General features: G+C 34.2%; 15 protein-coding genes, 5 long non-coding RNA genes and 1 pseudogene across 21 annotated transcripts; 10 read left to right on the top strand and 11 right to left on the bottom strand.

Moving 5' to 3' along the window:
• Positions 1 to 886: 886 nt before the first annotated feature.
• On the top strand, positions 887 to 2995 carry LOC133670480 (beta-carotene hydroxylase 2, chloroplastic-like). The gene is made up of 7 exons (XM_062090982.1): positions 887 to 1404; positions 1499 to 1558; positions 1657 to 1728; positions 1854 to 1988; positions 2180 to 2305; positions 2426 to 2482; positions 2590 to 2995. The coding sequence occupies exons 1-7, from the start codon at positions 1003 to 1005 to the stop codon at positions 2665 to 2667; spliced, it is 930 nt and encodes a 309-aa protein (XP_061946966.1). The 5' UTR covers positions 887 to 1002; the 3' UTR covers positions 2668 to 2995.
• Positions 2996 to 6001: 3006 nt separating this feature from the next.
• Positions 6002 to 8916, bottom strand: LOC133670692 (uncharacterized). The gene is made up of 2 exons (XR_009834129.1): positions 8265 to 8916; positions 6002 to 7696 (listed from the first exon to the last, which is right to left on the bottom strand). It is a non-coding gene; the product is annotated as an uncharacterized LOC133670692 (long non-coding RNA).
• A 371-nt stretch (positions 8917 to 9287) lies between these two features.
• Positions 9288 to 11768, top strand: LOC133670691 (uncharacterized). Its single transcript, XR_009834128.1, has 3 exons — positions 9288 to 9637; positions 10440 to 10499; positions 10574 to 11768. It is a non-coding gene; the product is annotated as an uncharacterized LOC133670691 (long non-coding RNA).
• A 13646-nt stretch (positions 11769 to 25414) lies between these two features.
• On the top strand, positions 25415 to 30696 carry LOC133670857 (protein NRT1/ PTR FAMILY 5.6-like). Its single transcript, XM_062091452.1, has 8 exons — positions 25415 to 25565; positions 25654 to 25871; positions 26071 to 26532; positions 26654 to 26738; positions 26879 to 27304; positions 27458 to 27610; positions 30453 to 30552; positions 30678 to 30696. Exons 1-8 carry the CDS (start codon positions 25415 to 25417, stop codon positions 30694 to 30696), a joined length of 1614 nt encoding a protein of 537 aa, XP_061947436.1.
• Positions 30697 to 30727: 31 nt separating this feature from the next.
• LOC133670496 (uncharacterized) lies at positions 30728 to 31429 on the bottom strand. 2 transcript variants are annotated; one of them, XR_009834098.1, is made up of 2 exons: positions 31112 to 31429; positions 30728 to 31001 (listed from the first exon to the last, which is right to left on the bottom strand). It is a non-coding gene; the product is annotated as an uncharacterized LOC133670496 (long non-coding RNA). The 2 variants fall into 2 exon arrangements; XR_009834099.1 differs by having other exon boundaries at positions 30728 to 30998.
• Positions 31430 to 43816: 12387 nt separating this feature from the next.
• On the top strand, positions 43817 to 50472 carry LOC133671446 (protein NRT1/ PTR FAMILY 5.6-like). Its single transcript, XM_062092215.1, has 7 exons — positions 43817 to 44147; positions 44938 to 45030; positions 46923 to 47036; positions 47147 to 47299; positions 47395 to 47609; positions 48580 to 49136; positions 49403 to 50472. Exons 4-7 carry the CDS (start codon positions 47152 to 47154, stop codon positions 50247 to 50249), a joined length of 1767 nt encoding a protein of 588 aa, XP_061948199.1. The 5' UTR covers positions 43817 to 44147; positions 44938 to 45030; positions 46923 to 47036; positions 47147 to 47151; the 3' UTR covers positions 50250 to 50472.
• Positions 50035 to 55003, bottom strand: LOC133671447 (uncharacterized). Its single transcript, XR_009834299.1, has 2 exons — positions 51349 to 55003; positions 50035 to 50371 (listed from the first exon to the last, which is right to left on the bottom strand). It is a non-coding gene; the product is annotated as an uncharacterized LOC133671447 (long non-coding RNA).
• Positions 55004 to 56813: 1810 nt separating this feature from the next.
• LOC133670942 (probable LRR receptor-like serine/threonine-protein kinase At3g47570) lies at positions 56814 to 60293 on the top strand. Its single transcript, XM_062091540.1, has 2 exons — positions 56814 to 59578; positions 59696 to 60293. The coding sequence occupies exons 1-2, from the start codon at positions 56929 to 56931 to the stop codon at positions 60103 to 60105; spliced, it is 3060 nt and encodes a 1019-aa protein (XP_061947524.1). The 5' UTR covers positions 56814 to 56928; the 3' UTR covers positions 60106 to 60293.
• A 3301-nt stretch (positions 60294 to 63594) lies between these two features.
• Positions 63595 to 65942, bottom strand: LOC133670783 (UPF0481 protein At3g47200-like). The gene is made up of 2 exons (XM_062091396.1): positions 65710 to 65942; positions 63595 to 65137 (listed from the first exon to the last, which is right to left on the bottom strand). Exon 2 carries the CDS (start codon positions 65105 to 65107, stop codon positions 63797 to 63799), a length of 1311 nt encoding a protein of 436 aa, XP_061947380.1. The 5' UTR covers positions 65108 to 65137; positions 65710 to 65942; the 3' UTR covers positions 63595 to 63796.
• Positions 65943 to 69043: 3101 nt separating this feature from the next.
• Positions 69044 to 71797, bottom strand: LOC133671102 (putative disease resistance protein At3g14460). The gene is made up of 3 exons (XM_062091744.1): positions 69677 to 71797; positions 69499 to 69579; positions 69044 to 69261 (listed from the first exon to the last, which is right to left on the bottom strand). The coding sequence occupies exon 1, from the start codon at positions 71541 to 71543 to the stop codon at positions 69702 to 69704; it is 1842 nt and encodes a 613-aa protein (XP_061947728.1). The 5' UTR covers positions 71544 to 71797; the 3' UTR covers positions 69044 to 69261; positions 69499 to 69579; positions 69677 to 69701.
• On the bottom strand, positions 71797 to 74330 carry LOC133671101 (putative disease resistance RPP13-like protein 1). Its single transcript, XM_062091743.1, has one exon. The coding sequence runs from the start codon at positions 74250 to 74252 to the stop codon at positions 71799 to 71801; it is 2454 nt and encodes an 817-aa protein (XP_061947727.1). The 5' UTR covers positions 74253 to 74330; the 3' UTR covers positions 71797 to 71798.
• Positions 74331 to 79199: 4869 nt separating this feature from the next.
• LOC133670558 (proteinaceous RNase P 1, chloroplastic/mitochondrial-like) lies at positions 79200 to 83533 on the bottom strand. Its single transcript, XM_062091073.1, has 6 exons — positions 82030 to 83533; positions 81567 to 81656; positions 81287 to 81468; positions 80243 to 80363; positions 79689 to 79757; positions 79200 to 79588 (listed from the first exon to the last, which is right to left on the bottom strand). The coding sequence occupies exons 1-6, from the start codon at positions 83203 to 83205 to the stop codon at positions 79490 to 79492; spliced, it is 1737 nt and encodes a 578-aa protein (XP_061947057.1). The 5' UTR covers positions 83206 to 83533; the 3' UTR covers positions 79200 to 79489.
• Positions 83534 to 84716: 1183 nt separating this feature from the next.
• LOC133671483 (protein REVEILLE 1-like) lies at positions 84717 to 88234 on the bottom strand. Its single transcript, XM_062092249.1, has 6 exons — positions 87789 to 88234; positions 86896 to 87030; positions 86684 to 86795; positions 86538 to 86599; positions 85988 to 86371; positions 84717 to 85888 (listed from the first exon to the last, which is right to left on the bottom strand). The coding sequence occupies exons 1-6, from the start codon at positions 87798 to 87800 to the stop codon at positions 85148 to 85150; spliced, it is 1446 nt and encodes a 481-aa protein (XP_061948233.1). The 5' UTR covers positions 87801 to 88234; the 3' UTR covers positions 84717 to 85147.
• Positions 88235 to 96809: 8575 nt separating this feature from the next.
• Positions 96810 to 102610, top strand: LOC133671568 (UTP--glucose-1-phosphate uridylyltransferase). Its single transcript, XM_062092346.1, has 21 exons — positions 96810 to 96969; positions 97088 to 97135; positions 97388 to 97479; positions 97570 to 97660; positions 97877 to 97937; positions 98012 to 98089; positions 98181 to 98231; positions 98313 to 98386; positions 99231 to 99303; positions 99387 to 99444; positions 99598 to 99644; positions 99723 to 99788; positions 100256 to 100288; positions 100667 to 100719; positions 100789 to 100864; positions 100962 to 101018; positions 101104 to 101187; positions 101270 to 101368; positions 101448 to 101552; positions 102165 to 102236; positions 102328 to 102610. The coding sequence occupies exons 1-21, from the start codon at positions 96905 to 96907 to the stop codon at positions 102352 to 102354; spliced, it is 1410 nt and encodes a 469-aa protein (XP_061948330.1). The 5' UTR covers positions 96810 to 96904; the 3' UTR covers positions 102355 to 102610.
• A 640-nt stretch (positions 102611 to 103250) lies between these two features.
• LOC133670856 (homeobox-leucine zipper protein ROC8-like) lies at positions 103251 to 107318 on the bottom strand. Its single transcript, XM_062091451.1, has 10 exons — positions 107194 to 107318; positions 106452 to 106569; positions 106164 to 106355; positions 105571 to 106029; positions 105372 to 105473; positions 105082 to 105285; positions 104340 to 104514; positions 103985 to 104253; positions 103789 to 103878; positions 103251 to 103651 (listed from the first exon to the last, which is right to left on the bottom strand). The coding sequence occupies exons 1-10, from the start codon at positions 107316 to 107318 to the stop codon at positions 103256 to 103258; spliced, it is 2130 nt and encodes a 709-aa protein (XP_061947435.1). The 3' UTR covers positions 103251 to 103255.
• Positions 107319 to 116871: 9553 nt separating this feature from the next.
• On the top strand, positions 116872 to 121196 carry LOC133671403 (isocitrate dehydrogenase [NADP]). Its single transcript, XM_062092169.1, has 16 exons — positions 116872 to 117111; positions 117458 to 117501; positions 117608 to 117717; positions 117918 to 117955; positions 118067 to 118144; positions 118232 to 118285; positions 118363 to 118464; positions 118564 to 118655; positions 118737 to 118840; positions 118966 to 119034; positions 119122 to 119237; positions 119405 to 119439; positions 119835 to 119977; positions 120080 to 120202; positions 120308 to 120397; positions 120792 to 121196. Exons 1-15 carry the CDS (start codon positions 117063 to 117065, stop codon positions 120381 to 120383), a joined length of 1233 nt encoding a protein of 410 aa, XP_061948153.1. The 5' UTR covers positions 116872 to 117062; the 3' UTR covers positions 120384 to 120397; positions 120792 to 121196.
• Positions 121197 to 125744: 4548 nt separating this feature from the next.
• Positions 125745 to 130782, top strand: LOC133671602 (glutamate decarboxylase 1-like). Its single transcript, XM_062092397.1, has 7 exons — positions 125745 to 126137; positions 126244 to 126448; positions 128912 to 129112; positions 129225 to 129439; positions 129554 to 129807; positions 129906 to 129958; positions 130084 to 130782. The coding sequence occupies exons 1-7, from the start codon at positions 126052 to 126054 to the stop codon at positions 130558 to 130560; spliced, it is 1491 nt and encodes a 496-aa protein (XP_061948381.1). The 5' UTR covers positions 125745 to 126051; the 3' UTR covers positions 130561 to 130782.
• A 3502-nt stretch (positions 130783 to 134284) lies between these two features.
• On the top strand, positions 134285 to 136194 carry LOC133671177 (uncharacterized). The gene is made up of 2 exons (XR_009834219.1): positions 134285 to 135336; positions 135436 to 136194. It is a non-coding gene; the product is annotated as an uncharacterized LOC133671177 (long non-coding RNA).
• Positions 136195 to 136236: 42 nt separating this feature from the next.
• LOC133671176 (glutamate decarboxylase 1-like) lies at positions 136237 to 136981 on the top strand (annotated as a pseudogene).
• An 86-nt stretch (positions 136982 to 137067) lies between these two features.
• LOC133670641 (S-protein homolog 20-like) lies at positions 137068 to 137886 on the bottom strand. Its single transcript, XM_062091191.1, has one exon. The coding sequence runs from the start codon at positions 137537 to 137539 to the stop codon at positions 137141 to 137143; it is 399 nt and encodes a 132-aa protein (XP_061947175.1). The 5' UTR covers positions 137540 to 137886; the 3' UTR covers positions 137068 to 137140.
• An 856-nt stretch (positions 137887 to 138742) lies between these two features.
• Positions 138743 to 140225, bottom strand: LOC133671618 (universal stress protein PHOS32-like). Its single transcript, XM_062092425.1, has 4 exons — positions 139949 to 140225; positions 139694 to 139803; positions 139491 to 139609; positions 138743 to 139045 (listed from the first exon to the last, which is right to left on the bottom strand). The coding sequence occupies exons 1-4, from the start codon at positions 140121 to 140123 to the stop codon at positions 138964 to 138966; spliced, it is 486 nt and encodes a 161-aa protein (XP_061948409.1). The 5' UTR covers positions 140124 to 140225; the 3' UTR covers positions 138743 to 138963.
• Between the last annotated feature and the right edge of the window lie 1177 nt (positions 140226 to 141402).

Raw genomic sequence — 141402 nt, 5'->3', positions numbered from 1 at the left:
ATAGTACAAACTTCAATTAAAAAAAAATCATCTATTTTCTACACTAAAAAAATTATCCTATAGTTTTCTATCTTAAGTAAATACAAGAGTCTTCAATCATGCAATGTCAAAGTGCTTAATCATGTAAGATTATATTTCATATTCAATTCAAGCATTTATAAAACAAACTTCACAACCATATCATTTATATGCAATATACAAGAAATGTTTTTCCTAATTTTCTAATCTTAGAAAGAAAAAACAAGGATTGTCATTGTAATAGTAAAGTGATTATTTCTATGTTTCATATGTTATTGATATTATTAGCATTGGATATATTAATTATGCGGGTTTTAATAAATTATTCAGAATAATATTATTAGATAAATTATATGTTATTGAGTTAATTAATATGATTGATGATCCAATTATGGTTTAAAAATCGCTTCCATCAAATATTTGATATCAAATTGAGTTGCTTTAGGAAATAAAATAAAAAGATTATAAAATTTATTTGAAAGATTCTTCAATTATTATATAAAATAGAAAATAACAATGCATTTGTATAATTTTAAAGAGATATTGTAAGGTTTTCATATAAGAAAAACAACAATTTTGGAGGTGTTTGTTTCGGTGATAAAAGGGATTTATTTAATTTATTTTCTTGTCTTCAATAAAAGAAACAAAGATAAGTTTCAATAAAATCATTTTATTTTCAATCCTATATTATTCAACCCTCGTAGAAAAGAAGAAGTATACAAAAAAAAAAAAAAAAAAAAAAACTAGACAAATAAATGAAAGTGGCAACACAGAAATTTGTAGAACACAAACGGGGCTACTTTGGGGAGAATCTTCCTCTTGTTTCCACGCCATTTATTTTTAACTCCAAAATGCCCCCCGAAACGACACCCAAACTAGTTCGTGGTCTTCCTTCATTTAAACCCACAACTCCATCATCTCCAGACCACCTCCAATTTCCCTTTTCTTCCCCTCTTAAAACCTCAACACCACCAACCACCTATCATGGCGGCAGGACTCACCGCCGCCACTGTACCCAAACCCTTCCGGTACAACTCTGTCTCTCACCTCCTTCCAAAACCAGTAACAGCAGCCTCACTTTTCTTCCCACCAATTAGACACCAAAGCTTTTTACACTATGGAACAAAAGTTCCAAGAAAAACAAGCCTTGCAGTATGTTTTGTAGTTGAAGATCAAACAAAACCGAGCAGTGCCCATATCGAGAATCAACAAGAAGAGGTGCCTAAAGATGTTAATGAAAATCAGATCTCGACACCTCGCGTGGTAGAAAGATTGGAAAGAAAGAGAAAAGAAAGAGTTACTTATTTGATTGCTGCTGTTATGTCTAGTCTTGGGATTACTTCCATGGCTGTTATGGCTGTTTATTACAGATTTTATTGGCTTGAGGTACCTTCCTTTCATTCCTGTCTTAAATCTAGTGTATTCTTGAACCAGCTTTCAACTTGTATAGGCTATAAAATTGGTTTGTGTATGGCAACAGGGAGGGGAAGTGCCTTTGTCTGAAATGTTTGGTACATTTGCTCTTTCAGTAGGTGCTGCTGTAAGTATCAATTTCTTTCGCAATTTGGGCCATTTCTGAAAAATTATCTATTGGGTTTCCTTTCTTGAGGCTAAATTTGAAGTTTTGGTTGTTTTTAGGTGGGGATGGAATTTTGGGCGAGATGGGCTCATAGAGCACTTTGGCATGCTTCTTTGTGGCATATGCATGAGGTAATGCTATTGCTATCCAACTCCTAGCTTTGTTTCCATTAAAACGCAAGAAAAGTTCAAATTTTTTTAATACAAGAAACAATCAAGCTGAGTTCTGTGGTAATAAAAAATTGTCCCTGTTGCAGTCTCACCATAGACCAAGAGATGGGCCATTTGAGCTAAACGATGTATTTGCCATAACCAATGCAGTCCCAGCAATTTCCCTTCTCTCCTATGGTTTCTTCAACAAGGGCCTTGTACCTGGTCTTTGTTTTGGTGCTGTAAGTCTCACTGTCTTTCCTTTCTCTCTCAAATCTTTCTTGGTGCGCTACCTACCTTGCCAATTTTTTATTGCCATTCCTTGATTGACTGGTGAAAAATTAATTAAGCTCCCAAGTATATGACTATTGACTAGAATATCATAATCTAATTCCCAAACTCACCCTCTGTTTTGGTTGACTTGGTTCATCAGGGTCTTGGAATTACAGTGTTTGGCATAGCCTATATGTTTGTCCATGATGGCCTTGTTCACAAGAGATTCCCAGTGGGGCCCATTGCCGATGTCCCATACTTCAGAAGGGTAGCAGCAGCTCACAAGGTAAATATAAAAATATGCCACCAGTCATTGTTTTTTTGATAATCACATGATGCCATTGTTTGCTGGGTTCCAAAATCTGACAATCAAGATATTCGCTGTTGATTTTGATGTCGATTTTAGATCCACCACTCGGACAAATTCAATGGTGTCCCATATGGGTTGTTTCTAGGACCTAGGGTGAGTTTCCAGGACATTCTCCCATCTTTAAGATTGTAATGATATTCTTGTATAGCTAAACCACTCTAATTAAACTAAACCTACAAATATGTATATTTGCTGTGCAGGAAATTGAGGAAGTTGGAGGCCTTGAAGAATTGGAAAGGGAGATAAGTAGGAGAACCAAATCATACAAGGAGTTGTGATTAATTAATCTGTCAAATTGGGAACAATTTTTGGATCAATTCTCAATGTTAGAGACTCAGCAAAGTCATCAATGAGAAAAGATTTTGAGTTTGGTTGATATTTTAATACCCCACAAGAAGAAAATAGATATGTAGGATGAGCATATTCAATGTGGGAACTATGTAGTAAAAAAATAAAAACGTTGCAAAAATATTCATTCCTCGTACTGTTATAGTATCCCACTCATATTTGAACCCGAAATGATTGTTTATCGTAGCTTAAGCTTGTAAATGTGGGTGCCTGTACAGATCTCCTAATGACAGAAATTAGAGAATTACTTCTACTGTACATGATTTAGCACCTAATCTTGATCCTCACAGCTGTGTTTTTCTTTCTTCAAGTGACAGAAAAGGGGAAATTAAAGATAAGTTTATCATTAAAAAAAAAATCCCTTTTTTTCTTGTTAATTTTGCTTAGCATTCAAATCATTTAGTTTTTTTGATAAGAAATTGTAACTCAGTTCTCACAAGCATTACTCCCTCTTCAAGAGGCCTCCAATTCGAATATATTCATTATGACAGAAAGAAATCTCGTCGCTCGATTCTTGTACCATCAGCTCGCAAAATTCCTTCTGGATATCATTTTTCTTTGTACTAGATTTTAACTATAGTTAACAGATTGATTTTTTTATTTATTTACATGAATGTCCGGATTAGCTTGCATGCATCATAATTTTAAAATTTTAAATCATAAGTTAGCTAAATCGATTCGCAAGTAACTGCTTCATCTGAATATATCCAAAAACAATGTCATTTTTTTATTTTAAAAAACATATTTTCTTTAAAAAAACCCTGAAATAATGTTGTTTATAACTAAAATTCTAAAAACTTGTTAAATATTAACTAGATTTGATCGAATCAACATGTTTGAAAAATAAATCCAGGATAGGCTGAGGGTTAGCATGCCAAATTAAATCATATTTAATAACTATGATATGAACTGCCAATTTTTTTTTATTTTTCTATTAATGCGTAGTGGAACTTAAGATAGACGAGTACGTCCCAATCACCATGTGCATACACTATATCATTCATATGTGGTGTGCTTAGGATTGCTTCGAGTAAACTTAACTGTGCAGTCGGTAGGAGACCTGCTTTTCTGATCAACAAAGGAAATGGTAGGCCCAGTCGACCACTTCCTTTTAACACTCATCGGTCCAACTTCAAAAAGAAATATACCTTCTAATAATTGAAGGGTGATCTCTACACTTCAAAACGGGTATGTTTCACCATCAAACCTTCAACCTAACAAAGTATCAAACCCGATTCATGTATTTTTCTAGGAAAAGATTGAGATCATATATTAAAATGGTTAATCTAAATTGATAAAAAAATAAAAATAAAACAGTAATGTTTTGACAAATAAAAAAATTAAAGATTGACATGTTTTTCTTATTTTTATTTTTTTTGTTCAAAATAGTAATCAAACACCAAGGTTTAAGTATTTTCTAAACTATCAGTTTAAAAGGGTATTTAGTATTATAGTTATATTATTTTTCAAATAAAAAATACTTTAAAAAATAATCTTTCTAACACTCACAAATAATTACTAAATGAAAATAATTAAAAATTAATAAATAACCGTAATTAACGGTTTACATTATTATAATAGATGAAGCATGATCACTTTTTTTTTTAACAATATGTTAACTTACAGATCTTGATTGTTATACCGTGTGGTTACGGTTACTTTTCAAATAACTTTTTGTACTGAAATGTATGTCAATGATATTTTTTTTATTTTTTAAAAATTATTTTTAATATCAATACATAAAAATGATCCAAAATATATAAAATATATTAAATTTTAATAAAAAAAATTAAAATTTTTAAAAATACAGATTCCACGCGTTCTCAAACGGTAGCTGCTTTCATCACCCACCTTCATATGGGTGCTAAAGAGGAGTGTGAACAATGACACACGTCAAGAACTAGTGTGTATAGAAATCACCCCATCAAGCTTTAGTGAGTGGTGATGACTCGGCTCCTCCTAGCCTCCATTGTTGATTACTGCATGATCTTTCTTCCCAGAAGTCTCCAATAATCTTGGTCATAGGCTACGTGTTAACTCTGCAATAATGGCCCATCTTGCAAACCCAACTCTTCCTATAAAGAAAACATGGAAAATGTGATCTTAGTGCCCCAAGCACTTGATTCCAAGGCTAGTGGAGGATGGAGACAGAGACTCACACTAACATTTCTCTGTGCGTTGACATCATCTTCTTACACCAGTCAACTGCTTGTGAGCATTAGCATCACACGGAGTTATTATCTCATTAGTTTAATAAAAAAGATGAAAATAAAGAAACATATCTTCTTTGGGTCAAACCGCTCAAAGGATGAACAGTTATATTGTAAATTATATGTTCCGACATCATCGTTGATTGGTTCAGCCCAACAGACAACGCCTTCTCTTTCTTACTTTGATTATTGACCTTAGCCTAAAAAGATGCACCAAATCCGACGGAGCCCTTTGCTATCTTCGACAAATCATCTTTTTAATTTATTTATCTTAGATGTATATCGTTCAAGTTTTATATTACATTATATAGAAGTTATCGATTTAAAAAATTAATTTATAATTTAATTAATCCAGTTAAAATTTAAATGAAACACGATTTAATTTCTTTTTTTCTTTCAAAACAATACCATTTTAGTTTTTTTTATTAAAATATATTAAAACAATGATGATTGAATCCAAGTCAATAAATTAAAGCTTCGATCTCGCTTATGAAATCCACCAAATTTTATAACTATCCATCAATTATGTTGGTCGGTATCTATTAATCTAGGCAAGGTAATATGTTTTTCTATTTTCTTTTCGAGGAACTTGTCAATACCAAAAGTCTTTGTTGAGACGTGTTGGATATTGCATGAGTAGAAAGAAGAGGCATTGAAACGAAGGGATTGAAAATTGTGATGATTGTGGAGTGTCCCTTGCACAAATCTTGGTTTGTCGGAAAGTAAAAAATACTGTTAACAGAAACGAAATCTCGTGGTCAAATATTCACCTTGGATTATAATAATGTAATTATATTCCTGCTCATAAAAAAAAAAAAAACCATTTGAATTGGTCTAGGGTATATTTGATATTTTTACATGATTCATTTTTATATAATGAATTTACTTTAATATCCTCAAAAATAAAATTTAACTTAATTATAACAAAGCAATGATTCCATTATTTTTAAAATGAAAATTCTTATAGCATCTTTTAATTTAGGGTGAATTTGTCATTCTATAATGGTTTCTTGTAATAATTATTTGGTTCTAAAATGATATTTTTTTTAACATATAAAATAATACAAATAATAAAAAATTATTGATGTGTGTACAGTATGCGTCGGCCACCTGGCCACGTGAACGCTTGCAAATTTCAGTCAGAAATCCTGTGGCAGTCTTCTCCTGTTTCCTGCTCACATCTTTCTTCCAGAAGGGGCAATAATTGATACGTAGAGAAGCAAGTGAAGAGGGATGGATCGGAGTTCAGGGCAGGATTCAATTTTGAGGTCTCCAAGGGAGGTGAGGTGTTGAAGCCCTTTGTAGTTCAGAGATTTCAGATTTTGAAGAAAAAAGATTCTAACAGAGTTAAGTCTGGAGGGCAGGAGCATACCTTCTTCGGGGATGGATTCCACTTCTTCATATCTGCCGAAATCAAAGCTTGAAAGAGAAGGGAGTCTCTGCAAATCCCATTGCTTACAGGTAGCAAGGATTTTCTTGCAACATCGGATCATCAGTGATTCTAACTTGAAGGACAAACCAACAAGAGGAAATGCTGGCAAACCCACTCCAGGAAATGACTCGAGCTCATCACAAAACGCTATTTGTAGTTTAACCATGGAAGGAAGGAAACAATGCACTGATTTCAGGCCAAAGCAATCTTCTAATGGAAGCTAGATCCAAATGTGAACACTCAGCAGGTTCCTCTTGTGCACGAAGGGATTCAACATTTGGACATTCCTTCATCTCATGCTGCTTTGAATTGGGAAAAAAATTTAGTGGGAAGCACTTAATAGAACATAAGCAATGTTAACCTTTTGTATAGTTGAAAAACATCTCAGTTGCTCCATTTCCTTTATCAGGGGATCTAACGGTTGGAATGATTCCACAGTAAGACTGCGCAGGCCATATGTTGGGTAGGGTAGGGTTGTTGTTAGGTTGGGGCAGTCCCTTATACGAAGTACTTGGAGGCGTGAAAAAGCTCTTTGTTTTTGTCGAGACGTTAATGGAATCTGTGTGGAACTACAACTTCCATATAGCTCAGAGCCAACAACAACAACGCCATCAAAAGCTTTGATCAAGAGCTTTTTAAGAGATGTTACATGACAGAGTGGCGGTAAGGAGGAGCAGTATTTACATCTACTAAGCCTCAGAGCTTCTTAGATTTGAGAAAGAGGAGTGTCTTACCCAATCTGGAAGTTTTGTTCCCCCATAACCAATAACAAGAAGATCTTCCACATTCTTGTTAGGCTGTAGTTGCTCAAGCATGCCTCATTCATGCTGCGAAACTTTAGTATCTCCGATCCATCTCAACTCTAACTTCTTAATGTTCTTATTGTGCTCCCGATTGACGGGTTACCAGGTTGACCTGCAAGGCCGGGTTTAATAACTATAGGAAGTAGTGTGAAATGGATATCTCAATTAACATGAGTACAATGAAGCAGAGGATTCATCCATAGAAAAATAACAAATTGTTATGTGCAATAGAACATCGAAGAGAAGAGATGATACAAATCATAATCATATGATATTTGATATTCCAACTTTGGGATGCAATATAGAGAAGGGAGTGATCTTTAGTTGTAGCTATAGAGCTTGTTGCTCGAACAGCACAACTAAATATACTACTTCGGATGTGCTGGCTTCGGAGCACCTGCCTTTTTCATGAACTTGCAATCGCCTCTTTTATCCATTTTTTTCCCATCTACATTTGGTGCATGACCAATTGACCCCCACATAGACCTGAACAGCTCTTGAGACTTTCATGATCCTGCGAACAGAACCATCACACGTCCAATAACTTAGGCGGAAGTCTCAATTCAACTGATCAGTAACATAATAGAAGCTCTCTTTGAAAAGAAAAGAAAAAGAAAAAGAAATATTAGCATTATGGCTAATAAATCAGTGAAAAAATATCTATGAATAGTTGATGAACTATGCAAGAAAATACTGTTGATAGCTGCTACGAAACTACCACAAATTAATTTCATAACAGCAACTATGAAACAGGCAAATAATAGCATGAAAACGAAATACTTAAGGGAACCGTTAGGTATGAGCTAGTAGAATGGTATTATATGCCTAGGGGAAGCATTCCAATTCTGCTATTCTCATAGTAGGCAATCAGAAATGAGAAAAACTTGGGAGTATAATATGTGCATAGAAAAAGAAAGTTTTGACCAGACACTTGCCAAGAATTCACGAAGAGTTGATCACACAATATGAATATTGTACTTGTTATTGATACTTGACAGGAAAAAGGTACCTTTCATTAGTAGTAACCTCACTGTGTTGATTGAATGAAGAAAACGAAAGAGAAAATCACATTCACTCTATACCTTGATTGATCTGGTCGTCATTAATCCATATCTCATGGATGTGAGAAATCTTGGGCCAATCTTCCCCTGCCTCCCGTTGACACTTTTGTTCCAGCAAGGGACATGCAGAGATAGATAGATAAGAAAGTGAAGAGAGCAGGCCCAGTTGTGGCATGGATCGGAGCTTAGGGCAGCCATAGATTTTAAATTTTCTTATGAGGTGAGGTGTAAAAGCCCCTTGTAGTTAAGAGATATCAGATCAGGAAGACTCGAGATTTCAAGAGATGTGAGTGTTGAGGGCAGGAGCATATCTTCTTCAGGGAAGGATTCAACTAAATCACATCTACTGAAAGAGAAGCTTGAAAGAGACGCGAGTCTTTGCAAAATCCATTGCGGATGACCAGAATAGAGTCTCTGGCAGTTACAGATGTGAACTGATTCTAATTTAGAAGACAATCTCATTCCAGGGATAGATGGTAAACCCAACCCAGGAAATGACTCAAGTTCATTACAAAAGTCTATGTTTAGTTTCACAAGGGAAGGGAGGAACAAATGCACTGATTTCAATTTTGGGCAAACGGTTAATGAAAGTACTTCCAGGCCAGGATACTCGCAGATTTTTGTGGAATGGATAGATGTGGAATTTTCGAGAGGTTCCTCTTGTGCACCAAGGAATTCGAGATTTGGACATCCACTGATTTTAAGTTGTTTTAACTTGGGCAACATAATTAGAGGTAGGCACTTTAGTCAAAGACCTTCAGTACTAACTTTGTGGATGGAAGGGAAGGCATTAGCGGTGAGGAAAAACACTAAGAAAACAATTAAATTGAAAAAACTGAGAAAATAATAATTAAGAAAACAGAATCGAAAAAACCAAACCAATTAAACCGATTATTTTTTTTAAAAAAAGTTCGGTTCGGTTCGGTTTCGGTTTAAAAAACCCGAAACCAACCAAACCCCAACCAAATCGAACCGGTTCAGTTAAGCGGTACTATAAATACAAAATTTCTTAACCCTAGCAAGCAATACTCGTCCTCTGCGTCCAGCCGCCCCCTCTTAACCCTCATAAATTTACAGAATCACAATTCATTGATTCAGTGTTCACAGATCTTTCATCTTTCTCAAGTCTCAAACTCTCAATCTCAGAATCTCTCACACTCTCAGCCGTCCAGCCGCCCTCTCTCAATCCTCACAAACCAAATAAAAAATAATCAATCTTCATCTCCATTCTCCTGAGTCCCTGACTCTACAAATCTAGACAAACCAGCCATATCCCTCTCCCAGTCTCCCACACGGGCATGACACCCGACCCGACCTGACCTAACCTCCAAATCTAGCAAACCAGTCACCTCCCTCTCTCACACCTGACCCGACCTTGAATCTTGTCACACCAGGTATGGTTTTTTTTTTCTGTCAATCTCTATTTTTTTATATAAAAAAAACATATGCTCTATAGTTTGATATGTGTATTTGAGATTTGTGAACACTAGAGCTCAACAGTTACAAGATCTTATCCAGTAAGTAACTCTCTTTTACGTTTTTATATAGTTTTTTGAGTGCTGGGTTTTGTTTGTTTTAGATGGTTGTGTACAAGGTGTTGATAAAGTTTAGATTTTTGGATCTTGGGTGGTGTTTTTTCGGATGATTGTGCTTTGTGTGTTGAAAAAGGTGGGATTTTTAAAGGTCATGTGCGTGTTGGTGTATTTGGGCTGTTATGAAACAATAATTTAATATGAGTTGGACATGTTTGAAGATGAAAGGTGTTGCATTTTTATCTGTTTAATCCTGCAAACTCAAAACCATGAGGGCTTGTTTATGTGGATGTAAGTCAACTTTTTGTTGTTGGTGGCTCATTGTATCGGTGCTCCATTGGTTTACTTTCAAATGTTTTGTTAATTGTTTCTGTGCACTTAGCCTATTTTTGGTAGAATGGATTGGAAAGTAATTGATGTAGTGGAAGGAGGAAATAATGTTCCTGTGATGGAAAGAAGTGGGAATCATTTGAACATATCCAATGTGAAGTGTTTTATTTGATCTGAGAGTAAGATTTTTTCTTCCCGCAATTTCGAAGTGCAGTGTTGTAACTTTTTGTTGTTAATGTTACCTTGAGTTAGGTAACTTACACCTTTTTTTTTGTTTTTATGATTTATTAATTAAAGCGTTTGCAATCATCTAATATAAGTTTTTATTTTGTAGAATTTGGTGAAAACTTATATCTAGCAACGGATGATAATTAGTTTAAAAATTAATTTGATGGTAAATTACTACCTTTTATTTTTACATATTCTAATTTATTTTATCATGTTATAATTTTAGATTTTGGATTCCAGGTTTTGATGTCAATGGTATTAAGGAATCAAAGTGCAATGTTCTTGTCATCTTGATCTACTTTTCAATTGGGATGATGTGCACAATGAAGATTTATATTTTTTGCATAAAGTGTTTTATTTTTTATGACGAGGTTATTTGTTGTTTAGGCCCTTTTAAAGGCAGGGCTTTGTAATTTAAATTTTAACTTGGTGTGTTTGTTATTTAAACTCTGATGCAGATGGTCCAAAACACAAATATTAGAAAGACTTTTAATTAATTTTAAACACAATATTGGCACTAATAATTTAATATAAATGAATATTTAGTGATAAAAAATTAAATATATTATAGAATCTTGTAACAAAGTGAGATAATATTAACATTAATTACAAGCTCATCAGAAGGCCCAAAACAAGCTCAAAAAAGCTCAAAAAAAGCTCAAATAAAAAATTCAGGTTTTCTGGTTTTTATGTAAAATTAACCTAACCGAACCGAAACTGGTTGGTTTGAATCGGTTCCGGTTAGAATTTTTTTATTTTAAAATTTTTTATTTTGGTTATTTTTTTAGATAAAAATTGAATCGAACCGAAAATAATCACCAAGCTCAGAATATCCATATTGAAGTTGTTAGACAATATAGAGATACAGAAGAAACAAAGAAATAGACCAGTAATAAGAATTGTTATTATTGTGACTGCAAGCATAATTTCTTTATTGATGTAATAACTCTTTTATAGAAGAGTTTTGATAACAAACTTCAGAAAAATAATAACAAGATAAAAACAAAAAAAAAGCTGTTCTATAACAGTTTTATTTGCAACTAACATCATAACAAATTGCAACTAATCTTGACTGAATCTTCTTAGCATCAAAGACCTCTTCTTCAGCAGCAAATGATGCAACTGTCAACACTCCTCCTTGCATCTTTTGCTGCAGACACCTATCTTGTTCCTCAATGTTTCAAACCTTGTTTTTTATAATGGCTTGGTTAACATATCAACTAGTCTTTTGTGTTGCAATAAAGAAGTTGTAATTCATCATTTTTCTGAACTTCTCTTACAAAATAATACTTGAGCTTGAAATGCTTTGTTTTGCCATGGAAGATTGGATTGTTGGATATTGCAATTGTAGCCTGATTATCAACATTGACTTTAGTAGCTTTATTCTGCTCCATGTCCAAATTTGCTAAGATTTTTCTAAGCCATAAAACTTGATTTGCAGATGCAGTAGCTGCAACATACTCTACTTCGGCCATTGATTGAGCAATAATCTCTTGTTTTTTAGAGTACCAAGAGAAAATTCCTGATCCAAAACTAAAACAATATCCAGAGGTGCTCTTCATGTCATCACAACTGCCAGCCCAATCACTGTCTGCATATCATTGGAGTTCAAAATTTTTAATACAACTAAACTGAATGTCATAGCTTAGTGTACCTTTGATATATCTCACAACTCTTTTCGCAGCCTTGAAGTGAACTTCACTTGCACAATGTATGAACCTTGATAACAAGCTTACAACATGCATGATATCAGGTCTTGTAGCTGTGAGGTACATCAGACATCCAATCAAGCTTCTGTAAATTGCTTCATTTACTTTATCAGCTCCATCTTCTTTACATAATTTTTCTTTCACGTTCATGGGCGTAGGCATTGATTTGCATTCTTCCATTTTGAATTTCTTCAAAATCTCTTTGGCATATTTCTGTTGACAAATAAAGATTCCACGCTAGTTGTGTTGCACTTCCATACCAAGAAAATAAGACATTTCATCGAGGTCTGTCATTTCAAAGACATTCATCATTTCTGCTTTGAATTTGTCTATCATATTTGGATTGTTTCCTGTAACAAAAAGCTCATCCACATAAAGTGAAACCACAATGTAATCAGAGTTTGAATTTCTAATGTATAAGGTTGATTCACTTAAACTTTTCTTAAAGTCAAGTTTGAGTAAATGCTCATCAATCCTGCTATACCAGGCTCTTAGAGCCTGTTTCAATCCATATAAAGCTTTCTTCAATAAGTAAACCTTTTCTTCTTCACCTCCCACAACAAATCCTTTTGGCTGTTCCACGAAAATTTCCTCCTGCAGATAACCATTCAAGAATGCAGACTTCACATCAAGTTGAAATATTTTCCAACCTTTTTAAGCTGCAACTGCTAGTAGCATTCTTATGGTGTCTAGACGTGCAACTAGTACAAAGGTCTCTGAAAAGTCTACACCAAAAATCTGTGCATAACCTTTAACCACCAATCTGGCTTTGTGTTTATTGATGGTGCCATCAGCATTCAACTTTGTTCTGTAAGCCCATTTTAGTCCAATAGGTTTTTTGTGTTTCGACATGTCCACTAATTCCCATGTTTGATTCTTCTCAATCATCCTTAGCTCTTCTTTCATTACATTAATCCATTTTGGATCATTTTTTGCTTCTTCAAATTCTGCAGGTTCTAACACAGCTACATTGCAGCTTTGATAAATGTCTGTAAGCAATTTAGTTCCTCTGGCTGGTGCTTCATCATTGTCATCAATTTCCTGCACAATCTCCTGACCTGCACTTTTTCCTGCATCTTTGAAGTTCCACTTTTCGGTTTCAATGAATTTGATGTCTCTGCTAACTATCACCTTTTCTGTTTGAGGTTGAAAAACTTTATAGCCTTTTGTAACACTGCGGTAGCCAACAAAGATGCCAGCTTCAGCCTTTTTATCAAGTTTATCTCTTCTTACTTAAGGAACATAGGTGAAGCACAAGCAACCAAAAATCTTTAAATTCTGGAGTGAAGGTTTATAACCGTGCCAAGCTTCATATGGAGTCTTGTTTTGTAATGCTTTTGTTGGCAACCTATTCAACAAGAAAACAGCAGTGTTCACAGCCTCTGCCCAAAACTTCTTGGGTAAATCTTTCTCAAATAACAGACACCTTGCCATCTCCATGATTGTTCTGTTTTTTTGTTCACTTACACCATTTTGCTGAGGAGTGTAAGGTGTAGTATATTGATGTTCAATCCCTGCATCATGACAAAACTTGGCAAACTTGTTTGATGTGTATTCGGTGTCATTATCAGATCTTACAACCTGAATTCTATGACCACTTTGATTTTCAATCCAGTTTTTAAACTTCATAAAAACACTTGCTACCTTAGTCTTAAACTTTAGGAAATAGACCAAACACATTCTTGTATAATCGTCAATGAAAGTAATATAATACCTGCTTTCATTCAGTGATATTGTTTTCTGAGGTCCAGCAACATCAGTATGAATAAGCTGAAGCTTTTTCATTGCTCTCCAGGCCTTGTTCAGAGGAAATGGAAGTCTATTCTGTTTTCCATATTGACAAGAAGAACAGACTGTTATTTCTTCTTCCAGCTTTGGCATTCCCTGCACCATCTTTTTTTTCTGCATCTGCATCAATGTTGCTTGATTAAAATGCCCCAGCTTCTTGTGCCGCAATTCTGACTGATTTGTTGTGCTTAGAAAAGCAGCTGACTCCTCTTCCATCCAGTCTAGTGAAAAACCTTTTCCTTTCATCTTTATAGTGAATATTTCTAATATAGCAGGATCAGAAATTGAGCAATGTTTGTCTTTGAACACAACTGAGTATCCTTTTTCAAGAAGCTGACCAACACTCAATAGATTATGATCAATTTCAAGGACAAAAAGAACATCTGAAATGAGTTTTATACCTGAATTTCCTTCAATAGCAACAATTCCTTTTCCTTTGATAGGAATATATTCACCGTTTCCAATTCTGACTTTAGAAACACTTGATTTGTCAAGTTGCTTGAATAGATTTTCATCATTCGTCATGTGGTTTATGCAACCACTATCTATAAGCCAGCAATCACTTGCATGTTTGCTAGCAAAACAAGTGGCCACAAACAACTGCTCCTCCTGTTGTTGATCTGCAACTTGAGCTTCACCCTCTTGCTGGTTAGTTTTGCTTTTGCAAATCTTCTCCATGTGTCCTAGTTGATTGCACTTTCTGCATTTAATATCAGGTCTCCACCAGCAATATTTCTGTAAGTGATTTGTTTTCTTACAGTGTTAGCAGGGAGGAAAGTTTACAAATCTTTTACTGCTGCTATCGGCTCCCTTATATTTGTTGTTCTTCTTTTTACCTTTGTCTCCTTCCTGAACATGCATTTTGCTTGAAAAGCTCCTTCCATGGTCTCCTCTTGCCTTATTATTCTTCTTTGTTTTTGTGCCTGTAAAGCATTGAGCAATTCTGCCAAAGAAATTTTTGACAGATCTTTAGATTCTTCTAACGAAGAAATTTTTTATTCAAACCTTTTAGGTAAAGTGACAATGATTTTTTCAACAACTCTTTTATCAGGAAAGTCTTCTCCCAACATTCTTACTTTGTTGACTATGGAAAGTAATATGTCAAAAAAATCTCTGATTGTTTCTGTTTCTTTCATCTTCTGCATTTCAAATTCCCTCCTCAAATTCAAGACTTGCATCTGGATAGTTCTCTCATTTCCGTGGAATTCCTCTTGAAGATAATTCCAAATTTGCTTGGCTGTATCAAGTGCAATTATTCTGGGAAATATTGCTTCTGAAACTGCAGAGTAGAGACATGTCTTTGCTTTGAACTTCCTGGCTCTTTCCTCACGATGATTTCTGATTTGAGCTAGAGTAGGATCTGCAGGGAGTGGTTGTGCTTCATGTTCTTATTCTACAGCATCCCAAAAATCACAGGCTTGTAAGTATGTTTTCATTCTTACAGCCCACATTTGATAGTTTTCACTAGTAAATACTGGTGGTGATGCAAGAGAATACATGTTTGATGCCATTGAAAACAGAGAAGAGGTTTTGGTGTTTGTATGTTTGGTGAAAAAAAGTTTCTCACAAGTTATTCTCTTCACTCAAGCTGATCCTGTAAGATCAAATATAGCTTTGATACCAATTTGAAGTTGTTAGACAGTACAGAGATACAGAAAAAACAAAGAAATAGACCAATAATAAGAATTGTTATTATTGTGACTATAAGCATAATTTATTTATTGATGTAATAACTCTTTTATAGAAGAGTTTTGACAACAAACTTCCGAAAAATAATAACAAAATAAAAACAGAAAAAAAACTGTTCTATAACAGCTTTATTTGCAACTAACATCCTAACAAATTGCAGCTAATCTTGACTGAATTTTCTTAGTTTTGATCGAAGATCTTTTCTTCCGCAGCAAATGAGGGAACTGTCAACACATATCCTGCAATTGAGTCTCAGTACGGAAAAAAGCTGGCGGACGGGCAGGGGGCCTCTGATTAGGTTGGGGCAATTGTTGATGAAAAGCTCTTGAAGTCGTGGAAAAGCTTCATTTTCATCAATATAAGGAATCCACTCACGCCATTGCAGCATCGTATCAAACGTTAAGCTTTCCAAGGATTTGAATGGATTCTTTGTGGCAGTGCAACTTCCATAGAACTCAGTACCCACAACCTCGACTCCATTGAAAAACCTGACTGAGAGTGTCTTGAGAGATGCTAACTGGCCAAGTGGTGGTAAGGAGGAACAGTATTTACATCCATGAAGCGTCAGAACTACTATATTTGAGAAAGAAGAATGTCCAACCCAATCCGGAAGTTTTGTGCCTCCATAACCAACAATAGCAAGATCTTCCACATCCGTATGAGGCCTTAACTGCTCGAGTATGGCATGTTCATGCAGGGAATCATCCGTATCACCGCTCCATACCAACTTTAATCTCTTGATGTTTCTTTTGCCCTCCAAATTCGCTTCTAAAGCATCTTGAACACAAACAACATTTTGAAGGTTCCAAATACGGAGTTCTTCTCGTAGACATTTGAGCTCTCCTAACTCCTTGATGCTGGACCCATTTTGTTTACCCACAAAAAAATCAGTCAGCAGTTGAAGTTTTGATAGTTTGCCCATTTGCGGTGGCATCTCCAGTAAATCTGTTTTCGTAATATCAAGATGATACAAGTTGATAAATTTCATCATCTTGGCTGGTAACTCGACAAGATCTCGACAACCATTCAAGATTAATACTTGCAAGTTGTACAGTAAATTCACATCTTCGGGCAACCTTCTTATGTCCTGACGAGAGAGGTCTAGATACCGTAGATGTTTCAAGTCTCCAATAGAACCGGGCAACCGGTAAGGCGTGTCGACGATAGATAACACTCGTAGACGCTTGAATTTTGGCAATAATTTATCGGGTTTCGCAATAAACGATTGAATGTAGGATAACGCTGCTTTGCGCACTAAGATAGCCATTCTTATTCGATCTTCGACGTTGCTCCGGATAATCGGTGCGATTTCTGGCTTTGACCTTTCTGGTAATGACAAGAAGGTGCGCAAATTCTGAAATTGATCACTACCCACAAGATTCTCTAGGTCATTATATCTTGAATATGATATGTGACGAGTCTTGCTTGAAAACTTGCAACATGATTCACCATCAGACAGGCTAAAGAAAAATTCTCCGGACACAAATTTTGCCAAGTCATTGATAAGGTCATGCATAACGAAATATACTGAAGAGTCATCCGATCGCTCAAAAAATGACCTCGACAAAAGATCTTCAAAAACCTCACATCCTGCTTCTTCCATCTCGTTATTTCCTCGCTTGACTAAAAAACCCTCGGCCATCCAAAATCGGATAATTTCCATCCTCGAAAAAAAATAACCTTTTGGAAGAATTGCACAGTATGCAAAACATCGCTTCAGATGTGATGGCAAATAATAATAGCTTACTCTCAAAGTAGGAAGAATTCTGTCATTCCTCAGATCCCACAGATAGCTCTTCATTATTTTCTTCCATTTCTCAACATCTGTTTCAGACTTCAAGAGACTCCCAAGTGATCTCGCAGCTAAAGGCAGGCCTCTGCACCTCCTCACTATTTCTGAACGAAACATTTCTTTGAACTGTGAAACTAGATTGAAATTCTGACCACTAAATACATGTTCTGAAAACAATGACCAGCAATCATCATCGCTCATTTCCTTCAAACGATAAGGAGAAACACTTTGCAGGGCTGATGCTACACTTTTGTCGCGTGTTGTAATGACAATCTTGCTTCCTTGTGCCCCTGACTTCAGAGGCGTGAGTAGGAAGTCCCATTCTGACTGATCGGCTCTCCAAACGTCATCAAAAACAAGCAATAGCTTCTGACCTGTCAATTTCTTTTCGAGATTACTATGAAGCTGATTAGCAGTCATGGAATCACAATCTGACAAACCAACCTCCTTCAGAATATCTTTAGTTAGATTCAGAACATTGAAATCTTGTGAAACATGGATCCATGCTTTCAGATCAAACCAGTTTTGCACCTCGCTGTCGTTGTAGACATACTTCGCAAGAGTGGTTTTGCCAATCCCACCCATACCCACAATGGGAATCACTTCTAAGCTTTTGCCTTTTGCTTCATCTGACAAGAGCAACTCCATTATGGCTTTCTTAGCATCATCCCTGCCATAAACATGCGAACCAGTACCTAGCCGGGAAGTTGTTGGCACCAACTGTGATGGCGGTCTTTCTCCAACCTGCCTTATCAATTGAAGGGTCTGCGCTTTTTCCTCCAATCTTAGAAGTCTTTCAAAAATCTTTTCCAAGTTCTCTACCACCTCTTCCTTCTTCTTGTAGGGAAAAAAATTGAAAGAGGAGAGAATTCTTCGTACCTGATCTGTTCCATTTTGAGAGTCTGCTTCCAGTTCTGATCTTCGAACTTCATAATCAACCTCGTCCAGCAAGTCTTCAGCTTCATAGACAGCATCTTTAACATCATCAAGCCAAGTCTTCACAGCTGGTACAGAAATCTGCTTCTCCTCAGCATCAGAGAGCAGGCCATTGACAGCATTCAATGTTTCGGTCAACTTCTCCAGCAGTGCCTTCTCAAGCTTCCGCCCTTTGAAGAAGACCAGAACCTCAGGAGAACCCAACTTCTGGACCAAAAGATCAACAACACTGTTGAGAAATGCTGTCCCTATTGCAGTTACCACAACCTCCATGATAAGTCTTTGCAAGGGGTGTGAGAATAAAGAAGAAATTAAAATGGTGCTCAAAGAAAAAGTAAAAGGAATGGCAGATGAGTAGGGAAAGAAGAGATTGAGACGGGGACGAAAGATATCATAATCAGTGCTTTGGATTTTCCTCGACAAAGTTCACATAAAAAATTATAATAATGCAATTGTCTGCAAGTGGCTTTAACATCACATGTTTATCCATCTGTAGAGTGTAATTTTTTATATATATATAAATATACTACTTGCATGCCATTGCCTAACTTTTTTTTATTATTATTTATATGGGTGTTCGGGTAGCTTGCGTGCACCACGACTAATCTCACGACCCACTGAACATTCTGCAAACACAGTGAGTATGTAAGGCACCACGGGCGTGACAGGCATGCACAGTGAGGTTCGAATCCAAGTACAGAGAAAGGGAACAAGCCTCTATCACCGCTAGGCCAAGAGCTCAAGTGCCCATTGCTACACTTTTTATTTTTATAAAAAATATTATAAAAAAATTTATAATATAAAAAATAATATTTTTTAATATTAATAATAATATTTTTTAAATTTATTAATTATTTTATTAATTATAATAAAACTAATAATATTAATAATAAAAATAAAAATATTTTCATTATAATAATAATAATAATAATAATAATAATATTTATAACACAAATAATAATATTTTTAATATTGATACTATTAATTATAATAAAAATAATTATATTTATAACATAAATAATTATATTAAAAATTACAAGGATGTTTATAACACAAATAATAATATTTTTTATATCAATACTTTGAATTTTAATAAAAATAATAAAATTTATATCACAAAGAATAATAATTTTAATATGAACACTTTGACTTATAAGAGAAATAATAATATTTATAACACAAATTATTATATTAAGAATTTCAAGAATATTTATAACACAAATAATAATATTTTTTATATCTTTTTAATAAAAAAAATAATATTTATAACATAAAGAACAATATTTGATATGAACACTTTGAATTAAAAGAGATATAATAATATTTAAAGCACATATTATTATATTAAAAAAACCAAATAATATTTATAACATAAATTATTTGGGTTCTAGTGAGGACCCAAGCAAATCGGGTTTTGTGCAGGACCCAATTAGACCTAGGCAAGCCAGCCCTAGCACCACGTGGCATGTGGGTCTGACCCAATGCAAAGGCAGGGCAGTCCAAGAGCTAGGTATCCCACGTAGGGGCAGGTGCCTGGTTGACACCCAAGGCACGCCAACTCTAACGTTGGGTGTTCGCTTCCCATTATAATAATAATAATAATAATAATAATAATATCTATAACACAAATGATAATATTTTTAGTACTCATACTATTAATTATAATAAAAATAATAATATTTATAACAAAGAACATTATATTAAGAATTTCAAGAATATTTATAACACAAATAATAATATTTTTATATCAATACTTTGAGTTTTAATAAAAATAATAAAACTCATAACACAAATAATAATATTTTTTATATGAACACTTTGAAGTTTGAATTATAAGAGAAATAATTGTATTTATAACACAGATAATTATATTAAGAAGTCCAATAACATTTATAACACAAATAATAATATTTTTTATATCTTGGGGTTTTAAAAAAATAATATTTATAACACAAAGAACAATATTTTTAATATGAACACTTTAAAAATAATAATATTTAAAATACACATTATTATATTAAAAAAACCAAAGAATATTTATTGTTGTTACCCAATTTTTGACTCATGTTTTGATAATTTTTTAGAAAAATCCAAAAATAGAGAAAAACATCAAAAATCCAAAAAAAATATATTTTTTAATATATTTGCATCATTTTTAGAAATTTTAGCATCGTTTCAAAAGAATTTAAATTTTCAAAGATCATGGAAACGCGTTCAACTTTTAACGCGTTATTTTTTAAAATCATCGATTTTCCTCACTTAAGATGATATTGATAAGAAAAATCTAAATAAATTTAAAAAATCAAAATTTAAAAAAAAAAATTGAGAGACCAATTTTAAGGACTAAACAATATTTTATCTATAAATAACTTTTAACACACATTCAACAAAAAAAAAAAAAATTTAAAAAAAAAACACAAAAAAAAACCTAAACCTAAACCTATCTCTAACCAAAGAGCCGCCCCCCTCCCCTCTTTTGATTTTTCTCCCCGACACCAGCCGCCCCTCCGCGGTTGGGACTTTTCTCCCCGACACCAGCCGCCCCACATATCTCCGGGCTGCCTCTCCATCTTCCCTACTCGAGAGGCAAGACAAGGCGGACCCCCTCCCTTTGCCAGAAGTGAAACAGAGCCAACCACAGCCCCGAACCCCTCCCTTTTGATTTTCTTCTTCCTCAGCCGCTGGACCTGCACACAGACCTTCATCTTCCCCGCTCACGGCTTCTCTCCCTTCTCTCTCCAAGCCACAGCCGCCACATTTTCGTCTCCTCCGGTCGTATGAACAGCAACCGGCCAACGAACAGAGCTCATCACAGCAGCAGCCGAGCTCCTCCCTCACAGACCGAACCATCGGCCTCCCTCATCTGGCTGACACCAGCAGCAGCCCTTCCTCCTCCAGCGGTGCCTGCGGAAGCAGTCCCATCGCCGGTCTTCACAGATCAGTCCCGTTCCTCGGCCAACCGTTCCTCAGCTCTTCCACAGATCTGACCGACACCTCTCTCAGCTTCTCCACCCGACGAACGAAGCCGGCCACCGCCGGATCTACAACTTGACAGCTCCCTCCCAACCAGAGAAGGAAAGAAGGTCGAGAGCAGATCTAAAAAAGGAAATAATTAAAACCGATTGCCTTGTGTATTTTTTCTACTTTTGCAGGTGACGGACCCTCACCGCCAGCAGGAAAGTGAGGAGGAGAGGAAGCTATTTCAGAGCTCCCCTGCTGTCCAGTTTTTTCACGCGCCGCCAGTGACGTGGCGCGTGGAGGAGACGCGCCGCCACTGTTCATACCGGTCCAGAAAGGTTCCCAGCACTGTTATGGATTTTTTGGGGTCTGTTTTTGTAATTTTAGTGTTTAATGTAATTTTTTGTTTAGTTGTATTTGAATTTGTATAATTTGTAGTGTTTAAAAAAAAGAAAAAATATAGTAAAAATGTATGTGTGTGTTTGTATTTGTTTTAAGAATGTTTTTTTTTTTTCATGATAAAATTGCAAAAATTAAAGAAGAATTTGATATTTTAATTTAATTACGGTTTAGAATTATGAACTTATGGAAGTTGTATTTTTAATATTTGATGACAAAAAAACAATTATTAAAATTTCTTTAACATGTTAAAGTCACGAAGATGTTTATTTCAGGTAGAGTGTGTTAGGGGTGATAATATCTTTCCTAATCACAAGCAGCTTATCTGTGAATTTTTGATAAGATTAGTACATCCGGGTTTTCTAGTAGTTCTCAATTAAATACTAGGTGGTGATTCTCAATGAACCAATCAATCAAATGCACAACGAGAAAAAAAATTGTCAGATAACGTCGAGCGGGTGATGTGCGATATTTATAACTCAAAATATTTGGGTTCTGGTGAGGACCCCAGCAAACTGGATCTTGAGGCAGGACTCATTAAACTGAGTCTTACATAGGACTCAATTAGATTCGGGCAAGCTAGCCCCAGTGACACGTGGCCCGCGGGTCTGACCCAACACAAGGGCAAGGCAACCCAAGTGCTAGGTGTCTCCACGTAGGGGCGCGTGCCTAGCTATGTCCAGGGCAAGGGCAAGCCAGCCCCAGCACCAGTTGTCCGCTTCCCATGGTTTGTAGTCCCATCAAAATTTAAGCGGGTCATTTTCTTCCCATCCATCTTTTTAATGTCAAATGCATCCCATTGAAAAGACAATCTCATCCTTTTTTCGTTGTTCTTGTAACTCTTTGTGGCAAGAGCTAGTCTGTTATTACACTGCTCCAATCCACGGTGTTTTGTGTCATGGTAGATAGTAATAAAGACACTGAGCTCTTTTAGTATATTATATAATTTATTAGTCTATGTTCAAATATAACATATGGATTTCTTACAAATTTGTCATTGATATCGGATAAATCATTCATATCAACCCGCAAATTGTTAGAAATATTTGAAGAGGAAAGGTAAAATTGAAAACATGAAAAGCATGATGAAAAGTAAATCTCATTTATATTATATTATTCTTTTTAAAGAGAAAATCCCTATAGACTTGAACTTGGACTTATAATATTTCTAATGTATATTTATATTAGTTTAGGATAATTCAAAAAACTTAAAAGATAAATATATCTTTCATAGTTATATGTATACACGTAGAATTGTTGTTCAAAATTTGTTAAGTTACTCCTCAGAATAGAAAATAAAAATATATTTAATAAAAAAGATATAAAATAAATCGACTCCTAAAACAATTCTGAAATGAATTATTATATTTTTAAAATAAAAATAACATGGAAACATGCTCCTTTTATTCTCGTTATTCTCGTTATTCTATTTATTTAAGACAGTAATTAAATATTAATTTAAAGATCAATACTTGTACACGGCTAGTTATCAATGCACATGAGATCAACCACTGCATTGATCGATCTAGAATTGTATTCTTGTGATAAAAAAATAATAACAACAACGAAGATTATGGGATTTGCTTGAAGAAAGGGTTACTTGAAACTTCTATGGCCACTTTAGTCTTTTTGTTACTTTGTTTTTTTTTTTTTGTTATTTCACTCCTTTTACTTTTAATTCTACCTTTTTTTCCTTTTTATTTTCACTCATTTTTTTATCCTTTTTTCCCCCTCAATTTTCTTTTTTTTTTCTTATTAACTCTAGTCAACTTTTTGCGTTTTTCTTTCTTTGTTTATTTTTTTGTCTTCTTTTTTTTATTTCCTTTTTTGTTTTCAAATACTGCATACAAAAATAAGATATGAAAAGGTGCTAAAAAATATAAAATGACTGCAATTTTTTAATACTTACCAAATTGTATCGAAAAGCATTTTGTTTTTGGAATTTAAATATTTTTTTAAACCCTGTTTGTTTGCTGGAAAGTAATTTTTTTTTAGAAAGTGAGTTCTGAAAAAGTGAATTCCGGGAAAGTGAATTATTTTTTGATGTTTGGTAGTATAATGAAAAATAAATTGGAAAACACTTTTCAGTGTTTGGTTATGTCATGGAAAATAAGTTAGAAAATAACTTATTAATGTTTTATTTTTTTCAAGTTTATTAAAATAATAAGGAACAAATCTTATAAACTAAAAAGTTGAATGAGAATGAAATTAAAAAAAAAATACAGTTTCATAAATTATCTCAAATAAAATAAATAATAATCAAAATAACAGAGATCAAATCTAACAAATAAAAAAATTAAAAGATGAAGAAATTAAAATAATAATAATAATAACCATTTCATAAATTATTTTAAATAAAATAAGTAATAATCAAAAGAATGAGGATCAAATTCGATAGATAAAAAATTTTAATTAAAAAATAATAATAAAAAAGCAAATAACAATTATAAAAATGAGGATCAAAGTTAATATAAAAATTAAATTTTAAGAGATGAAATTAAAAAAAAATATTCAAAACAAAATATATATAGTAATCAAAAGTTTGAGGACCAAATTTGATATAATCGGCAAATAATATAATATTTTTAAATTTTTCACAACTTCTAAAAAGTGTTTTCTGCTCAAAATAAAAAGAAAATACTTTCTTGAAAACCAAACCAAATTTTTCTTTGATTGAAAAGTATTTTTTATTGATTAATTTTTTTAATGATAAATAAACACATAAAAATTTAAAAAATAGCTTCTAAAAAATCATTTTCTATCACAAACACCCCTTTGAAAAGAAGAGTTGGCAAAAAAAAGAGAGGTATGTAGGTGTTAAAAAGACTAGTGAAAGGTGTTCATGGTAATTTACCCTTGATCCCCTCGTTCTTGAGACCTAAACCAGCTATCGAGTTTCGTCATACGCGTTGGAGGCAGTTTGAGTCCTCACATGCCGCCCAAAGCGAGTCAGCACCTTCCACTTGTTGACGAGTGATTCGCACGCCCGAGCCTTTTTTCTTCCCCTTCAGTTCCGTGATTTTAGGCCCATTCTCTCTCCTGATTTGCTTCCGTGATTTCAGGTCCTTCTTTGCACACGTGTTTGATGAAAAACGCTGATACACACACACACACACACACACACCACTACTGTATTATAATTTTATGTTTTTTTTAGTAACAGAATGAAGTATTCTCATTTTCTTTGAAAATTAAAGAATTAAAAACTCATCTAGATAAATTTAATAAATTCCTTCATTCTCTTTTCTACTCACTAGCTCTTTTTTTCTTTTCTTTTTTTAATTCAAGAAAGGCACTTTTTACTTAACCAAAAAATCGTTTTCTCAAAAGGAATCGTTGGGTTAATATTTTAACAATTTTCTTTTTCTTATTAAGAGAAGGAAATTCGGACGTCATGATTAATCAACTCGAGAAGAACGTTGGTACGACATTTGGAAAATTCTTGTAATAATTCATAGTGTTTTGTTAAAAAACTACACTGATATCCCTACATATGTTTTAACTTTCTTGTAATAATAATATGCAGCCAAGAGTCGATTGATGTCAAATCAAAATACAACATCAAAGCCTGTATGATTAATTAAGTCTTCCATTATGTGTTGAAGAGCGAGCCGGTCCTGCAAGTTTGTGAGCAACGGCTTAGTCCTGGTGCTGTGAGCCAACTTCATATAGCGAAACAGAAGAAATTGACCGTGTAACTAGTGATTTTGACATTTCCATTGTTCCTCAATTTCGCGTCATCTAAACTATATAAATAATATAATCTTGCGTAATGTATATTGTCTAATGGGTTGCCCATTTTTAGGTGAAATGGCTACTTCTGTAGAAAGGAACCTTAAACCACTTACTATCAACTTTCAACTGGTGCGTCCGTCATGGTTTTTCAACGGTACCCTCTGTAGAGTAATTGGCTGGGTCAAACTTCATGTCTATTTTACGAAGGCCGTCTTCTTCATCCTTGGTGATGTTTCCTGATCATGTTCAGCTAATTAGTCTTATGTGAGTGGAGATTAACATGCTCATCAAGCTTTGTTTCAAAATGTTTTTAGGTTTGATTTCTAGCCACAGCTTCGTAAACAATGCTGTGGTGGTTCTGTGGATGGATTACCTCATTGGTCAGGGGCAACCGCTTCCACTTGCTGCTATTGCTTTGAATGTTCAAGAAGGTTTATATGTCATTTGCACTTTTCTCATTGCTAACATAGCCGATGCCTACAGTACAGGACCTTATAAAGCAATAGTTTTCAGCACTGCTTCATATGCATTCGTAAGTCGCTCTATTTTATATATATTATATGACAAAGTTAGGCGAATAGTATATAAATTAGCTTTTATTTGTTTGGTTTTCAAATGAAAACAGCTATAACGGAATTTTTTTTAATATTCCTTTTCTTTTCGATCCATTTTTTAGTGCTTTAATTTATAGTCATTAATTTGCAACTAATTAAATGTCCATTTTGCTGCAGGGACTGTTGCTATGGTTTCTTGCTAACCGGTTCTGGGGCAATTCATCCTCCACCGTGGTTATACTACTTTTTCTGATGATGGTACTAGTAACTGTGGGCAAGGCAAGTCAGGATCCTTGTTTAAAAGCATTTCTACGTGATCAATTAGTCGAGCATAAACCTAACCTTAACGCAGATAACGACCAAGCTGACGAGGTTCCTAGTAAACCAGACATCAGTATAGATTATGACAACGCTGAGGTTCGAAGAAAATTTTGGTGGCGCATTGCTTCTACGGTGGGCACTGTCTCGTCTGTGATAATGGCCAGATCAGTTTCTGATCAGAGAATGATCACTGTGATTTCATTTTCGGTTATGGCATTGGCTTGTTTAACCTTTGCGTTAGGAAAAAGCTCTTACTACCCCGACAAACCAACTGGAAGCCCCCTTATCGTTATTTATAGAGTTCTTAATGCAGCTTTAGTGAGCGTCACCTGCAACACGCTCGTGAACCCAATGACTACTACATGAATGATAGTGGTGGATTGCTTTTATTGCCCGACATTCGAATCATCAGGTTGGTGTAGTATTGTGATTCCCGTAGCCCATTTCAATGGGTTATGGGAATTTGGATGAGATACATAGAGTGTTTATGGATCTATATGCCACCATGATTTCCCTTTGGGCAGGTAGGATAACAAGTCCAATTTAGTATTGCATCTGTAAGCCTTATCGTTGCAAAACAGGCCCTTCCCCAAGGTCCAAGCAGTGACAGTATCACTTTTTCTTTCCCTATATCTCCTCTGCTCTCTTTCTTTTCCCTTCTGAGGTGGTGTACACAGGTGGCTGGACAAAGCTGCTCTTTTAGAGACATCCAAATCCCTCTCAGCTGAAGAACAGGAGCAAAACGGGAGACTTCTCCCAGTCCGAGATGTGCAACGAGTAAAGCAACTTCTTGCATTGCTTCCTATGTGGACAGCACTCCCCATCCACGGCCTCGTTCTGGCAACGGGTTCGACTTTCTTTGTTGTGCAAAGTGAAAGCCTCGATCCTGATCCTGTTTTGTCTATAAATGTTCTGTTTCTACTTCAGGGTTTCGTAACAGTTATAGTTCCATACGTCCATGACTTTTTAGTATCCAGATGGATTAAAAAACTTCCGATGCATCATGTTAGACCGATATGGATTCAAAAACTTCTGAAGAATCGCAATTGGGATAGCGTGCTCTATAATCTGTTGCATGGTATCAATGCTGGTTGAGACTCGTAGATTGAATCTTATTAAAACACGTGGAGATGCTGAACCATTTCCAATGAGCACAGTATGGCTGGTTCCACAGTTTTTCCTGATAGGACTCGTAGAAGGACTGGTTGCTGATGGCTTGGCTGATTTTTATATATCCATGTAGATGAATCTTTGGAACATTATGAATCGCCATTCAACGAGTCTGCAATTGGCGTTGGGAAGTTCCTGAGTGCGGCACTTGTTCTTACTTTGTCAGGCAGCTGGTTTCATGACACTCTGAAAACAAGTCATCTGGACAAATATTACAAGGTGTTAGGTATTCTAAGTTCTGTGAACCTATGCTTTTATGTGCTTGTCATGTACGCCCACGCATGGAAAGCCCTTCAAGTGAATGGCTCCCCTGACCCTGAAGTCTCGACTTAGATCACTCTCCTCTCGACGCTTCAATGAAATTGCCGGCCAAGGTAGCTTTCCGAGCTGTCAAACTCCAGTTGAAACATTGAGTACGAACACGCCCTTATTGAATCTCTTCAGATAAGTGATTGCTGAAAGATTTGAAGAAATTGGTATGAAACACAATCCCGTAATTAATTTCAGAGCTGTAGTAATGATTGTTTACAGGTTCCATCAGAACAAAAATTACTAATCTCTCTCTCTCTCTCTCACACACACACACACTCAATGTTTACTTCTTTTGTTGCAAATCCACCAAGGACGAGGAGCAAGGGCTGTTGTATCCCAGAAGTCTTTCATGTATTGAAAATTGTAATGGTGGTTATTTTTTAAAATATTTTTTATATTAAAATATATTAAAATAATATTTTTTTATTTTTTAAAAATTATTTTTAAAATCAACTTATCAAAATAATTTAAAATATATAAAAAAAATTAATTTTTAATAAAAAAAATTAAAATTCTTAAAAACACTGTTTAAATATCTTCCAACTATAGTTTTTATTCCTTTAGACTTGTGCTCTCCATCAATTTGCCAATCTTCAATTGACGACTCTGCCATTAATTAAAAGAAGTTTCGGCACGTGGCTTAGTTTTTCTATTTCTTTTTATTTCTTAGGGTTTTTTTTAAAAGTTTGTTTTCTTAGTGTTAGTTGTCTGAAGAAGAAGAAAAAGGGATTTGCATTAACTTTAGCCATTTAGTTTAGGCTTTTAATATTGGGAAAATAATTAGATTTAAAGTTTTCAATCATGCTAATTATATAGAGAATGTTTGACGAGAATGATGAAAAATAACTTTTGATTTTGAATCAGAATTAAAGAATCATTTAAAAAAATATATGATAAATAATTTAAAATAAATATAAGTTAGAACCATGATGGTAAAAACGACTTAAAACTTTTTTTTAAAAAAGAAAAGTATAATATAAGATAGAATTTATAAGTTAAAAACTCAAAGTTGACGATACAGAGTCAAGACAGAATATATAATAGAGACTCGCGCAGGCCGTAAAGAAAGCTATATAGAAGGAACTTTCATGGATAAGATGACACAGAACATAGCAAAAATGAAAAAACTAGGGTTCCATATATCCTAAAATTAAATACCATGCGAACAAACACAATCAGAAAGATCATAACTTTCAAGCCAGATACCATAGCCATTATGTTGACTTGTAACTTGGCAATCCAGCGAAGTTACTGGCCATGAACCACTTTAGAAAGCTCTGTGGCACTGTGCTGCAGTCTCTGCGTGTTGTCCTAAGATTTTTCTATGTTGTAAAGATGCTGATTTTTGCTGTCCAAAACAGATATCAAAATTAAGTAGTTTGGCAAACTTCAGGCTACGAAAAGACAGCAGAATAAAAGGTGGTTTCTTCTTCTAATGGCTGATGAAAAATTAAAGTTATTTCCTCTTTTAATGCACATGCACATGCTACCCTCTTTTCGATTGGTTATGAATAAAAATAACACTTTACTTATTTAACAAGTATTCATTAAAATAAAAATATGAAAAATATTTATTATTTCCATTAGTTGTGGAACTTTGAAAAGAAGGTGAAGTACAATTAGGAAACTACTTGTAATTGTCTTTAATTGTGGTAAAAATAAAATAAAAACTCTAAAATAAAGAAGGTTTCAATAGCGAAAAATATTTATCATTGCCTTTAATTATGGAAAATGAAAAAAAATTAAAATAAAGAAAGTGAAGTACAATTAAGAAAAATGCTAAAATAGGAAACGTGAAAATTTCAACAAATTAATTAGAAGATTTGAAGTAATTCTTTTAATGAAAGGATTTGTTCTATTTGCCTTAATCAACTACTCCAAGACATTGTTCTATAATAGGAAAATATGCAAATATTTCTCATAAAATTAAAAGATATATAAAATGTGAATTAATTAAAAGACTGATTTTTTTTGTACACACACCACACATATATGAGATATTTAGTCCAAAAAAACATGATAATTATTTGTTTTTTACAAAAGTAAAATAATAAGAATAAAACATCTTTCTTTCTTTCATAGATGTTTTTTTTTTTGTAAAAATAAAATGTTTTTCAAAAACATTTTTCATTTGAAAATACATTAAAATATTTTTTTAATTTTTAATATCAAAAAATCAAAAACATAAAAATATTTAAAAAATATTAATTTAATTTTTTTAAACTAAAAATACTTTTAAAAAAAAACACCATCCAAAATACACACTAAATAAAAAATAAAAGTATCCCGCCCAAGGAATAGATCCAGGCCTAAGAAAGCCCAAAACACAAGCGTGGAACTTCTTACCCTCTGCCTCCGCTCCCCCACCCAGCTACCTTTCCAGGTTGATTGTAGTTCAAATCTCTCCGTGGCAGATTAATCGAGTAGATGTTTAGCGAGTATTCTCCGTGGCAGGGAAAAAAGCTGTGCTTCCAACTTGTTAGTCCTACTCAGCCATCATCTCTATCAACCATGGATATTAAACACCACGTAGTATATATACTTCCATGCAGACAACCAGGACTCGTCTTATTAGTGCTCCTAGGTGGCTAGAATCTGAGATAGAATGGAAGAATTTCTCTACCTGGCCCATTTGCACTTTTCTCTTCTACTCTGACAAATAGTGGTTTTATTTCTTCTTAATAAATCCTGTTTCCGGATTTAAAGAAAATCAAAACTTTCGGAAAACTGAGTGTTTTTGCATTGGAAATTTGCAGGGTTGTATCCAATCTCCATGATCAAAGAGGACAAGAAACTGACAGTGATAGTGGTAGGGGATATTGATCCAACACTTGTAGTGAGCAAATTGAGAGAACTGTGTTGCAGTTATTATTGGCTGAAACTGCAAAAGAGCTTGTTAAAGTGGCTAACCATCATCAAACCCAATGACTAACCTAAGCAAGATCTAATCTGAATTCTGATTACCTTTTTGTTTACTACAGGCGAGCAGAGGAGCACTAAGAATCACCATGAACAAAACAGGACAAAAGCATAGTAACAAATTATTGCATGCATTTCAAATCATTGCACTAAAATATCATCTCATTCAACACAAAATATTTTCCACCAAAATTTTCGGGGTTCCAACATATACTGAAAACTGGATTCAAAATATATCAGGGTAGAAGCAAAAGTTGGCTACACAGAGCTCCAAGTTATAACAATCCCAGTAGTCTGCTGTTCTCTTAGTCATTGGCAATCGGAAATGAACTGATTTTAGAGCACGAACGCCTCGGGAGTATTAGCACACAGAAAGGAAAATCCTGCTAAGAATTCATAAAGCATCAGTGAGAAATTCTGCCAACATATAACATGGAAATCTTATTCTGTTATGACTGTTGTTAACATAATAAGAAACGTTTTCTTAGTTTGGTACCTTATTGTGTTGGATGAATGAAATAAAAGCTCAGGGATGATTGCCTTTCATTTAATCTTTCAAAATTCATCTCTATCTTAGTGTTGTGAGAAACCCTGGGCCATTCTTCCACTACCTCCCGTTGCGAACTTTTTGCCAGCAAGGGACAGAACTCGAAAGATGGCAGGCCTTCTTTTAGCATGGCTTGGAGCTTAGAGCAGAAGTGGATCCTGAATTCTGTGACCGAGGTTAGATGATTGATGTTAGGATATTGCCATTTAGTGGTAATACCCCACCACTAAGTTGGTAGCTCCATTCATGCCACAATTAGTGGCATGCTTTAAGGCTATATTGACCTCTCCATGTTTACCATTAATGCCTATAAAGAAGGCATATTTGTTTAGAGCAAAATGAGAGAGTGAGCGATAACATGAGAATGTGAAGAGTGTAGAGAAAAAGTGAAGGGCTGCAATGACAGCAGCCTTGATGCCATTGCAGCAGCTGCAAGTGCAGCAAAAGAGCTGAGGGTAGAGTTTGAGTGAAGTGATCCTCCTCCTTCATATATTGTGTTGTAATCCTTTCTCTATTTCTAAATAATATGGACTCTCTCCCGTAGATGTAAGCAATTTGTCAAATCACGTTAAATATTGTCTCAGTGTGCTTAACCCTCCTTCAAACCAGTATCAGAACACCACAGGCTGGGAATCTCCAATAATTGGTATCAGAGCACATGGTTTAAAGGGGTGTTTGATTTTGCTCAAAAATAAAAGTTGTCAAAATTATGTTTTGACCATACCACTGTGTAGAGGAGGAAGAGACAAAGCCACTGTTGAAAACCGTGTCGAAATCAGATGTCGGAAACGACCACACGCGCCATCACGCGCACAGACACGCGCCACACGTCATCTCCACCTGGATAAGCTAACCTGACCCGAATACCAGACAACCCGACCCACATGCCAGACTCGAATAATGATGACGTCATCATGCCGCCATCATGCACAATTGGCATGCCATGTCAACGTCCAGTCATCTGACACATCAGCATTGTGGGCCCACCTGCCGCGTCATCAGCCGCTAGCCGAGCCGAGCCGTGAGCCGTGAGCCGAGGGAGAAGAATTTCCAATAATTGAGTCCTTTGTACTCCAGAGACTTCAGCTTTTGGCAAAAGTTAATGAAAGGGAGGTAAGTGAGGAAACCTGAGAATTAACATTTGGAACCTTTCTATTCTCAAATAAGTTCAAATAAATGTAAAGTTGTTCAAAAACAGTATTTCAGAACATTGTAAAGTGAGGTTTCTGAGTTCACTTTCCAGATATAATATCATCACCAAAAGGATTACTAAAACAAATTCTATGGAGAACGTGGGGGAGAGAGAGACAGAGTCCAGGATGAAGAGATAGACAATTCCAGGCAATGCTGTAAAGGAACTGATGTCGATATGTCCACTTTTTATTATAATGTGATAGAGAATACTCAAACGGGAGCTGCACATTCCACTTTGACTTCCATAATGTAGGATTTCTTCCAAAAAAATAGGAGAATGATAGAAGATTGAATTGACACGTAGAAGCATAGTGTTTGTCATAAACAAACTGGATAAACTTATGTACAACCAAAACTTGATTGAGTGGGACAAAATTATGAGAAACTTCAAGAAATGTCCACTTAAATATGAGAGATGATCACCCAGAGAATTAGCCTTCCATTCCATGCGATATTACTTGTCAGAATAAGAGCAGAACCTTTCATCCAGCTTTCCTTGGCAAACGACCCTCCACCACAAATAACTGCGCCAAAAACCTTAGCCCATCCTCGAGGACTTGTAGTTTTTCAGTTTCTCCATCCTGCTTGTGATAAGCAACTCAGTAAACTATAGGAATCAAGTGAAATTGGAGTGAACTTCAAGTGATTTACCACAAGGTGAACCAGAAAGTACCCGAAGATAACTGCCAACAGAAAAGTGAAACTTGGAATGACGTAACTCAACAAGCTTGCAACAGTCAGAGAAGTTCATGCTAAATAAGCATAGGAAACATTAAGATGGATAATAGATTGACAGTTCCAAGAGGTGAAAGCACATAAGTCTTTGTTATCACTGAGAGTGAAAGTGATGGTCGCTGCATACTGCTACCTGGAATTAAAATATACTCAGGAAATTACAAGTAAACACATTTTGACTCTCCTAAGAGCAATATTCATGAGGATGTTTGATAAGTTCTAAAAAGTATAATTTACCTTTGCAAACATTCCGCTTCTGATGTTCATGAAGTCAGCGATCCCAATCAGGAACGACCCAGGTTTACACAAGGACAAACTGAGAGCACCAAATGTGCATGGAAAAATAAAATTCTGATCAGAATCATGCCAAGAATTCACAAAGAATTAGTAACATAAGGTGGAGACGCAATAGTTGTTGGTAGAATAAAAAAGAAGAGTAGAGACAAAATTGATGAGATTTTTTTGTTCATTTGATCTTCTAGCACTCAATCTCTACGTCGTGGGAGAGAAAAATATTAAACCAAACTTTTCCCATCTCCCGTTGATACATTTCTTCCAGCACGGAACTGTAACTCGGCAAAAATTGGGTTTTGAATTCTTTGAGCAAGGATAGGCGTTGAACAGCTTTGTCGTCCAGGTATGGAAGATCACATTGTAAAAGAGGTGCTTGTGGAGGAGCTTATTCCACGCAGTTCACAACTTGAAAGAGAGAATCCATCCAAATCCAGTTCCTCGAGGCGATCAAAGAGTTTCTAACAATCATGGATAGTAAGTGACTCCATTTTAGAGGACAAACACACTCCGAGAGATTGTTGGAATAGATAGAATCTAAAGTAAAGATATTTGAAGTTCACAAAAGTTGTTCAGGTATTGAATGAAAATAAATTGGCTTATAAAGCAAAGTCTCTTAAAACATCTTAAACTCTGGACATTTAAAACATTTAATCTCTCTAACATTTCCTCCCTTAAACTGAAATTACTAAAAGTAATCAGTTTACCTCAACCAGAAACTTCATTCCCAACAGCTCTCGAAGCTTCACAAAACTCTTCAGCTTCAGACGCTTGATCATAATGTCTGCAAGCCGCTCACAGTTACCACAATACTTCAACTTAACCACTCTATCCATTGTGAGATTATGCAGAAAATGAAACCTCATATTTATATGTTTGCTCCTTCCTTGTATAACTGGATTTTTAGACAACTTAATAGCAGATGAGTTATCACAAAACATAGTAATACACTTACTTTGAGAAGGGTTGAAATGATTGAATACTTTCTTCATTCAAACACTATGATAAACACATGCTGCTGCTGCAACATATTCCGCCTCTATTGTAGAAATAGTTACAATAGGCTGCTTTTTTGAAGCCCAACCCATAGCTCCTCCACTCAACTTAAACACATACCCTGAAGTACTTTTCCTATCATTATAGTCACTAGCATGATCACTATCTGTATATGCGAACAACTCTATTGCACATTCTCTTGCATATAATACACTAAGCTCTAGAGTTCCTTTTAGATATCGAAACACCCTCTTTGCAGCAAGCAAATGCTCCTCTATTGGATTTGCCATATATCTACTAATAAGACATACACTGTACATCAAATCAGGTCTAGTAGCCATCAAGTACATGAGGCTACCAACCAATTGTTTGAACTGAGTTGCATTGACTTTCTTCCCCCCACCTCTTGTCAGCTTTGAACTAGGCATTATAGGATTCTTTACTGAATTGCACTCCTTCATACCAAACCTATCAATAACATCTTTGGCATATTTCTTCTGACACAAATGAATACCCTTCGAACTTTGCAGATTTTCAACACCTAGGAATTATCTCATCTTTCCTAGATCCGTCATCTCAAACTTAGACTTCATTGAACACTTAAACTCCTCAATCAAGCAGACATCATTACTAGTAAAGATTAAGTCATCTACATAGAGACTTATAATTAAAATCTTACCTCCTGTTTCTATTTTGACAAACAAAGTAGACTCATGACTGCATCTTTCAAAACCTTCATTGAAAAAATATTTCTCAATCTTACTGTACCAAGCTCGGGGGGCTTGCTTTAGACCATATAAAGCCTTTTTGAGCTTGAAAAACCTTTTCTTTGCCTTTTGACTCAAATCCTTGCGGTTGTTCAATGAAAACAACTTCCTTCAATTCTCCGTGCAAGAATGCACTTTTTACATCCAACTGAAACACCAACTAACCCTTATGCGCAACCAAAGCCAAAACCATGCGAATTGTATCCCACCATACCACTAGAGCAAACACCTCATTATAGTGTATCCCATGTTCCTGAGCATAACCTTTTACCACTAAACGAGCTTTTCATTTATCAACCTCCTCACTTTCATTAATCTTAGTTTTATATACCCACTTAACACCAATCTTCTTTGCTCCAACTGGCAGATTTACCAATTCCCAAGTTTATTTTTCACAATAGCTTTAATCTCCAAATCCATCGCATTCCTCCACTTCTCACTCTTTGCAGCCTCTTCATAGCAGGTTGGGTCTTCTTGTGAGGTGAACAAAGCAAGATTCTGTAAATCTTCCTCTTTTGATAGACCCTCTCGACTTTCGTAATCTTACATCCAACTAAGTGCTCTTCTAACTCTTAGTCCAGATGGACTAGATAAAGATGACCTTTCTCCACTACCTTCATATGAATCAGTTTGAGAAGATGATTCATCTTGGTTACTTTCTGCCCTTTGAGCAGATGATTCATCTTGGTTAGCTTCTGCACTTTCTTCATCCTCATTTAAGTCACTGAGATCATGCTTGTCATCTTTATAGTCATCATCTCCTCAGTCAAGTACATCGAGCTTCACCTCTTCTTCACTCCTCCCCCAGTTCCAACTTTCACCTTCATCGAACACAACATCTCTGCTAATTACAATCTTCTTGGCAATGGGATCAAACAACCTATAAGCTTTAAATTCGTCACTGTACCTGAGAAGCACACATTTGTAACTCTTATCTTCCAGCTTTGATCTCTTAGTATCTGGTATATAAACATCACTAATGCATCTCTAAACCCGAAAGTAATCCACAGTTGGCTTGTTTCCACTTCAACACTTTTCTGGGGTCTTGCCTTTTATCACTGTTATAAGACTCTTGTTTAACACATGTCCTGTCCATCGAACCGCTTCTGGCCAGAACACCTTAGGCATTTGCTTCTCTATCAGTAAGCATCAACCATATTCATGATGGTTTTGTTCTTATGTTCTGTAGAGGTGTGTACGCTGTTGTAAGTTGTCTTCTAATGCCATGAGATTTACAAAAATTGTTAAATTCATACAAAGTGAATTCACCACCTCGACCAGTTCTTAAACAACATATGTCACTTCCTACTTCCTTTTTAACAAGACATTTTAAATCTTTAGAAAATATAAAAGCTACACTCTTTTCAGACAGAAAGTAAACTCAATTCTTCCTACTATAGTCATCAATAAAACTCAAAATATACTTCTTGTTGCTATTTGAGCTTAGTGTGATGGGACTACAAATGTCAACAGTATTAACTGCAGTTTTTGCAAGGCCCTCCACTGACTTTTCTTTGGTATAATTTCACAATGTTGCTTTCCGATGTTGCAGACAGTACACACTCTTTTCACAGCTTTGAGTTTTGCTAACCATTTCATAAGTTGCTTGTAATGCAAGATTCTAAGGCTCTTGTTGTTCAGATGACCATACCTTCGATGCTAGAGATTAGTGGTATCTCCAGTTGTGACTTGAAGACAGTTTGAGCTTTGTATTTTTGTACTGGCGAGCAAGACGTACATCCTATTCGCTGTCATTTGAGTATGTGTTATGCGACCTCTCTTGTGATGATAAATTCTGCACACTCCATCTTGAATCAGAATGGCTAACCCCTTCTCTTGTAACTGACCAACACTCAACAAATTATTTACAAGCTAAGGACTATAAAACACATTGGTCACTACCTGAATTATTCCTCTGATCTCTATCTTTATGTTTCCCCTTCCCATTACTAGCATCCTTGAATTGTTCCCTAGCTTCACTGAATGCCGAAATCGCTCATCAAAGTCCACAAACCACTGTTTGTTTCCTAACATGTGGTTTAAGCAGCCTGAGTCAAGAAACTCGACTCCTTCCCTCTTTGCATCGTTGGGTTCAATACGAGCCATCAAGAGAACCTCCTATTCTTTATCTGCCTCTACATAGTTTGCGGCATTATCCGAGCTAGGACATTCATATTGAAAATGCTCTAGCTTGTGGCATTTGTAGCACTCAACTAGTGCTTTGTTGAACTCTTACCTCCCTTTACCTCTTCCTCTACCTTTGAACGTTCCACGTCTTCTTCCTCTACCACCAACTCTATCCTCATAGGCAACGTTCAATGCTTGCTCTTCACTGCATTATGCATACCCCTTCATTCTTTGTACATGAACTAACAGGTTGCTCTGCAGTTCATTGATTGTTAAAGTGTCTAAATTGTTGGATTCTTCCACTAAACATACAACATAATCAAACTTTAAGGTCATAGATCTCAAAATCTTCTCAATGATGACCTCTTGATCCATTTTTTCACCATATATCTTTATCTTATTAGCAATTGTAAGGGTTCGAGCAAGATACTCATCTACCCCTTCGTCTTTCTTCATCTGCAAGACTTTAAATTTCTCCTTAGGGCTTGTAATTGAGCTCGCTTTACTCAAGTTAACCCTGATACTTTAGCTTCATGGAATCCTAGATTTGTTTTTCCGTGTCTTTGACGAGGATTGTCTCTAAAATGTTTCAATTGATGGTCTGAAATAGGTAGTTCTTGACTTTAAAGTCCTTTAGCTTCTGATCCTCCATCGTCTTCCTCTGAGCTGTTGTTAGCCCCGAGCCATCATCTTCTGGTACTAGAATTCCTTCTTCGATAAGACTTCAAAATTCTTTCGAGCGGAGGAAATTTTCCATCAACATTGACCAATGGTTGTAATGACCATCAAACTTGGGAATGACTGGCTGAACGAAACTTCTTAATTCTGCAACCATGTCTCACTTTTCACACCCTTATTTCTCTCTTCTCTCTAACACTCACAATCATGCCCAATTAAAAGCTCTGATACCAAATCGTTGGAATAGATAGACTCTAAAGCAAAGATCAATGAAGTTCATAAAAGTTTATATGTTCAAGTATTAAATAAAAAGGAATTGGTTTATAAAGCCATTACAAATAATTGAATAGTAAAGTAACACTCATGTATTGAATAGCAAAGTAACAACCCATGTCTTTAAAAAGTCTCTAGCTTTAAAGTGTCTTAAAACATCTTAAACTCTATACATTTAAAACATTAAAACATTTAATGTCTCTAATAGATATGACGACAGGCCCAAAGCTGGAAATGACTCAAGTTCTCCACATTAGCTTATTTTTAGTGTCCCAAGGAAAGGGAGGGAACAATCCACTGATTTCAAATTTGAGCAATCAAATAATGAAAGCTTTTGCAGATTTGAGCACTCACGGAGTTTTAATGGGCTTGTAGATGTGGAAGCTCCGTTTAATAAACAAAGGGATTTAAGATTTGGGCATCCACATATGTCAAGTTGCTTTAACTTGGGGAAAAGTTCTACTGGCTACCACTTGAGTGAACTACCATGAATGCTAATTTCTTGTATGGTAAGAAAATAGCCAAGTTGTTCAAAAAGGGGCATTCATACAAGATCTTCAAAGTACCTGTATCATGTTTCTTTCATCTCTTTGGTTCCCTCATATGGTGAAAATAGCCCAGTTGCTCCATTTCCTTCAGTAAGGAATCTAAGGAGTAACAAGATTGAACTATGAGACTGTGCCCGCCAGAAGTCAATGTCTCTAATTTCACCATATGAGGATGGTTATTTGAAGAGTCCTTTAAAGACATTTTGTTAATGGTTGTAGGCCTTGGAAGCGAAAGCACAAACTGGGAACACTTTGTAATTGTGAGTTCTTTTAAAGAAGGAAGGTGGCTGGGTAGGCTTTTCTTTAATTTAGGACATTCACTTGTGCAAAGCACTTGGAGGCCAGGAAAAGCTTTCTCTTCACTTTCAGCAACATTAAGAATCCATTCACACCATTGCGACATCCTCTCAAAGGTCAAGCTCTCGAGTGATTTGAATGCAATGCTTGTGGAAGTGCAATTTCCATAAAACTCACAACCTACGCTCTCGACTTTATCGAATGCTCTGATCACAAGTCTTTTTAGATATGCTAACTGAGCGAGTGGTGGTAGGAAGGAACAATGGCATTCAGTAAGCCTCAGATCCACTAGGAATGGGTCTATTAATCAAGCAGGGAATCTTGAGCCCCCATAACCAATAATTACAAGACAATGTAAATTCACATTAGGCTTTAGTTGATCAAGCACACGTTAATCAAGAGAACCATATGAATCATTGCTCCATCTCAAATCTAACTTCCCGAGATCCCTCATGCCTTCCAAATTAGCTCCTAAAGCATCTTGAGCATCGACAACGTTTTGAAGCATCCAGATACGAAGTTTTCCCTCTAGGCATTTGAGCTCTCCTATTTCCTTTATGCTGGATCCACTTTGTTTACCCACAAAAAAATCAGTCAAAGTTTGAAGTTTAGATAATTTACCCATTTGAGGCGTCATATGTTGCAATCTTGTACCTTTACTATCCAGATGATACAAGTTTGTTAGACTCATCAGGTTGGTTGGCAACTCAACAAGATTCTTGCACCCACGCAAGATTAGTATCCGCAAGTTGTGCAAGGTACACACAGCTTCGCACAACCTGTGTTCCGATGATTCTGAGAGGTTTGTATACCATAGTTGTTTCAAGCTGCCAATCGAGTTGGGCAACTCACCTACATGGAGCAAAGATAATACACGAAGACGCTGGAATCTTCTCAGAAAGTCACTGATTTCCTCATCATTCATGCTTGCCAGAAAGAACTTTGATATTAACAAAATTGTACGCAAATTTTGTACTTCATCAACGCCCACAAGATTGTCTAGATCTTCAGGTTTAGTTCTTGCATACGATAAGTGACGTGTCTTCTTAGAAAGCTTCCAAGAATCGCCATCATCAAAACAAACAGCAAACTCTCCATACATAAATTTTGCCAAGTCATTTGTGAGGTCATGCATTACAAATAATGGTGAGTTATCACTTGTTTAAAAAGGGGCATTCATACAAGATCTTCAAAGTACCTGTATCCTGTTTCTTTCATCTCTTTGGTTCCCTCATATGGTGAAAATAGCCCAGTTGCTCCATTTCCTTCAGTAAGGAATCTAAGGAGTAACAAGATTGAACTATGAGACTGTGCCCGCCAGAAGTCAATGTCTCTAATTTCACCATATGAGGATGGTCATTTGAAGAGTCCTTTAAAGACATTTTGTTAATGGTTGTAGGCCTTGGAAGCGAAAGCACAAACTGGGAACACTTTGTAATTGTGAGTTCTTTTAAAGAAGGAAGGTGGTTGGGTAGGCTTTTCTTTAATTTAGGACATTCACTTGTGCAAAGCACTTGGAGGCCAGGAAAAGCTTTCTCTTCACTTTCAGCAACATTAAGAATCCATTCACACCATTGCGGCATCCTCTCAAAGGTCAAGCTCTCGAGTGATTTGAATGCAATGCTTGTGGAAGTGCAATTTCCATAAAACTCACAACCTACCCTCTCGACTTTATCGAATGCTCTGATCACAAGTCTTTTTAGATATGCTAACTGAGCGAGTGGTGGTAGGAAGGAACAATGGCATTCAGTAAGCCTCAGATCCACTAGGAATGGGTCTATTAACCAAGCAGGGAATCTTGAGCCCCCATAACCAATAATTACAAGACAATGTAAATTCACATTAGGCTTTAGTTGATCAAGCACACGTTAATCAAGAGAACCATATGAATCATTGCTCCATCTCAAATCTAACTTCCCGAGATCCCTCATGCCTTCCAAATTAGCTCCTAAAGCATCTTGAGCATCGACAACGTTTTGAAGCATCCAGATACGAAGTTTTCCCTCTAGGCATTTGAGCTCTCCTATTTCCTTTATGCTGGATCCACTTTGTTTACCCACAAAAAAATCAGTCAAAGTTTGAAGTTTAGATAATTTACCCATTTGAGGCGTCATATGTTGCAATCTTGTACCTTTACTATCCAGATGATACAAGTTTGTTAGACTCATCAGGTTGGTTGGCAACTCAACAAGATTCTTGCACCCACGCAAGATTAGTATCCGCAAGTTGTGCAAGGTACACACAGCTTCGCACAACCTGTGTTCCGATGATTCTGAGAGGTTTGTATACCATAGTTGTTTCAAGCTGCCAATCGAGTTGGGCAACTCACCTACATGGAGCAAAGATAATACACGAAGACGCTGGAATCTTCTCAGAAAGTCACTGATTTCCTCATCATTCATGCTTGCCAGAAAGAACTTTGATATTAACAAAATTGTACGCAAATTTTGTACTTCATCAACGCCCACAAGATTGTCTAGATCTTCAGGTTTAGTTCTTGCATACGATAAGTGACGTGTCTTCTTAGAAAGCTTCCAAGAATCGCCATCATCAAAACAAACAGCAAACTCTCCATACATAAATTTTGCCAAGTCATTTGTGAGGTCATGCATTACAAATAATGGTGAGTTATCACTTGTTTAAAAAGGGGCATTCATACAAGATCTTCAAAGTACCTGTATCCTGTTTCTTTCATCTCTTTGGTTCCCTCATATGGTGAAAATAGCCCAGTTGCTCCATTTCCTTCAGTAAGGAATCTAAGGAGTAACAAGATTGAACTATGAGACTGTGCCCGCCAGAAGTCAATGTCTCTAATTTCACCATATGAGGATGGTCATTTGAAGAGTCCTTTAAAGACATTTTGTTAATGGTTGTAGGCCTTGGAAGCGAAAGCACAAACTGGGAACACTTTGTAATTGTGAGTTCTTTTAAAGAAGGAAGGTGGTTGGGTAGGCTTTTCTTTAATTTAGGACATTCACTTGTGCAAAGCACTTGGAGGCCAGGAAAAGCTTTCTCTTCACTTTCAGCAACATTAAGAATCCATTCACACCATTGCGGCATCCTCTCAAAGGTCAAGCTCTCGAGTGATTTGAATGCAATGCTTGTGGAAGTGCAATTTCCATAAAACTCACAACCTACCCTCTCGACTTTATCGAATGCTCTGATCACAAGTCTTTTTAGATATGCTAACTGAGCGAGTGGTGGTAGGAAGGAACAATGGCATTCAGTAAGCCTCAGATCCACTAGGAATGGGTCTATTAACCAAGCAGGGAATCTTGAGCCCCCATAACCAATAATTACAAGACAATGTAAATTCACATTAGGCTTTAGTTGATCAAGCACACGTTAATCAAGAGAACCATATGAATCATTGCTCCATCTCAAATCTAACTTCCCGAGATCCCTCATGCCTTCCAAATTAGCTCCTAAAGCATCTTGAGCATCGACAACGTTTTGAAGCATCCAGATACGAAGTTTTCCCTCTAGGCATTTGAGCTCTCCTATTTCCTTTATGCTGGATCCACTTTGTTTACCCACAAAAAAATCAGTCAAAGTTTGAAGTTTAGATAATTTACCCATTTGAGGCGTCATATGTTGCAATCTTGTACCTTTACTATCCAGATGATACAAGTTTGTTAGACTCATCAGGTTGGTTGGCAACTCAACAAGATTCTTGCACCCACACAAGATTAGTATCCGCAAGTTGTTTTTTTACGCAAAAGAAAAAGTGACTAGTTGTTTTTTATTTTTATCTTGGTCCTTCTTTCAATTGTTTTTTATATTATAAATTGAAATCTTACTTCATTAACTTGGTTTCTAATTAAACTTTAAAATCATTTCAAAAACCTGGAATTCTAAAAAATATGCAAAGAAAATAAAATTTCAAAATAAAAATAATTATCTTGTTAAAAAAAAGAGGGGGGGGGGGGGGGCCTAGTGCACTGTGAGAGGAAGCACATTAACCGACAATGAAATAACGTTTTCTTTTTAGGTTTATTGTATAATATATACTTTGGCCTTTCTCTGCTTTTAGCCATCCAATTAGAAGCATATCACGTTTGCTCCATTTTTGGACAACCTGACAGCTTTTTGTCTATTTTCTTCTTGGATAACGTTCTCCCTTTTCATCTCTCTCTCTTTTACACCTCTTATTGTGTAATTTTAAATAAAAACTAGTTTATAAATATCTGGTTAAAAATTAACGTTGAAAATAAAATAATTGAAAAGCCAAAGATTGCTCGTAGAAGGATATTGTTTTTGCTAAACTCAAGGATGTTATTTGAGCAAACTACTAGTGGATTTGCAGCAATAGTTTTCTCATTTGGACCGTAGTTTGTTGCAGGTCCACACAAAACTCAGCACACTAATTCCAGGTAATCGAAATGGGTAGAAGAATGTGGCTGAAACAAAATGCAGTCCCAACCAATAAAACAACCAGAAATTCTTGTTGTAGTGTTTGTTTTTATAGTTCAATTGTGTTTTTAAGAGTTTTTAATCTTAAATTAATTTATTTTTTTATGTTTTTATATTGTTTTTCCATGCTGATATGGAAAATGAAATTTAGAAAATATATAAAACATATTTTAATATATTTATAAAAAAAGACTGTACGAAAGTCGTCTATCTAATTAGTCTTAGTAAATGTATGTGTTTCTTCTTGGCGTATTCTCTTTTTATGGTCTTCCTCTTTTGACATAATTTATTAATTTACTCTCTTGCCTTTCCCTGTATATAAATCAGCACTGGGCTTCCCGGCATTGGAAGTGTAGAGAGCACATCCCACACCTCTCACAATCTTTTATCCAAGGATTTAATTTGCTTGCTTGTCTCACTTAATTCGTTCCATTTTGAGTTTCTTCGGAGCAAGACAGAAGTACTCCAGTGTTCAATTAGGGTTGACAGAGTAACTGTGAGCTTCCATAATTGCTCCAAAGAGATTGCTCAGTGGGAACCTGCAGAAGCTTTAAGACTCCCTGTCGAGAAGTTGGAAGTTTATACGGTGACTCTATTTTCCTAGAGCCATGTATTCGTGTTGGTGATGTTACGAGGATCAAGAGCGTGCGTTCATGCAAGGATCAGGTATGTATAGTCTCTTAAAAAAATTACTTTTTAAAAATAAATTATTTTTTAAAAATAAATTATTTTTCTCTAAACAAACGGGCCTGACCAGTGAGATTCTTAGCTAACTAATTTGAAAAATACCCGTGCTCTGAAATTTGGACCCTGTTTGATGTCATGGCTGACGTTCGAAAGAGTCTTCAAGTGGTTATGAAAATGGAGAGTCATTAACTTTAATTTTCTCGAACCAATGAAACCTTAGCTTACTTGACTTAAAGCCAATATGGGGTCAGGTGGTTTTTTACCAAGTCTAGTCAACTTTTTGCGTTTTTCTTTCTTTGCTTGTTTTTATGTCTTCTTTTTTTATTTCCTTTTTTTGTTTTCAAATACTCGATACAAAAATAAGATATGAAAAGGTGCTAAAACTTATAAAATGACTGCAGTTTTTTAATAGCTGACCAAATTGTACAGAAAAGTTTTTTGTTTTTATATATTTTTTCAAAACAAGTGTTAAAAAGACTAGTGAAAGGTGTTCATGGTAATTTGCCCTTGATCCCCTCATTGATCTTTATACGCGTTTCATCGTACGCGTTGGAGGCAGTTTGAGTCCTCACATGCCGCCCAAAGCGAGCCAGCGCCTTCCACTTGTTGACGAGTGATTTGCACGCGCGAGCCTTTTCTCTTCCCCTTCACTTCCATGATTTTAGGCCCCTTCTCTCTCCTGATTTGCTTCCGTGAATTCAGGTCCTTCTTTGCACACGTGTTTTCAGACCGATAATATTTTAAAAGTTTTCTTTTTTTTTTTATTAAGAGAAGGAAATTCGGACGTCATAATCAACTTGAAAAGCGTTGGTACGACCAAAGGGCAAAGAAGTATACAAAGCTGAGGTGTGCTGTAGCTCAGGTAAATAATTAAATCCTAACCTTCAATATAGTTCAAAATTCTAATTCACACACAAATGTAGCAATTAATAGTTTGAATAAGTTCTCAAAAAAAGTGTTCTAATGAGTCTCAATTAAATTTCCCCAAATATATTCTCATATAAAAACCTCGATTTGGCATTAGTAATCCCTTCTAATATTATTTAGGATTGCAAAATAATTCTTAGCAAATAAACAAAATGCATAACTTAATAAAAACCTAGTTGAATTCTTGAATTTTTTTATTAAGTTTTTATATAAATCATCTATCTTTTATCCAACAAAGTGGTAAGAATATTTTCATATAGAACTCTAACAAAAATAATTAAATTATATTCTTTCCTTTATCTTTAATATTTTAAAAGATATAAATTCATTTTGGATTTCACATACATAGGCTAAAAGATTTTAGTCTCGATATATTATAATATTAAAAGCAAGATGTTATTAAAATATTAATCTTGGTTTGGTTAAAATTTAAAAAACTAACCAATTTCTTCGTGACATCCATTAACTAAATCTTGTTAATATATTTATTAAAATTTAATTATTTTATATGGTAATTTATTAGCTTTTACAATAAATGCTCTTACAAAATAGGAAAGATAAATATTAATTGGGAAGACAAAAATATTATTAGCAAATAACCTAAATAAGATACTAGTGAAATCCTAATTAAGAAAATTGAATAATTTTCATTATGTTTATATATGAATAGTCTATCTTTTATTAGGTAAAAGGAAAATGTTGTCTTCTTAAAAAAGATGGAGAACTCCTACTTGTGAATTTAAAAATTGATTTAATTATATCTTATTTTTTACCAACTAATAAAGCATTGCTTCAAACTTTGAGAGATACCGGATTTGATTTTCTCCTTGCATATGTGCAATATATTTGCACACAATATGAGATTAACATACCATATATAAATACTTTGTATAAAAAGACTACATGTCATTTATGTCAATAACAAAAATCAATTATAGTTTATCAACATTATCATTATGATATATTTAACTCAACAATAGATTTTTAGTTAGAATAATTAAATTCTAGATTTAGTGATTGGACAATAAAACTCCTTAGACTTAACTTTGCTTTAAAACTGAAGAACAACTTTAAATCATTTAAAATTGATGCCTATTTACAAGCTTGCTAAGAAATTTTATCATGAAGATTTCAATGAACATGAGATGTATTATTTGAGATCTCAAATAGAACATTATTAGATTGATATGATTCATCATAAGAGCTTTTAGAATTTGTCTATCATTTCTGAATTATATCGAGGATTACTTGAAATAAATAAGTCGCAGCACTATCATTTGATTGATAAGTTGATTCGTCTTATTTTGACTTTGTCTATTTTCATTGCCACCACAAACCAAGCATTTTCAGCAATAAAGCATGATAAAACTGTGTTTCGCAATAAAATAAAAGATAAAGTTTTAGCATATTTTATGATGATTTACATTGAATGAGAGCTTGCTGAAGATATTGATTCGGATTCGATCATAAATGAATTTTATTCTACAAAATATGGAAGGGTACAAGTTCGATAGTATAATTTTTTTTAATTTTATATATATTAAATTTAAATTAAAACTTTATTGTTAATTTCAGAAATTTATATATATAAGTTATTAATTGATCTTGAAAATTAATTTATGTTTATCTGCTTGATAGCTCAAGGAGGAAAAATTCCTTGCTCTACTTTTGGGTACAACAATTGGAAAATTCTTGTAATAATTCATAATGTTTTTGTAAAAGAATCTACACTATATCCCTACATGTTTTAACTTTTCTTGTAATAATAATATGTTGCCAAGAGTCGAAACCTGTATGATTAATTTAGTCTTCCATTATGTGTTGAAGAGCGAGCAACGTTGTTTCAAGGCTGCGCAGGTCCTGCAAGTTTGTGAGCAACGGCTTAATTAATCCTGGTGCTGTGAGTCAACATCATATAGCTAAACAGAAGAAATTGTCCATGTAAGTAGTGATTTTGACATTTCTTGTGCTCCTCAATTTCGCGTCATCTAAACTATATAATAATATAATCTGGCGTAATATATATTGTCTAATGGGTTGCCCATTTTTAGGTGAGATGGCTACTTCTGTACAAAGGAACCTTGTATCACTTATTATCAACTTTCAACTGGTGCGTCCGTCATGGTTTTTCAGCGCTCTCTGTAGAGTAACTGGCTATGTCAAACTTCATCTCTATTTTACGAAGGCCGTCTTCTTCATCCTTGGTGATGTTTCCTGATCATGTCCAGCTAATTAATCTTTTTTGAATGGAGATTAACATGCTCATCAAGCTTTGTTTCAAAATGTTTTCTGAATTTAGGTTTGATTTCTAGCCACAGCTTCGTAAACAATGCTGTGGTGTTTCTGTGGATGGATTACCTCATTGATCTGGGGCAATCGCTTCCACTAGCTACTATTGCTGTGAATGTTCAAGAAGGTTTATATGTCATTTGCACTTTTCTCATTGCTAACATAGCCGATGCCTACACAGGACCTTATAAAGCAATAGTTTTCAGCACTGCTTCATATGCATTCGTAAGTCGCTCTATTTATATATATATATATATATATATATATATATATATATATATATATATATATAAAAGCTTGATCTTTCACTCTAATATTCTTATACTTGAATTTGTATCCAGTTTGTTTCATATAAATTTAATACCTTTTAAAAAAAATCAATAAAAAATATTGAAAACCTGATCTAGCTTATTCAAGAAAATCTAGTCAATGAAAATCATGTTAGATGTAGAATATTTCTTTTATGTTGTCAACTATTTTCTAGGAGCAGTCCATCTTTATCATTTAGTGTGAATACAACCATGGTATGCTACAGGTGAAATAATTTTTTTTTTTAATATAACTAAAAATTTTCAAGTTATAAAAAATTATTTAATACTTATATATTAAATTCCGATTAATATATTTATCTTGAAATCTTCTTATTAGACTATTTTCTGGTTCAAGTTAAAAATCAAACTATATAAAAATTATTTTAATTCAACTTAATCGGCTTAATCAATTTAAAAATAACTCAAATAACTAATAAAAAAAATCTAAAATAAAAATAAAAAAATAAAGAAAAAATAAAGAAAAAAATACGTACAAAAAAGGGGCCCTCACAGAGAAGGAGAAGTGAGTCGCACCCCAAATTTTTTAGTATAGTAATCCTTGTAACTTTACATAAGTTATTGAGTTCATATTATCAAAAAGAAAAAGAAAAAAAGAAAGAGTTATTGAGTTCATATATTATTTGAGTTTCTAGCTTAAAAAATTCTTGTAAATGCTAAAAAGTTGATATTCTCTGTCAACACTAGCAATTATATGACAAATTTAGGCGAATAGTATATAAATTAGCTTTTATTTGTTTGGTTTTCAAATGAAAACATCTATAACGGAATTTTTTTTTAATATTCCTATTCTTTTCGATCGATTTTTTGGTGCTTCAATTTATAGTCATTAATTTGCAACTAATCAAACGTCCATTTTGCTGCAGGGACTGTTGCTATGGTTTCTTGCTAACCGGTTCTGGGGCAATTCATCCTCCACCGTGATTATACTACTTTATCTGATGATGTTACTAGCAACTGTGGGCAAGGCAAGTCAGGATCCTTGTTTAAAAGCATTTCTACGTGATCAATTAGTCGAGCATGAACCTAACCTTAACGCAGATAAGGACCAAGCTGACGAGGTTCCCAGTAAACCAGACATCAGTATTGATTATGACAAAGCTGAGGTTCGAAGAAAATTTTGGTGGCGTATTGCTTCTACGGTGGGCACTGTCTCGTCTGTGATAATGGCCGGAGGTTCTGATCAGAGAATGATGACTTCTGCATTTTCATTTTCGGTTATGGCATTGGCTGGTTTAACCTTTGCGTTAGGAAAAGGCTTTTACTACTCCGACAAACCAACTGGAAGCCCTCTTATCGTTATTTATAGAGTACTTAAGGCAGCTTTTGTGAAGCGTCACCTGCAACCCGCTCGTGAACCCAATGACTACTACATGAATGATAGTGGTGGATTGCTTCTATTGCCCGACATTCGAATCATCAGGTTGGTGTAGTATTGTGATTCCCGTAGCCCATTTCAATGGGTTATGGGAATTTGGATGCGATACATAAAGTGTTTATGGATCTATATGCCCTTTGGGTAGGGAGGACAACAAGTCCAACTTAGTATTGCATCTGTAAGCCTTGTAGTTGCAAAACAGGCCTTTCCCCAAGGTCCAAGCAGTGACATTATCACTTTTTCTTTCCCTATATCTCCTCTGCTCTCTTTCTTTTCCCTTCTGATCTGATCTTCTGAGGTGGTGTACACAGGTGGCTGGACAAAGCTGCTCTTTTAGAGACATCCAAGTCCCTCTCAGCTGAAGAACAGGAGCAAAAAGGGAGACTTTTCCCAGTCCGAGACGTGCAACGAGTAAAGCAACTTCTTGCAATGGTTCCAATGTGGACAGCACTCCCCATCCACGGCCTCGTTCTGGCAACGGGTTCGACTTTCTTCGTTGTGCAAAGTGAAAGCCTCTATTCTGATCCTGTTTTTTCTATAAATGTTCTGTTTCTACTTCAGGGTTTCGTAACAGTTATAGTTCCATACGTCCATGACTTTTTAGTATCCGGATTGATTAAAAAACTTCCGATGCATCATGTTAGACCGGTATGGATTCAAAAACTTCTGAAGCATCGTGTTGGACTCGTGAGAATCGCAATTGGGATTGCGTGCTCTATAATCTGTTGCATGGTATCAATGCTGGTTGAGACTCGTAGATTGAATCTTATTAAAACACGTGGAGATGCTGAACCATTTCCAATGAGCACAGTATGTCTGGTTCCACAGTTTTTCCTGATAGGACTCGTAGAAGGACTGGTTGCTGATGGCTTGGCTGATTTTTATAATATCCATGTTGATGAATCTTTGGAACATTATGAATCGCCATTCAACGAGTCTGCAATTGGCGTTGGGAAATTCCTGAGTGCGGCACTTGTTCTTACTTTGTCAGGCAGTTGGTTTCATGACACTCTGAATACAAGTCATCTGGACAAATATTACAAGTTGTTAGGTATTCTAAGTTCTGTGAACCTATGCTTTTATCTGCTTGTCATGTACGCCTACGCATGGAAAGCCCTTCAAGAGAATGGCTCCCCTGACCCTGAAGTCTCGACTTAGATCACTCTCCTCTCGACGCTTCAATGAAATTGCCGGCCAAGGTAGCTTTCCGAGCTGTCAAACTCCAGTGGAAACATTGAGTACGAGCACGCCCTTATTGAATCTCTTCAGATAAGTGATTGCTGAAAGATTTGAAGAAATTGGTATGAAACACAATCCCGTGATTAATTTCAGAGCTGTATTAATGACTCTTTACAGGTTCCATCAGAACAAAAATTACTAATCACACACACACTCACACACACACACACACACACACAATGTTTACTTCTTTAGTTGCTAATCCACCAAGGACGAGGAGCAGGAGCTGTTGTATCGGAGAAGCCTCTACAACTGAAAGTGTAGTTTCACTTATTTTTTAAAATATTTTTTATGATAAAATATATTAAAATAATATTTTTTTATATTTCAAAAATTATTTTTAAAAACAATTCAAAATATTAAAAAAAATTAATATTTTTAAAAACACAGATCGGTTATTTTTCAACTATAGTTTTTTTTCCTTCAGACTTGTGCTCTCCATCAATTTGCCAATCTTCAATTGACGACTCTGCCATTAATTGATAGAAGTTTCGAGCTCGTGGCTTAGTTTTTCTATATTTTTTTTAATTCTTAGGTTTTTGTTTTAATTAAATTTTTTTCTTAGTGTTAGTTGTCTATAAAAGAAAAAGGGATTTGCATTCACTTTTGCCATTTAGTTTAGGCTTTTAATATTGGGAAAATAATTAGATTTAAAGTTTTCAATCATGCTAATTATATAGAGAATGTTTGACAAGAATGATGAAAAATAACTTTTGATTTTGAATCATAATTAAAGAATCATTTTAAAAAAAATATAATAACAATAATTTAAAATAAATATAAGTTAGAACTATGATGGTAAAAACAACTTAAAACTTAAAAAAAAAAAGTGTAGCATAAGTTAGAATTTATAAGTTAAAAATTCAAAGTTGGCTATGCAAAATCAAGACAGAACACATAACAAAGACTCGCGCAGGCTGCATAGAGGATTATAAAGAAGGAATTTCCATGGATAAGATGGCACAGCGCATAACAAAAATGAAGAAACTAGGGTTTCATATATCATAAAATTACATACCATATATACAAGCACAATCAGAAAGATCATGGCTTTCATGCCAGATAAACACTTGTGGTTGGATCCTCTTCTTCATGGCCATTATGTTGACTCTGGAACTTGGCAATCAAGTGAAGTTACTGGCCATGGAACTACTTTTGATCAAGTCCCTTTTTCTACTGATTTCTTGCCCTTCAGTTGCAAGAATCAAAATCCCATTTAATTTGTCAAATCTTTCTTCATTGATAGGTCATCCCATTTTATTTTATTTATTATCAAACCACTTATTGCACATACAAGTTTACTTTTTTAAAATCAAAATAAGCATAGAATAGAAGATTCTAATACCTGACAGAGAAACAGCTGTCTTGATGATACTGGTCATGGTTTTCTGATCTTGGACATCAACTTTCAACACTAATTTCTGTCCGAAATTTTTTAATCACACCTTTGATGACCGGGGCAGAGGGAAGTAAGATTACCATTTCAATATGTTAGAAGAGCGGAGGATCATCAATATTGCAAAATCTTCATCCTAATTTTTTACGAACTCTTCATCATATTCCCTTGCAGGAAATAAATAGTGAGAAGCATTGGTTGTTATTTTCAAAATATGTATTTAGTGATGCAAATCTCAGTGCCCGTTTACTATTTGAATAAATGTTTCACTCCACCACAGTAAGAAAATGCAAGGGTTTGTTTTTAATTGCAAAGTTACTTGGGGTCTCTTAAAGTCCAAAATAAATGCTGACAAATGAAAAAAAATATTGAACAGCAACATGTGAAATTTGCGAGATGACCGAGGTCTACATGTTCTAAAAGTGACCTATTATTATTTACCGCAACGTCTAAAACGATGTTTTGTTTATTGTGTAATTTTTCCTAAAAGTTATAAATTTCACAATGAGGATATAGCTCTTTTGTGGATGGCTAGGATTTTCTGCTTGCTTATAATGGAAATAAAGAGATGAAAGAAACAAGATACAGGTACTTTGAAGATCTTGCATCAATATTCTTTTTTGAACAAGTAATAACTCACCATTATTCATAATGCATAATCTCACAAATGACTTTAACAAAATTTATGTATGGAGAGTTTGCTGTTTGTTTAGATGATAGTAATTCTTGAAAGGTTTCTAAGAAGACTCGTCACTTATCATATGCAAGAATTAGATCTGAAAATCTAGACAATCTCGTATGCCTCTAAAAAAAAATTAATTCATTACTTCACAGTGTTCAATGATTGAAGAAGAGTAGAGACAAAATTGGTGAGACTCTTTTACTCATTTGATGTTCTAACACTCAATCTTGCAAATCCCACATGTTGCTGTTCAATATTTCTCTCTCTCTCATGATGTAGAGATTAAGTGCTAGAGGATCAAATGAGCAAAAGAATCACTAATTTTATCTTTATTCTTCTTCAATCATTAAACACTGTGAAATAATGAATTAATTTTTTTTAGAGACACACGAGATTGTCTAGATCTTCAAATCTAGTTCTTGTATTAGATAAAATACAAGTCTTTTGAGAAACCTTCCAAGAATCACTATCATGTAAATAAACAACAAACTCTCCGTACACAAATTTTATCAAGTCATTTGTGAGATCATGCATTACTAATAAAAATGAGTTATCACTTGTTCAAAAAAGAAAATTAATACAAGATCTTCAAAATATATGTATCATGTTTCTTTTATCATTTTATTTTCACCATAAGCAAGCAAAAAACCCGCAACCATCCATAAAAGAATTGCATCCTCCTTGTAAAATTTATAACATTTAGAAAAATTTACACAATAAGCAAAACATCGTTTTAGACGTTGCGGCAAACAATAATAAGTTATTTTTAGAACATGTAGACCCCGGTCATCTTGCAAATCTCACATGTTGCTATTCAATATTTTTCTTCATTCGTCAGTATTTATTTTAGATTTTAAAAGACCCCTAAATAAATTTACAGTTAAAAACAAACCCTTATATTTTTTTATTATGATAGAGTGAAACATTTCTTCAATTAGTGAATAAACACTTTAATTTGCATCACTAAATATATATTCTAAAAACAACAACCAACAATTATTTGTTTATTTTCTATAAGGGAATAAAATGAAAAGTTTGCAAAAAAATAAAGACAATACTAATAATACTATGCTTATCTCGTGTAGTGGTATAATGATAATCTTACTTACCTTTGCCCCGGCCATCAAAGGTGTGATTAAAAACTTGCTTTGCTCTGGATCATCATTCCAAAAATCATCTAAACCAAGAAATAACTTGTTGCCCATCAATATCTCCCGGAGTTTACAGTGAAGACTACTGTGAGGCATGAGATCACAATCCAAAAACCCAAGCTCTTTGAGAATGATTTTTGTTAGGTTGAAAACATTAAGATCTTGTGAAACAGAGACCCATGCTTTCAGATCAGAGGCATGAGATCACAATCCAAAAACCCAAGCTCTTTGAGAATGATTTTTGTTAGGTTGAAAACATTAAGATCTTGTGAAACAGAGACCGATGCTTTCAGATCAGAGGCATGAGATCACAATCCAAAAACCCAAGCTCTTTGAGAATGATTTTTGTTAGGTTGAAAACATTAAGATCTTGTGAAACAGAGACCCATGCTTTCAGATCAAACCACTTTCGCACGTCATCACCATGGTAGACAAATCTTGCCAATCCCAGGCATGCCCACTATGGGAATTACCTGCAAACTTTCTCCTTCTGCATCATCGGATAGAAGCAACTTCTTTATGGCCTCCTTAGATTGGTCCCTACCCTAAACTCGAGTGTGACCTAGCAGAGAAGTCGAAGGCACGCGCTCATGAGATGGCTGTTGCTTCATCAGATGGAGGCTACGAGCTTTGTTTCTAACCTTTCAAGTTTTGCGAAAATCTTTTCTAATTTATGGGCCATCTCTCCTTCCTCGTTCTTGCTTAAAGGACAAAGAAAGGAGATAAAAAAAGTTTCGCACTTGATACATGCCAGATTGAGAGCCAGCTACCAACTCTATTCATCGAGCTTCATTATCAATCTCAATCAACAAGTCTTCAGCTTCATAGATAGCTTCTTTAGCATCCGCAATCCAAGTCTTCAGAACCATCACAGTAAAACAGATCTCTCCCAGCTTCAGTTATTTGCTTCTCCTCGGCGCCATTGAGCAAGCCATTAACAGTATTCAATGTTTCTCTCAACTTCTCGAGCTTTTCCTTATCGATCTCCCCGCATGTGCAAAAGCCCAGAAGCACAGGAACCAACTGCTGGCCCAGAAAACCAGCAGCACCATTCAGACATACTAACGCGATCTCAACTGCCATGATGAATCTTTGCAGAGGGTGTGAGTGTGGACAGGGAAATGGTGAATTGAGCAGTGGGGAAGTAAAGAACAGTGATGAGAGTGAATTGGGGCCGTTGACTAGGGATTAATCGACGGGTAGGAATATTTGGATTATCAAGACGAGAATCGTGATCCATAGAGCTTTGAGAAATTTAAACTACAGCCAACTTGGAAAGCTAACTGGATACGGGGGCGAGGCAGAGGCGGAGGGGAAGAAATATTATTTCTCCTTTTTCCAATTTGCAGCCGCTTGCGTATGAGCGGCGGCGGCGTGTGGATGACGGTGGTTCACATATCCGGGGCGTGTACTGGCTTTTCCTTTTTCCGATTAGTTTACTGGTTTCTTTTGATTCCAGGCTTGGAATTTGGGCTTTCATAGGCCCGGGTCTATTAGTTGATCAAGATATTTTTATTTTTTTAATTTACATAACTCGTTTATGTCTAATTTATTCTTTTTAAAAAAAATAGTAAATTATAAATTAGTTCTTCAAGTTTGAGAAATAAATTAGTGATCTTTTAATTTCAAAAAATTAATTATTGAGTCTTTTGATCATTGTCGAGAACCCTTAATTTTTTATTATTTTATCCCAAGAAATAATTTCTTTGCTCATCAATCTTTTTATAATATCTATTTTTAAAAAAATAAAAAAACTGAAAAAAAACTAAATAGTTATTTTTTAAAATAAAAAATACTAACTAATATATCTCTCAAAAATAAATAAAATAATTTATAATTTAATCTTTACAAAAATAAATAAAATCATCATTTGTTTTTTTCGATAGCAAAGATACCATCCAATGACTAAATGTTATTCATTTTTTTCTTCTGATTAAGGAAAACTTATAATTAGAAACTTAATCGCGACATTTAGAATTCCATTAACTGCTCTAAGTCAACTGCTTCAATCTTCATCTTCTATATATAAATTTTTTTACTAAATTCTCTTAATTCAAACTCAGATTTTCTAGCACAAGAAAAGAAATAGGAACCCTAAACCCCTTTCTTCTTGCCAAGACATTAAGGAGCAAGTACACGCCTTTCTTAGCTAGGAGACTGAAGAGGGAATTTAAGCTTGTTAATTAATTGTTATTATATATCATTGCAACCAGTGGATAAAAACAAACTTATTTTATGGGCTTGAATTCTGCTGAAACATGAAGTGATGATCATTTACATTCCCATAGGAACAAAAAGAAAACACAAACAAAATTAATGGATTCAAAGAAAACTCAAAATCTTAATCATTACTGTGCTTAGTAAGGTTGTGCCTTGAATTCCTGGGCTTGGTGCTCTTCTTTTCGTTGTCATCAAAGAATATGTTATCTGAAACAAGATGTGAATTATTTCCTTGTATCTCTCAAGATTGTTAATTTGACTGTAAATAGTTACTAAGTATTCTCTTTCACAAGCATCGTAGCAGTACTCTTGACATGATGAGGATGTGTTTTTGAACAGGAAGTACACAGATTAAGAGGCCAGATACTGTACATCAAGTATTCAAGACTGCAGAGTCTCCATGAACAATATTTTCTCCATCACATAAAGTCAATGCCGGCCTAAATATTCTAATCTCTAGTGGTTGGTGAGTGATTTGATCCTTGGAAATTTAAAATGTTTTCAGCGCTTGCAAGATGAGATCGTTTACTTGAAAGATTTATAATGGCTAAGATAATATTATTTGGAAAGAAAAGATACATATTAGTTATTGTTTCCATTATATACTCCCAAAAGGGTAAGCACATCAATTTTATCTTTGAAAAATAAATGTCAAAAAGCACAGCCAACGACCCCCATAAGGATGCAATTACGACAGCACGGTCAAAGGCTTTACTTTCCACGATGAGAAAAGAATAGACGCAATTATGACAGCACGGTCAAAGGCTTTACTTTCCACGATGAGAAAAGAATGGTCTCTATGGAAAAAAAAAAAATCAATGGGAGGAACCATCTCATCAACTTTGAAATTTGGACCCTGTTCGATGTCATGGCTGACGTTCGAAAACGTCTTCAAGTGGTTATGAAAATGGAAAGTCATTAACATTAATTTTCTCGAACTAATTAAACCTTAGCTAACTTGACTTAAAGCCAATGTGGGGTCAAGTGTTTGTTGATGAATCCGAAGAAGGTACAAATAGAGTCTGAATGCATCTCAAGGATCCTGTCCGTTCCTTTCATATAATGTTGTTTCATCCACAGAGCATCACAACAAGCCCTTTCATCTCAACTTAAATCTCTAGGACCCCATTGAAACTGAAGCTTTCAAGCATGAGTTCATGCATTTTGTGGTTTCTTTTCTTGCAAGTAATTCACCACTCTTTCTCCATCTCATTAGCTAGAGGAGAAAGCGAGATAGACAAGCTCTCGCTACTAGCTTTTAAGGCTCAAATCTCAGACCCCCCTGAAAAACTAAGCTCGTGGAATGAATCCTTGCCCTTCTGCCAGTGGTCAGGAGTAACATGTGGAAGACGGCATCAAAGAGTCATAGAGCTTGACCTCCACTCCAGCCAACTGGTGGGCAGCCTATCTCCCCACATTGGGAACTTGAGTTTTCTTAGGCTGCTAAGATTGGAAAACAACAGTTTCACCAATACTATCCCCCAAGAAATAGATCGTTTGGTTCGGCTACAGACACTGATTCTCGGGAACAACTCGTTCACCGGTGAAATCCCGGCTAACATTTCTCATTGCTCGAACCTCCTGAGCCTTAATTTAGAGGGAAACAATCTTACTGGCAACCTTCCTGCAGGACTTGGATCGTTATCAAAGCTGCAGGTATTTAGTTTTAGAAAAAACAATCTAGGTGGCAAGATACCCCCCTCTTTCGAAAATCTTTCTTCTATCATTGAAATTGATGGAACACTTAATAATTTACAAGGGGGTATTCCCGGTAGTATTGGGAAACTGAAAACATTAAGCTTCTTTTCACTTGGCTCAAATAATCTGAGTGGTACAATCCCTCTCTCCCTATACAATATTTCCTCTCTCCTTCATTTATCTTTGGCTCATAACCAATTTCATGGTACACTTCCTCCAAATATGGGCCTAACTCTTCCAAATCTCCAGTATCTTGGCATTCACGACAATCGATTAAGCGGGCTAATTCCAGCAACGCTCATAAATGCCACAAAATTTACTGGTATTTATCTTTCATACAATGAATTCACCGGAAAAGTTCCCACCTTAGCAAGCATGCCTAACCTAAGGGCTCTTTCAATGCAAGCAATTGGGCTTGGAAATGGTGAGGATGATGATTTGTCCTTTCTCTACACCCTCTCAAACAGCAGCAAGTTGGAAGCTTTGGCTATAAATGAGAACAATTTTGGAGGGGTGCTGCCTGATATAATTAGCAACTTCTCAACAAAGCTCAAGCAGATGACATTCGGAAGCAATCAAATCCGAGGAAGCATTCCCGATGGCATTGGAAATCTCGTAAGCTTGGATACTTTGGGTTTAGAGGCAAATCACTTGACTGGCAGTATACCAAGTTCTATTGGTAAATTACAAAATTTAGCTGATTTCTTTCTTAATGAAAACAAATTATCAGGGAGCATCCCTTCTTCTTTAGGGAACATCACCTCGTTGATGCAAATTAATTTTGATCAAAACAACCTACAGGGAAGCATCCCTCCAAGCCTGGGAAACTGCCAGAACTTGTTGGTCTTGGCTCTCTCCCAAAACAATCTTAGTGGTCCCATACCAAAAGAGGTCCTTAGCATTTCATCCTTGTCAATGTATTTGGTCCTGTCTGAAAATCAGTTGACTGGTTCCCTTCCCTTTGAAGTGGGCAAGTTAGTGACTCTTGGATACATGGACATCTCCAAAAACAGGCTATCAGGGGAAATTCCCGCGAGTCTTGGCAGTTGCGAGAGTTTGGAACATTTGTATTTGGATGGAAACTTCTTACAAGGCCCCATTTCTGAGTCTTTGAGATCTTTGAGGGGACTTCAAGATCTTAATCTCTCTCACAACAACTTGTCTGGCCAAATTCCCAAGTTTTTGGGAGATCTGAAGTTGCAGAGTTTGGACCTGTCATTTAATGACCTTGAAGGTGAGGTGCCCATGAACGGTGTTTTTGAGAACACCAGTGCGATTTCAATTTCAGGGAACAAGAATCTTTGTGGAGGAATTCTTCAGTTGAATCTGCCCAAATGCAGATCCAAGTCAACAAAGCCAAAATCTTCTACCAAGCTGGCATTGATAGTCGCAATTCCTTGTGGCTTTATTGGATTAATCTTCATCACATCTTTTTTATATTTTTGCTGCTTGAAAAAATCATTGAGAAAAACAAAAAATGATTTGGCACGTGAAATCCCATTCCAAGGAGTAGCCTACAAAGACCTCCGTCAAGCAACTAACGGATTCTCTTCTGAAAATTTAATTGGTGCTGGTAGTTTTGGGTCTGTGTATAAAGGAGTACTAGCCTCTGATGGAGTGATTGTTGCTGTGAAAGTATTCAACTTGCTACGCGAAGGAGCTTCCAAAAGCTTCGTGAGAGAATGTGCAGCCTTGACAAACATCAGGCACCGAAATCTTGTCAAAGTATTATGTGCATATGCTGGCGTTGACGTTCAAGGTAAAGATTTCAAAGCTCTTGTTTATGAGTTCATGATCAATGGAAGTCTAGAAGAATGGTTGCATCCAAACCAAACATTGTATCAGGAAGTGCACGAGCCAAGAAATCTTAATCTCATTCAGAGGTTAAACATTGCAATTGATGTGGCTAATGCGCTCGACTATTTGCACAACCATTGCAAAACGCCTATTGCTCATTGTGATCTTAAGCCTAGTAATGTTCTTCTCGATGGAGATATGACCGCTCATGTTGGGGACTTTGGATTGTTAAAGTTCCTTTCTGAAGCATCCTGTCAGACAAGCTCTGTTGGATTAAAAGGCACCGTTGGCTACGCAGCTCCAGGTAACACACAGCACTAGAAGGATATGTATTCCATTATTTACAATTTTTCTCTTGACATTCACCTGAAAGGTCATGAACAACCCTGATTAATTAACCATGCAAACAAATGGACTGCAGAGTATGGCATCGGAAGCGAGGTGTCAACTTTGGGGGATGTGTACAGCTATGGCATCCTACTGCTGGAGATGATTACTGGAAAGAGACCTACAGATAGCATGTTTAAAGATGGAATAGAACTTCACAATTATGTTAAAATGGCATTACCTGACCGTGTAGTTGATGTTGCGGATCCGAAACTTCTGATAGAAGTTGATCAGGGAAAAGACGCTCATCAAATCCTGGAGTGTTTGATATCAATTAGCAAGGTAGGAGTGTTCTGTTCAGAAAAGTTTCCAAGAGAGAGAATGGGCATCAGCAATGTTGTACCTTTATTGAATCGAACTAAGGCCAATTTTCTCGAAGGCATGGACAGCTACCCTCCTAGAAGTTCCAGCTTGCCCTACGGGGTCCAGACGACTTCGAAGTGAGTATGTGAGATGAGGATTAATAGAGTTCAAATATTGTAACTTGCTTATTTGCATTAGCATGAGTCCTACCTAGTCAGAAGCGTCCCTGAAAGGGCACGAAACCTGTTTAAGTGCCTGTCTTGTTCAAGCAATCTGTTCTGTGTAATTAAACGTTATGCAAAAATCAAGCACTCTCATTTTACATGTCACTTTTTACCTGACAAATTACAGGAAATATGCCAAACTATACAAATTAACTGAGCTTCCACCGGCAACAAAATTCACTAAAAGAAGGGTTGTTTTGACATTGTTAATTATGAGTAATATTGGTGACGAGAAATAAAATCCTCTAATGAATCTCAAGCCCTTAACATTTACTTCTAATTAACATTAAAGACTGTCAATAATGGTGACGGATTGCCTTCTGCTCGTGACCTTGCTGCCGATATTCTGCTGGAACGTGAGAAAGGTAACGACTGTTCTGTCAAGCATCCATTGTAATTCCCTTGAGAGCGAGCCCGTTGAAATTTTGATTCATGGAGAATACATTCCAAGGCTGACGCCATGCATGTGTTACAAATCGAGAATGAAGTAAACTTAATTAGTCTCTTTGAAACGTATTCCAAATATAATTATTAAATATAATATGATAACGAAGTTGTTCCAATCCACCAATCATGAAATTAAAATCTCTAAAACCCAATTTCACTTGATAACATAAAAAAATAAGCTGTGAAGAGAAGTGATAGAGAAATATCATACATATAAGAAATATAAAGATTCAAAACGGTATGAAAATTGAGTAAGAGTTGGCAAAAGATATTCAAAGATTGATCGTGTTGAAAATTTAAAAGCATGCAGGGCTGAACTAGAAGGTGGTGGTGGTAATCGGAAATTGACTAGGTACTGTCGCTAGCTGTGGTATTTATAAATGCTTTCTTGAGTGGGGAAATTAATTATTATTGATATTGCATGCCTTGCCAACGTGCTAAACCACTGTTTGAGAATTAGTGGGTTAATCTTTTGACCGATCATGTCATGTAATTAATTGATTTAGGGAAATCTAAACAACTGTTAAGTCCAAGTGGGATCTGAATATTTTTTTTATTTTTCTTAAATGATATTGTTTCAAGTTAAAAAAATAATTGTTATTTCAATTTTTAAAAAATAAATAATATGAAATTGTTTTTTTATATATACATACCTTGGGTTAACCCACTGTTTTATATAAAACTCAAGACTCAGACAATACCTACTCAAGAGAGGCAAATTACCATTCTACAAAGGAACATGACCTGAGGACTGTTCAGTTATTGCTCATGAAATAGCAGTGGGCTAGTTATATCACTCGTATTTTGTTGCAGGTCAGATATTTTTTATTTTTTATAAAAAAAAATTTTATAAGTTTTTTAATATATTTTTGTAGTTTCAACTTATCGATTCAATTCTCAAGTTTATTATTTTTTTAATTAATGTAAATATTCAGATTAGTTTACGCATACTTTGACTAATTTTATAGATTCTGAAGTTAACAACTATATACGTCTCTAATAACTCTAAAATTTATAAAATTCAAACTATATTTTATTTTCTTTTCTGTAAAATAAATTTAGAATTTAATTACTTGTTTCGTTTGGGTTTGTAGGGCCCATGATTTTTACTTGTAGAAGAACCCATTGGTTTTGATTTATTGCATTTTCCTAACTTGATTATGGTTGGCCCATTAGTCCTTTTCCATGGAAGACAGCCCATTGATTTTGTTCATTTGTTTCCTATCTACACACAGGAGCTTCTCGAATTGTTTCCCACTTGTCAACTCAGCCGAATGCTCTCTTTTTTTTCTTTTTTCTTTACCAAACCAATTGTTGCGCCTACTAGTTTTCTTCTTCTTTTCTAGTTTTACTTTTTCAATGAAAAATTAAAAAAATATATTTATTTGTTGAAATTAAACAAAGATGAATTTTTCAAATACAAAATATATCACAATTACAAGTTTACAACTGTTTTTCATTAAAAAAACCTCAGAACCATAGTTTATAATGCTCATATTACTTTTGCATTATAATCTAATTTTAGAATATTAATTTATTTCATTCAAATTAAAAATTAGTTAGCTAAACATAATTATATTATATTTATAATGAAAATTAAATTTATGACCCTAACTAAATATGCAACTAGGAAAAGAATTTAATGTTTTACATCGCTAAAAAATGATTGCATATAAAAGAAAAAAAATTGTATTGTTCATGTTTTTCTTTATTTTTAAATAGTGAAAAACTTGTATTGGAAAATTATGGAAAACCTCTAAAATATATTTTTCAAACTCATTATAAATTTTAAAAAATAAAAAACTAGCTTTCAAGTTTTTTAAATAGAAAAATATTGCATCTAATCATGAAATTCCCGTTGCTTTTTTTTTTTTCTTCCAGACTTGTGTTTTCTATAAAATTGAAGCATTACTTTATTTCTCGTTTTTTCCAATTTGTAACGGCTAGTATTGGGTTCATATATATTTGGTGCATGTCCTATCCTTTCATAGGATTCAAGGCTTGCATTTTGGGCTTTAACTTGTATTATTTCATAGGCCCAGGTCTACTTTCCCTTTTTCATCTTTTTTAGGATCCTAAGTTGTAAGTCGCCCGATGTCTAGCTTTATTAAGTGTAAATTATTTCTTCAGTTTTGAGAAATAATTTTTTTATTTTTTTATAGAATTAATTATTCAGTCACTTGATTATTGTTTACCACGCTTAGTTACTTTTTATTTTATCTTAAAATGATATTTTCTATACTCATTAGTCTTTTCATAATCTCTGTTTATTTTCTTCCTTTTCTATTTAAAAAATGAACAAAAAAACTAAATAATTACTTTTTGGAAAAAATATTAATTGACATATTTCTCAGAGCTATATGCAATACTTTATAGTTTAATTAATTTTAAAAAATGAATAAGATTGATAATTTGATTTTTTTTTTGTTTGGTAATAAGAGTATTTTATGACTGGATTGTGTATTAATCAAGACTAAATTCTCCTCTAAGCTATCTTAATGATGCACCCTTTACATTAACTTATCCATTCAAAAGAATTTAATAATTCTTTTTTAATATCGAATTTGTAATTTAAATCTAAGAAAGTCAAGAGATAAAGAGGTTATTACTATAAAGATAAGTCAACTCATAAATTCATCAAGTGTTGTTCAGTCATCAAAACTAGATTATATTAAAAATTATATCAATTCAAAAACACTTTGAATTTTAATTTATATTTTTCTCAAACAATATAATATTTCTCAAAACGAGGCTAAGTTTATGTATTGTTTTGTCTAGATTGATTAACAATATTATAATACTGCTACTTTATTGTAGTTTGATTGATATCTAATAGCATAACGAGGAATCATGAAATGATAAAATTAAATTATTAGGTTAACCAAGATGAAGAATACAAGGAGCAAGATTCAAACAAATAGCTGCGATTAATTAATTAATTAAGTTGGAAATTAAAAGGTATCGAAGATAATGGCAGATTTATGAATTGACTCCTTGACAACATAGTAAATTTATAACATGAGAGACAGACACAAATTTAGATAAAAAAATTCAGCAAGAGACTAAAAGGACAAGACCAACACATGTTTGGAAGCAGAAAGATACAACCATGGAGTCTGCAGAGCAAAAGGTGGAGCTAGCCATGAATAACATGTGCAGGATCAACGATGATAATAAGAAAGTACAGAGTAGATGGTTTGTATCAAAGTAGCTACTAGAAGGATAATGGCAGCAACGACCGATGTAGCCATCCAAGGATTGGCAAGATAGTCACGGAGCAAGGATTGCACATATCTGAGCCACCAGCTCGTTTTGCAGTAGTTAACCACCTCCTCGGATGTTCCTGCAAAATAAAAGTCTCGCACGACAACCTGCTTACCGATATTGTTAAAGAGATGTGCAACTTCTTCATAATCACCAAAATTGTGTGGAATTATGCCCTTGTTCACAAGAAACTCGACGTCTTTAGAGGAGTCAACAAGAAAATCCATGAGTAACCCATAAGATGTCATGAAATGTTCTCGGCCATGCAAGCATTGCTCCATGGCAATGAGGTTTTGGAAGAGTGAATTCTCAACACACAATTGTCGGATTTTCATAGTACCCTTTTCAAACTTCAAATCAAATAGATCTTTTTTACTACCATTTCCAACCTCAATTCCCTTTTTCTTGTGATTGTTGTCAATGTCAGATCTAGCAAACTTAATTCCATTGTAACTGAGTTTTGTTGCGCATTGCATTACTTTCCATTCTCCTTTGGCTGTTGCATGTTTGCTTGCAGAATCCGGTGAGTAACAATTGTGTATTAGATCAAGCAAATGACAACTTTTGCTTCCCTTTCTCGACCGATCTAGTTTGAAAAAAGAAATAGCAAGATCATTTAATTCTGGTAGAGTAATATCACTATGGTCTTGTATTACCTTAAATAACTCCTCGAGAAGAATGAACGGAATCTGGTTCTCTAGCAGTGCCAAATCACGCCGGACAACTGAGATCATCCGAGGATTAAGAAGTATGGGATCATCAGGTCTGAGGTCATTGATATAATATCTTATGAAAAGCTCTAGTATAAAGCAACCATCAACTAACAACATTCTGGCAAGTTCAGTTTCTGAGTGTTCAACTTTTTCTTCATAGTTAAGACGAATTTTTGCATCCAAATCTAAAGTAGCTTTACCACAAGCTTCTAAAGCATCTGTTTCGTTGCGTGTTCGTTCAAGCAGGGATAGCATGTAGGACAATTTATGTTCCTGCATAGCCTTCAGATTCTCCTTCGGCTTGTCCTTTGGATTGTGAAGAGGTCCGATTGAGATGGTTTGAGGACTGTAAGCATCATTTTTCTCATTCCGAAGCTTGTATGGTACCTTACAGATGGTATAACGAGTGGATGTTGATTGCAAATTTGCAATGTCTAGCTTTATGCACTCCAGCCAAGCACCACCATCTGCACCTTGAGCTATATCTTTGGCCATAAGTTCCAAATTGATCCAAACGAGATCGATCTGACAAAGAATCAAAATATTGTTTTCAGTTTTCTAACCACCTTACTCTTATCCTTCATTAGCTACTTTCGGTAGCATGTGCCTTTCCCATAACAAAAGGTAGCAAAATAAATTCATATGCAATCCAACTTCAACCAAGAAATAACATGAACTGGAAGCTTTCACAATCTCAAATGTATTCTTAAACAAGCAGCTGGAAATCCAACAACAGCAAAAATAAATTGACACCAAATAGCAGACAACAGTCTTCCAACAAAGACAAGCACTCTCTCAATTAAAAAAAAGAATGGCAAGAAGGTCAGAGCAAATGCTGGGCAAGAGGATAAGATGCTACAACTTAGGAATCATGAAAGTGACAAGAATCAACATGCAAAAATGATGTGAAAGTGAATATAAATGACCAGGATCATACCATACAGAGAGGAAATAACAATAATTGGTCCAAAGCTTTTGTCAAATATAGACTTTAATTTGTTCCCAAAAGACTTTAAGAAGCAAAATCAGTTGTTCAAGCTTTGATTTAACACTTCGTATAGAGCATTTTCAAAAAGCAATAAGCGAAACACCATTACCTCTCGGTTCACCACAGTTTACTTCCAAATTTTCAGCGTTCTATCCAGCAATCCTTGTTGGAAAATAGCTTCGACTGTTGTTGCTGAGATTTGAACTCTCTTGGCGTCTTCAACTATGAATCTTTCATATTATCTTGGTGTGGAAATTTGGATCTACTCATCGGCAGTTAGGAAGCTAATTTGGCATGTGCTGGACTACTGTGCTTGGTGAAAGGCTGTAAAAAGAGGAAGAAAGATGTTACTTAATAATTTAAAGTTTTAGTTTGAGATGATTTTTTTTATATAGTATTAAAGTTTTAATAATTAAATAATTATAAATTTAAATTTTATTATTTTTATTTATATGATAAAAATTAAGTATAAAATAGTGTAAGTTTATGTAAATTTCAAGTTAAAAAACTTTCATTTAAATAAATGTATTAGAAAATAATATAAATTATATTTTAAAAACTCATTTAATTGTTTAAATTTTTAGATTTTTAGGTTGAGATGGTTTATATATATATATATATATATATATATATATATATATATATATATTGGAAATTGGTTTTAATACGATGAACGTGTATTCAACAGAAATATGATTAAAGTCAAAACAAATACCGAGTTCACTCACATTTAAAGGGAAGATTTTGTTGAAAAATTTTATTCAAGAAATATTTTAAAATAAAATATTCACACATAAAATAATTATACTGTGAGTTTACACTGTGAGGGGAGAGGCTTTACACTGTGAGTTTGAGTTTTGAGCTCGGGCAAATTATAAAATTATTTATAAATAGAGGGTGGAGAGGCTATTCAGAAGCTTTGAAAAATTATCAAGTCTTTGCTATCTACTACCCTTTGACTCTTCTTGTTTTATTTGTCGCCTTCTTGTATCCTTCAAACTTTATTAAAAAAACTTCTATCAGAGAGCAAATCGAATCTATTTTCTTTTTATTTGTCTCCATTTTCTTTCTCCCCTGTTGTTTATTCCCCACTTCTCTCTATTAAAGAGAGAATGAACAAATTGGTATCTATATTTATTGATTTTCTTTTAATATTTTCTCTTATTCTTTTTACAATGCTATTGTTTGGGGGAGGGAGGGGTTATTTTACCATCAACTTATATGTTACAGTTTTATCATTATTTCGCCTTTTTGTCACTTACTAGTATTTTTTAGCTCATGTTATACCGTGGATTGAATAATTTTTTTAAGTTTAAAAAAAATATAAAGATATTAGAAAGTTAAAATTTTGATTTATAATGGCCTAAAAACTTTTTAAATATCTAAATGGTGACACATTGAATAATATATTTTTTTTCAAAAAAATTATTATAACAATTACATATTGAATTCATTCAAGCCAATCATAATTATCTTGCAAAATCCCGAGATGTGAGCTATAAGATTATGATAAAATCATAAAATCTATACTTTAGGAAGGCCAATCAAATATTAAAGGTCAATTTTAAATTTAAAAAAGTGACTCGAGCAAACCTATATTGGTGGAGCAAACCTATATTGGTGACTAGTGCAACATCGTGGATCAGAGAAAAATTTTCAAACGCAAGAAAAAAAAAGTTTAGGCGACACAAGGAATTTTAAAGAAGTCAAAGAAATTTGAGACTTAGGTCATTGAATTGAATATGTTTAATAATTTAATAACAAAAAAAAATAAGCAAACTTGTTAATCTTCTAAAATTATAATCCGTGAAATCGCATACTCGGATTCAGGTAAGAAGCTCAATTTCCAATCAATTTAATGTTGAAAGATAGAATTGAGAAAAAATCAATTAAAAAAACTTGTCAAAGCAAAAAAAAAAGGCAATGAAATGAGAATAAATCTAATAAAAAAGTGAATGAGGATGAAATTGTAACAAAAAATCAATTTTGTATATCATCTCAAATAAAAAAATAACAATTAAAATAAGGGAGACTAACTATGAGAATTGAAAAATTAAAGCATGATGAAATCAAGTAATTTAAATGTGTAAAATTTTTTTAAAAAAAAACAAAAATACACCTTGAAAATTAAAAATGACAAATAAATATGGTGAAAATATATTTTTACCTCCCCCGGCTGCCAGTTAGTCCATTTTTTCGTCAATGGCAAAATCATAATTCCAGTGTTTGAATCTAGAATAAATTACATTTTTGCTACAGTACTTTGATCACACCTTTTCTGTTAATACTAGTTACATAACCCGCGCGATGCTGTGGGTTATTTTTTTTGCATAAAAAAATATAAAAAAAACTAAAATTTAAAAGTCTTGAGTTTTTCTGCAAAGCTATATCCAAGAGTCTTGAGTTTGACTGCAACGCCTAACCTAAGAGTAATATTTATAATATTAATAATAACATTAAACTTTCATTACCCAAGTTTAAATGAGTCTGACTGCAACACCAGACCCAAGAATATTGGATGTGGGTCTGGCTATAAGGTTGTGTCATAAAAGTATGATAATTAAATAAATTAATTAAAAAGAAAAAAAAACAAATAAAAAAACCAACAGAAAGAAAAAAACTAATGAAGAAAAGGAAAAAAAATCTGAATTAATTGGATTAACCTTTCAAACCAGGTTAACCCGTAAAACCTGGGATTCACGTCATGAAAGTTTGATAACTAAATAGAAAAAAAAATTGACGGGTTTACCCAAAATTAACTAGGTTAACCCATCAAACCAAGTTAACCCGTCAAGCCTATGATACGTGTCATGAAAGTCTGATAATTAAATAGAAAGAAATTTAACATTAACAAACTAAACTAAACGAAAAAAATTAATTAAAAAGAAAAAAATCAGGGTTAACTCGTCAAATCAGGTTAACCCATCAAATCCAGAATTCGTATCATAAAAATTTAATTACTAAATAAAAAAAAAATTAATATTCACAAACTAAATCAAACAAAAAAAATTTTCATTAAAAAAATAAAAAAAAATGAAAAAAAGAAATCAACAATTCTATAATAATAATATAATATATTAATACCTTTTAGAGAGTATTACTTAATATTAACACTTGTTCCAGGTCCAAAAGAATCAACTTTAAGATATCAAGGAATGAAAATAAAATATAAACACGAAATTTTATTTGATTAAAGCTACATCCATAAACGAACAGGAAAGGAAATTCCGCTATCAATCAGCAACACAAAATACAAATACAATGGTAATTGTTTTTGTTAAAGGAAACCAAGCACAACACAGGCTGTTAGCTTAGTCAAATACTGTAATTTAATCTTTAATTATTTATTTCTTTATTTATAGATAATTAGGCTTAATCATAGGCAATAGTATAGGATCTTGATAGTATAAGTTGTCAACTTTGCTTACTCTGAAATACAATAATAAGAATACCATTCTCTTCAGTATTTTTATTAGTTTTGGAGACTCAAAATCCTTATCTCTGTACACTTAATGCACTCTGGATGTTCTGACAGCTAAAAAAAAAAAAATAATACTCCACAACAGGTCCTGCACATTAGGGACAAAGGCCCCATAATAATCAATATACTTGTAATAATCCATAAACTTTTGGTTTAACATCTGAAGGCGGACTCAACAACCTGGAAAGCAAAAGAGCCGGATCAGCCACTACTACAAAATAGAATTACACGGGTAATGTTCGATATCTATACTGATATTTTGAATAAAATCTCATTATAAATACATATTATAATGACATTTTAAACAATTTTATTTATTTATTATATATATTTAGTGTAAGAACTTTATTTAACTTTAAAGATAATTTATATCAATTTTATAATTGCTAATTTAATGGTGTTTAAGACAAAAGTTACCTTAGGGCGAGTTCCGTTTAGAGTAAGAACAACTTAGGATCAACAACGGGCATCGACAAAAGTAAAGGTTCGTCAAGAATCCTGTCAAGATTCACAAGAGTTAATTAGAGAATATGGAAAGCGTTACTATAAGATTGTTCATATTGATAACGCGAAAGAAATCTTTCAGTGGCAATACCTCATTGTATTGGATTAAACAGAGGTTACAATTTCCTGCTCTTCACATTGAAATTGTGGTAACCAATCTGTACATTGGGAACATGAGATATCTTGGGCCAGTCTTCCCCTGTATCCTGTTGACACCTCTGTTCCATCAAGGGACATGACCTGATGTACAGAGAGAAGAGATCAGAAGGCAGGCTGCCTTCTGACAAGGATTGGAGCTTAGGGCAGTCTTCGAGTTCGAGTCCATAAAGGAACGTGAACCCTTGAAGTTCCAGAGACGTCAGATTTGGAAGATCACAGATTGAAAGAAATGTAAACGGCATGGGGAAGAACGTACGTTGCTTGAGGGAGGATTCCACTTCATCACTGTAATCTAACGATAAGGTTGAAAGAGAAGGGAATCTACCCATACCCCATTTGTCGCAGCCAGCAATGAGTTTTCCGCAACCTCGGATCACTAATGATTTTAATTTGGAAGGCGAACTCAATCCAGAAGATGAAGACAAACCCATTCCGAGAAATGGCTCAAGTTGACCACAATTATATAATTCCAGATTCTCAAGAGACGGGAGGAGGCAATGCACTGTTTTCAAATTTGAACAATGTTCTAGTGAAAGAAGTTTCAAATTGGGGTACTCGCAGACTTCCGAATTCCCATTACTGTTGCCAGCAAGCGGTTCTAATGAAGCGGAGAAATCCATCCCAGGCAATGACTGAAGTTTCCCACAAGCAACTATTTTTAGATTCACAAGGGAAGGTAGGGAGCAGAACAATGATTCAAAATTTGAGCAATGTTCTAGTGAAAGAATTTTCAATTCTGGGTACATGCAGACTTCCGAATTCCCATTACTGTTGCCAGCAAGCGGTTCTAATGAAGCGGAGAAATTCATCCCAGGCAATGACTGAAGTTTCCCACAAGCAACTATTTTTAGATTCACAAGGGAAGGGAGGGAGCAGAACAATGATACAAAATTCGAGCAATGTTCAAGTGAAAGAATTTTCAATTTTGGGTACATGCAGACTTTTGAATTCCAATTACTGTTGCCAGCAAGCGGTTCTAATGAAGCGGAGAAATCCATCCCATGCAATGACTGAAGTTTCCCACAAGCAACTATTTTTAGATTCACAAGGGAAGGGAGGGAGCAAAACAATGATTCAAAATTTGAGCAATTTGATAATGCAAGGGTTTCTAAAGTCGGACAGCCACTGCAAAAGGATTCGGTAGACATGGAATCACCAAGAAGTTCCTCTGGTTCACAAAGGGATTTGAGCTTTGGACACCTGCTGATCTCAAGTTGCTTTAACTGGGGGAAAAGATTTAGTGGGAAGAACTCGAGGGGATAGCGAGTGATTTCAATTTTTTGTAAAGTAGAGTAAGCATAACCCCACTCTTCAATTTCCTGACGTATAAAATCGAAGGCATGGAATGAATCGACTGTGAGACTTTGCGAGTCAGAAGACAATTTCTCTAACTGCACCTTATGAAAATCATTAGCCAGAATTATTTTACTAATGGGTGCAGGAGACCAGCCAGAAGGTGGACCCACAAGCTTACATTTTGCAATCTCAAGCTCCACTAAAGAAGGAAGGTCGCTGGGCAGTGCTGTTAGGCTTGGACACTTTCTGATGCAAAGCACTAGAAGGCTTCGGAAAGCTCTGCCTTCAGATTTCCATTCACGCCATTGCAGCATCCTCTCAAAAGTTAGGCTTTCAAGGGATTGGAATGGATTCCCTTGGGTGGAGGGACTTCCATAGAACTCATCACCAACATACTCTAAATTATAAAAGTCTTCAATCAACAGCGTTTTTAGAGATTTTAACTGACCAAGAGATGGTAAAGAGACACAGTATTTACATCCACTAAGCCTCAGATCAACCATTTTTTCGAAAGAAGTGTCCCCTACCCATCCTGGAAGTTTTTTACCTCCGTAACCGATTATAGAAAGATCTTCCACTTTTGCACTAGGCCGCAATGCTTCAAGTACACCTTCTTCTGTTAAAGAATCATCAGTATCCCTACTGCCACTCCATCTTAACTCTAACTTCTTAAGATCCTTGCCCTTCAAATTGGCTTCAGAAGCATTTAGACCATGAGAAACATTTTGAAGGTTCCAAATACGAAGTTCTCCCAGTAGCTATCTAAGCTCTCCTAGCTCATCAATTCTGCACCCATTTTGTTGTCCCACAAAAAAATCAGTCAACGTTTCAAGCTTTGTTAGTTTGCCCATTTGTGGCGGCGTCTGTTGCAATCCTGTTTCTGTAATATCAAGATGACACAATTCAGTTAACTTCACAATGTTGGCTGGTAACTCAGCTAGATTTGGGCACTGGCGCAAGATTAATGTTTGCAAAGTGAGCGTCATACACAAAGTTTCAGGTAAACTTTTTATTGATTCTCCAGAGATTTCAAGATGTCGTAGGTGTTTCAACCAGCAAAATACATCAGGCAACTGATTTATATTAGACAAAGACAATACCCGTAGGCGATTGAATGACTTAAGTTTCTCAACATTAACATCTCCCCAAAAGGACTCATTTGATATTGGCAAAATGGTACGGAAACTGTGAAATCCATCGCCCACAAGATTCTTTAGGTCTTCATATCTCCTTTTGCTACCACACCATAAGTGACGAGCTTTGCTCAAAGTATGTGAATCACCATCATCCAAACTAACTGAAAAATATCCATGTAAAAATCTCGCCCAACTGTGTACCAGGTCATTCATAACAAAGGATGATGTATCGTCACTCTTTTGTTGAAAAAAAGAGTAGGCTACAAGTTTTTGAAAGTACCCGTATCCTACTTCTTTCTTCCCCGTATCCCCTCCTAGAAAACCATTAGCCAGCCATAAAAGTACAATTGTCTCCCTTTTAAATGAATGATCCTTAGGAAAGAGTGAGCAGTAAACAAAACATTGTTTAAGATTTGAAGGAAATGTATAATACCTTAATTTCATAGTAGCAAGAATAATGACCAGTTGAAGATCCCCCCCACTCAATATTTCCTCCCAGTACATATGTGGTTTGCACCGAAGGTGATTCCCAATCATTATTGCACGTAGAGGTAAGCCACCGCACCTTCCCAATACTTTCGAACGGAAATTTATATCAAATGGCAAACGAGCCTGGCTTTCTTCACCACAAAAAGCATGTTCTGAAAACAAGGCCCAGCAATCATCATCGCTTATTTTCTTCAAATTAAAAGGTGTAACACATGGCAGGACTGATGCTACAGTAGGACTCATCTCTCGTGTTGTAATGATGATCTTGCTCCCCAGTGCTGCAGATTCCAAAGCTGTGACTAAGAAGTTCCATTGAGCATGCTGATCATCTGCCTTCCAAACTTCATCTAATACAAGCAATAATTTCTTTCTTGTCAATCTTTTCTTAAGCTCCTTTTGAAGCTCATTTGCATCCATGGGAACACCTCTGAATGAACCAATATTCTTCAGAATATCTTCTACTATCCTGACAGCATCAAATTCTTGCGAGACGTAGACCCATGCTTTCAGATCAAAGCACTCTTGTACCTTCATATCAAGGTAGACAAGCTTAGCAAAGGTGGTTTTACCAATACCGCCAATACCCTCTACAACAATTGCTTCTAAGCTTTTACCTTTTGCATCTTCTGATAGCAGCAAGGGCATTATGGTTTCTTTATCAGAGTCCCTGCCATAAACACCATTATCAATATATAAACGTCCATCACTCCGTGGAAGATTGTGGCGGTTCTCCCCTTCTTTTGCCAACATTTCAAGCTTTTCAAAAATCTTGACTAAGCTTTCTACCACTATCTTTTCGTTAGAAGTACAAAAAGAGGTGAAAGAGTTCTGGATCTTATCTAGATAGCTTTGAGAGCTGGATTTCAATTCTGCTCGTCCAGCTTCATGAAAAATCTCGTCTAGCAGCAAATTTGCAGCTTCATACACGGCACCTGTAGCTTGCTGAAGCCAATTCTTCACGTCTTCATTGGTGATCTGCTTTGTCTCAGCCTCAGGGAGCATGATCTTGATAGTAATCAAAGCTTCCTTGAGCTTCTCGAAGATTCCTTCGTTGAGAAGTTGGCGTCTGAAGGAAAATCGAAATTCAATCAGAAAACCCAACCGCCGGAGCATGAGAAAAATAGCACTGCTGAGAAATCCTGGTTCAAACTTAGCTTCGCATGGGAGGCTTCCCATAAAACTCTTTATCAGACACAGTGTACGAGCCCTTTCCTCGAACCTTTTTAGTTTCTCAAAAATATCTTTCAATTTGTTTATAATTTCGTCCGGCTCGGTGTTAAAATAGCCAGTTTTCAACTTTGATCCTCGAGCCTGACAAAAAATCTCGTCCAACAAGTCCTCAACTTCATGAACAACATGCTGCACTTCATTGAGCCAATCCTTCACACCTTCCTCAGTGGTCTGCTTCCTCTCTGCATCAAGGAGCATGCTGTTGACAGATTCCAAACTTTTTTTCAACTCGGATGGGAGTCGTCCTTCAAGCTGGCGTTGAAAGAACAGCTGAACCTCAGGAGAACTAAACTTATCGACCACAAGATCAACAGCACTTTTGAGAAATGCTGATCCAATCTCACCTAGAAAGGCCATAGAGAATCTTTGCAAAGGGTACGAGAGCAGAAAAATGGTGAGAGCAGAATGCAAAAGAATTACAGGTAAGCAAAGAGAAGAGATTAAAACATTTTAAAATTAAAAAAAAAACACGGTTTATAAAAGCGTTGCCAAACACGCTCACTACTGATGACAAGATATACTGTTTCAGAAAGATTCTTGCATAGATTCTGAAATAAATTATTGATGGAAAGTGGCAGCTCTATTGGTGATGGGGGTCAAATCCATGGTCCCATTATGTCAGCGGTGGCTATTTCTCAGCCAACAATCACCTGTCGAGCCAAATCATCAGCCATTAGGCTCGATTCTCGAAAGTTCCAAACAACGCATATGGACCCACCTTCAATAATACCCACTCCAGCTACCACGTTGTGGTCCCTGCAAGGGACCCAGCCTCTATCTTCCCGCCAATTTATGAAGTACGACATTACTGCTGAGTTATGACTACATGCTTGCCGACATTTGCCGCTTGAATGAAGCTGGGAACAGGCAATTGATTTCGCTTACTGATGGTGGCATAAAAAACCGGACCCAGCACCAGGAAGAAATGGGCTAAAAAAGAGTCCAATCACAGGAAAAAAGGGCTCAAACCCAAGCCCAACACTAGAAATAAAAAACTCAAAACTCAAAATCAAGCCCAGGACCAAGAAAAAAAAAGGGCTACAAAACCAAGCGAAGAGGAGAAGAAAAAGGGTTGCAAACCGAGCCTAATACCAAGCCTAACCGAGCCCAAGAAAAAAGGAGAAAAGAAGATCTCAAAACCAAGTTTATAGAGCGTTTGAAAATATGGTGGCACCGGCATTTTTAAAAAAAATTAATATTTTTTGTTAAAAATTAATTTTTTTATATGTTTTGGATCGTTATGATGCGCTAATCTCAAAAATAATTTTTTAAAAATAAAATAATATTATTTTAATGTATTTTAATATAAAAAACATTTTAATTGTGACTGAAATGTGGCCGGGTAAAATATTTGTTTTGTTGTGGCCTGACAAAATCTTTCTCCCTCTTCTATTTTTTCCTGTTACTTTCTCTATCCTTGAGTAACATTCGGAACTAAAAGGTGAGAAAAATTAAGTTTTATGGATGAAATGTAAAAATCTAGAATTACATGGATCAAATATAAAAAAATTAAAAATTCCATGGAATAAAGTTATTTTAAATTACACTATGATGCACAAAGTGTATATGTGTTTATGTGTATAGTAGTGCTAGCTCTTTTAATTTATAGGGTAATGTCTCTTAAATTGATTCTTAAAGTAAACTATTATTTTGACCTTCGTTCAAATGAAAAGAAAAGCCACTGCAGCCATTTTCCACGCGATGGTGAAGGAATCCAGCCACTACATCGTTAAAAACACCATTAAATGAAATTTCCTTCGATAATGAATTTATAGATATTTAAATTAGACGATTTCATTAACAAAATTAGGAGATATATAGATTTAGAAATTTCTTGATATAAATTAAAATTTTGAAATTTTGTGTTGATTACTTGTAGGAAATTTGTTTAAAGAACATGATTAATGATCGTATTTGATGCAAAATTAAAAATGGGGTTTATTTTTTTAGGTTAAAACTTTGTTGGAATTTAATCTTCAACATATGTTCTTTAATATGAAACATTAACATGATTTAAACAAATTATGATGAATAAAAAAATGATTATGATGAATAAAAAAATAATCTCAAAGAATCTTGATTGACATGTTTTGGTGAAATCTAAAACCCTATAAAGAACTTTATCTTACATTAAAAAGAAACAAAACTTTTTTAGTGTTTTATATAATGTGTAGTTTAAGAGTTAAGATTGAGCCAAAGAACATCTAAGTTTTTAGAGTGGAGATAACCTAAACAAAGTGAGTTTTGAGCTTAAACCTATATGCACGTGCTTGCCTGACTCGACTTGTGCTCAAGCCTAGATTTTGGTGTAAAGTATTTTTAGGCAACAAGAGATTAATTTTTTCTGACTTAAATTTGAGTTTTGTTAGGGTGAATGAAAAGTTATATCTAGTAAATGAAGAGTTGTATTCTTCTAAAATAGAGTAACATTAATGTAATTATATCTTTATAAAGAGATGTCTGTTTAATTTTTTCATAATCAATTTCAAGGTTATTCGCCCCCTATATTTATCTTTTTTCCTTTTTAATATAAAAATAAATAATAATAGCTAGGAGACTGACGATGTGGAAAAAAGCAGGTCGAGGAAGGATTTTAGATATGCATAAAATCAAGCTGTAATTTTAGATGAAATCGAGAGCCTAATTGTCCTCATTGCATTCAATACTGAAAAAAAATACAGATTCAATGTCAAATTAAATTATTATTGGACAAATCTGCATAAAAATTAAGTCCAATGACATAATTAATTTTTTAATAGGTCAATTTCATTTAATCAAAGGCCAAATTAAAGGTTTAATTATGTTTAAAAATTACTTTTGGTCTAATTAAAGGATTTAATTAGGTATAAGAACTTAATTATACTTTAAATGGGTCAAATGAATTTTATTAAGGGCTTACTTGATGAAAAATTAAGTATAAGAGTCTAATTTGAGCTTAATTGAGAAGACTGAAATTTTAGAAGACCACATTTAATTTTTACTAAGTCAATTGATTAAAATCAGGGATAAAATTGCAAGAAAAATTAAAAGTTTGAGGTCAATTAAGATTTCTCCATCACCAAGAATACCCTCAAGGAGCTTCTAAGATAGATGAGAAAAGATAGATGAGAAGACTTTGAGGAGAATGACTATAAAACTTAAATTGAACAAAAAAATCCTATAGAAAAGGTGATTTTATGAGACTCTATTTAAGTGTTTAAATGAAAGTAAAATTGAGCAAGCCTTGAAGGAGGTACACAAGGGAATTTATGCCACCCACACCAATGGCTATACGATGGCAAGATAAATGCAAAGATCTGGATTCTTCTAGTTGACCATGGAGAGAGATTGTGTAGACTATGTCAGGAAGTATTACAAGTGTTAAATATATGGTGATAAGATAAACGCACCTCCGACACTACTGTTCAATATGACCTTGACTTGACCTTTTGATACGTGGGGTTTGGATGTCATAGGACCAATCAATCCAAAAGCTAGTAATGATCATAGATTCATTTTGGTGATCATTGACTACTTCACTAAATGGATAAGCATCAATTCTTATGCTCATGTGACACAGAGAGTAATAAAAAGATTCATTGAAAATGATCTGATTTTTTGTTATGGCTTACCAACAAGATTAATAGCTGATAACACTCAGAATTTTAATGGGAAGCTGATTGCTAAGCTCTATATCAAATGAAAGATTAAATAATAAATTATTGCAATCACATTGTTAGCACCACAGAGAAAGCAATAAATTATTTTAAAGTCAGAGGATTGATCATTACCTTTATCTACTTCTTCAAGTTTATTTTGTGTCAACGAGTACTATAAGTTATTTTACTTTTATATGTTGATATGCACATCTATGTTTTTTAGAAACCAGAGCATATAAATTACAGGTTTGGATTTGATCTATAGAGAATTATTTCTTCTAGTCCAACCCATTATTTTGTCCAACCTATGAAACGAAGAATCTAATTAGTTTTTTCCGTATTTTTTTAACAAAGCTAGGTTTTGTCAACTCAAAAGAGATTTATTTTATGATTATAATGTTCATGTTTTATTATGGATTTATAGTGATAAATCAAAAGTTGATAATGTAATTAATATCAGAATTAATTCCTCAAATTTTTAGTTTTTAAAATCAACTATAAAAAAAGAGGGCGGGTTGTGAATAAAGAGTTCAAGACAATATTTTTCTTGATTTTAGATACTCTTAGCTTAGTCCTAGTATTTTATTTAGAGATTTTTTAGTCTCTTGTTTCTTCAGTTCCTAGATTTTCAAAGAAAATGTAAGTATTCTTTAAAAGTTAAGTTGTTGGAATCCTAAGGAATGATTTGCAAGAAGATTGTTTATTTTATTTTTAACGATAAAGGACTTAATCCTTAACAACAACATCTTCCTTTCTTCATGCAATTTAATCTAAACAATTGCAATCTATGAAATCACCAGAAGAAGCAAGAACATTTCTTCTCCTCATCAAGTTATTACAGTTAGTGTAATAAGTTTTTTTCTTTAACGTTAAATCCCTCCTTTTTTTCCAAGGTTCATCTGTTGCATGGGCTTTAGCTCATGCAATTCAGACAAGGCTTGTTAATGATGGGCCTGAAACTCATGCTGCTGCGCTCCTTGGATGGTGTTGGAGTGGAAATGAAAACTCATGGATATATTTGAACATATATGGGAAAAATTGGGGAATGGATGGCACATGAGTCATTGCAGTAAATGCAGTCCTTTGATATATTTATTCCAATTGTTACTCCTCTCTTGATACTTGCAATTTCACTCATGAATGTGTTTTATCTCCCTGAGCTGATGAATGTTTTTCGTTATTTGCTTGGCACGGGTTATTAGTTAGTTTGCTTACAATATAGTTATTTAACCATAAGTTAGGTTGACTTGGAAAACTGTGATCTAAAATTTAACCTAGATCAGGTTTCAATTTAAAATAGAAAAAACATTCTTCTAGTCAAACCCAACTAAACGAAATTATAATATAAATTATAATTTTTTTTTAATAAAAATAATAATAGTGACTTATGAATTGACTTGACAACCCATCTTTCTTTTGATCCATAAGCAAAATGCTTTCTGTATTTAGAGTGAATTGTGTTGTTCAGCCAAGTTCCACTGCTCAACATCCATTCCAATTTTAAAGAAAACCTAGCTTGAGTTAGGTTTTAAGTTAATGGATCACCTGACAGTGCCAAGTTTTATTACTATGCTATTCTATATATGATACTAGTGAAATTGAAATGATCTTCAGAACAAATTCTAGCTGCCTAATAACTTCCACAAACTGGCGAAAAATTGGAAAGTGGAAAACAAACATAATCTGATGGTCAGCTGCTCATTGATTCATTGAACAAACTGTTTTCTCATTTTCCAATATTACACAGGGGAAGCAATAACTTTCACAAAAGAAAATGGTAAGTTGAAAAATGATTCCTTAATTCCATGAGGTATGATTGCTATTTGAAAAATACAGCACAGTAGAAATGGATAATACGAATCTCTCGATTCATTCCTCGTACACATGCTCGTTCATGCAAGAATACTTGCCAGCATACGTTGGATGTAACCCATCCCTGTTGAACATAGCCATGAATCATGATTTGATGGGTCGGGTGGCACATAACCACTGCCTTGGGGTCTCAAGATCATCATTTGTGGTTGTCGGAACATGCCAGCTACCATTTTCTGACTCCTGCGTTCACAAAACCATCATACACCAAAATCTCTTGAAAGCTCCCATATAATGATGAAAAAGATTAGCATGAATGCAGACTCATGGTTGAACATCGCACCTGAATAACAATTGAGTAAGGGGGAGGCATCTGCAAAGCAATCCCAGATTGCGATACTGAGAGTCGAACCTGCAAATATTTCCAAGAAAGATGAGTCCCTATATAATACATGGCATTATCAATTTCTTCTAATACTGAATATGGTGGAATACATTTTTTATTTTTGAAATTCGATTAATCACATTCTTGGGTGAGTTTAAAATGGACACTCCAAGAAAACTTTGGCACATTCTGAAATGTTATTTCATGCAATGTAAGGCAACTATTAGATCATATGATATTCAGTAGCCCTTAAGCAATGTGAGGTAAAAATGCTCTTAGGCAAAGAGTGTATAAGATCAATGAATTCAGAGCAAAACTTGGAAGCCCATAAATGTACAGCATCATGGACGTATCACCAGAAAGTACATAGTTTAGAAAACGCTCAAGAAAAAGCAAAACAAGGAGGTTTCACCTACTTCTCAATCAGAGAAAAGCTTAGTTTTGTAAATCTGTGAACCAACACAACATAAAACACATATATACACCACATGCATCTGAAAGAGTTGAAATACCTGATGCTTTTCCTTCCATCTTGGAAAAAAGGAAGTCCCTAGCAACTGAAACAAGTGGTCCCTCATTTCATCATTTGTCACCAACAAACACTTATAGCAAACAGCAGCATATAACCAGTACCTGTAAATAAACATGGCACAAATACAGCAAAGGAACTACAAAGGAGAAAGTGCCAAACAACAACCACATAGATTGCTAGGATGCACCTTAGCATTTCGTTGTGACACTTACCAAGTTCTATCATACAAGGCTATAACAATTGTTTAAAAAGATGATGGTTTGCAAAGATTCTAGCATTTATACACAAATACCAAATAACTAAAATCATAGCATACATAAGAGGTCGGTATCTTTCCTACTCCCAAAACCTATGGCATGCAGCAGAAACAGCAACTCCACTTGTTCTGACAGGCCCAAAGTCACCTCTAGAACAATTTGAATTAATGCAAAAATTTGATCCTTTGGTAATTCAATCAATAAAAGTGATTAGCTTGCAGGGAATCCTAAATTAAAATATGATTTCTAATAACACTGGATAAAAATTCATTCATCCTGTATGTAATGTTGAAAGAATAATTCTCTTAGATCCTCACACATCAAGGCAATTTTCTTGCTTCTTTGTCCTGAAAACATTGAGCATTACTTTTCTTTTTCCAGCAACCAAATTGGACATCCAATGGTAATTCTAACACGTTGTTGATTAGTTGGGAGTTTTGAAAGAGAAGAATTGCAAGAACTTCTGGTACTGTGCCATAAGTGTAGACCTTCAATATTTTTGGATGGAGAGTTATGCAAGACGTTTAACCAATCACATAGCACTGAGACATGTATTATGAGATAAAATATGATTTTGTTTTGCTTCACTTGGTGTAATTTTGTGGAAGCTTTTAGGAGCAATTACTTATACAGGGACAGGAGTGCACTTATTTTATGATTTTGGGATTTAGACTGTCTTCATTGTAAATTTCATAGCAAAGAACTTGCAAAACAGGGCAAGTTCGTATGAATACAACAGTCATATATTTCATGAAATGCACACTCACCAATCATCATTGGAACCAGCCGGAGTAACATAAAGAGCACCAGAATTTTTCCACCTCTCTAACAACTTCTTGTTATAAGGACTCTGAGCTGGACCCCCAGTTACACGACTTTTATGCAAAATAACGAGTGGCAATTTCTTGGATGGACTCATGTCGTGTAATCGATGTACAACAGAATTAAGCTACAATCCAAAGAAGCATTCAGCGTCCCATCAGCATATCTTGCTATAAAGATATTAAGAGATGTAGTCTCATAAGAGTTACTCAACAGGCAACTTACCTGGGAGAAGCTGAAAGTCTGTTGATTGATAAGACTCAAATTAGCTCCATCTACAACTGCATCAAATGGACCATGCCGCTGAAGCCAATCCTGAATCAGTTCATTACGTAAGTCAGTTAATAGCTTATTGGCAATTATTTTATGTGTTATTAGCCTTAAGCATACAGACAAGGCGGTATCTACCATTGTTTATTCATTAAAAATTCAGTGACCAAAAAGTTATGGAGTATGTTGAGATTTGAGATTTTGATGGGAAGAAGAATACGATCATAAACAAACTAGTGATATACCAATGATCACACAGACCCATCCAACAAATTCTCATAATGTTGAGGCTATTTTGATTAAAGTTCTCATATGGAGACTCTTTTCCATGCTCAAGCAGTGGCGACAGAGAAACCAAGAGCTTTAAATTGATCAATTATTTAGTGACCTTTATGTTACAGAAGGAATTGTCTCGCACCTGGAACCGAATAAAATCAGCCTTAACCTCTCTTCCCAAAGCCAACTTAGATAATGAGATAGCAAAGTCCTCCGTCTCTCTTGGATCAATATCAATACAAGCAAGCCTCTCACCACAAGAACCACAAACACCCTCCTTGTCCATTTGAGTCCTGACCACTCTCCACTGCCCACATCCTAACCACCCTTGTCCATGCCAACCTCCTCCTCCTCTCGCAACTCCTTCCTTCACCTTTCTCACATCCCAATTCTCCTTCCCAGTTTTTGCAGCATGTTTGGACTTAAACCAATCTTCAATAATCCCTACAGTTGACTCTGTGGCCTGCCTTACAGAGGTTCGCAACCGATGCAGCAACTCATACACCTTGTCAGCATTGTTTACATCAGCACTAACTTTCAGAAGAGCAGAAAGCTCAGGCTCTTCAGCCACAACCCCATATTCAATCATATGTGCATCAACTTCATAAGCTTTATCAGCCATCCCTTTCTTACAAAACCCAAACAACGGCGGACCATAAGACCTCAACTTCGGCAGAATACCAAAACCCTTCATTTGCTTAACCAAATCAAAAGCCATTTCTGGATCTTCCATTGCAGAAGCCAACCTTGCTGCATTTGTAAACGTAGCCTCATTGGGAGGAACTTTATCGATAATCATCTGCTGAAATATCTCGAAACCCTGTTTTCTCAAATCACTTACATTTTCACCTCCATTTTGAGAGCACAGATAAAGCAACACATTATAATGGTGTTGATTAAGCTCAACCCCATTTTTCCTCGCCTCATCATACAACCTAAGCCCTTCAACAACATCACCACGCTTTGAACACGTATCTAGCTTAAACTTAAGCACTCTCTCCGGTGCCTCTCGTCGTGCTTTCTTTTTCTCCCTTAAAGACATTACATTACCACCAACAGCTTTCTCATTTCTCCGTGATGTCCCGGAGATTGCCAAGTTGCAAAATTTAGCTTTTTTATTCACAAACAAATCATGTGCACCAATAAAGTTTGAATCTTTTATGGGTTTTCCAAATAAATAACTGTGATTACAACGAATTGGGCTGTTCTTAAACAATGAAAGAGCATGGGTTTTCTTAGTAAAGTAAGAAAAAAGATTTGGTGAGGTTTTTGCAATAAAAGAAGGAACAAAAATAGTGCTTCTTCTACAGAGCAGCATTACTAACAGATACTGATAATTCCTCTTTCAAATTATTTTCCTAACAAGAAATAATAATTATATACTAAATTAGAAATAAAAAACTACATGAAATTAACAAAAAAATTATATATAAAAAAATAATTTTAGCAGGCAAAGTTTCTCCATTTTTTAGCAGAAAAACATTAAAGTTTCAATTTTGATGCAATACAGAATCAGAAAGTCAGTGATTTGAGAGAAAGAGAAAACCTTGAGGTTTTGGGATTCTTTGAAATCCTTGACTTTGGAGGGACATAGCCAAAACCTAAGAATTGGGGGTTTAGTGGAGGAGAAGGCGGTAATTGGATGAATCCGAATCCGAATCCGGGTGATAACCCAGAAGGGCAAACAATGTGGGTTTTGTGTGTTTTGGCCCATGTTTAATCCCTATGGGTTTTGGGTTATGGAATGATGGGTTTATTCCTTTTCTTTTAATAATTTGACCCAAAAGGTTTTGTTTTTTTTTTTTCTGTAAATATATTATATGAATTTAATGGCAAATGTAATTTCTTGGGAAATCTTTTGCACAGAAAAAATAGTTCTTTTTTATTTTTTTGAACATTAAAATATACAGGAACTCAAATAGAAAAAATTAAAGTAGGGAAGCTATTTTTATAAAATATAAGATATAGATAATATAAGAGTTCATTCTTTATGAGTTCTTTTTGAGTGCTTTATACTCAGTCCATCGATCTCCCTTTTGAATATGGCCCCATGGACTTGGACATCATCCTATCCTCAAAATCGAAGTGGAACTCTCATCTAGAATCGGGATTTTGTTTCATGTGTTCTCTCACTAAATTAGTCACCCCTTCATTTTATGTCTGTGGAAACCATGCCTTTTTTTACTTTTATTTTGAGTTGCATGTTAGAATTGATGAATCCCCTGCACTATAGAGTCTAGAGGAGGATCTCGCACATTCAACGACTCTGAACCTTCTTCCAGTAGATTTCTATGGTGATTTTCGTGTACATGTTGCTGCTCTCTCTGCATGCAATTAGCAAAGAAAAATGGCATACGCTTCTTGTTGAAGAAAGGTGTCTCTGTCACAAAAATCAGCCCACTCAATGCACTGATTTGTAAAATAGGCATTACCATTCTTTTCTATACAGCCGAACAAAATTGGGTGATAAAAATCTCAGTTCATGCAAAAATACTTGCAAGCTTCGACAGTGGATGAATCCTATCAAACCCGTGGCCAGAATCTTGGTCTGGTTTTAATAACTTTGCTGTCTGCCATGCCAGTCACTTTACCGGTTGATCTAGCTATCATCCTACGCTAGATTTCTTGGATGAATATCTACATCACAAACTAAACCCTTTAACCAAAATCATTAATCTGTTTAATAGTTTCCGTTCTCTTCTTTTCAAGGAAGAATCTTGGTCCACCCCTATCTGAAAAATAGCCGAAGAAGATGCTGACTAATTCCTCGTTCCAATCATTGCAAAATTGAAGAGATGGTATACCATATATGCACAGCAAGAGGAGACAATATGGAAAGACATATTCATAGAGACCAACTGCCTTAATGCTTGAAGGTAAATACAGTAAGTACTGCTTTATGATATTGTACAGAGGCCAAAACAAAGCTAGGTGGCTAAGGGATTCACAGTTCAAAGAAGAAAAAGAATATATGAGACCAGAAAGGTAATCCAGAGGATCAAAAAGGAAAATAAATAAGACAGACAGAACATGATGCGTACAAGAAAAGGAGGAAATAAAGATATAAACAGTTGAAGGTGGAAAAACCAAGTAACAAGATGAGAATCTAGAGAGTTGCAGATGGCAACTGCTTAAGCACCATTCCCCCTCTGATTCGAGTTCATCCAGCAACTGATGTTCTCAGAGTCCATGATCCTCAACTTGCTCAAAAAAGTTATATGTTCTAGTTAAGGGAAACTAAGGCTGTTCGATGAGGCTAACTACAGGCAAAGGCGGATTCTTTGCTCTTCCCTCTCTTCGCCGGTTATTGTTGACGATTGACTGTCTCTTTCGGCAGTCCGTTTCTTATAAGGCACAAACCCTTTCGAGCACTTTTCATCGAATGCTTTTGATCCAGATGAGGCTGATTTCTTCTTTGGCTTAAGCTCCAAAAATGGAGATGGCTCTTTTTCCTCGTACGAAAATTGGTGACTTTCAGTCTCAGCGTCCATAATTTTATCAACATTTTCCCCTTCATTCACTGATCCGGAGTTGGAACCAGTCCAAGATACTTCCTTGTGAATCTCTTTATCTTGGACTTCATCTCCATTTGAATCTAAATTTTCCACCGCAGGCTCATGCTTGTGAAATGGTATGAAAGGAAATGGCATGCCTTCATAAGAACCCCACCAAGGCATTAGAGCAGCAGAGTCGTTTTCTGTGGGACTTGAGTTTTCCTTTTTAAATTGTATTTGATATAATGCTCCATGAGATCCATGAGGCAGCGGGCTCCAAGAGGATTCCTCATTCCTGGACTGCAATTTTGCAGCTGTGATGTTCAGTGTTAATGGTTGCACAAGTTTCTCTTCAGTGGCATCTGGCAGCGACAATTTAGAAGTCCCCATGTTTGGATAAGATGGTTCATGGCATTCTGTGACTAATAGTGTCCTTCCAAAGAGCTTGAGAGTAATGGGTTCTTCAGAAGAGACATTTTCTTTGGGAAATGAGTCAAGTTTCTGGACCTTCAAGAAAATAGAAAAAAACATTTAGGACAACCTGAGAACTTTTAGACATCAGAAGCAGAGTAAAAACCTGATTTCCTTTAAGGGGTTTGCCAATACCTTGGGAAATTGCTCGTCAGGAGCTGAGCTAGCAGTTGGTGGTGATGGAGATCCATTGTCTTCAGGTGACGAATCAACATGATGCAGACCACCAGCAGATGAAACTGGTGATAAGCTATGGTTTGGCATGTCTGAGTCAGTCGAACCAAGGGCATCTGAACCAACCGCAGACAACACCGATGTAGGAGATTGGTTTTCGTGTTCTGAAATGGAAAAATTTGGAGATGAAGACCTTAGCGGATTCTCAAGAATTAGAAGATCTCTTTCCAGCGGATGTGCCAATTTGCGAGGGTAAGGATGCATAGGTTTTCTTTTTGGTCTGGGAGGAGGAATTTCAATTGGTTCGTCTGAGCTAGTGTTGCTGCCACCAGATTCACGCGCAACCTACCTCAAATAAAAAGATAGTGTAAGAGAAACATCAAGCATGAAAAATGAACCCATCAAAGATCACTCGCACTCCGGGGGCTCGTTGAAAACCCAACTTACTTTAATTGAGGGTATTTATATATTATGGTAGTAGAGAGCAGAAGTTGGAATAAGAGCAGTAAACCTTAGAGAAGAATTTCTGAGCATGGCTTCGAATCTGAACTGCAGTCTTTGTGCCTAAATGCTCTGCCAAACAAAACACACAATTATTTAGATTCACAAGTCACGGAAGAAATAAACTTAATTAAGAAACTTGACAACAGATTATACCTTCAATCCGTCTCCAAGCACGGCCATAAAGCTTTAGAGCATCAAGGAACTTCTTATGCTCTTCCTCTGTCCATCTCTCTCTTTGTTTCGTAATTGTGTAAGGTTTCCTCGCCTAATTAAAGTAAAAAACAACAATAGAATGAGTATCGAGTAATATTTGTGAATGGAATAAGATCAATCATAATTCATATCCAACATGTTAAGAATAGAACCTTGGGAGAGTAATCACTCCCACAAGAGAACTGCTCCTTTAGTTGGTGGTCAGTTGCCTTCTGTAGCGTAGCACTCGGTAAAATTCCATTGCCTGCTGGGAGAACCAGATTTGATCGAGTCCCTCCACACTGATCCTGCATCAAATTGTGGGAAACAAAGTCATCAGAAAGATATCCCCGCTTCCACCACTACCAGCCCCATCACACTAATTTCCATTCACTAATTGAACTAAGTATACAATTCTTTTAACTTCCAAACAATTCAATATCCATTTAAATTCATTACTTAAGCAGATACAGTAAAATTCAACAAGAAGAATCAAATGATCATCATATTTCATAAAAATCTAAACTAAAATACAACTAAAGTAACAATTACAATGTGCTTATGCTGCTTTCTGTTGCAAGAAAATAAGGCAAGAACTGTATTCATAAATAATAACAGGCCAAATGTTCAACAAAGCAAAACCTGCCTGAAACTTCCATATCACACTCCCCATAAAACTACACTCGTAAAGAAACTTGCTTGTGTAATTATATAGACCGACAAAAGACACATCAACATGAACCATAAATCTTGCCACTTGCCACAAATAGTCCCTTTCAGACCACACAAGTTCTTACAACATGAATCTTTTTACACTTTAGGTATCGAGACCAGAGCTTTAACACAAGTATTCATTACATGATCTCACTTTAGATCCATCTTTCCTTAACTTCAGTGAATGAATTCTTGCAAACAGCCACAAAAACAAAAAAGCAAAAAAAAATCATTTTTTCTTCGCAACTCTTTTGAATTACAAGATTTTAAAAGCAACCCTCAAAATTTAGCAATTTCATGAACTGATCCAACAAAAATAAACAAGAAAGTTAAATAAACTTAATTTTCATACCTGAATAGCCATAGCTGAAAAAACCACTCAAAGTACCCTTCTTAAAGAAACTCTTACAGTACCCTTCTTGATGATATCTTCCTCAAACTCATAAACTAACATAATAACACCAAAAACTATATCTCTCCACTTTCACTTCTTCTCTGACACAAACAAAAAACGCAACCTGACCCTTCAAAGCAATGAAGTCAAAGCTTAATATTCTAACAAAATCCTCGAAAGATTGAAGCTTTTGGCTTCAACCAAGCTAAAAAAAGAAACCCAAAAGAACTAAACAAGCAACAAAGTTAAAGAAGTGAAGAAACAGGGAAAGAAACAGGGAGAGAGAGTGAGATAGAGAGAGAGAGAGAGAGAGGTGAGCGTCTGCCTGTCTATTTGGCTTGTGATGAAAAAAAAACTAGAGAGAGAGAGAGGAAGGGATGACGCCACGTCAGAAGTATTTTTTTATTTTTTATTTTCTTAAGATAGAGAGCTTTAAGATAGGAAAGCTCGGGAATTCAATGGAATCTTGTGGCTCACGTCAAAAGAGCAGCTGGACACGTGGCATCTGGGTTTTTGTTTGTGTCTTCCCTTTTTATTAGGCAAGCATGTTTAATTCGGTGGAGAAAAACATGGAGGCCAGTTTTTTCTTTTTCTTTTATTTTTATTTTTATTTTTTATGGATAATTAAGCAATTCTTTTTATTATATAAACTTGCACTTGGTCTTGTCCACCTCTCTATTAGCCACAAATATTTTTAGATTTTTATTTTTTTCCACTGCCTTATGGAGTATATGTTGTTTAATTTCCTTAGGAATAGAGAAGAAAAGGGGGAAGAAGAAAAGGTAATAGTGATTCTAGATGCTCTTTGCTTGTTGATAAGATTAAATAGTTCTTGCCTCTTGAGAAAATTCAGTTCACTTTGGCTTGCTATTAGGGTTTGTGAGGAGGACAAAATTAGTTGTTACTTGTGGGTGAAAAAAATTTATAAATAGCTTTTTTTAACAAATTGAAAGTAATTTATTTTGATGTTAAGAAAATCATAAATTGAAAGTATATGTATATATAACTATAGAATTTAAATATTATAAATTTCACATTAATAATACCTATTATTTTAGTTCTCTTTCAATTTTAGTTTTAACTAGACAATTATTAATTGAAGTCAATTGTGTTTGTTTTTTAGTTCTAACATGTTTTTTAAATTGTTTTTTATTTAAAAATTATTAAATTAATTTTTTAATGTACTTTTCAACTACTTCGAGGTGCCGACCATATAAATAAAATGCTTAAAAAAATATTTTAATTAAAAAAATATCTTGAACCGCGGTATCAAAAACACACTTAGTTTTTGATTAATTTATTTTTTAAAAAAATAATTAATTCAAATAATAAATGACAAACAAATCTAGGGAATTGAGAGGATGAGTTTTCCATAATTCCAACTCTTTTCCATTTATTTTTAATTTTTTGCCAATAGTTTTATTCCTATTTCCCCTTCTTAATTAGCACTAGAAAACGCAAGAAGAACAAAAAGATGATACTGACTTTATCGATCTTTCATGAACATGGAAAAGCACCACGTTGGGGAGGCAGCAGGCATCACAAACCCTTCTGTGATTGGTCTAAATTAGCCAGTACATTACCTGTCGTTCATACCTCGTGCTGTCACGTGTCAGTGGATCGCGATTGCTAGAGAAACATTCAATTCATTATCATCAATGAAAAGATATTTATTTTTTCAATACAATAAATATTATTCCAATATTGTCGGTTCACTTTCCAATAAAAAAAAAGCAAAGAATATTTTTGCTTTTATTAAAATATAATACAAAAATTGTTTTATAGTATCATTTGGGTGATTGTAAGAATATAAAAAAAACTCGAATTTAATTAAATTAATCGAGAAACAAATTAACCAATAAAATTACATTGATTTAATTGAATTAATATTAAAAATTTAAAAACTGAAACTCTATCGAGTTTTGGCTTAATAATTAAAAATACAAAGTAAAACAATTTTAATTATTAAAAATTTTAAAAAATTAAAATTCAATCCATATTATATGATTATGATTTAAATTTAGCTGAATTAATATCAAATTGATTTAAATTAAACCTGATTAGGATTTAAATTGTAAATTTATTATTTAGATCAAATTTAATAATTATTGTAAAAAAGACAGCTGTAATAGAGGAAAGCTTAGCTTAAAGATGCAAAAACAAACAAATTTTGTTTATCAAAAAATCCGAATTGATATTTTGTGACGAGGAAAAAGATTAAAATATCTACAACTTGTTTCTAAAATAATAAAAAAGGGAAAAAAAACAATGTGCGTGACCATGAGAGAGAGAGAGAGAGAGGGAGGAGGTTAGCCGAGAGTTGTGGATTAAAAAAGAGCCAGGTGACTTACTTTTGCACTTTTTGCCACGCAAGCACCACTGGCCGCCCTTGCTTATCAACAATGCCACGTGTATTTTCTAAGGAAAGAAGAGAGAGAAGAAAAGGGGATACGCATCATTGCTTAGCCACTCATTTTTATTTCTTTTAAAAAAAAATTCTCAAAAATTTATATCCACGAGTTTTGTGTTTTTTTAGCTTTGAGAGTTTCTTGTTGGGAGGAGAGGATGACCTCATTCTTAAGTGTAGAGTGAACTTTTTGCCTTTTCAACCATCTTAGATCCTTCATGATCTCATATGATGCACTAATTTGACTATGTCCTTCATTTTTTTTTTCTAAAACCTAAAAGTATTGGATTTTGAACATGGAAATTATCCTATCTTATTTAGGATTTAATCTGAAAAAATATGTTAATTGAGTCACTAGATTAATCTATAAAAAAAATTTGAATTATTGAGACATTAAATTAAATTACGGGGTCATTAGATCGATGCATATTAATATTTTTTTAAGAAAATTACTTTGTTTTGTTTTAAAAAATAAGTTCTGATTGGTTAAGTTTAGACTGGGTTTGATCAAATTAATAAATTTTTTATTTAAATTAAAATTTATTTAGAGTTAAACAAGACTAAAGTTAATAGCTATGTTTAAAAATAATTGGAAAAGTTTCATAAGTGCATGTGCATGATGATGAACCATTCTCTTCCATTATACGATTCTTTCTTCTTCTTTTTTCTCTTTTTAAGCTAAGCTTAAGTTTAAATATTAAAAAGTAATAAAAAAAAACTTTAAAAATATACGAAATTGAAAGATTTATGAGATTATTTAATGGTTTCATGTTAAAATCTCAATCTCATGACTCCTAATGTTATTGAATTCATTTGTTTATTTATTTATTTATTTTGCTATTTATATTTTTTTTAATCAAGAATTATATATTATTTACATTATTTTAAAACTCAAACCAGCATGGAGAGTTGATTTAGAGTATGCGCCCTAACCAGGTTAAAAATCCAAGTAAATCTAATGATTTAATCAATCTTGCCTGACTTAGTCTAAGCATAGTTTTGAACTTGATCTAAGTTAACGCTGTCGAGCTATAACTGGATACCTGTCCCAATTAGGATTATAAAACTATAATTCTGCAATATTTCATTGAAAAGGGAGATCCCATTTCATTTTTATCTGAAAGAGGTGGCCGACATTGAAAATCTAATTGGACAGCTCCTTTTGCTTTTTACAGATGTCTATGACAGCACAACTATATCAAATCAAAGTATCTTTACCATTGCAAAAAAAGGAGAAAGATAACGTTTGGTGTCCATCTATCTATAATTACAAGTACGATAATATTTTTATTCCCTCTACGTCATATATATATATATATATTATTGAATTATTGAGTGGTGTTTTTTTATGAATTAATTACTAAAGTGTTTATCTTGTATTGGGTGAGCTTGCTTTTTATGCTACTATTTTGGTTTGCAATTTAATTTTTTTTATTTTGTCATAGATATACTATATCCAGTAAAAATAAAATCATATTTCAGTATGAGAAAAAAAAACTGGCCTATTAATTAATTATTGTCAAGTGAAAGTAAATTATTAAATAGTTTGTCAGTTTAACTATTTGTTTCCCTATGCAAAAATTAAATCCAATCTCTTTTCGTAGTTGAGTTGACTAGAGTAGACTTTATTTACATTCCAAATTTTAAAATTTTCTTATCACTAATTTAAAATAAAGATTTTTTTTCCTATCAAGAATGCAATTTAGTTTCATTTAGAAAAAAAAATTCAAAGTTATTGTTGGAAAATTTGTTAAAACATTGTTAACGAATATATTTGAGGTCAAATTAAAATTCGATCTACTTAGTTTTTTAAGTTAAAATTTTGTTGGAATTTAATATCCAACATAAGTTCTTTAACATAGAATATTAAAATGATTTAAATAAATTATGATAAATGAGAAATTGACATCGAATAACTCTTGGTTGACATGTTATGATGAAATTCAAGACGCTCTAAAGAAACTCTATCACGTATAATAAAAAAATAAAATTTTCTTGGTATTTATAAAATGAAGAGTTAGAAAGATAAAATTTGGTTTAAAAAACATATTTTTTATAATGAATTTTAAAAGTTAAAAAGTTAAATAATAAAATATTTTATTAGAGAAGCTATTAATAGAAGAGTTATAATCTTTAATAGAAAGTCAAACATATATTATTGAGAGGTAAATTCAATATTATTTTCGTAAAAGAAAAATTGACTGATCAATAAATATGCTAGATTTTACCAACAAAAATAAAAGAAATATACTAAATCAAAAAAATAATATAAACTTTTATTTATAACATCTTCAGATTTTTCATGAGCCGGATGATATTTTCCATCTCTATTATTATTTACATGTCGAGAAAAAAATATTTTCATATCCTTTCATCAGATAAATAATTGTACCAATATCCTTGTGATCTTGGTATCCTCCACGTACATCTTTAGAAACCAAGCACTTGCTTAGATCATGGTTAAGTAAAATTCAAACGTACCTTCAAGGGGTTTCAACTACTTCTACTCCTAACTAGCACAAAGTCATTCTAACCATAGTTTTGAAAAAAAAATGAATTTTTTTTAGTTTTAAATTAATATTTTTTTATAGTTATAATATTTTAATGTTAAAAATAAAAAATATTATATTAATACATCACCAAGCTAAATATTAAAAAAAACAAAAACAATCTTCATCGAACATAACTACAAAAAGCTCAAAATCCATGCTTGTAGAAGAGCTTGGAAGAGACTAGCATGATGCATCTTAATATCTGCCTTCGAGTTGTCCCATTCACCTAGGAGATTCTATACTCCTGTGGCCATTAGCCTTGATGACAATACATGTTCCTGTTAAAGCAAAAACAAGGATAACATGAAGGAGAAAATTAGGTCTGGGGAGAAGAAGGTGAGCCATCCAAAATAAAAATAAAAGCAAATGAGAAATATATCTATATATATATATATATATATATATATATAATAAGATGGGAGCAACTAATTAATATATATGTAGATAATAAAGTCAAAATATTGATATCATTTTCTATAGAAAATTAGAAATCAATAATAATAATATAAAAGAAGAAAAGGGAGTCAAAATTCAATAAAGGGAGAATTGAAAATTTGAGAATCACAGCAAAGAGATAATACTGTAAGCCACAAATTCATGATGTTGACCAAACATGACCCACACACACACACACCACCATTCAACCAACCAGCCAGCCAAGCAAAGAGGGTGTCGATAAATCAAGACCAGAATAGTGATGGCTAACATGGCAGAAGCATTTTGCATGGAACCAGTAATAAATATTTTTTGGCGTTGGATGGAGAATAGGAATATACAAGAGAGGAATATCTTAGAGAAAGATCTCAGCCTCTCATTTCAATGTTTGATTGAATTCTCCCCCGATGTTATGTTAGGTGACACCTCCTTCCTTCTGCTTAAATTGCTCCATTGTATCTGCCCCTTTTCTTTTCCTTTCCTTTTACTTTAATTAAGAGCTTTTCTCTCATGCAACTATCACATAGTACCAGTCTTAGGCTTTGTATTGACATGTGTTACACATGTACACTAATATTTTGACGATACTGCCTCAATTATTAAATTTAACTTGTTCTAGCAAGTTAACCTCTGAAATTTGATTTGATCAATTTATAATTAATATAATTAATTGATGTAATTAAAATTTAATTTAATTTTTTTCTTAAAAAAACTTTATTTTAGCTATTTAAAAAAATTTAAGATAAAACGATTTTAAATTAACCTAAATCAACTTGAGTTACATTACCTAATCAATAAACTAAATTATAATTTGAGTTATGTATTGAGTGGATTTAATAAATTGATTTTTTTAGAAACATGGGTGTTTCCAAACTTGCCTAAAAACTAATCTTTCTACCATACATATGGGATGCATGGAGGAGGAAATAACCCAAACCTAAACATGTCCCATTACAATTCTAGCTTTTTTATTAAATTATTAATTATTTATTATCCTACTACAAGAATAGACTAAGTTTTTTTCTAAACGATTCTAAGTACATCATCCGTATCGTTAGGGCAATTGATCACCAAGATTTATGAATCTATTAATCAATGAGCATGTATTTATATATCAATTAAAGTTAAAAATGCCGTTTATATACATACATTAATTAATAGAATATTGAAACACTGAAATCCCAAAACAAAATCTAACAAAAACGTTTGAGAGTACTTAAGACTCGACCGAGACACTAGGATTGGCCTGTACATAGCCTAGTCTCACAGTGGATTAGGGTTTCAAATCCAACTACACATGCAAAATGATAAAATATAAACCCTCAAAATATTATTTTGTATTTAATTCTCTATGTTTTAACATTTAAGAGGAGACAAGACACATAGTTTGCAACGAAATAATTTTAGTTTTATATTCAATTTAGTTAAATTTTAAAATTCTAGTTCAGGTGAATCGGCTTATGCTCATCCCAGCCTTCCTCAAGCTGTAAAAGTATGTAACTTGTCCAGCCTAACGAGGCTTGATGCGAAGAATATCTCGGCTCAGGGATCTATTTTCAGCCCATTGAACAATAAAAACACCTGCCTTGAAATCCTGTACATATGTAGATCGTTAGGGGCCAAGTTCATGTTGAGAAAAGAAGTATTGAAAACTGAAAAGCATTCTCCACTACAAGTGAAACGGAGAAGACGAGAAGGTTTCCTCTTTTTTGAGACCCACAAAGGGTTATTGGTGTGAAATCCATAGAGCAAATTGCCATGTAACCTTCTGAAAATTGGTTTGAGCTTTGATTTGTATACACCAAAGAGCAACAAGGGAAATTGTCTCTTGTTTAGATCTCTTAATAAAGTAGTCATTCACTTGCAAGAAAGACATCTCATCGAACAACTGAAACCCAAATTTCACCAAACTTAGGTTAACTTTGCACTTACCTATACATGTGCGTGTATCTTCCTTAATTAGGTTGGGTGTGATAGGTTTTTTTTTTTTTAATACGTACTTAATGCACAAAACATCACCATCAAAACCAAGTTTTACATGCTTTTCTCTGTTTTTTCCATGTGAAAGCCATAGAAAAAAGCCACCATATTTAATTACGTTAATACTGTTACCATTATGTTAGTTATTTTTTAAATAATTTTTTATATTGAAATACAGTTAATGATGTTTTTTTATTTTTTAAAAATTATTTTTGACATCAGTACATCAAAATAATCCAAAACATACAAACTATATTAAATTTTAATAAAAAAAATTTAAATTTTTTAAGAACGTAATTTACACCGTGTTCTCAAACAATTTTTTAATGATATCACAGTTTCAAATACATATTTTATAAAACAACAATACATCTTCAATCAAGATTATAGAAAAAAATAATAAAAATTATATAATTATTAATATAGTTATTAGATCCGCCTCAAGATCTAACTTAACCTTAATTAGAGTTTGAATCATTAGCTGGTTGGGTAAATTTATAAGTTATTGAATCAATTTAAGCTTTTTTTTTTCTAGATGATGTTGTTTTGTTTTTTTTTTAAAATTTTTTTTACTTTTATAGTTTCAATCGAGTTGGATCGACCAAATATGATTGAATTTAATAACTGTGATGGTTAAACATTAAATTTTTATTTTTTTTATAATGGCTTGTCTTTTCAGGAACTCAATGTAATGTCTCTTTAATTTATCTCTTATGCTCTTGTACCATGGACTTATGAAGAGCGAAGTTCTGATTTTAATATTTTTATTTGGTGAGATACATCGTTGACTTATGCTCTCAAAATTGCAATTATTTTAGCATTTCTCCCTAAATTTAATAACTAATAGAACCAAAGTTTGTTTCGATATCTCTTAATTGAAACTAAAATTAAAATAATAAAATTTTTTATCAGATTAATTTATTTTTTAAAACTCGAACGAATTTAAATCTCAAATTAATCAAATCCAAAAACCTTTTCGAGTTTTAAAACGATGCAGGAAACACTTGCCAAGACATCTGTGGAGTGGACTGTGGAGGGCTTGTTCAAACCCTTGCGTGAAAAAAGGCGTCACCTCCTCCTCCTTCCCTCTTGTTTCAATGCTATCTCTATGGGCTAAAAGGCAAAAAAAACGTTATATTCGCCTGCATATTCTCTTTCAATCTCGAACACATTGACCCTTCTTTCTTGCCTGTTCCAAAACCATCGTCTGTGCCCACCAAAATCCACCACTCCTTCATGCATCATGCACCGCTCCACTCCTTAAACGAAAACATATGATTTGGTTTTGGTGGGAAGATGATTGAAACAAACTCTAATTAAGTCCCTAAACTTATATAATAATTTTCAATTGAGTCCCAAAATAAAAAAACCATCAATAAATTCTTAGCAACAAACACATCTCTCAATCGGTCATTCAACAGTATCTATTAATATTTTCCGTACACAATGTGCATAATTTATGCACACAATGGCTGCACTTCTAAGAAATTTGACATAAAAATCAATATTTGTAAGAAAAAAAGACGCGATTGAGAAATAAGCACAACATTAGGGACTAATTTTGGTTTCGAAAAAACACTACTTATATATACAGGCATCCTTCCCATTCCTCAAACACCTTTCCTCTCGAACACTCTTAATTCCTCCAGTTATAGAATCAAGCCTTTGTCTGTAGCTTCTTAAGCTCGAATCAATCAACAATGGCTACTGATACAGCCAAGATCTCTCAGCTCAAATCAGCTGTTGCTAATCTCAATCAAATCAGGTACTCTTCTTCCCTCCATTTCAATTGATAATCAAAGCAATCACATTTCTTTGATGGATTGATGAATTAAGAGATCTGTTTTTCGCTTCTCTAATCTGAATTGCGTGTTTTCTTGCAGCGAGAGTGAGAAAACTGGATTCGTCAACCTCGTTTCTCGCTATCTCGGGTCATTCATTTTTCTTGCGTTATTTTTAAATTTGTTTTGTTCTGTTTTGTTGCTTGAAAATGAAAAAAAAAAGAGATTTTTTGAGCTGTTTTAGATAATTGTGATGTATTAGCGCGTTCAATGTGATCAATTTTATTTATTTATTTATTTTGGGGTCTGGATGGAGTTTTTTTTGGTTAGATGATATGAGATCTGGGATTTGAAATTTATTGAATTATTGTTATTAATTGTTGGGAATTTGTGTGGTAAAAGTGGGGAAGCGCAGCAAGTTGAGTGGAGTAAGATTCAGACACCTACTGATGAAGTAGTGGTTCCTTATGATACCTTGGCGCCAACTCCGGAGGGTAATCAATAATGATCTAAGTTTATTTGGGATTTTTTTTTAGAGCTGAATTTGAGTGGTTATTGCTTAAAGTGGTTTGAATTTGTTGCAGATCCGGAGGAAACAAAGAAGCTTTTGGACAAGCTTGTCGTTTTGAAGCTTAATGGAGGTTTGGGGACTACAATGGGATGCACTGGTCCTAAGTATGTATAACATTCGCTTTGATATGGACAATGCATTTTAGTTTGTTGATCAAATCACTGCAAGGAAAAAAAGTGGCAACTTTCAGATTGATGGCCCCCACTGTGGGCTTGTTGTTGTCTGTGTTGAATAGAAATGCCCTTTTGTTTGCGGGGCTGAACGGATGTTTTCGAGAGGTAGATGATGATGAGCTTGATTTATATTGTTGTATTTTGCAGGTCTGTCATTGAAGTTCGTAATGGATTGACATTTCTTGACCTTATTGTCATCCAGATTGAGGTTAGTTTTTGTTATTTCTCTTGTGTTTTGATTTGATTTTGGTTACATGAAACTAAATGTTTTGATTGCTGCAGAATCTTAATAAGAAATATGGGTGCAGTGTTCCCTTGCTTCTAATGAACTCATTCAACACTCATGATGATACACAGAAGGTGCTCTATCCTTACTCTTTTTCCCTGCTATACTTATTTTTTCCTTGTTAGACTTTACTTGTACACTAACCTACTCTTTTGTCCAACTTAGATTGTTGAGAAGTACTCGAACTCAAATATTGAGATTCACACTTTTAATCAGGTTTGTAATACTACTGCTTGATCAGTTCTTTGAGATTCACTTTTCACTTTGCTGAAAATGTGAAATAACTAATTTACACAGAGCCAATACCCTCGTCTGGTTGTTGATGATTTTGTTCCATTGCCTTCCAAAGGACATACTGACAAGGACGGATGGTATGGTTTCTAATTCCTGTATGATAGCATCTGAAGTGCAATGCTCTTTCAGTCACTCAATTTTACTGTTTTCCATGTGCCATCTTTATATATTCCAACAGATGCACTGTGGACGTGATAGATAAACTGCCTGTTTGAGAACTGAAGTGATTTTTTATCTAGCTGTACACATACATTTGCCAATAAAAAGCACTGAAATGCCTTTTTCCCTCTGTAATCATGACATATTTAGCAACGGAGGCCTCTCTGCTGTAAAACTTGGGTAGAGCTTGATTCCTTTTGAATTCCATTTAAGAAAGTAATTGAAAACTCCTCCATTAACTTGTTGCTATGAATTTGCGAAGCACCATTGGTCAATTTCACTCTTTACTTCTTGAGTTTTATATAAGCTTTTCTAGTGATACATGACAAGGTTTACCTATTATGCCATCATCTGTTTATTGGAAACTGAGTGATGAATGTAACCTAGCTTAGTGAGTGGAGTTTGTGGATCATCGGCCAGTGAATGAAGGTATATCTCAATTGGAAGATAATGTACAACATGATAAATGTTAGCACATCTATGATGTTAGCTGTTACTCCCAAAGATTTTGCTAGCAGATAGTATCCGATCGAGGTTGCTCACCTCGAGAAAGAAAAAAAAAACTTCTTCAGTGTGATCCCCCATGAGCAAATTCTTAAAATTCAGAAATGAATGCAAAATAAAACCTATACAATAGATGGAATGGCATAATGCATGGAATTGGTTTGAGTGAATGGTCTAATTTATCGAGAATTCTTATTAAATATTAGTCTTCTTGCTTGTTCTAAAAAAATGTATTTACTGGTGTTCTCTCATGTGAAGGTATCCTCCTGGACATGGTGATGTGTTCCCATCCCTAAAGAACAGTGGCAAACTTGATGCTTTATTGTCGAAGGTTGGAGTTGTGACACAGCTTTTGCTTTATCCTTGTAATGCTGGTCTGTTAAATTCTTCTTATCCCTACATGTTACCTTGCAGGGTAAAGAGTATGTGTTTGTCGCCAACTCAGACAACCTTGGCGCTGTTGTTGATTTGAGTATCCTGATTTTGGTTCCCATTGTAACCTTTGACTTCAGGGTTTTAGTTTTGTAACAATCTGTTCAAGTTTAATTGATGAAAATGCTTGGAATTGAAGTCTTTTAGCCTGCTATATCCTTGACTTAGTTATATCCTTGACTTAGTGCTACAGAAATCTTAAATCATCTGATCAGAAACAAGAATGAATACTGCATGGAGGTACAGAAAGATGAATGCAGCCAGTTTTGATGAATTTATGGATTCAGAATTTTTTTTCTTGTATTTGTGCTTCTGCAGGTGACACCCAAAACCCTGGCTGATGTGAAGGGTGGCACTCTCATCTCTTATGAAGGGAAGGTTCAGGTACACACCTCTCACCTAGTGTTTACAACTCATTTCTTTCCTGCCTCGAGTTCAGCAGTCCAACAAAAGTGGATAAAATTCCAAAAAGACCTTTGCATAAATTATGCTAAATTGCACTTGCTTAACTTGCAAATGACTTGATTATGTTGACCTTGGAAGTGCTTTCATTTATCCTATCTGAAATTTTTGTCTTGTTTTTTCGTCTTTACCCTAAATTTCAGTTTTGAGGTTACATATTCGTTTTGCTCATGCCATGTTTGTTCCTTTCTTTGGGAATGCAATCATGATGAGCTTTCTTTTCATATAAAAACAGACAGCATTACATATTCACTTTATTCCCTCTAAGGCTCTAACAGTCCTCAAGTCTCTCCTTTTGCCCCCTTAAATCAAACCCACCATAGAATAAGGGAAGAAAAAGATGGCTTCTGGCACTGACTAATGTTTTTCTCCTTGATTATGTGATGCAGCTCCTGGAAATTGCTCAGGTCCCTGATCAGCATGTAAGACATGCTCCGATTCTTCCATTTTTAGATAATTTGTTCCTTTAAATTTCCCTGTCCTATCTCTATAATGGATAGCTGGCAGTGCCTTTTAGCCATATATATATGTTGTAGATCAGTAGCCTTTAGATAAAGGCAAGGGACTCTATTGAGGTGCTAGCATACAGTGTCAAGGTAAATGGCACCAGTGAACAGGGAGATTTGCCCACTCTGAGGCTGGCAGCATTTCTGTAATCGAAACTGATTTATCCATTTCCTTCAATCCATATGGCATTTGTGAAGCAGTGTGCCTTGATGGAAATGGAATTAGCACATCTTTAAATATTTTTGGAGAATATCCTCAACGAGTTCATGCCCATTTGATTTTGTTTGAAACAGGTTAATGAGTTCAAGTCAATCGAGAAGTTCAAAATTTTCAATACAAACAACTTGTAAGTCAACCTTGCCATCAATGCAGTAATGATACTTTGGTAGACTACTAACAATATATGCTATTACAGGTGGGTGAACTTGAAGGCAATTAAAAGGCTTGTGGAAGCTGATGCACTTAAGATGGAGATCATTCCAAACCCAAAGGTATATTGTCATTTCTTTCCTTTCATCTACTGTTTCTTTGTTTGCAGAATGATGAGTTTAGAATAGCTAATTATAATAATGTTGATCTCACTTTCAGGAAGTGGATGGAGTCAAAGTACTTCAGCTAGAAACTGCAGCTGGAGCAGCAATTAAGGTATTTGTTACTCAAAATGATTTTCCATGAAGCTTTAATGTTGAAATTGCAATTTTGATATTATTTTTCTTCTCATGTCTACCAGTTTTTCGATCATGCAATTGGTATAAATGTACCTCGTTCTCGATTCCTTCCAGTGAAGGCAACTTCAGATCTGCTTCTTGTTCAGGTTGCTTTCTTTTCTGTCGCTGTCATTGGATCTCGGTGAAGTGTTGAGACTTGTTTAACTCATTTAGTTGCCTCTTCTGCAGTCTGATCTTTACACTTTAGTTGATGGTTTTGTCATCCGAAATCCAGCTCGAACAATTCCTGCAAATCCTTCTATTGATCTGGGACCAGAGTATAAGAAGGTAAAACATTATTTTATAATTATTCTTAGGAGTTCTATTATTGTTTTTTGTGATATCGATTTTTTTCCCTTGTTGGCAGGTTGCCAACTTCTTGAGCCGATTTAAATCGATCCCTAGCATTATTGAGCTTGATAGTCTAAAGGTGGCCGGTGATGTATGGTTTGGTGCTGGTATTACTCTCAAGGTATTACATGTTCTGTTTTTTTTTTTACTTTTCTGATGTTCATTCTTTAATCATGTGCCCCCCACCATATATATGTGTGTGTACCCTTGGTGTGTGTGTGTGTTTTTTTTTTTCAAAAAATTAGCAGATGTAGTTGCAAGTGTTTTGAACTCGACTAACTCGAATGTTTATCCTTATTCTAGTATAATGTTGTTGGTGAAAATGATATAATTTGTAAGGTGGTTATATCTTTGATATACTTATGTCATGATACAAGCAAAAGTTCTCTCTGTTGTCTGATCCCAATTCTGTTTACTCACGACACTCCCAACCTCTTGCTAAAGACCTTTTTTACCCTTTGCTGATCATGCTACGAAAACTATTAAGGGACTCTTCACTTAGCATTGTTTTTGAAGTGTTTTGATACTTCACTTAACATGGGAATAGATGACAGTTTTTGACCGTATACTGGCATGTTAGTGACCACTGAACTTTACACCTGCCCTTGCCGCCAACTTATTTTACTTCCTTTATCTGTAATATGTGACCTGTAATCATCGCTTTGCTCCCTTTGTCTTTCTTTGGTAGAAGCCTTCATAACTGACTTGAAATTCTGCTCTATCACCTCTGTAGGGGAAAGTGAGTATCGTGGCAAAATCTGGTGTGAAATTGGAAATACCAGATGGAGCTGTTCTTCAAAACAAGGTACGTTACTAAACCTACGTGACTTATTGCAATTAAACATTCTTTACAATGACTCACTATGGAGTCATCATTTTTTTGTTTTTCTGCCCAGGAAATCAGTGGCCCGGAGGACCTCTAAGAAGTTGCTTGGCGCAACTGTGTCGAAGAAAAACTCTGCGCGGCCTTGTGTTCATGTTGCAATTCTCTTTTAGTTTGGTAGAACAATAAGAGATGAGTTCAGTTTGCAGTGTGTCTGAATTTTGAAATTATGTCGCAGCAGCATATTAATCCTAACTTATAAAATACCTGAGGGTGTAAACTGCTACATATGAATATTTGGAACTGTATGGTCCAATTTTTGGTTCAATTATCCATCACTTTTTTCGGATATCAAAGGTTTACAATTATCTGTATTTTTTATTACCTCATGGAAACTTTGGTCAGCGTCAAGACCTGGTATTTCCATTACTAGTTCCAGCAAGAGGTCTGAGGAAGGGGTGGAGCTGTGATCTTTAGATTGAGACGAGCTGGATTTTGAAAATGATTTTTATTGTAGCCTCGTGATATCATAGAAAGAGAGGGTATTAATTTAAATTTAGATAAAAAAAATTAATGCAAAGTAGAGAATATATATATATATATATATATATATATATATATATATATATATATATATATTTTGTTGTTTTAAAAGCACAGATATTGACTCCATCAGCGGTGATTTCCTCTCTCTTAAGGAAGTTCAGCTGAGCTTCATTGAGGACCAAGTAAGACAATAAAGCAATGGAAAGTGCGTAAATGCTTAGTTCTCATCAGTTAGCTACAACATAGCTTGAAATATATATAAACAAGCAAAATCAAATATCCCACTGTTGAATGCAAGACCATCATCCTAGAGATAAAATGTTTCAAAACAACTGAGGAGTTGACAGCCAAAAGTTATGGAAAAGTAGCAGCTGATTATTATTATTTCTGTTTCAGTTCCCAGGCAGAAATCATATGATAAATAACTGAAGTCTTGTCCACAGCATCACCAAAGCTTAATCCAAATCTGAGCAATTAAAAGCAGATTTAATTTTCAGAACAGTGGTGCTGATGAGGGTATTCACTGTTGCCACAGATTCCATGTTGAATTCTGTGGAGGATGAGGAATTAGAGCCAGAGACCAGAATTTGGAAGGCTATTGTAAGGAGTGAACCTCCTGAGTTTGACCCAGTAGAACTGGTGGAACTAGAACTGGTCCCTCTTGTGTCCATACGGCCGTCGCCAGATATTACAAAACCTGATGGAAGTATGGGAATGATTGATGAGTCATCACCGCTTATCGCCACGTTCATGGCTGGAATGCCTACTGGAGCGTATACTACCATTGATACCGAGGAGTCTGTGCAGCTTTCTTGCAGTATCAGCATGTTGTTCTCAGCAGGAATGAAAGGCTGTTTTAATTTGATAGAAAAAAATTTCAGTAAACTTGCGTTGATAAACTTTCTGAGAATGAATCAAGACATTGTTATATTAGGAATTTCAGCTATTTTCTACACACCAGAATAGGAGAGAAAGGATGAGAAATTACTCGAATAATGGATATGCAGTTCCCTGGATCAGCCCCATTAGAAATGTGTGAAATCTCAAGCACAGGATTGCCATGCGACAGAATATCCCACTGTTGAAGACAATGGAAGGAAATGCTAATTTTTCCATTTCTGTAAACATATGAATGTGCAAAACATGTACGTATCTATTGATCACAGAATGAACCATTTGTAAACCTGAGTTCGCGATTTCTCGGCTTTGAAGAAGTTAAACACGTTCTGAGGTGAGAGTGGAAGCCAAAAAGAAGTAGCAGCACTAACAACTGTGCCAATCGGCTGGCCTTGTTCTGCATTCTTACAAATAGCCACCCGAACTCCACTATTGTTCCCTTCAGACAATTGACGGAAATCCAGTTTTCCTGACATGCCCAAACTTGAACAGAAAATCTTCACCATCCTGTGGGCTAGGTTTACTATGCTCTTTCTACCCTCAGGGGAAGTGACCACTGAGCAAATGGAAGATGTTAAAGCAGCAATATTGCAAAGATTGGGAATCAGAGAAAAGGAAAGGCCAAAAACTGATTATTGTTACCTCCTCCGAGTTCTCGTGGAGGCACAGCTGTAGAGAAAGCGAGCCTCTCACAAATCCTCTGGAGACTAGCAATCCATCTTTCTGCCCCATAAGCATAACTACCACATATGAGATCTCGGTACAGGCAGTGAGTTTGAATCCTATCATTCGCTTCCACATGTTCTACCCATATTATCTATCAAAGTTTGAGCAATAAGAAATTAGTCTCGCACGCGATTCCCGTAAATTATTGTCAGACAAGTTAAGATATAAAGCTATGATAACGATTCTATGCTAAATTAGGCACACAATTTTTAAGTCATCATTGGTAGCTCATGGAGACGCATACAAATGCCTGCTTATGACAGAAAAAGATCATATATGATATTTACCAGTGATGAAAAAGTTGGTATCATATTAATGAGGTTCTGCAGATATGCTTGATTTAGAATAGTCCTGCTCATTTATTGATATATGATCATTACACTAAATGCAGCCGTTAATCAAATCGTGTCGTGTTGTGCAGATATCCTGTTAAAAAAGGATAGAGATGCTAGGCTCCATTCAATTCATAGTTCATTGATTAACTGACAACTGCGCTTCCGAACTTTGTCGTTATTTGTCAGAATTGGTATCATTCGATGATTGTAAAGCTCATCAGGAATCAGCCCTAATCTGCTTGATCTAGGACAAGCAGTTCTCAGAAGTGCTGCTTGCTCATTCATTTGATAATTTCTGATACAGAGATGCAGTTACTAATCACCTTGGAACATCCATTAGGCATGTCTTGGATCATGCATCCAGAAGGAAGCCGCCAAGCGCAGGGAGGGGATCCGCTTTCTTTCAAGTAGTTATAAGATACATCTGCTATCACCCATTGCCCAGGTTCAAGTTGCAGACAAAGGCGAAGAAAGTAAAATTCCCTAGGCGGAACCAAGGGTGATAGAATGTGCATTTGTTCATACATCTGCATTTAACCTCTTCAAATCAATACATAACTCATGCTTTAACAAAATTTAAGGAATGCTAGAAATAATTAGCAACTTAAAATACCATCTGCAACGAACCATGACGGTTCCCTACTGTTCCAGCTTCAAGTACATGAATTGTTCTTGCTTCGGTAACAATTGTCGGAAAAAGATCCACCCATTTATTCTGTAAAATCAAAGCATATAGTTAACATGTTTCCTCTTTAGCAAAATATTATCTGATTTTACAGGATGGAAACTAACAGCCAATATTGAGCACTAACAGGATCCAAAAACATGTCAACCAAGTCCATTCCAGGCATGGTCACTGTTGCCGAATCCTTGGATGATTCGACACGAGCATTGCAACTTATGAAATGAGCGGCCCTGGGGTAAATTCTCTCATAACTGAGCCGATCAAGGATGAGTCTTCCGTCAGATGGAGACTTGATCCAAAAAGGCTCATTTACTCGCAAAAGTCTGATCAACTCATCCATTGCGCCGGCAGCAGTCTCAGCCATGAGTGCATTTTCCATATCTGGAATTCCTTCAAGTCTATATGCGAAATGACTAATGTCCGATCCTGGATTCCGTCCCCAATCAATGCCAGGGTTTCCCATCCTTTGATTCTGGACAAATGTTGGCAGTTCTTCTTGTGAAGATCCAGTGTCAGACGTCAACAAATCAATCTGTGACTTTGGTTTTCCAATATACTTGGCAAGAAGGCTGGATACTTTTTCATGCTGCACAACAATCATAAATAATCATCACCAAAACTAAATCCTTAAAACTCTCGAGACAAGAACCTTTATGTATCATTAAAAAGTATGAGGTGATATTAGAAAGGGAAGTTAGTTGAAAAAACATCCAAACTAGCCTCTTCTCTCAATCTAGCATTTTCGTGCCTCAGTTTCTGCAAATTAAGTTGGCATTCTTCTTCTCCGAAAGGGTGTCCTCCACAAGCTGGGCAAATCACGTTTTTCATTGCCTCTCTGATAGAAATATTTTCACAATGAATCCTCTCATTTTCTGTCCGAAGAACTGAATTATCTGATCGCTCACTTTGCGCCTGCGAAATGGATCAGAAGGTATAAGAGCATCAGTTTATCATTAAGGGATACAATTTATTCAAACACAAAAGCTTAGACTAAGAAATCACTTGTACCTTTTCCTGCGTCCTTCTGTTTTGAAACCAGAACTTGATCTGTTTAGCCTCAAGGCCTAGTTCCCTGCTCAACTGACGCCGCTGTTTTTCATTCGGATGTGGACATTCCTTGAAAAATCTTCATCGGACCAACAAAAAAACAGATTATTTTGGAAGGACTTTCTGAAGAAACATAAAATATTCTTACAAGATGCATATACAAATCCTGACATTTAGTAATTAACTAAGCCAAGTAATTAATTAATTAAGGAAGCAAACAAGCCGAACAACACAATTAAGGGCCAAACAAACACATAGGAAAATTGACTTAATCAAGACAGAAATGAATGCATTAACATAAAAGTAAATCTCCATTAAAAACACCGCCATCTATCTGAAATGGGGAAATGATGGAAAAATCTTCTTCAATTCACTGATAAATAAAATAGATCCATTATGTCAAGTGAAATGACTTAGTCCAAAAGCCACTCAACTATGCCTTTACAAGACTATATATCTATACCAACTAAGATTCGAAGGCAAATTAACCCTAATCAAGCCCTTACCAGCAGAGAGTAAACCAAGAGAGAAACACTAGAAAAACAGAACATGTAAAAGATATACAAGGATTTCCTCATGAACATCAACAAAAACTCCAAAGTCATAAAAAATGGATGGCAAAACTAGAAATCAAACCTATCATATCTGAAGAACATAAAATATAGTTCTTGATAAGATAAATTCAATGATAATTTTATAATACTTTTCAAGCTGCAGAATCTGTTGACAAGTATGGCGATGGTAAGCCTTCTTTCCCTTATTTCCAGAGTTAAAAGCTTCATGTTCATCACCAGAAACACCTCCATTGTTTCCCAATTGAAGCTCCATTTTTTTCTCCCACTCTCAAAAAATATTAGCACTACAACTCAGGCTAGTGATACAATGAGCACTCTGTGATTATATATCAGATACTTCGCATATATAGCCCAACAATTGGATTCCAAACAAGGACAGAAAATGAACACCAAACCAGCACTATAAAGAGAGATATCTGATTCTTGGGTTTCTACTGTTTTAGGTATATTAATTTTTTGAAAAACGAAAAAAATCTTCTGGCCATGAACTACATTACACGTTACAGGAAAAGCAATGTGCAGGTCAGCAAAATTCGTGGTTTTCTGAGATATGCTTTGCATGAAAAGCTACCATATATGGGATTGATACAAATGGTTTGTATCCATAACCTTTTTATATATATATTTCCAATTCTTTTTATTTTAGTTGATTTAAAAACTGGAATTTTAGCATGTGTTTGGTAATACAGTGTAGAAATATTTATAAGAGTATTTAATTTTGAATTAAAAATATATTTAAATAATTTTTTTTTACATCAACCCATAAAAACTATGAACACTTAATAAAATATTAATTTAATATTTTTCAGAAAAAAAAAACAATTTAAAAAGCCGAATCACAAAAACAAATCCTTTTTTAAAGCATGTTTAAAAATGTGATAAATATTATTTTTTAAAGTATTTTTTGTTTGAAAATGCATCAAATAATATATTTTTTTTAATTTTTGATTTCAATACATTAAAATGATAAAAAAATTAATTTTAAATAAAAATTTTAAATATTTTTTAAAATACAATATAACTACAAAAACAAATACAACTGTAATTTTAAATGGTGAAGGGCTAGTGACTTGCAACGGCTTTACCCCCCCCCCCAAAAAAAAAAAAAAAAAAACTTCATTAAAACGTTTTCAGTTTTTATGAATGAATATACATTTATGGGCTTTTTTTTAGTTTTTTAAATTAAGAAATTAATGATAATTTTTTTTTAATAAGATACCAAAATAAATGATTAAGTATTAGAAATAATCATTCAAATTTTTTTGACAACATGAGTTCATATTTTTTAATATATCCTACCATCAAGACAATTGGTTGAATCTCATGAAATTATTTCATAGAAATTTATTAATATCTTTATTAATAAAAGTAAATCTATTTTAATTCTTAAATAATCTACATTATTCCTACTTTTATAGGATTTTTTTGTGAGCTCTTTAAATTTTTTTAAATGCAAGAAATTGATTATTGAAAAATCAAATGCAGCAGGTTGTTGATAGTACAGCCTTGACGGGTTTGGATTTGGAGTAGCACTATCTGTCTTGTGTGTTCAAGATTTTGTGCCATGCTGGCCTTATTTACGGTGCAATTAATAATGGATAATACTAATCATTTCACAAATTTAGTATATTGATGTTGGGTTCTATCGTTTCCAAAATTATTGAACTTTAATACGTCTCCACAATATTAATGCAACAAATAGGTATTATTATGCGCTCAAAATGCAACTAGTATTAGATAATTATAATTTCCTTGATTTAAACCTTTTTAAAAATTACAATTAATTAAAATTGAAATGTAGAAGCTTCTAGTTCATTTAATTGATTGATATATATACTATTTTACTAGCTCGTGTTATATTGTAGATTGAATCAAAATTTCTTTGAATGTGAAAAAAAATTTAAATTACAGAAAATTATTTCACAATATTATTATTAAACTTGATCTAGAAAGGCAGCATTGAATTCTTTAAATTTGGCTCACTGCTTAGCTTGAATTTAAAATTAACCTACGTGAAATATATCTTAATATAACCTAGTTGACTTGATAGGTCCTAAAACAACCTAAAAGGCATGCAAAAAACGTGTTTTGGCTTTTAAAAAATTTCAAGAGGATATCTTTTTTAAAAATATTGAGATGATAACATTTAAATTAACTTGGACTTCATAACTTAACCTACTAAACTTACAACCTGGATCATGGATTCCATTGAGTTTAACAACTTTATTAAAAAAAACTATTTTTACTTAATAATATTATAACAAGAATAGACGCGTAAAATTAAGCACTAATCAAATATTATGATATTTGTTTGAGACTGTGATAACCTCATAATAAGCAAATCGAAACAAATTATGAAGACCAATGCAAAATTAACCAAATATTAAAGGATAAAATAAAAAAAAAAACAAAAAAGATTCATTCAAAACAAAAAAAATGTCTGAGTTTAAAATTAATCAATGTGAAAGCTACCTCGAGTGAATTAGTTGACTTGGTAGGTTCAAAAACAACCCAAAAAATTGATAAAAAATATGGGTTGATATTAAAAAAAATCAAGATAATATTTTTTTTAATATTAAGATGACGACACATATTGGATCAACTAAAGTTTCGTAACTTAACCCGTCAAACTAATGACCTAGATCATGGATTTCACGAGGTTTAACAATTTTTTAAAAAATTATTTTTTACTTAATGATATGATAATAAAAATAGACGCTTGTAAAATTAAAAACCAATCAATTATCAAAATATTTGTTTGAGAATGTGATAATCTTACAGAAAATAAATAAAAATAAATTTCAAAAATCAATTCAAAATTAATAGAATATTGAAGGATAAATTAAAAAAAACAAAAAAAAACCCAATAAAAAAGTAAAAAAAGGATGGCAAAACTAGAAAAAAATTTAAAAGTATGCGTATTAGCTTTCACTCCAAATTTTTTCTCTAATATCCGTATCTATTGATTTAATGTTTTACTTTATAAAATATAACAAAATTTTTTTAAAAATCTGGGATAGAGTTCTCTTTTTTTTACGTGGTATTCAAGCTATTATAACATGAAGAATATATAATATAGTTCATGATAGATAAATTCAATGATAATTTTATAATACTTTTCAAGCTACAGAATCTGTTTACAAGTATGGCAATGGTCTTTCCCTTATTTCCAGAGTTAAAAGCTTCATGTTCATCACCAGAAGCACCTCCATTGTTTCCCAATTGAAGCTCCATTTTTTTCTCCCACTCTCAAAAAATGTTATCACTACAACTCAGGCTAGTGGTACAATGAACACTCTGTGATTATATATCAGATACTTCGCATATATAGGCCAACAACTGGATTCGAAACAAGGACAGAAAATGAACACCAAACCAGCCCTATAAAGAGAGAGAGATCTGATTCTTGGATTTCTACTGTGTTAGGTATATTATTTCTGTGAAAAACGAAAAAAATCTTCTGGCCATGAACTACATTACACGTTAAAAAGCAATGTGCAGGTCAGCAAAATTCGTGGTTTTCTGAGATATGCTTGCATGAAAAACTACCATATACGGGACCGATACAATTAATGTATTGTATATCCAACTCTTTTTTTATTAGTTGACCTAGAATGACTTGACAGAAGGACTAGTTGTGGACTTGCAACGGCTCTAGGCACACCCCCACCACTTGAAAATATATGAAAAGGCTCCATAGAAAACGTTTTTTTCTCTCTTTATTTTTTAGTTTATAATTTTGAGTGAATATACATTTATGGACCTTTACTTTTGAGTTCTTTAAAGTTTTTAAATTAAAAAATTGATGCACAATCGTTTTTGTTTAATAAAATACCAAAATAGATGATTGATTCGTTTTATATTAGAAATAATAGTAGAAATGTTTTTGATAACTTGATTCTTCTTTGTCAATATATCCCACAAGCAAGATAATTAGCTAAATCTCATGAAACCGTTTCATAGAAGTGTTTTAATATCTTTTTTTTATAAAGTAAATCGATTTGATTATTGAATAATCTATATCATTGCTGTTTTTATATTATTTTTTGATTTTTTTTAATTTATTTTTAAATACAAGAAATAAATCATTGAGAAATAATCAACAGATTAAGAGCTTGAGAATAAGTAGAATTAAGAGCTTTTTTAGCCAACTTATGGGCAACCTAATAACAACTTGGAGTAAAATAAATTTTGTGGAGGTAAAAGAATGGCTAAGATAAAAGACATCTTGGATTATCATATGAATTGATGATTTTAAACTTAATATTTAGTATAAGAATCAATTACATATAGATGATTTTATTCACCTTACAAATTAAATAGGACTCTCAGCTAATATATGATTTTATTGTTGTTGTTGTTGTTTTAGTTTCATTAGTAAAATTTCTAAGCAATTAAAAATCTGTGATTTTTATTTCACCATCTACATCTTTTTTTGATAATGGGATTGAAGATTTTAACATATTAATGTAATAACTTTATAGGATTATTTAAAATAAAAAAGTGCTATGGTCTCCAACTTATGATTATTAACTATAATAGAGAAAGAGGGTTCTCATGTACATTCTATTGACCATGTTAAAAAAGAAAACGAATATCAAGGGTGTTTTTCCTTTTTCTAACAAAGTTATAATTTTTTTTTAGCAAATTACCATAGTAATATTTTTTTGAAAAATAGCACCATTTATTAAAAGTCAAAAGTGGTAGGTGTCTCGCTTAACTTTGGACTAATCAATATCATTAACGATCTTTCTTGGTGTTATTTAATTAATTTTATCGAGATCTTTTTTATAGATCTCCATATATATATATATATATATATATATATATATATATATGCAAATCAGTTCACACATTAATGGAGGTTTTATATAGAAAAAAGGTATTTGATAAGAGGGTTCTTTGTCACCCTTTCTATTTCATATAGTTGTAGAAGGTTTAACGATCTTTTTTCATACAGCGAGGGAGGGCTCCATTAAGGAGTAAATGTATCTTTTTAAACAACTCTACTTCAATGTATTGATGATATAATGATTTTTTGCTCAAATGACATGGAAACGCTTAAGAATGTCAAAATAATTCTTAATTGGTTTCCGTTATGCTCGGGTTTGAAAGTTAACTCTGATCATAAAGTTCTTTTAGTTGGTATTAATATGATTTGGGATTTACTAAAGGAATGAATGACTTTTTAAGATGTAAATCAAGTTACTTAATTACTTGTGAATTATCTAGGGTTTTCTCTAGGAGCAAATCTAAGACTATGCTCTATTTAGAAACTTGTTCTAGAAAAGATAACGTCCATCTCAAAAGTTAAAAAGGTAGGATTCTCTCAATTAGTGGAAGAATTTGCTTATTAAAATTAGTGTTTTCTAATCTTTCTCTTTACTATATGTTTTTGTTTAAAATTTCATATGGAATAGCTAAAAAGATTGTTTCCATTTAAAAACACTTTTTTTTGGGTGGAGATATGAATAAACAACCTCTTTCTAAGGTGTTTAGAATTTCCTAACTAGGTCGAAAGTTAGGTGGGGATTAGGAGTTGAGTCTATTATAGCTAAAAACAAAGCAATGTTGTTTAAATGATTATGACGATACAATAATAATGTTTCAGCAGTCTAAATTACTTTTTTGAAAATTAAATACTAGCCTTATAATATTGGAGTGGTTATAATATTGACTTGACCTCTTTTATCTGTTTGGAATGGTATTTGTAATACTTTTAATAATATGAGTGACTGTATTTTTATTAGTTTACATAAAGCTCAAACTTTATTTTGGATTTCAAAATGGTTAGGACATTCTATTCTCGAACACAAGTTTTCTAGTTTTTATATTGTGTGTGCAAATACAAATGCTTTATTTTCTAAAATAAGAACATGAAATAACTTTACAGGAGATTAGTAGTCTTTATCATGGAGGAGAAGATTATAAGATTGAGAGAAGGAAAAGGAAATGGAACTTTTACAAATGTTATCTAGGGTTTCTTTAAGCCAAAATGATGTAGATGGGAAGATTTGGAGCCCAAATCCAAAAGGTTTTTTTTTCGGTGAAAAATAAACTGCTGAACCTTTATTGATTTAGTTATTCTTTCAAGAGATAAACCATTTCAGTCATTTTCATGGTTCTCTTCTCTTCCGCTTCTCCTAAGATGAAGATTAATTTCTAGCTTGCTATTATGAATAAATTACCATTAATTAATGCATTAATTAATTAATGCAATTAATCCAAATGCAATCTCAAAATATTTGAGACACCGAAACTTGACATATGTCCTCCTCACTTCTTTTCTTTATCTCTGAAAAAGATATGTATTAAATAAACATCTATCCATTAATAAATTGGAAAATACAGTCGATATTCTAAGAAAATTTAATCTTAGTTAATACATAGATTATTTAAAAAATATCTTTTAACTTCGATTAAAAAACACAAATACACATTTTTTCTATAATAAGCACAGATCAAAAGCTAATTTATTTTTTAAAAACATCGTTTTTTCATGAGATTTATTATTCAAACGAAATTCATTTTAAGCAAAGAAATGACGTCCGGAGTAATTGGGTTATGTTTTGATTCTAGGGCACTGAGTCTACCTTTTCTCTTAGTACCATCTCCCTTCTTTCTTACCATTGCAAGAGCTCTCTCAGGTCTCAGCCCATAGCACAAGATCACACCACCTGCACCTTCCCTTCATGCATGCAATTCTATCCAACACGAAAAAAACCTAGCTATTCGTGCATACATCAACTTTTGGCTATAGTTCTATTAAATAGAATTGAAGTTCAATCATTTCGGTAATTTTATTGTTCTATAGGCCCCAGAGGACATGTTTATGACGGAGGGCAATTTCCGACGAGGGAGGTCTTGTTCCAAGAACATTACGTATGTTAGACATGTTCATGGAGAAGGAAGATGGTTTCTAGATCAGAAGGTTCTGCCCTAATTAAAAACATTATATTCAATGATTGATGATTGGGGATTTGCAAAGGTAGGTTGTAGAGTTGCCCCATCTTTTAATGGATCAAGATCTAGAGGATCGGTAGATGGATGATTGCGACTCTACAAGGTTCAACTTTGCAATTCATTAATTACTCTACGAGCTAATGGAAAATAAATAGTTTTACAATTAATGTTTCTCATCTAAAATTTAACATGAAAGAACCGAAGCTGATATTTAAATTTATTAATTATATACTTGAAGTAAAAAAAATAAAAATCTTAATTAAATAACTATGAAATTGAGATAAAAACAAGTTAAATTTGATGACAAGTTCCTTCTAACATGAGAAGATTGATGCAATAATGTTTTTGAAAAAAATAAATATTTTTTTAGTTATTTATTTTTTTATTCAATTTAGGAATTTATTCTATTTTTATTTAGTATTATTAGGATTTTATAATTTTTTTATCTAAAGAAAATGATTTTATTCATTATTATTAAAGTTTTTTTTATTTTTTTTGACAAGTATTTTTAATATCTCCCTATGATTATAAGATTCTTCATCTTAAGATATTTGTTTTTAAATGCATCATTATTTCATCAATAATTATTTAGAATTGATTCAATGATAAAGAAAGAAAAAAGACGTGAACTAAGTGGCCTTCTCACGGGAGACGTGGGGAAAAAATACAGATAGTTTGGATAAGCTGCAAAAGAAGACAAGGATTTATTTATTTATTTATTTATTTATTTATTTTGTTGGAACAAAAGATATTTAATTTGATTTTTATTCGTGACTTGGACATTTCCTCCAATACATTTCACCCGAGAGTCCAATTTTGCGGATTGGGGCTTTGTCGTTGTGTTAGGTGGAATAGCCTGGTAGGAGGACTGCACCACCCAAAAACATATTGCCCATCATTAACACTATTATTACAATATGGTATCATGCTTTCTAATAATAATTAAAAAAAAAAAACAAGAAAGAACATTATCCATTTTTTTTTATTTCGTAGCTTAAAATGTTTGATTTCTTCTCTCTTTATTTTTATTTTTTGTTTTATAATATTGGATTTAATCCTTAATTTGTAATTCTTAATCCTATAATTATGTGCATGAATGTTTTCTCCATTTCTTTATATCCATTAGTTTTACCAACATAAAGTTTCAAGCTCTATCTTTTGGAAAAGCCAATAAGAAGAGAGAATTCAAGAAGAGTAAAGTTTGTTATTATTATTATTTTTTGTCCAGATCAACTGTTTTTAATGAATATTTTAGAGATTTTCACGAGACTTAACAAGTAGTTCAATTATAAAAAAAAATTAAAAACTCAAAGTTCTGATAACAAAGTTGACGTGGAACAATAAAAAAAAATAAAATTAAAGCATTAAATAAAGAAATTTTAAAGAAAAAAAACTAAGAATTAAAAGAAAAAAAAAGAAAAAGCCAAGAAAAAAAAAGAATTTTTTTAAAAAATTCTCATACCATTTTTTTTCTTTGATATAATAACCAAACAATGCTCGAGCATAGTTATTTAGATTAGATGGTGTTGCAATCCTATAGATATTCTTATCCTCAAACCAAAAAAATAATAATTATGTTTGCCATGATTATCATATTGTCGTCACCCCTAGTTTCCACTCCCACCTACCACGAGAGAGGAAATTTGGAACAAAGTAAACGGTGCTCGATAGAAATGACATAGGGAGGTTGAAAAATTCAACTCAAGATGGTCAAAAAAATCAATAATTAATAAGATAATTTACCTGCTACAGCATTGATCAATTTGAAAACTATGGGTATAATTTAACCATTTAGGTGGTGGTTTAATAGTAAGAATTTATAATTAAGAGATTTGTTCTCTTTGTGGTCTCAGATTCGAGTCCTATGTTTGCTCATATAATAGCCATTAGAGACTTACATGGTCGTTAACTTCAAGACCCGTGAGATTAGTCGAGATGCGTAAAAACTGACCCGAACACCCACATTAAACTAAAAAAAACTATTGGGATAAAAGTTATTTTCAACTTATGTGAAAATTAATAAAAAATAATTATGATAATTGAATTACAAAAACATTATAAAAACAAAGATAAAAAGTTTTATCTTCCATTCAACATTATTGATGTCTATTATAATCACATTAGCAAATAATTTCTTCTTAGTGTTATTTATGTACCTTTTGATTTTAATAACTAATAAATATGAAAGTGAGATTATAGGGTTCTTCAAGAGCAACACATAGGAAGTAGTTAATAGTTTTTCATTCTTGGATCAAGTTTTATTCATTGAAAAGGAAATCTTTCTTAATGAATCTTTAGCAAATAATTTATATTGTGTGAATGAATAAGAGAAATTGATTTATCTTAATATCTAGTCCATTTAAATTCAAAATAATAATATAAAAAAATATTATAATTATTTAAGTTGTGAAATATTTTGTTTCGTGAATATATTTATAACATCAATGAATATCATAGGTAATAAATAAGTGAGATGAGTTAATTATAAACTCGGCTAACCTATCCTGTAACCTAAATTAATTTTAAATAAAATTGTTTGAAAATTAATGCAGTATCAACAAGTCAACTTATAACTTAATCAATTCAATTAAAATTTAAATTAATTTTTTTTATATAAAATAACATTATTTTAACTTAAAAATTAAAAAAATATTATATTTATTAACTAAGTGAATTGAAATTAATTCAGAACTCGTGCTGTTTAATACATTGGAAATATTTATTTTTTATCTTTTTTTTTTAAAAGCTCAACATTGAATAATTTTGCCACGATGCCATGTTGGTGGAGAACGTTAGGTTGGCCAAATGTGTAATTCAAACAAAACACAAGGACAAAGTGATTAGGAGGACAAAACACTCCCCAGTTGAATATACTTTAAACCAGTTCCTCCTTCCTCTTGTCTTTGCTCTGATCTCTGTCTCATTTTCCTTCTATGCTCAATTTACGGGAGGAGAAAGAAAGATAGAAAGACAACATAAAAGTTTCAATCTTTAAAACTCTCTGAGCTTCCTCAAAAAACAAGACAACATAACAATGGCTTTCGAAAAGATCAAGGTTGCTAACCCCATCGTTGAAATGGATGGTAAGGTTTTTGTTTCTTTTCTCATTTGACGATCAAATCAATTTTATCTGTTTTATTTTTGTTCTTGACGAGTGAAAGTCTAGATTTTGATTGGTTATTAGTGATGTAGTAGTGTTATGAAGTGAGCATCTTTGCTTTTGGAGATTCATGAAAGTTTGTATCTTTATATTTCTTTTTCCAAAAAAGTTGGTGGGGCATGGCTAGGATCTGATGTTGAATCTGGGTTTGATTGATCTCTTTATTTAAGATCTGGGTTTTATTGGAATCTTCATTTGTTAATCACAAAGACAGTCCTTTTCTTTCTGTGTTTCTCATGCTGTGCTTGTTTGTTATTGTGATGAAACAGGAGATGAAATGACCAGAGTTTTCTGGCAATCAATAAAGGAAAAGGTGATTTTAGTATTCTTTGTACATTTATGATTTTGGATTGCTGGTTGATGAAGGTTTGAGTTAATTGATTTAATTTGTAATGCTGCTTTTGATGTGATGATGACAGCTTATTTTCCCATTTTTGGAGTTGGATATCAAGTACTTTGACCTTGGCCTTCCTCATCGCGATGCCACTGATGATAAAGTCACTATTGAAAGCGCAGAAGCTACTCTTAAGTGAGTGTTTTGGACATTTCTATATAAATTCCTTCAGATAAAAAATGTTATGTTTAAGCTCCTAACATTGATCGACCATTCTTTTCATATTCATGAGTATTTTGGTGTGCATAATAGGTTGTTAGTATTAAACTATTGAAGGTTTGACTTGACTCTGATCGTATTGGGGCCTAATTTTATTAAAACTCAACTCTATCTAGGTACAATGTAGCAATCAAGTGTGCAACTATTACTCCAGGTATGCATTCATTTCTCTTGGGATGAACGTAATGAATATTAGGTTCATATGGAAATAATTTTTTCCGAAAATATCCATACACAAATCTTATATTCAATGTGCAATTGACAGATGAAGCTCGTGTCAAGGAGTTTAAATTGAAGCAGATGTGGAAGAGTCCAAACGGAACAATTAGGAACATTTTGAACGGTCAGTGGAGTTGCACTTGAGGCAGGCTATGTGTCTATGTAAAAATTCTTTCATATTTTGCTCCAATAACATCTTTGTTTTCTGCAGGTACTGTCTTCAGAGAACCAATTATTTGCAAAAACATTCCCCGCCTTGTCCCAGGTATTTCCATTTTCTTAATATAGCAGCTGAACACTTTCTGTGGTGGACTGGGCTTTAATGATTTTAGCTGTTCTCAGGTTGGACAAAGGCAATTTGCATCGGAAGACATGCTTTTGGTGATCAATATCGAGCAACTGATGCAGTCATCAAAGGAGCTGGCAAGCTCAAGCTAGTGTTTGGTAAGCTTTTTTATCGACTCAGCTTTTCTTCAGAATTGTACTGATTAATTTCCCATTTGTTGGTCTCTTCTCATTTCTCATTTATCTTTCAATCTGCAGTGCCAGAAGGACAGGATGAGAAGACAGAATTGGAGGTGTACAACTTTACAGGTGCTGGTGGGGTGGCGTTGGCCATGTATAACACCGATGAGGTACAACTGTGCAAATTCTCTAATGATTGTCATGCACTGAAATGCAGAAAATTAATTTTTATTCTTGAACCTGAAATGCAGTCCATCCGTTCTTTTGCTGAAGCTTCTATGAACACTGCTTACCAAAAGAAGTGGCCACTTTATCTCAGCACAAAAAATACTATCCTTAAGAAGTACGATGGAAGGTATGGCACTTTCATCACTCTGTATACCTTTTAGAACTTTATACTTGGCTTTCTTAAACCTACCTGCATTATCACTTGGTTATTTAGTTGATATATCATTGAGTTTTTTTTCCTATTAAATGAAGATTCAAGGACATCTTTCAAGAAGTCTATGAGGCTAACTGGAAATCAAAGTATGAGGCTGCAGGAATATGGTGAGCGACCTAGTGTCTTACGCTTGAAATGATGTTTGTTTTGGCTGCATTTGTAGTTATTAATAACTCGGATGGTTGAATTGTAAGGTATGAACACCGACTCATTGATGATATGGTTGCATATGCTCTCAAGAGTGAAGGAGGTTATGTATGGGCATGCAAAAACTATGATGGGGATGTGCAGAGTGATTTCTTGGCACAAGGTATGTGAAACAGACTGTTAACACCTGGAATATATTCATCTTTGCAGTGTGCTTATCTTATCCCTCAGAATTTGGATTGAATTTGGCTGCTATATTAATTATTCATCTTGGTAGCATTTGGTTCTGGTCATGGAGTTCAGTGCTGATATCTGGCTGTATTTTTACAGGTTTCGGATCTCTTGGCTTGATGACCTCTGTATTGGTATGATTGTAGACCTACTTTCTTGTATTATTTTTTCAGTTGCTGTTTGTTTCATTTTTGATAGTTGTCTCTGTTCCTCTGTATTCTCCCTGTACTCCTGCAGCAGAGTAATGCTCTTTCTGTTAATGAAACTGTCTTCCTTCCTTTTCTCTTTATAAACTACTTTTTACATGCATAAAGCATTGGTCGAAGCAGTTTTTAAGCATTGTTAATTTTCACATGCAACAGTTAATAACGTGTTAAAAGTTTATCATCTAACTAATGTTTAGTTATAAGAAATAGGTTATTGCTAGTGTGGGAGGGAGTGATTTGCAGAGAGAAATTGCAGTAACATCTAAGAGATTAACATATTGTTTGCGCTCATCTTTGACTTTGTTGAAAGTGGTATGGTTCAGGTGTGCCCTGATGGAAAGACCATAGAGGCCGAGGCAGCCCATGGTACAGTTACTCGGCATTACAGGGTTCACCAGAAAGGTGGTGAAACCAGCACAAACAGTATTGCCTCTATTTTTGCTTGGTCAAGAGGACTTGCCCACAGGTATATATTTATGATTTTGCAAATCTACACTTTTGGTCTTGAAGCATCTAAGTATGCTGGAAGCAGTGGTCAAGAATTGAAACGTATTTTTCTTTTGTCCAGGGCTAAGTTGGATGACAATGCTAAACTCTTGGATTTCACTGAGAAACTAGAGGCAGCTTGCGTTGGAGCTGTGGAGTCTGGCAAGATGACCAAGGATCTCGCATTGCTTATCCATGGATCTAAGTAAGCACCATTATTAAAAAAAAGTGCTTTCTGAATGTTATCAATGTCCATTCTCTACTTTATATGATGTTTGTGTGTATAATATTCTTCTTCTGTGTGATGCAGGGTTAGTAGGGACCAGTACCTCAACACTGAAGAGTTCATTGATGCTGTGGCCGAGGAGCTGAAAGCCAGACTTTAGGTCGAGGCATAATTGTATGTGATATTCACCAACTTGGCTTGACAGTAGAATGATTTTAACGCTGTAGTTTCTTCATTGCCCTTAATGCTTCATCAAGCTGGAGTGTCTTTGCTAAAAAAGGATAATGAACATAGGCTCATTGGAATAATTAATTTTGACATCAAACTCGAGTGCTGCCAAATCACTAGTTGCTAGAGAACATCAGATTTAGTTTCCTGTTCTCTAGGAGGATGTAATGCAAAAGCTATGTCATAACCAGCTGCACCTCAATTTCTACGCAGTTTTCTGTAACTCGTTGATGTAATCAACTTCATCTCCCTGACAAGTAAAGTGTTAGCTAGAGTTGCTGCATTTCATGTTTATTCTTTGACTTTTCAATGATTTAGGACGCTTTGGTGTTGTGTACAGGACTTGGTAGGCAAAGTGAGCAGTGAAGTAAAGCTTGATTCGAGCTTCTTATTGGAAAGAAATAAAGGAGAGGAGAAAGAAGGAAGAAAGGGGATGATTAGAGAATTCATGAATTTAATCAACTCAGCTCTATTTTTCCTCTCGTCGGTCTCTTGTTTGATTTAGCTTCTTACCATTTCAATTTGACTTTTTTTTGCCAGCAACTTCCTATAACGTGTTTTTGATCTTATTCTCTGCTTACTTGCGTTTAGGGCTGCTTTTTTCTTTTTGTTCCCTCGGAAGGAAAACAAGAAAAGGACAGTCATGGCCAATATGCTGTAGATGAAACTACAGAATTAAAGTTAAACAAGAATGTTATATAACCCCACTTCATATTTTTATTATTAAATAAATGATTTTGATGTAGTTTGTTTCTTAACTAGGGTTACAATTCCTTAATTAAATCTCTAATCAAACGAAGAAACTTGAAAATAAAGAAAAAACAATAAGATTTTAAGCAAAACTTGAGAAATAATATATGAATCTCAAATCAAATAAAAAAAAATCCTAAATCAGTTCAGAAATATAGCAACTTTTAAATAATATTTTGAGTTTAATTTGAAGGCTTTTCTAATCTTTAATGGGCATAAAATCTCAGTCCAACAGAAAAGAGGGTTTAAGAACACGTTCGCATGCGAAGGGCACTCTGTCATAGGAGTAAACCTCTCCCTATGAAGAGAAGACTATCATTTATATTTCATGTGTGGTTTTTTAAAACTGATGAGTTATTCCCTTTGTCATCTCTCTTGTCCACAGCCGTCCACAGCGTCGTGCTACTCAATGGTGTTTGACATCATTTATTTTATTTTTAGATATTTTTTTGGAAGTATGTTTTGTTTTAAAATAATAAATTAATATTATTTTAATGTATTTTTCTATAAAGTTATCCTACTTGAGTTTAGTAAGTTAATTTAGATTTATTTTTTTTATTTCATTATTTTTTTAATTTAATTCTTTAATATTGGGTTGATTTAAAATTGAACTCCATATTTTTTTTATTTGTTTTTTATGTGGTTATCATGATTATATGATACAGGTTGTAAGTTAGATAGGTTGACTCAAGTTTTTTTGTTTTTATGTTTTTTTATTTTCATCTTTTAATATTGAGTTGATTGAGAAATATGCTTTATAATTTGTTTCAGTTTGTGTTCTACGAAGTTATCTCGGTTTCATGACTTGGATCACAGGTTTGGTCTGTTGACTCAAGTGATTTTTTTGTGTTTTTTTTTTGTTTTATTCTTCAACATTAAGTTGATTGAGAATTGAGTTTCATAATTTGTTTTGATTTATTTTCTATGAGATTATTTTAATCTTATAATCCAAGTTTGACATGTTAACTCAGGTTGACTTGACTTATATTTTTAGCTGAATTTTGTTTTTAATTTTATCATTCAAATTATTTGAGATGAATTTTTGCATTTAAAATAATTGAAATAATATTATTTTAATTTCTACAAAATCAATATTTAAAACACAATTATCTAGGAGGCCTAGAGAAAGGAACAGTAACTATTTGGCTAGCTAAATGGGTTTTTTATGTGGTTTGGAAAAAAATAGAAGCTACCCAATACCTATCTTCCAAGTGTTTTTATTAAGGTCTTCGGAAACTCATGAATGAGACATTGCTGTAAGTTTGAAATTCTTAATGACTGTCGTATCATTGAAACAAAAGGATGGTTTTTTTCTTTTAATATCAAAAGTCAGGATTATGTTGTTTTCAATCTCTGTGAATATAAATCCCAAATGAAAAAAAATATATCAGTATTTAGAAGGACAAATTTGTATGTTAAGCATAGATATTTAGATGATCACACACAATATTTCAAATAAGTTAAATACAATATTTAGATGACCACACACAGTATTTCACACAAAACTGAGTGGCAACCATCGGGAGCAACTCCAGGAATATCGTAAAAATTAGACCACGGCATAGGAACGATCGAGAACCATAGCAGCAACAAACAATGAAAAACCATGGAAATCACCAGCAGGAACTACGAGAGCAGCAACATGGAACAAATTGAAGTCCCCGAATAACCATCAGCAGAAACCCCAGTGAAAGCTGGGAAAAAAACCAGACAACCATAGAATTTAATAATGATTTAGCAAGTTAAACTTGCTGAATGAATTAATTATCTTTTAATTAGGATGCAATATCGTGACATACTCTGTCTTGTTCTTTTGCTCTGGCAAAGCTGATAGAGTTCCATTTGAGATCAACTCGCGCACATGACACAAGCCAACATGTTCCAAGTTACAAAGCTATTGAGTATTTCCAAACATCATCCAAAAGAAGCAAGTATTTCCTACCATTCAAAATTTCTTCAGTTTTTGTATTAGTTCACCCTCATCCAAATCTGCACATCTTTCCCCAGTCGCAGATTTAATAATTTTTTGTGTCACTTGTTTTAAGCCAAAACCATCTGAAACACATGCCTCCCTTTTCAGTTCAAAATGAGATCTTACAATTTCATTCTCATACACAGATTTGGCAAGAGCAGTCTTCCCCAATCCTCCCATTCCAACTATCGAAAAGACAAGGGGATGAGCATCATCAACCTTAAAAGGTTCTACTAGCAGGTTGATGATGCGTTCTTTGTCTTCATCTCTTCCAACAAGACCGGAAAATCTCTCAAAGGATCGGTTCATGACTATAATCATTAGTCTGCTCGCTGAGGTTGAAGTCACACTTATGAGATGAAATCTCAGATAGTCTTTCTATGATGCTCTTTATCTTGTGACCCATTCTTAAACAAAATGCAATCTTATTAGAACTTGAAAACAAACGTCGTACCTTTCTGCTGGTACTTCCTGTATTTTTCACCACCTGCCTTCGCAAAGTTTCGCACTGAAATTCATCCAGCACGTCCTCGTCCTCCGCATCATACAAGACTTCTTTAAGATTATGGCATTGGACAGCACATCGTTGATGGCTTTCAATCTCTTTTCAAGATGTGCAAGGTCAGCTTCGAGTCCCCATGCCAAACAAAGTTCTCCAGCAGCAACAGAGCCTAACTTCCCTAAAAGGGATTTTGCAATGTCAATTGCAAAAGCTTCTTCCATTTTCTTTTTGAGAGGAGAGGAGAAGTGGTTGATAGGAAAATGATTGAGATGAGAGTGAAGTTATGTTTTCACAAAGTAATCCTCTTGATCTGTAGCTACGAGTATCATTAATATCTAATATCCAAGTAAAGGCAACACAAACGCCTGTAATTTTACTTTCTGGCATTCCCTTATTCTCTACTTTGGTGGTAGAAAATTTATCTCTTACTTTGGGAACAAACTTCCTATGAATGTATCCTTTACCTGGAACTTCCTAAGCAGTAAGCACAACAGTATAAAGAACGTTTGTACAAAAGCAAGTGATGTCTCTGTCAGAATCTGAGATGCTTTTGATCAAAGATTATCATGACCTATCCTATGTTAAAATATGAAGAGTTGTCAATTATGATAGTGATGACGCATTATTGTTAATTAATTTTAGTTAGGTTAAAAACTTGTTTTAAAAATACCAGGAAGTCTTAAGTTGTATGAAGAAACAGTACACGAGTCTCCTTTATCATAAAAAGGACCAAAAGTTCAAAAGAACAAATTTATATATCTATATGCATGTATGGATGCATGCATGCATGTATATGTTCACTTACTAAACTGTGCTATATCAAATATAAGAGCAACAAGGGAGTCTGCCAATTTTCAATTATATAGTTTTTTAACAGCTTATTAATTTTTCTTGGTCAACGAATTCAGGACTTTTTTATTTTATAAGGTAGGGAGAGAATGCCTGCATACTAGCGTGGACTGGCTGGATTTAATGTAAAGAAGATTACTGAATTTAATTTATTTGATAAGTAGAACTTCTATTTATAAGGACTCGGTGGTGTTGTTAGTTACAGATTCAAAAAAACAAGAGGATAGCAGATACAAGACATAAGACACCACCAGATTTACCAATTTTATAGAATGAAGTTTATGTTAGTATGTATACTAACACTTTGTTTGTTTGTGATTATTTTACCAACAGAATCACAAACAAAAAAATCATTCGAAAAAACACTTGTAAGTAATTTTTGACCTTTCAGTAAGTTCATCTTAATAAATTTTCAAATAGATTTGCAGACGGATCATGTATGCCAAAAAAATTACCTGTTTAATTCAGTCGGTAGTTCTCTCAGTACTGGTTAACATATCATCGACAGAAGAACCATATATAATTTTATCGATAAGTTAACAGTTGCAGATACATTTATAATACTATTTTTTAACTTTCTGGAATATATCAACAGATTGATTTGTTTTTAAAACGATCAACAACTAATAAAGAAAACAATCAAGTGCACTAAAAAAGAACAAACCATATTGACCAACCGGCAGACCACTACACAAATCAATCAGTTAACTGGTAGCAACAAGTAAACCGCTTGACTAGTTTAGCCAAATTGATTAACCGGTTGGTTGGGATTTTTAGAATCCCGACCTGCTAGTTGAAAATCTACATAACCCAAAAATACAAACATCTTATTATTCAATAAATTTATAATCCAGATATTAACCTAGTTGGTTTTAAGGAATTTAACACCCTAATATATAAAATAAATCCCTTAAATTATGAAATCATCGACGTAAAATACGAACTCTAAATCTTCTTCGGTTCTTCCACATTCAATTCACTAATTTTAAGCAATAAGGAGAGGGAATACCTACTTGTTTTCTCCAATAGTCCAAAACCGAAATCTCTTTGTAGTGGGAGAGGAAAGTCACGGCATGGGGGGAAAGCAAGCAGAAGAAGAGAGAGAGAGAGAGATAATCTGACGAGCTGTTCCAACGAATAAAAAATAATGTGCCAACATGGAATCCATACAAAAAAAATATATACTATAGCATGATGAAGTGGGTAAATCAAAAAACAAGAGAGCCAATTGTATTAGACAAAAGCCAAGATGGTATTGGTTGCTCGCTGGGAAGCCACCATCGATTTATGATCTTCAACATCTTCTTTATATCTCAAGGAATATGACTGTATATGCACAACTATTTAGACCAACATTGTTTTTTGTTTTTGAACCGAAATATTTAACCACTTGGGCTGACCAATGACCGTCCTTTCCTTTTCATCACTATATAAACCTACCCATGGTATCACTTTCCTCACACATCTTCATAGTTGACTTCTTCCTATTTCATCAACAGTACTGAACATTTCTCTTGATCACCAGCCATGGTTCTCTCCAAGACATCTTCAGAATCTGATGACTCCGTTCACTCAACCTTCGCCTCGAGATATGTCCGAGCTTCACTTCCGAGGTACTTGATCATGTATTTTCTTTATTTACTGTTCCATTTCCTTCAAATCAGCTATGTAAATACATGACTAAATGGAGTTTCTTTATTTTTCTTCACTTTTGGATAGGTTCAAGATGCCAGAAAATTCGATCCCAAAGGAGGCAGCCTTTCAGATCATAAACGACGAGCTCATGTTGGATGGTAACCCTAGGCTTAACCTAGCATCATTTGTGACCACATGGATGGAGCCTGAGTGTGATAAGCTTATCATGGCTTCTATCAACAAAAACTACGTGGACATGGATGAATACCCTGTCACCACTGAGCTTCAGGCAAGTCATCTCCTCCACACACACACACCATTTTTTTTCAAAAAACAAAAAAAAAAGGTTAAATAATTATCCCATGAACAACTTTTGGAAACTAGATAATTTTTTATATAGATCATCTTAATCTGGTCAAGTTCGCACTGATCGATTTCAACATGGGGTAGGGGTGATCCATTAAAATAATGGATTGGTTCTGGCTAGGTAGTTCCTTCTTAATTATAATTAATTAATAACATTAACTATTGCTATAACTTTTCGTGGGGAGTGGGGATCTTAATTTCAAAGTAAATCCAATAGTGTTTATAAGCGCACAGCAATGGTGAAGAAATTTAGTTTTGACGAGTAATCTAATCATGATAGGTTCGATTCTTGAGATGAGTGTAGAGAATTTAATATAGATTGGACGGTTAATTTCTTTAGTATAAATCTAATGTTTGAGCTGAACTTCAAGGTGATAACATTTAGGAACTGGATCTCAATACTGTTCGTTGGTGCCTCCATCGTTTTAATTAGCATATTATTTATTCCTAAATCTTGATTATAACTGAGATTATGCCTCAAGTGTTTACTGTTAGGAAAATACTAATAATATCCATGTCCACTTCTCGATCGGCAGGCTTCGATCAGCCACATCACAGAACTGTATAATAATTAAAGAAAGTTTCAAATTTGCTAAAAGCAATGTCATTAATTTCCTAGATTTCAAGGAGTCAAATTGAAACAATTATATTCACATAAAAAGTCAAGAAGGTGCGGCTGTTTTGCCAATACGCGGCGCGGCCATTGAAAATAGAAGAAGAATAACTACAATAAATTAATTTAAATGCTTTTTAAATCTATCTATCTAACTTTCAAAAGTGCATGTCAGTCTCCAATTTCTTTTTCAAAATTCTAGATCATATGTGATGTGATATCTGTTGTGAAAAGCATAGGAGAAGAGACAAGTCTAGGTGAGGCAAGTATAATAAAACAATACTTTTCAACACAGAGAATATAAAATAATGTTTTTCAAATTACATAAATTACTTTTCAAACTCCTTTTCAACTCAAAAAATATATAAAATAATATTTTTTAAAATACTTTTCAAAAAATGATTTATAAATTTTGGTTGTTTATATGTATTCCCTAACTGAAGGATTTTATATATATATATATATATATAAACTAGGTTAATGTCAAGTGTCAACCCTTTTAGTCCCTCCTGCAAAAGAAAATGTGATCGGAAAAGTCATGGTGAATACTTGAATTACTTTGAAGGAATGGTTATTTCACTTTGGATTCAATTATTAAAAAAAAATTAAAATAAATTCAAGTCAAATAATGATTATTTTTTGAAATCAATCCCTTAATTAACGTGTCCCTCTGTTTGTATAAAGAACAAAAACTAATTGTTTTTGTTGTGAATTATGAGGCCGGTGCCTGCATACTTGTTTCAATCAATTATTGGCCCACCAAACAGAAATTGGAAGGGAGCTACCTTATAAAGTACGAAAATCAATCGAATTGGATTCGGAATAGTTAGTGCTTTCAAATTGAATTACTTTAGTCTTCATTCTTGCCGAAATTGAAGCCATTGATTTGTAGTTGTAGGTCCCAAATTATTTATTGAACTATTAGCTGTGTAGATGGTGATAGGATGAGCCATCCAAAACACACGGCATGAATATTCAACTGCCGGCCATAGAAAGTTAGATAGCTATTCACTCTCTGAAAATGTATGAATTGAACGTGTTGTTTCGTACAAAATTCTGTTAATTTGCTTGATTTTTTTCCAAAACCAATTGCCAAATGCAAAGATTTTCTTAGCTTTTTGACACTTTTTTCCTCATACAAGTACTTTCAGGACTTTCTCCATGTTTTATCATATCGAATCCACTAGACCAATTGCCCCATACAGAAGTGCTTTTTCATCTTATCTCTCAAACTGGAATTAGAAAAAGACGACTATACTTTTGGTCCATGGAGCCAGTGATGATGATAGATGAGTGAATTGAGTCGGTGTACTGTATGGACCAGTCTCGGCTCTTTAATTCTTGGCAACAACAACAAAAATTACGTTGTTCATGATTTGTGTTGAACATATGCTCCTTTCCCCTAAGAAAATCTGATTATTCCTCGAGGCTTAATGAATTTACAAAAAAAAAATGAGAAAGGAAATCTCTTCTAGAACAAGTTGTAAGAGTAATGATTTTACAAAAAAGTGGTATTGGATAGGTTCAATGTAATTTTAATCAACAAAAGTAATGGATTCATGAGCTACACTTAAATTAGTCTTTGCAAGAAAAAATATAAAAAAAAATGGTAGCAATTACTATCTAGAGTGAATTATTGATTGATACATTTGTTTGTCTGTCTTCTAAGTTGGATCGATGATTTATTTCAAATGGTGATGTAGAAAATATGAAATTTTCAAGAACATTTTGACCAAAGGAGCTTAACAGTTTGATGATTGTTTATGCATGCAGAACCGATGTGTTAACATAATAGCCCATCTCTTCAATGCACCACTTGGAGACTCAGAGACAGCAATTGGAGTCGGAACCGTAGGATCCTCCGAGGCTATAATGTTGGCTGGTTTAGCATTCAAGAGAAAGTGGCAGAACAAGAGGAAAGCTGAGGGAAAGCCCTATGATAAGCCTAACATTGTTACTGGAGCCAATGTACAGGTATTCTAATATGATTAATATATACACCACTAGAGAGCTTGTAAGTTATAAATTAGAATCATAATGCGCTAACAATCATACCAAATAATCTGATGTTCATTCGTGTTTGAAGGTGTGTTGGGAGAAATTTGCAAGGTATTTTGAAGTGGAGTTGAAGGAGGTGAAGCTTAGAGATGGTTACTATGTGATGGATCCAGAAAAGGCTGTGAAAATGGTGGATGAGAACACAATCTGTGTTGCAGCTATCCTTGGCTCCACCCTTAATGGAGAATTTGAAGATGTTAAGCTCTTGAATGATCTCTTGGTGGAGAAGAACAAAGAAACTGGGTAATCTCTCTTTTTCTTTTTTGTAAATTTCATTGTATCATGGGAATGAAAGAATTTATCAATCTGAGTATTCCAATTTACATTTTGTTTAATGCTGATTTTCTTCTTCTGTAGATGGGATACTCCGATCCATGTTGATGCGGCCAGCGGTGGCTTCATTGCTCCTTTTATTTACCCAGAACTTGAGTGGGATTTCAGGTTGCCGTTGGTGAAGAGTATCAATGTTAGCGGGCACAAATATGGACTCGTCTATGCTGGAATTGGCTGGGTCGTTTGGAGGAACAAGGAGGACTTGCCTGAAGAACTTATTTTTCATATTAATTATCTTGGAGCTGATCAACCCACCTTCACCCTCAACTTCTCCAAAGGTATAAACCATGACAAACATCCATAATTCTTAATCTTTTCTTCAGTATTTCATGATTGGAAAGTAAACTCAATGTGCCTTAATCTTTATCTTTCGTAGGATCTAGTCAAGTTATTGCTCAATATTACCAACTCATTCGCTTGGGCTATGAGGTGAGTCTAACCATGTGCAGATAAGCTTGTAGCTTAACTCGCATCCATGTTCCTTGTTCATCGAGAGATCTCGAGTTCGAACCCTTCTTTATATAAATATATAAACAAATTTTGTTTACCTACAGGGATACAAAAATGTTATGGAAAATTGCAGAGACAACATGATGGTGCTTAAACAAGGACTGGAGAACACAGGCAAGTTCAACATTGTCTCAAAAGACAATGGGGTGCCATTAGTGGCCTTTTCATTGAAGGACAATAGCAGCCATAAGGAATTTGAGGTATCCGAAATGCTAAGGCGATTTGGTTGGATTGTGCCTGCCTACACCATGCCCCCTGACGCTCAACATGTTACTGTCTTGCGTGTGGTGATCCGAGAAGATTTCTCTAGGACACTCGCCGAACGTCTTGTTCTTGACATTGAAAAGGTCTTACATGAGCTTGAGACATTGCCATGCAGGATCAGTACCAAGATTGCTTTGGCTAATGAAGAGAAGGAAGCTGCGGCCAATAAAGAGAAGAGGGATCTGGAGAAAACAAGGGAGATTACTACAGCTTGGAGGAAGTTCGTCATGCAAAGGAAGATGAATGGTGTGTGTTAGAGAACGTACGGAAAGATCATGATGGATTGAGCTGGAATATTTCACTTTCGCAATTTTATTATCTATAATGTTGAGCGTCTTGTCAATCGGATTGTTTTTTTTTTTTGGTACCATCTTGAGTTTATTTATAGTGCAACTACTTGATTATGTGTATCTTGGAAATCGAAGAATGGATTTATGCTTCGAATACTAATCAAGCAAGGATCACGAGGAATTTATATCTTTCCTACTTCTCAATAGGTTTTTTTATAAGTTTCTACTTTCTAGTAATCTTGTCATCAATTGCATAACCAACATTGACAACAGGATACAATCGAGAAACTAAAACATATGAGACCTAATAATCAATAAAACATTTTGTTTTGGTACTCAATTGAGAATAGGTATATTTATTTATTAACGACTAAAATGAGTTCTTCCGATAAAACAATGTTATGATATGCCTTTCCACTAAACTTACAATGTTCACTTGAGTTGCCTCTCTTCTATGTTCCTTCCTTTCAATGCATCTAAGCCTTGTTAGGTTTGGTTTGGGAGTGGAGGAGTAGTTTGAAATTGTATTCTAAATAATTAATTTTTTAATATTTTCATGCTAATCGGTGAGGGAGGAAGAAGAATTGCAAGGGGGCTGGGAAGCTCCTCTTTCTCTCTGGGTAGGATGAAAGGGTTCTCTTCTCCTTTCTCTTTTTTTTTACTATTTTTCTTCTTTTCTTTTCTGTTTCTTCCCTTTTCTTTTAGTTTTTCCGCCGTCATGAACTTGCAAGAATCTTTAAAAGGACCTGTCATGGACTTGCTAGTCATCTCCAAAATTTCATTACGAAGACTAGCAGAAATCAAGAAAACCTGAAGCTCGGATGCGATGCGAGATATCTTCATAAATTTTATCCTTGAACTATCTGCTCAACTTCTAATCAGATTCATCAAGAACTAGTACTCTAATGGCTATTGTACTTAATGACCTACTCTTGATCATGTCACAGGCTCTGCTTGGAGTTGCAGAGACTACATGATTTTAGTTTCTGAATATCCTCGCTGTTTTGTGTGGTCTCGTATCATGTGATAATGAGACCCCATATTAATTAGTAAGAGGCAGCAAGCTGCCTCTTTGAAAAACAAAATATTACCACTGTAGCAACAAAATGGTTTTTAACAGAAAAGAGAAAAGAGAGAGCACGAGAGAAAGAAAGAAAAGAGGCAGTGAGCAGTCTGTCTTCATTCTTCGATTTGCAGCTCGTTAACCGTTCGATCGGGATGAGATTTTGACAGCCGATTCTAGACACGTTTCTCTTCATTCTAAACGGTTGGATCGAAGATTAGTGGTGTACAAGCTGGTTTCTTGGTCAGAAAACGTGGCTATCAGTGTTGTGAGTTTTTCTCAAACATTTCTCTCTTTAATCTTGTTGTATTCCAAGAATAGATTGTTCTTTATGATATGTATATTGTAGTCCTTAGTTATATCTAAGGAAGAACACTTGTGAACCCATTAATTGTTGATAGTGGAAGTTTTTAGGTGGACTACAATCCCGTGGTTTTTCTCACATTGGGTTTTCTACATAAAAATCTTGGTGTTGATTTGTGTGTTTGATTGTATTATTTTGTTGATTAGGTGATCCTAATTTTGATTGCACAAAGAGGAAAAAAGATTGGGACTTGTGAATTGTGTATTTGGCTAGATTGGTGTTTGATTATTTGAATTTTTCCCAACAAAGTAGTATCAGAGCATTGGTTATGTAAATTGAATTTCTTGTGCAGTTAAAATAAAAAAGGAAGATTCAGGCATAATAAAGCTCACTTCCTCCAATTATTTTCTATGAAAAACAATGATGGAGGATCACTTATATTGCAATGATTTGGCTTTGCTACTTGAGTGTAAAGAAAAAAAGCATGATGAAATGCATGAGGCAAGATGGAATGAGCTTAATAGAAAGGCGGTTGCTAATGTTAGAAAATAGGTATCTTGTAAGTCCATTAATCATATTTTTCAAGAACACGACTGCTATACAATTTGAAAGATGTTGGAAGAAACCTTTACTAAGGAGAGCGCATAAAACAAGGTTTTTGTAATTAGAGACATTGTGAATTTGAAGTACAAAGATGTTGAAGATGCTTCAGTGCACATAAATAAATTCCAAGAGTTCCTGAATCAGCTGTCATTAATGAATCTTGAGTTAGCTGATTAAATACAAGCACTAATTCTATTGAGTTCATTGCCGGATAGTTGAGAGACTTTAATGATGTCACTTTACAATTCTACTCTAAATGAAAACATCACTTTGAAGAAAGTGATTAAAGGGGAGGTGAATGCAATTGTGCAATTGATGGTGAAGCTAAATTAGTAGAGCAATCTTCAATTGCATTCACCTCCCCTTTAATCACCTTGGCTTGTGACATGTAGAGACTTATCTTCTTCCCTTCACTTTCTTTAAAGTGATCTTTCCATTCGAAATAGAATTGCTAAGTAACATTATTAAAGTCTCTCAACTATCCGATAATGAACTCAATAGGATTAGTGCTTGCATCTCATCAGCTAACTCAAGATTCATCAATGACAGCTGATTTAGGAACTCTTGAAACTCATTTATATGCACTGAAGCATCTTCACCATCTTTGTACTTTAAATTCACAAGGTCTCTAATTACAAAAAACCTTGTTTTGTGCACTCTCCTTAGTAAATGTTTCTTCCAACATCTTTTAAATTATATAGCAGTCATGTTCTTGAGAAATATGATTAATGGACTTAAAAGATACCCATTTTCTAACATTAGCAGTCGTCTTTCTGTTAAGCCCATTTCATTTTGCCTCATCCATTTCATTAGGCTTTATTTCTTTACATTCAAGCGACAAAGTCAAATCATTGCAATATAAGTGATCCTCCATCATTGTTTTTCATATAAAATAATTGGAGGAAGTGAGCTTTATCATGCCTGAATCTTCCTTTTTCATTTTAACTGCATAAGAAATTCAATCTACACAACCAGTGCTCTGATACCACTTTGTTGGGAAAAATTCAAATAATCAAACACCAATCTAGCCAAATACGCAATTCAAAAGTCCCAATCTTTTTCCCTTTTTGTGCAATCAAAATTAGGATCACCTAATCAACAAAATAATATAATCAAACACACAAATCAACACCAAGATTTTTACGTAGAAAACTCAATGCGGGAAAAACCACGGGACCGTAATCCATCTAAAAACTTCCACTATCAACAATTAATGGGTTCATAAGTGTTCTTCCTTAGACATAACTAAGGGCTACAACATTCATATCATCAAGAACGATCTATTTTTGAAATACAACAAGATTAAAGGGAGAAGTGTTCGAGAAAAACTCACAACACTAACAGCCTCGTTTTCTAATCAAGAAACCAACTTGAACACCACCAATCTTCGATCCAACCGTTTAGAATGAAGAGCAACGTGTCTAGAATTGTCTGTCAAAATCTCATCCCTATCTGACGGTTAACGAGCTGTAAATCGAAGAATAAAGACATATTGCTCACTGTCTCTTTTTTTTCTTTCTCCCGTGCTCTCTTTTCTATGTTCTGTTAAAAACCATTTTGTTGCTACAGTGGTAATATTTTGTTTTTCAAAGAGACAGCCTGTTGCCTCTTACTAATTAATATGGTGGTCCATTATCACATGGTGCGGCACCACACACAACAATCACTTCCTTCAATTATTGGCATTAAAGCTCTTTGTTGTTTCAAGTAAAGTCCCTGCAACAACCCTCTCTTGTTTTTCTTTAAAAACTTGATAAAGAAGCCTCTTAGGTTTTCTCAGTTGCTTACGAAGGTCAACAACATCAGGAGTCTCAACTCCAGTTGGTGTGCTTGAAAGGCTATCAACGGAATGAACATTGCCCTCCAACTCCTCTTCATCAAGTTGTTCCTCCTCCTTTTCTTCCTCTTCTTCTTCCTCCAAGTCACCCCAAAAAATCTTCTTTCCGTACTGAATTGGAACCAGACTTACTGAATCCAGAAGCTTCACTAAGGGATGGGTTGTTAAAATACAATCTCAATTCAAAAGAGTTACCTTATGACCGTTTATTTAAGTATATTTTGATGTTATGTTAAAAAACCATCTCATCTAAAAAAATTAAATTATTAAATAAATTTTCAAAATATAATTTATATAATTCTCACCTGGACTATTGTTGTTTGACTTCGTACCTTTCTGTTGGTATTGTTGTTGTTTATCTTCTTTGGGCATGGGTTTTCAGCCTCTCTTCTTTTCTGTGTTTGGGGCTGCATCCCTTGCAAAAGACGGAAATTGCATCCATGGCTAGGTGGAGTGTTCTCTGTCAGGATTGTTTGCAGCACCTTCTTTATGTCAGGATTGTAACAAATCAGAACTCGTAACTCAACTCAGAAACCAAGTTCTCCCAGGGTTGATTTGCTGCCTTCAAAACTGTCTCCTTCTAATTTTGAACTTTCCTTCTCTTTTTCCTTGTAAGATACTTCCTCTTTCTCCGCCGATCTACAGCTGCTGGAAGTCCTTCTCCACCAGGACTGTTTGCCGACCTACTGACTTTGCTGCTGTTTCCTTGCTTCTGCTTTCTGCCGTAGCTTTTCCAGCCTAGTTCTCATCAACAGTGTACAACTCCTGAATTACTGCAGATCTCCCGTTTTCTCCATATTGCCACCTCTCTCTCGTTCTCTTTCTCTCCATATCTGATCTTTTCTTGATCATGACTCACTCCAAGACTGCACCAGACAACCATGTTTCTGTCCACTCAACATTTGTATCTCAATATGTTCGAGCCTCATTTCCAAGGTGATCCTATCTTTTTTTCCTACATTTCTTTTATCACTAATTGAATCTGTTTAATAGAGAGTTCTGAATAATTTTTTTCTGTGGTGGATTTTCTTTCAGGTTCAAAATGCCAAAGAATTCAATCCTAAAGAGGCTGCCTGCCAGATCATAAATGATGACTTAGTGTTAAACGGTAATCCTAGGCTTAGCTTGGCATCTTTTGTGACCACATGAATGGAACCTGAAAGTGATAAACTCGTCGCGGCTTCTGTTAACAAGACAATGTTGACATGGATGAATATCCTGTCACCACTGAATTACAGGCAAGAGATTTAATTATTTACACATAATTAAGAGTAAGACTCCACTTTGTTATGCAATGATATTTATTTTTCTTGATATTCAATTATAATCTTGTGTTGCAATCATAAATTATCTTTACGCATGGATTGCACAAATAATTATTTTTAAAATGGATGTTGCATTTAGATCAGCAACTTGTTTCAGCTATTTGGATCTGTAATCTTTTAATTCTGAATTATTGTCATCTTCTATATAAAAAGAAATGAAATTAAGACAACGGACCTCACCTTTTTTATTCCTATACAAGCAGAATAGATGTGTTAACATGATAGCACTTCTGCAAATGAGCTAGTAGCTCGGCTGGCAATAGTGATCATAGCACTTCTGGTGAGAATATTTCTGGTTCAAATTCTACTCACTTTCTACTCACTTGCATTTCTTAATCCACATGTAAGTATGTGATAGACTAAGGATATCGAGTTGGCGGGTTCTCCCTCAATGTTTGGCTTTTGAGAGTGGCCGCTCACCTGTGGATCGTATCCACGAGTGTGTCCATGATATATATATATATATATATATATATATATATATATATATATATATATATATAATAAAAAAGAAAAGGAAAAAAAAAAACATGATAGCACTTCTCTTTAACCCCCCTATTGGAGAGTCAGAGACTGCTGTTGGAGTAGGGACTGTAGGATCTTTCTGAGGCAATAATGTTGGCTGGTTTAGAATTCAAAAGGAAATGGAAAACAGGAGAAAAGCTGAGGGAAATCCCTATGATCAACCCAACATTGTCGCTGGAGTCCCATTGGTAGCTTTTTCTCTGAAGGACAGGAGCACTCACAATGAATTTGAGGTATCCGACATGTTAAGGCGGTTTGGATGGATTGTGCCTGCATATAACATGCCTCCTGATGCCCAACATGTGACCGTGCTTCGGGTTGTCATACGAGAAGACTTCTCACACGCTCACTGAACAATTTGTCAGAGACATCCAGAAAGTTATACATGAGCTCGAAGCCCTGCCATCCAAAGTTTGTGGCAGGATTTCAATTTCTGTTGATGCTGATAAAGAACAGCATGGTGCTGTATTTGTTGTGAACGAAACTGCTATTTATAGAGAAACAGAGGGAGATCACTACAATTTGGAAGAAATTTGTAATGGAAAAGAAGAAGATGAATGTTGCCAAGATTTCAATTCCTCTTTTTCCTCTCTCCCTTCTCTTTTCACCTTGTAATGGAAAAGAATCAAAAGAGGTGATGACATCATACAAACCTCTGCCTCGAGCATGATTGAAGAGGTAATAGATATGTATAATTGTTGGATTGAACTGGCAAGCTGATTAAAATCAAATAGATTTTGGCATAGAATTTGTTATAAAAATAATAAAATATAATGGAGCAATTCACGTGCTATTTTATTCAACTGATATGCTTCAAGATACGCAGTAAAAGGACAGTCCTTTTCCCAGTTTCTAAATCTCCTCCACTTCAACAACTTACGCTCACATGACTAACTATTCCAAGGAAAACAATCTACTTTGCCACCATGATCCCTGCATGGACCAGTTGGGCGTATAGACCAGCCACATTCACCACAAATAAAGCTATCCCTCTTTCCTGTGTAGACGTCAAACCACTTGTTTCCTCCATTCCATACCACATTACAAAAATACGAAGTAACTCCCCAAAAACTAGAACAAAAATCAAATGACCAGCTACCTTGAGGAGCGAGGTGTTGTTGACCAAGATCAACACTCCCGGATTTGCAATGAAGTGAGAGTTGCAAGCCTGGTCCCAGATCATTAGTGAGGGTAAGGTATGTCCTTTTTGTCCAGCAAGCATCGCTCATGGCTGTGAACAACGTTAACAATACAGATAGTGCCCTGAAATATTTAGCGAAGGAATTCATGTTTATCAAGTAGTTTTTCCTTCAAGTATTTGGGTTTTTTTTATTGTTTTCCACTTATTTATAGGGAGTATTCACGTTTGTTTATTTTTTCATATGAAACACAAGATAACGTTTCTAAGAAGGAAATACAAACAGATAATATACATACACACACAAACGTCATCCCTTGATGATGGATAAGTGCAGATTTTTACCTTTTTTTTCATGTTTACCTGTAATTTTTGAAACGTATCCTTTGATTTGTAATCTGGAGAAAGTGTTGGGTAGACTACAGATATCTTTGACAGATGTATTTCTATAAAGGATTAGGTAGAGCATATCTGTCAAATCATATGTATATTTCATAGATTTGTGTTCTGGAAACAGAACAGAAGGTGTGATGCTTGAATTGTCCACATCAAGGCAGTTAGATGCATCTGTACTCGTGGGTTTTCTTAAAAGACTGTAAAAGGAGGAGAAATTAAGAGCCAGTGGAAACTCATTTTCATCCCCAATTCATAATTTTCCGAATCTCATAGTGAGAATTTAAGAGGAAACCTTCATTTTTTATCCCAAACAAATAACCTAATCCTCATTTTCATTTTAAATTAATTAATTTTATCAATACCATTTTCAGGGTGTCCGATGTTACTTAATTGGGTCCAAATGTTGAACGTCAATATAATACCCATGAATGGGAAGACCTAATTGAAAAATACATGATACTTTAAGGACCAAACTAATAAAATATTTAGTTTAGGGATCCAATTTAGATTTATGGATATTTTTTTTTCCAAATTAACACAATACCAAACATGAATGCCTCCACCACAAATTTATGATTGAAAGCTGTGAGTGCAAGTGAGGAAAACAAATATCTCTGTATTTATGATATTTACTTATTTGATGAGTGTTTATATTCTTTACATTTTGGTTGCTAGAGAAAAAAGAGAAAATGTAATTTTTAGGTCATTTTAAGATCTGGTTGAGAGTAATTAATTTTGTGTTATAACTTATAATTATTTATTTTTTATAGTAAATTTTTCTGATCTTTTCGTTCATAAAGTGGATGAAAGTTGTGTTTTTGTGTGATTGATTATAATTTTTATTTTTTTATTTTTTTTATAGTAATTAGTTTGAGATTTTAGAGGTGTTTTTTAATGGAGATGTGCATATTCATATCAATATGCTTAGGCCTATGACAAAAGAAACTCTTTCTGCCAATGCATAAAAGAAATGGGCTCAAATTATAAGGGAATCATCCATGCAAACATCACACTTTCTTCACGCCATCACTCCTAACTTGAATCTACTGATCTTACCAAATATGTATGCGACAAAGATAAAATACTGTAAGAAATAGATTAGAGCATGCACCCAAATTGACCCTCATAATATTGCCCTCAATCCCATTTTGTGCCACGCAAGACAGATTCTTGAGGACATTAAGGTTTGGATCCCTTAACCACAGTGACTGGACATGAAGCATTTGTCACCACATAGTAGCTAACACTCCCAAGCAAAACCCTGCAATCAGCATAGTTGAAAATGAGTGTTAATTAGTAATTTGATTGAGAACATAGATGTCAGATTGGCCGAGGTTCGTGCCTAGAGTTGGATTTGGTCTTATTTGTCGTAGAAATCAACTCAAAATTTAAAAAAGAAAAACAAATTTATGCTGACTTTTCTGAGTCAACTCATCTACATTTATCCAAATTAAGTTGGTGGAATTGACACCCAACAAGTTTATCTAATCAATTGCTAAGCCGGGTTTAATTATTATAGAGACAAGAAATTGCTCAGCTTAATTTGTTTCCCTTCATTAGCTCGTGGATGATATAAAGAAGAAGTAGAAAATAACAAGAGAATCCAACTTGATATTGAGAAGAAGAAGAAGAGCTAAACTTGACTCATGAAATTAAAACTAGGGAAAGAATTCACAAATGAAGTAGTTAGCGGTGAAGAAAAATACCTCTTGATAGCACCTAAACCCCTACTTCCAATAACAAGAGAATCCAACTTGAGATCATCCACAGCATCAATCAGCTTCTCCCTCGGATCTCCCCAGTACACCTTAGCCACCACCTTAGCCTGCGCTACCCACACCATCATCAATATATCATTTTATAACTGGAGATTATAAAGAGAACGTACAGATCAAAAGATCATGCATACCCCTTTTGTCTTTGAAACTGTATCAAGAATGTCAAGCACTTCAGGATCATGAGTAAGCCCATATTGCTTTGAATAATTAATCTCCCTGAATTCCTCAAGTGGCACTAAAGCTGAACTCATCATCCCCAACAAAAAACAAACAAACATTAGCTTCATAAATAATAAAAATAAAATATGAATGTATACCAGTACTGTGCATGATCCTGAATCTTATTCAGGGCAAGAAATAGCGGTGAAATCTAGCAAAATACTTACGTGATCCATTTTCCTCGAAAAGCTGCTTCCTGGTATGATCAGCTTTAGGAGGCTGAGCTTGGATTAGAATAACTCGGTCTCCCTCGTCTATCAAATTCTCCGCTGCCCAACGGAGGGCTGCCTTGCTTGTAGGAGAGTAGTCCATGCCAATACCAAACGTACGTGCTTTTCCCATCTGTAAAATGCTCTCTTTCTCTAAAAGTGTTGGGGTTGCTGTATTTATTGAATGCTGGATGGTCACAATCTATATGCTACAAGAAATTCCCTTTGGCTTTTGATTATTTATTTATAGAGCTGGAGGGGATGTTCTTGAAGCCACTAGTAGCGCGCATATATATATATATATATATATATATTGGAACAGGAATTGTAAGGCTTTATTCTTTCTTGATAAGACTTTGATCATAGAAAATAGGTTTTGGATAAAGGGGAGGAATTTAGCATCATTAAAGGTTGGTACAGTACTGCCCGTAGTCTTCGAAGAGGTTTTCCCCGGCCCTTTATAATTATATTATTGGCATGCCAAGAATAAATTTATCTTCCAAAATTATATTCAATTAAGGTGGTTTATATTCACAATTCATGTCATGTTTGTGGTATTAAACCAAGTTTTGAGAGATAAAATCTCCATTTTCAAAAGAACAAGGAGTGTTCTTTTATATAAATAAATTCTTCAATAAAGATGACCTGTATTTGATTAGAACAAAGAAATAAATTTAATTTTAATACGAAAAAGTTAGTCGAGGATACTGCTGAGCCAAAGAACTAAGAAATTAAAAATAAATAAAAAATAATTTTGAGGGATGTAATTTAATTGATCAATCCCTGAATTTATTTTCTAGAAATTATGAGTTTGAGTCCCGTAAATTTTTTGATCATTAAAGGCATGCATGATCATTAATTTTAGAATTTATAAAATTAGTCGAGGTATACACAATCTCTACCATCTCTGTATAGGAGCTGAATTCAATTCCTATATACTCTTATAATTAAAATAATTTAGAATGTCTGCTAGTACTTGACTTGTTTTAAGATATACAGTGTCTTCGTCATGTTTCCATAAAAAAAAAAAAAATGTGTTAATATTTCAGTGTTGGAAGGAATACAAGGGGCGATTACATGCTGGTCTTCAAAGTAATAAGATGGTGTCATCGTTCCTCTATTCCCAACACCCACCAGACAGGTCATCTTCCTCTTGCCCTTTTAAAGATAAGCATAAATAAATAAATAAATACATAAATGGAATTTGAGTTATAAAACACAAAGCAGTGGAATTCGTCTTAATAAATAAATATTACAGGAAATGGTCTCTCGCTATATTCAAATCAGGATGCTTATGCTACAGTACTGTTGGCTGGATAAATAAATAAAAACAAACATTTCAACGCCAAAAAAAAAAAAAAACTTTCCACCGACAAGAAAAATCTCCACAGCAAAGAATATGTCAATATATA

This window comes from Populus nigra, chromosome 13 (assembly GCF_951802175.1).
Source record: "Populus nigra chromosome 13, ddPopNigr1.1, whole genome shotgun sequence".
NCBI classification, from domain to species: Eukaryota; Viridiplantae; Streptophyta; class Magnoliopsida; order Malpighiales; family Salicaceae; genus Populus; species Populus nigra.
This window is presented reverse-complemented; position numbering and strand designations above follow the sequence as displayed.

Coding starts and splice junctions, on each gene's coding strand:
- LOC133670480 (XM_062090982.1), top strand. CDS start 1,003: ATGGCGGCAGGACTCACCGCCGCCACTGTACCCAAACCCTTCCGGTAC. Junction 1,405..1,498: donor ACAGATTTTATTGGCTTGAG/GTACCTTCCTTT, acceptor GTATGGCAACAG/GGAGGGGAAGTGCCTTTGTC. Junction 1,729..1,853: donor CTTTGTGGCATATGCATGAG/GTAATGCTATTG, acceptor TCCCTGTTGCAG/TCTCACCATAGACCAAGAGA.
- LOC133670857 (XM_062091452.1), top strand. CDS start 25,415: ATGGCTACTTCTGTAGAAAGGAACCTTAAACCACTTACTATCAACTTT. Junction 25,872..26,070: donor GCACTGCTTCATATGCATTC/GTAAGTCGCTCT, acceptor ATTTTGCTGCAG/GGACTGTTGCTATGGTTTCT. Junction 26,533..26,653: donor GAGTTCTTAATGCAGCTTTA/GTGAGCGTCACC, acceptor TGATTCCCGTAG/CCCATTTCAATGGGTTATGG.
- LOC133671446 (XM_062092215.1), top strand. CDS start 47,152: ATGGCTACTTCTGTACAAAGGAACCTTGTATCACTTATTATCAACTTT. Junction 47,300..47,394: donor GGCCGTCTTCTTCATCCTTG/GTGATGTTTCCT, acceptor TTCTGAATTTAG/GTTTGATTTCTAGCCACAGC. Junction 47,610..48,579: donor GCACTGCTTCATATGCATTC/GTAAGTCGCTCT, acceptor ATTTTGCTGCAG/GGACTGTTGCTATGGTTTCT.
- LOC133670942 (XM_062091540.1), top strand. CDS start 56,929: ATGAGTTCATGCATTTTGTGGTTTCTTTTCTTGCAAGTAATTCACCAC. Junction 59,579..59,695: donor CGTTGGCTACGCAGCTCCAG/GTAACACACAGC, acceptor AATGGACTGCAG/AGTATGGCATCGGAAGCGAG.
- LOC133670783 (XM_062091396.1), bottom strand. CDS start 65,107: ATGGCCAAAGATATAGCTCAAGGTGCAGATGGTGGTGCTTGGCTGGAG.
- LOC133671102 (XM_062091744.1), bottom strand. CDS start 71,543: ATGGTTGATCTGAGGCTTAGTGGATGTAAATACTGTGTCTCTTTACCA.
- LOC133671101 (XM_062091743.1), bottom strand. CDS start 74,252: ATGGCCTTTCTAGGTGAGATTGGATCAGCATTTCTCAAAAGTGCTGTT.
- LOC133670558 (XM_062091073.1), bottom strand. CDS start 83,205: ATGCTGCTCTGTAGAAGAAGCACTATTTTTGTTCCTTCTTTTATTGCA. Junction 80,364..81,286: donor GCTGGTTCCAATGATGATTG/GTGAGTGTGCAT, acceptor GTTTATTTACAG/GTACTGGTTATATGCTGCTG. Junction 79,758..80,242: donor GATGGAAGGAAAAGCATCAG/GTATTTCAACTC, acceptor AAATATTTGCAG/GTTCGACTCTCAGTATCGCA.
- LOC133671483 (XM_062092249.1), bottom strand. Junction 86,796..86,895: donor GGAGTGATTACTCTCCCAAG/GTTCTATTCTTA, acceptor TACTTTAATTAG/GCGAGGAAACCTTACACAAT. Junction 85,889..85,987: donor CTGACGAGCAATTTCCCAAG/GTATTGGCAAAC, acceptor ATTTTCTTGAAG/GTCCAGAAACTTGACTCATT.
- LOC133671568 (XM_062092346.1), top strand. CDS start 96,905: ATGGCTACTGATACAGCCAAGATCTCTCAGCTCAAATCAGCTGTTGCT. Junction 97,661..97,876: donor ATGGGATGCACTGGTCCTAA/GTATGTATAACA, acceptor TGTATTTTGCAG/GTCTGTCATTGAAGTTCGTA. Junction 98,232..98,312: donor AGATTCACACTTTTAATCAG/GTTTGTAATACT, acceptor TAATTTACACAG/AGCCAATACCCTCGTCTGGT.
- LOC133670856 (XM_062091451.1), bottom strand. CDS start 107,318: ATGGAGCTTCAATTGGGAAACAATGGAGGTGTTTCTGGTGATGAACAT. Junction 104,254..104,339: donor TCCACGAGAACTCGGAGGAG/GTAACAATAATC, acceptor CCATTTGCTCAG/TGGTCACTTCCCCTGAGGGT. Junction 103,879..103,984: donor CCGAGAAATCGCGAACTCAG/GTTTACAAATGG, acceptor TGTCTTCAACAG/TGGGATATTCTGTCGCATGG.
- LOC133671403 (XM_062092169.1), top strand. CDS start 117,063: ATGGCTTTCGAAAAGATCAAGGTTGCTAACCCCATCGTTGAAATGGAT. Junction 117,956..118,066: donor GTGTGCAACTATTACTCCAG/GTATGCATTCAT, acceptor TGCAATTGACAG/ATGAAGCTCGTGTCAAGGAG. Junction 119,440..119,834: donor GCTTGATGACCTCTGTATTG/GTATGATTGTAG, acceptor GGTATGGTTCAG/GTGTGCCCTGATGGAAAGAC.
- LOC133671602 (XM_062092397.1), top strand. CDS start 126,052: ATGGTTCTCTCCAAGACATCTTCAGAATCTGATGACTCCGTTCACTCA. Junction 126,138..126,243: donor GTCCGAGCTTCACTTCCGAG/GTACTTGATCAT, acceptor ACTTTTGGATAG/GTTCAAGATGCCAGAAAATT. Junction 126,449..128,911: donor CTGTCACCACTGAGCTTCAG/GCAAGTCATCTC, acceptor TTATGCATGCAG/AACCGATGTGTTAACATAAT.
- LOC133670641 (XM_062091191.1), bottom strand. CDS start 137,539: ATGAATTCCTTCGCTAAATATTTCAGGGCACTATCTGTATTGTTAACG.
- LOC133671618 (XM_062092425.1), bottom strand. CDS start 140,123: ATGGGAAAAGCACGTACGTTTGGTATTGGCATGGACTACTCTCCTACA. Junction 139,610..139,693: donor CAGTTTCAAAGACAAAAGGG/GTATGCATGATC, acceptor TGGGTAGCGCAG/GCTAAGGTGGTGGCTAAGGT. Junction 139,046..139,490: donor GGTTTAGGTGCTATCAAGAG/GTATTTTTCTTC, acceptor TGCTGATTGCAG/GGTTTTGCTTGGGAGTGTTA.